Below are 108,730 nucleotides of genomic sequence, written 5' to 3'. Positions count from 1 at the left end.
AGGGCTGTGCAATCACACCCACCTCCGTTACTGTCCACACCGCCGAACTTTTTCGCCAGACCGTGTCGCCAAAGTAAGTCAATGATTACCGAAGTCGCCACATCGCTTGCATGGGAATATAGCTTCCTTTATATACCGTAAATAGAATGCCGGCGCCGGCAGCCGCCAATACCGATGAACGGCGAAATTGCTCGCGATGGTCGCAGCCGCAAGCGTACGGTAGCGCTCATAAATTTCACACCGGCGGCGAACAGTTCTCGATGGCAAGATTTCGCTGTCACCATTTAGCAACGATCATCGACGCACCCATCAACGCCAAGAAGATTTCGGCCATCTCAACAATCAATGTCCACAGCAGCCTCCATTGCCACGCCTACATACAACACGCACAACTGTACCACAATAAACAAGATATGATGGTTAAACAACGCGAACTCACAAACATTAAAAATACAGAATATTCAATGTTTGGTGAAGTTCACTAAGAAACAAAGAAACATTTTAGCGGGGCAAGACCAAACATATGGAATCAATTGCGCGAGACCTTACAGAGTCGGAATTACTTTTGCTTCATGAATGACGGCTTTCATCCGTTACTGAATCACCCGCGACATTTGAACAATACATCTCACCCAACGCATCACCTCTGAACAGAGCATCTCACCAACGTCATATCCGGATGCTATTAATCAACCAACACAGCTTCCGGTGATGCGACTGCAGTCATTCACCGTGATCGAATTTTAGTCAGGACGTCCACCAATGCATACCTTCCGGAACCGAATATCGCTTTCATAAATTACCAAATGTCGAAGACGGATGCATGTGGCGAAGAAGGAAAGAATTGGCGTTGCCGCGCCCCGCGACATCAGAAGCGTAATTATCTCACGATATCTCTTCCCAGCAAAAACGTCAACTAAACGTTCACATACCATACAATGGAAACCATTGCTTTCATTCTTCTACAACACCCTGGGAGAGTTCCCCGATATTTTCCCGCGATGCGATCGGTAATACCGCAGTGTTCTCTTTAATCCATCGCCAAAACGGCCTTTTTCACGACCGCAACGCCGACACCTGCCACTTATCCGACATACCAAAGGAACAACAGAGTCGAGATGCCCACCGCCAGATCACCGGTATTTTTTTCCCATCATTGCAGGACAATGCAAATAGCGTTCTAATTAAGGCCTCAGTAGGCCGGTCCCATTGAATCATCAAGTGCCACCATTTTGACGCTTACAGACGCCAAGTCCCACGCCACCATCAAGTGTGCGACGTGTTTATTTGTCTCACTCAGTATTATTACCAGCCAACTGAACGGATGCTGATTCCACAATCACCCTGATGTTACCACACTGAAATAAAATTATTATCACAGACGATTGTCCCTAAATTGCTCTAATATCAAAACATTATCCAATATCCAAACGATAGTATTTTAACGGTTCAGAGACGGAAGATATCCCACACCACACATGATTAGAACGAGCACCAATCACCACAAGATCATGGCTGTTTAAATATATATTTATGGAGGATGTCAGACGCAATATTAAACCATACCATCAATATAATATGCGCAAGAACTACATGATGTTCAATAGAACCCATAACCGGATTGGGGCCAGAGAAGTGAATCCTCTGTCGATATCTGCAATTATTATTGAAATCAACTACACCGACGAAAGACGGAGCCACGGCCAACATTCAATGGAAAGTCAACATCGCTTTTCATCGACAAACCGGTCATAACCATCTCAGTGGACAACTGAACCTCGGCTGAAACCCCAGACCCCATGACCTCACCCAACCCCAGCCTCTGAAGACTTTCCCTCCTGTCAATCTAGTACGAAAATTTCCAATATAATATACCTGAAACCAATCAGATTTAACCAAAACTGAAACAAAAGAAGAATACTCAAGAAGAAAAAGAAGACAAACAACAACAAAGAGGTCGTGATATAAAACAAAAAATGACAGAGTATAGATAAGACAGATCCCATGTGCAAAATATAAATATCAGGAAGATATCACATCGCCGGTGCTCTGCCTCACAACAGCCCCGCCAACCGCAGCTTTTTAGCAACAGACATATAGTGTTTGTAAAATGGTTTACTTTTAAATCAAAGTTTGAGAGAATAAAATACGGTGAAACATTGTATTCATGAGCTGGTCAAACCACCACAACATGTTGAAAACCGATGTATAATCACATTTACAATGTCGCCCTTGTTATACCGCCAAATTGAAAATACAAATCACAATATCTTGTCTACTATTAAATTATTTTGTCTGTTACAAAATTTAAGTAACATTTTCTGAAGTTACCAACCGCGTGAATTGTACAAATGAAATACACTTAATAAAATCTTAAAATACATTTTAATGCTGTAATGGCACAAGATTCATTTGTCAAATAGATTGGGAAAATTTACGAAACGACCATCACGAAACACAAATCTCCTACAAAAACAGAATGTAAGACAATTGGTTGCAATCAAGTTAGCTCAACCTCCGCTAACGACGACGAAATGACAAATATTGCTTGACCGCATACGGGCGCTCCAGAACATTATGACGGATCAAGTCTTTTTAAAGATATGTGATGAACCTTCGTAATCATCCGGCGAATCTTTGTTGATTCAAACGCACTGGCTATCATAATCAGAAAGAGAGCAAGAAGGCTGGAGCATTTCCACCGTAAGAAAAAAGTTTTCACCCACAGTCACAGGGCCTACGAAACAATTACGACACACATCCCAAAAGTCTATGATCTTAAAAATGTGGTTTCGACGGACGTCGCGGAACACCAAATGTTCGGACCGACGGCGACGTCTGATCAGTCAAAAAAGAGGAAGAGGTGCCAGAGTTGGTCGCGCCAAGAGAGTACGCTCAAATGGTTCTTCCATTTATACTGAACCAACAATCGCCGCCGCCGGCTCGACTTTAGAGCGACCAGCGGAACGCTGGTAACCGAAGCATTAATTATGTTTTGAGACCACACTATCGCGGCTGTATTTTTGCTTTTGATAAGTATATTTTAAACTATTAAAAGAACAAATTTAAACATGGCCATTAAACACAATACCGTGACATATGTAAATCTTAAAGTCATTTAAATACTAAGAAGAGGCCACGCCCACTCATAACGATCTATCAGACCGCCAGACTAAGCGTGGTAATTGGTTACAACACAACCTGCTATTGTGAAGTAAGGCAACGGCGACAACACAAAAAACTCCACACTTAATCCAAGAACCAGAAACAAATCAAATGAGTAAGAAGAAAGAAGAACAAGAATAAGAATAAGCAACAAGCAGCAAAAGATACGAGCAACTTAAACCGGCTTTGCGAAAAGCAAGCAGGAGGCATCGAAACGTTTATGTGTTTCATACGCTGACGGTGCCATTTTCCTCTTCAAAAGTAAAAAAGCACTTCATATCATTAATCACTTCAATCCTATCGCGTCAATGGAATACAACGAGGTCCCACAAAAGTTTAGTAAGCAGAAATTAAACGGAGAAAGGAACAAATGATTTTCCCTTGAAAGGATTATTGTTTTCAAAAGATTAATTGGGCCCTTAGTATCAAAATTAAATATGAAGAGAATGAAGATCGTTATTAAACAATAATAATAATAATAATAATAATAATAATGGGGTAATTCCACCAAGTCACTTCAGTTAACTATATTTGGGAATCAAATCAAATGTAAACAGATTTTATCATTCTTAATTAAAACAAATCAAACAATAATAATGAAAGTTTTGAAATATTATAATTCCAGAATTTCAATTATAGGCCTAATTATAGATAATGAACTTTAAATTCTCCTTCCGATGGACCCATTACCGCTTGATAATGAAGTGAGCACGTGTCACTACAATTTCTCACCCTCAAATTAGTGGCGTGGTCGGGAAGATCTCTCCCACTCTGCTCAAACCAACCGAAGTGCTCCAACTCCAACATCATTTTACCTCTCTCTCCATTTTCTCCTCCGATCATCTGCTGATCAGGATAGAGTATCTACCCATGGGAGGACCATTCCCATCTACTATCTAGCTCATCAGCCCCACCCTCCCAGATTCTCATCCTCAAATCCTACCCTATTCCCTCCCTCTCGTGATCTGCTTTTCTGTTGATCTTATTTTTTTATAGGTTTAAGATTTCACACAGCACTGATTACTTCCTCTTCCCGGCGACTCCAGGTTGATTCTACTTTTTATTTTTCTTATTTATATATTATCTTGTAATTTCTCATAGTTGGAAACCCAAGAGTGGTTTAACAAGAGCTACTTTGACGCACAAGACCAATCTACTTGTACCCTAGAAAACTTTGGAACAGTGTGGTAAAGATTTCTTTTTATGTTCATAACCCATGCAAAGCGTAAATATTATCAAAGAAATTTACAAAATATCATTACAAGCCATTTTGATGATAATTTTAATTTGAGTATTGAAAAGTATAAATTTAACTTCTAGTGTGAAAAGATCTGTTTTTTTTTCACAAACTATTAATTTAAGGTTTAGAAAGGATGGGAATAATAACCAAGTATTTATCGGACATTTGACTTAATCCGTTATGCACGAAAGTTAGAAAACACAAAATTTATTTTTGGTAAATTATTATTTAAATACCTTTTTATGGACATATGCAAAACCCCTTTAAAATTGCGTTAGGTACAATGGATGAAGTTATTTTATTGTACTTTTCATTGGCCATACCTATAAGGAAAGAAATGCAAACCAAATCAGGTGAGATTATTATTTTTTTTTAATAATTTTAACAAGATTTGACTGCTAATGATGATTCAAGATGCTTCTTACAGATGCCTTTTTTATCATCATTTTGTAAGTATTGAATTCTTGTTAAATCTACTAGCAACACCATAATCACAACTTTGTTTAACTTTATGCCATACTTTTTAATTAATCCCTGAAATTTGTTGGAACTATCATCTGTCCCGCCACAAATTCTTCTTACGCATTTTAGTGCATAAATTGTTGAAAAGTCCTTATAGAGATGGAGACTTGATTTAACTCCTCGGAATCCCTAACAAAATCCAACCATAGTAACAAACTTCAAACCGCAACCCTCAAGACCATTGGAAATTTGACTTGAAACATTAAAAACCTAAACCTTAACATGCCTTTATTACCTTGAATCAAATCTTCTGTAGGTGCTTTATCCGTATTTGTATGTGTAAACATACTATTAATTATATATTAGTTTTGTGTCTCTTTACTAAGACAGAAGAGAAACATCTCTATTTTTGTTTTTTTGAATTAAATTTTCCTAAAATTAGAGTTGTTTAAAATTATTTATTGGTATTATTTTTTTCATCTCACTTTGCTTGAGGGAATCGCTGGTCATATCTATAATTCACCCCCCATATATGAACCACGCCCAGCTCCTATTGACGCTACTGATTTTACTTATTAATTATAAGTCTCAAAATATTAGAAAGAAACAACAAATTTGGTAGAGTCAATGTTTAGTGATCCGGAATAGTCTGGCTACCTAAGTTGATTTACGAAAAATTGCTGCTAACCAGAGGTTTTGAGACAAGTACGAATACTCTACTAGTTTTTTAAGGTTTATTATGCAAGGACCTTAGAAGTTGAAGTTCGAATTTGCTACATTGTCCACATTTTAAAATAAAAACACACTATAGTTTCTATTAAGATGCTGGTGTTGGGGGTGGAATGAGGTGGGAATGAAAATATAAGACGAATGGAATGACCATCTCATTTGGACGTTTGAACACGGGATGTAAATGGTAACTTATTCTCATTCTATTTTTTGGTTAATTCGGTAATGATTAGTTAGAGCAGACTGCATATAACTTATACTATGCTTTTTGTCCAACCGAAGATAATTGCTATAGTAAATATAATATATTTATATATTAAAATCTTAATATATAATTACTTTGTAATTATATTTTAAATAAAATTTTAACATGCTTTGGAGAAAAAATGTTAGTATGAGTTGCTAAATGTTGGGTATCCCAAAAAGTTTATACCTTAAGTTTTTATCGTTATAAAAATCATCCCCAATCGCTGACTAACTTACCCATGGAATGGTTTATAATTGGCACCAAACATGGAATGAGCCATATTAGAATGCTCATTTCACTCTATTCGGACTCCACCTCCAACAACACCTCGTAGATGGTGGAAGGTTATTTAGTTGGGCAACCTGTTTATCGGGTTCTGGTCTTTGGGAGAGAATGGTTGATTTCAAGTCCCTCCAATTAAGCTCAACATCTTATGGACCGCTTTTTGCAAAATCTGTTTAGGCCGCTGTCACGTCTCTTTGTTTGGTCAGTTCACACTAACCATATTTGAGATGATTGTATTAATGTTTTTATATCATATGATCAGTGTTTGGATGTAATATTTTGGGCATCATGAACCTTGTATTTCTTGAAGTTTCCTTGATAGCTTCACCTGCGCCGCACCAGGTATTTTTTGTGCCAATTTTGGTAGAGCTGTCATTTATGCTAGATCTAAGTTATCTCAAACCTCATCTGCAACATTTCTTAGGTCTATCATCAAGTTTTCTCAACTTCTAGTTTTTGTGTACTTATATTCATCCCAAAAAAATAAAAATAAAAATAAAATAAAAATAAAATAAAATTTAGCAACTATTACTTTAGGGCAGGTATCAAATGGCATCCTCGTATAGTTCCCATTTCAAGAGCATAATAAACAATATCCCAACAAGGGCGTTAACAAATAGAATTTCTAGGTATTGAACACACCCTTCCTGTAACAAAGCATTAAATCATCCAATAGAGGATCTATACTCAGGTCAACAAAATCAGACCTCTGGACCATTTAGTGTTCGTGATATACATATAGAGATTTAGTGTTGAAGATGAAAAAGGTGCTTATATGTGTGTCACCATGTTTGTCGTGAGATGGTTGCTGAGTTGGAAGTTTTGAAGCTTCATTGTTTCGCACGTTGCACATCAAATGGATTGAAGTTTGTATGTTGCTTCTTAGATAATTGAAGTTGTCTGATCTCTTTGGACTTCTATTGGGGTTTATGTATTTGTTCCATCAACTAACTGAAGTATTTGTTTGTGTCTTTTTACTTTTTGTTTTTACAATGAATACTCCAGATATTATTATTGACTTATCAAGTGATGAGGAAATCAGCGCTTTTGTGTGAAAGATATTAAGCCTCATTTATTGTCTGTAATTGGCTGTGAAACAACTAATAGTAGTTGAATGATGTCCCACAAGGCTCATGGAATCAAACAGAGGAGAGTTGCTCCATACATCTTCCGCTTCATAATGACTGGTTCCCTTCATTCGCAGTTGAGATCAGGAGAATATGAACTGGAAAGATCTTGACCATCACCCCAAGTATTCAATCTCTATTTTACCCATGCAGTTGTTTGATCTTCCTAGTTATTATATCAGTTGTTTTCATTATTTCAGATAGTCAAAAATCACTTTTATCCACCCCAAATTCTTCATTCAATGCGAATTTCACATAAGTGGGCCTTTGGTACACGCAGATTCATCCCAGACGCTTCTTCATTTTATGCTTCATCTTGCTGTGATTTTACCGATGCTTTCTCTATTGTATATTCTACTTTCTGTGCTATTGCTGAACTGTTTGATAATGCCATTGATGGAAGGAAAAGCTTACAAAACCCTGATTGTCCGTCAGTTCAGGTTGATTACAATATTATATTTAGGTTTGCCTATTTGTAGAGATGTGTATGTGCTCGTTTCATTAACAGTTTTTTTTTTTTTTTTTTTAATTATGAATCTCTTCCTGCTGTTGGTATGGTTATATCCTTCATAATGATATTGCGTCAGCAGAAAAATTGGGCTGCCTCTGTCATTGTTGATGTGAAATCAATGAACCTCAAGAATGGAACTCCCGTTTATTAATGTTGTATTTTAGACTCTCAATTAATAACCAGCAACGTTGTTGTTAATATTATTTCAATATTTTGAGGCAGTCCGATTTTAACCAAACAGTTATTTGTCTCTGTAATTCAGATGATCCAGAACCTACGTTGCATGAGTTTTGGATTTTCTGATAAGCTATCAGACTCGCCTGCTGCAGGCTTCCTTTCTTTTGTGCTTCATTTGCATGTTGCACAGCTATGCAACACTCAATGGTCTCAGATGGAAATGGTTTCAAGACAAGGCACCGTGGTGTGATGCCTCTGTTTTCAGCCGCTAAGGCACTAAAGGGTACTTTCGGTCAACGTTCTCACTTTTTATCCGACCTTGCTTTTTTTACATCCCAAATTATAAATGGACAATACTGAAAAGTTCTTCCGGCATTGACATATTTGTATCAGTTTCATAACCCAAATATTTAGACTAATACTGTGGCAGCTTAAATTTGTTTCTATACATACAATTTCTCCTTGTTGTTCTCAGTGATCCTGGGGAGAATCCAAATGTTATATTCGTTCATGATGATCAATTTAATATTGAAAAGGTTTATTATCATTCCAAATTATTCTAAGGGTGGTATTTGGTTGGTGAGGTTGGAAATTTAGTCAGGGTTTTGTTGGAAGTTTTCGTTTTATCAATCTTTCGGCAAGATCATGTCCCCTTGATGCGACACAACTTTCATCTGTTCAGAACAACCTTAGAATTAATGGGGCACCTTAGATGATTTTCATCTTAACACAATTTTTCTCCAGAGAGTAACTCAAAGCACGGCCCTTTCACCTTTCTGAGGAAAACAGTGGTGTGATGATACACCGTACCTGTGGTGAGAGGTTTTGCAAAATCATCGCATCAGATTACGAATATTTCTTGCCGCCCCTGATCCTTTTTAAGTTGTGAGTTTTGTTCATCACATTACGTTTAATTTAATGTTATGCTTTCTATAACTGCAGGTAGATTATGAATTAATTCATCAACTGGTAACCCGAGGTTACTGACATACAGCCCATGCTAATTTGTCTGCAATTCTGAAGTGGCTCAATGTTTACTGTTGAAGATGTGACCTGTTAACCAAGTAAGATGCATTAGCACATGTTTGTGGTTTGGTCCCTTAAAATGGTTGAATGGAAACTATTTAACCCTTTATGATCATTTGGTGTTGTGTGATCAAGTTTGCTCAAGGAAAATGATCAAACTTTTTGTTGGTGTAAGCAACAAAGAATGAAGCAAATAATTGTTTATAGTTTTGTGTACAGGCACATATACAGTCTATTTTTGTGCTGTTGGCTTTCATGTTTAATTACGGTCGATGTATTTTGGTAATTTATAAGAGATTTAATCTGGTTTAGAGTATACGTTAATAATGTTTGCTTGCTGGTAATCCCCATTTAATGAGAGTTAGTTCCTGGTAGAGAGGAGAAAACTATTTTTGGTTGTGATTTGATGTTTTCTTTCACGTATTAGCTTTGTTTGATTGCATCAACCATATTTATGTGACATTGAGCGAGCGTACATTCATATAGCTTCCAGAGAAATAGAAGAAACTGAAAACCTTTTGACAAAGTATTTTGCAAAGTGTAGATTTTTTATTGGCGGTAGAAAATGATTAGATTTATGATGCAAGAGTACAATCTATGTGAATCTTAAGTTTGCAATTAACCAAATAGTACAGCTACAGGAAATTTTTCCCAACCTCTATGAAGAGTGGTTGTGTATAATCAGTTTACTATTTTCTTGGAACTTAAAAATTCAGTTCCCACTACTTCTAGTTCACTTTGTGATGATCCCTGCCATTTGGTGATGTTGCTGGGCAAGTCTTTTGTGCCATCAACAATGGTTTTGGCTTCTGACATCCTTGCTGTTTTTGGTCTTATCATCAAATTACCGCATGCTTTGAACTTAATGAGCAGTTTAATGAGAACCCTGCGGGTTCAAAAACGCTATATTCAATCTGTGGTTTACTGATGATGGGAATATGGAGCTTGATTTTGGAACAGATCCAGAGGTGAGTACATTTCTTTACTCTTCATTGGAAGAACATGCAAGAATAGTTTATATGTTTTGTAATATCTTAGACAAATAAATTGCATGCCTGACATTAGAAATTTCTTCCCGATTTTATCGAGAACCTTATTTTGGCAAATTTTAAAATTTGATGATATTGCCTGCATTATTTTTTTAGGAACATGGTTCACCTCCTCAAATTTTTGTTGTCTTTATTAAGCTGTTTTCCACAATACTGTAGCCACGTGACTATTTCAAACTTTTCGCTTTGTGGTTTAAAATACTTAGACCTGAACACTGAATGTTCGAATAACTTTATATGGTTCCCATTCATCAGCAACAATCGCTTTCTTGGAAGGGTTTCTTTCATTAATGTTATTTTAATTTGAAAGTTATTTTTGTAATGACATTTTGTACTTTTTTGAATCCCACATAAATCATTCACCATGAGCCTTCTTCATTAATGTTGAATTGATGACCATGTCAAAATCGTCCAAAATCAACTGTTTTTTCAATGATTGGGGCATAAATCACGAAGGTCATGTTGCACCTTGTTTTTACAGATCCTTATTGTTGAGTGATGCTACTTATAAGCTTTTTCATACTTCGTGCAGGATATGGATTGGTGATCACATAAGATAGTGAAGACAAATGACTCAACAAAGAATCTGAAACAAAAGCATGTTGCAAACCGTCTTCGCGTTTTTTCAGCGAGCTGTCGCAAGGCTCAAGATCTTCCCTCCCACCAATACCTTTACTTCCAACTGGCAGGTTTATCCATCTGCCGAGTTTATATGCCAATGAATTTAACAGCGGCGTGGAGAGTTGTCAGGTCAGTGACGGCGGCGTTGAACGCATCAAGTATAAAACCTCGTTACGCACACAGAAAAGCTCAGGCTTGATTTATGGAAAATGATTGCATTTGCTGATTTGCGTGGAGCTTTTATTGAAGCATTAAATTTTTTCTTGCTGCAACCGGCCGGCGCGGCGTACTAATGAGATTCCGGCTTTAAAAATTATTGCATTTGTTTAAGTATTGAAGCAGTAAAATTGTGGTTGTCCTGTGAACCATTGAGAAAGTGGTTATACTATGTTCTATGCTATGGTGTGGCAATTATACTTGGATGTTGAGACATTGCTTCGTTGATGAGGCAGTTTTTTCCTTCACCATCAGTGAATTTACAAGCTATATTAGTAGAACAGCAATAAACAATCAAGGTATAAAACGCAATCAACTTTCCTATCGGTAAGCAACAAATAGCTAATCCTCTCTAGTTAACATTGATCATTATGGGTAGCCAGAAACTTAAATGTTCAACTTCATCTATTTATAGCAGTAAAAAGTCAGTAATCCCAACATGTGATAGGCTGAACTATCTTGTTCTCAACAATTCTTCGTTATGGAAGATTTCTTCCATAGACAGCTTGCCGATTGGGATCATCATACTGTTTTAAGTGAAGTCCTCTGGAAGAATATGGTGCAACTTGATTAATGTTAGCAAATGTATGGCTTGCAAATCCGTTCACTGTTGAGTTTTCTTTCCCTTGATAAAGTGCTCTTTTCTCACATCTGCATTGTTTTAGTATAGCCTTTGAGAGTTTTGGCTTTATGTGCATAGATGCTGGCTTTATTGTCACAATAAACCCCATAGGTGAATAAGTGTGACAACTTCCTCAAATCTTCTCGAGCGCCCTCTCATATTATTATCGCACAATCCCTCGAGCAGTGCTTCTTGCTGCTTCACCTAAAATTTAAATTTAAATATTTAAACACGCCATAGGGTGACTGTGAGGTTTTCACCGACAGTAATGCACTAGTGGGTTGCTGATCTCTCATCAATTGTGCCTCGTAGTCAACATTGAAATGTCAACTCTGTAGATGCTGCACACTTTTAAACAGCAGTCCCTTTGAGGGAAGTTCTCTTTATAGGATTTGGACACAGCATCGAAAGCATTCTTTTCCCAGAGAGTGCATGAACCGACTTACCATTTGGCTTTCTACTGTACATAAGGTCTCCTCCTTTTCCCACATATTATGATGTTGCGTCTCCTTTTCTTACTTTGAAAAGATTCTCCAATGGGAGAAAGTAGGCCTCACGGGTACCTCACCTGATCAAACCTCAGATTAACCCTGGCAAAGAACCTGATCCCACCACTTTTTGATGGTTATCTTATGATGTTTGTAATCATCCAGGGTCCACTAATAATCATTAAACAAATCTCAAACTTTGCTAGGGATCCTTAAGACAGTACTTAGCACGGCTGCACTTATCTTCTTGTTGCCAAACCTCTCCAATCTTCTTGTTGTAGATCATAGTATTTGGGACATAGTCGCTGAGATCATAGTACATCTCAATCCCGACCATCATCCGTAAAGTTCCTCTTTTACGGTGCAGTAGCACACATAATTAGCACTTATCTCTCTTTATTCATGGAAATTTACTAGCCACCTGATCGCCAGGGAATTACCTGCAGCCCATGTAGCATATGCGTTGGTTTTGTCTTCTTGCTTGAGTCTCACCTGACCATCCTGGACCTTGTAGAGCCACAATGAAGCTTTGTCAAAAGCCATTGTGAGAAATGGCAAACTCTCTAAGAATGATTGCAAGCTTTACTCCTTGTTAGTTGATGAACTCTAACTCATGCACAAATGGTTCTCTTTGTGCTCTATATTTTTATACTCAATGTTGAAGTTTTTGTGTTCAACATATCATTTCTATATTTTCACGTCTGAAGCAGTCACTTTTATTGACTTTTCGAGGTAGACGTTCAAACATTGACGTTCTATGGATTCAGTGTAGATTACAAGAATCGTACTTATACTGGTGAGAATAGTTTATCTTCCTATCCTTATAGCTTTCATTGGCGAATTTCTTTTCTCAGGAGGCTCCTGCCTGGATGAAGCTTACTACAGCAATGGCTAGGCAAACCATTATCTCTTGTAAGCACCTCATAGAGGCTTAATCGAGCAGAATTTATGGTCTCACACTATGTTTCCATACATTGTGGATATATTTACAGTTTCGCATAAATCAATCTTCGTTAGAACATTTGTTTCATGAATCATTAGGAAGAATCTTATTGGTGTGTGTGTTTTCCTTATTTCTTTTCTTGATCTGTTTTTGCTCTAATATCATACATGAAGCAAAATAATTTGTAACTATTTATACTTTTTAATCACCTTTTGCTGCAGCCATTTTGAAAGTTAAACAACGCATGGTAAAGGCAGAGGTGTTGTTGGTATGGACCTTCAACTGCATGCTTACCATTTTATGCTTAGATCTCAATGCTATAATTCTCCTTGAATTACTACTACTTATTTCTCATCTTTTGATTTGTTAGGTGCGTTGAGGCAAAATTTTATCAAACCCACCATGATAAGCAAGATTTTGAGAAGTCAAACCTTTATCAGAAGCTGGAAACCCCGCTAGATGACATATGAGTACTGGTTAGCTCATCTTTAGAATGCTTCCACATGATAAAGCTTTATTTGATGAGTCTTTCTGCTTGCTCCCTGTGATTCAACTTTAACAATGTTGCACTTCACTCCAGTATATTGTCTGTTGATGCATCATTACTTGCTGATTTTAGTTTGATCTGGTTGCTTTAATAATGACATGCTTTAAGCCATCCCCTCTAGGAGGGTTTCGGGATGTGTGCGTGCGTGCACGCCTATTCCGAGACTAAACTGGTGAAGCATATTGAAGCTTACAAAATGAATTGGCTCATCAAAGGCCACTTGGACATGGAAAAGTTATTTATGCCTCTAATCATTGTTGGGTAGAGCTGCAATTGAGGGTTGAGAATTGTTTTTTTTTTTTTAACTCTTTGCATTTGGTCTTCAAAATATAACAGTGGGATAGTTTAATGATTGAAAGAAATGGATAAAATTATTGACACAAAGATGAGTATATGTGGAAAATTAACTAAATTTTGCTAAATTTCTTATTTATTTGAAGGTGTATATTTATTTAAAGTTGATAGTACTAGTCAATTCCAAAATGGAGTCCACAAATTTTAGGCAAAAGTCAGTTTGGACTTTTCTTTAGCTTGATTGACCATGTTCGAACTGGGTGCCATCTGGCCTGTAATTAGATCGTAAGTGGGCTGCACATGGCAATAAAAACTGAACTAATTTGGTTTTGTGCTACAGGCAGCATTGTGGGCTAATATAGAGAACTTCGAGTATGTTGATGGCGGTGCCTTGTTCATTTGAATTTTGTCTATTTGTAGGAGCATAGACCACTGTGATAAGGAATTCAGTCTTGACTTGTTCAGGAAATAAAATTATTGGTGGCTCAATAATTCTAGACTTAGGTACAAGGAACCATCTTTCGATGGGTGTATTTCATTGTAAAAGATGTAAGGATTTTGTGTATGTAGTCCTTGTTGGGAATTACAGTTATCATTGTAGATGGACCAAGAAGTAAAATCTAAGAGAACATATTCGTAATCAAGTGGTAGAGGTATGTAAGTTGTCATTGAAGTAACATGGTCATAAGTGGCCGCAAAAATTACAACCAAGTCTGGAGTCAGATCCCTTAATAATATTTGATGGGGAAAACTTATTATTACCCATGATGTATTTAAATCCATGCTAATGAGAAAAGAAATGTTCTACATCAGTTATGAGCATCAGAATCAAGAATGACATTGTAAAAAGTATGGCTTAACTACCATCTTTTTGGCTACCACTTTCGCCTGATACAGCGTCTGCCTCTAACTGTGCAGGGACTACTATTGCCATCTGGTTGGTTGCACAAAAAGTAAAGCAATCTGTTTCAACAAGTAACACTGTTTCTCGATCTTCCTCAATGTCTTCATTTGAAATCTCCAATCGGTGCAACAAAGCTAAAGATCAAAAAGTGCTGCAGCATCTCAGTCCCTCAGGTTTGTCAATGAAAAATCTATATGGATGCAGGACTAATCACTGTAAACACCATGTTTCCAATTTTTTGAAGCATTCTTTTATTCTAGACTCAACAGAAGAGCCTTTTTAGGCACTGCGCCCAGTTTCCAGCAGATGAGGTCTCAGTGATTCCAGTCGCTCAGGATCAGGTAAGTCAGATTAACAGTGTTGTTTCTCATGGTAATGATAAGGTCATCTTTGTATGGAATTGGGAAACTGTGATTAATTTTTAAGGTTTTGTCTTAATTATGTGGTAACAGCATTACCAGAAAAAGGTGCGCATACCAAGGCATAGTGGTACAGCAGTGCAATTGAAAAAGCCAGCCATTATGGCTAAGTTTGCAGATAGTAATGGAAGAAATTCTGTTATGCAGGTATCTGATGAGAATGTCTTTTACTGCAACAACAATTTATATAATACAGATTTGTGATATTGCTACATTTGAAAAATCTTGATGTTCCTTGATTCAAAAGTGCAAAACCTTTAATCCATGCACATCCCTACTGCAAATTCTGACCCATGATTTGCTCATACTGATTTTGGCCTTCATAGGACACAATTAGATTTTTCATTTTACATAGAATGAGGCTTCTTGTTAGCCGAAGTCTCGGACGGTTGAGAAGAGTAGAGAATTCATCTTTTTAGTGAGAGGTTGATCAGTTCAGGTTAGGATTGCTGAATACTAATTTTGCGCCCTCCAATAGCAGAATGCATGTGTGTTTGTATTTGAAGAGTGGAGGGTACGAAATTCCTCCTCTATGTATGTTTATATGTATTAGGCAACATATCTATCCAAAAGGACTAGGTGGATGATATGCAACAATTTATGTTCTTATCTATTTCTTATAGGTGTGCTTTAATTGGGAATAATGCATAGTATACTCGGAAGATGAGAAGTCCACTGAAGTTCTGGGTTAAAACTTGTTCATGTCTTCCTCAATAGTAACACAAACAATTCTTTGTCATGTTTAACAGGCACAAGAGCAGCAGATGCTAACTGTGATGGCAGAAAATAAAAGCTTACTCACAGAGTGAGTAGCAATAAACCTACTACCCTATTATCAGTTCTCTATTATGATTATCAGGTCAACTTTGCAGTTGTTGTTCCTCCTTTCGCTTTCTATTTATGCTGTCAGACTTTGCATGCTGAGATAGTTTTAAAGCCTCAGTTGATATGTTGGCCTGTTTTATGTATGACAACAGTCCTAATTGCAAATATTAAATTTGTAATTTTGAAGATTGCATGTTCTTTTTATACATATAATCATCTGTCTCGACTCACTGATAACATTTCACACCCTGTTCATTTTAACTGGTTTGATCAGGTGCCATAAATATGAAGAAGCTGAGAAGCAGCTTGTACTCAAGGTAAGCTTCAGATGAATGTTACACCCATCAACCTCTGTACCAATGTAATTTAACACTGTTTGGGGTATCTCTTCCAATGTCAATATTTGATTGCAATTCTAATTAAAAGCTCATCTTTTATATTTTGTATTCTGGTCATTGTGGAAATATCACCAACTTTTTCAGTCTTGTACCAATCATTTATGATTCTCTGAAGATACTGCATTCAATCTACAGGCACAACAACTGAGAAATAAGCTTGAGGAGGTTCAAAAGGCTTACAAAAACCTACTGGATGAGTTTAAGTTGATGGAGGTGGTAAAAGAGGAGTCATGACTTACAAGCAACTAAAAGAAACAGTAATGAAGGTGCATACCCTTCTAGCCCATATTTTGGCCTACTTTGCTCTGATGTAAAGCCTTGTTTTTTGGCTTACTGCTGGTTAGCAGAGCTTCCAGATACTTGTTAGTAGCCTGAATCTAAGGCTAATCTTCTGTTTTGTGTCCATTAATGTAAGATTTGTGTAATCTTTTTACCTATTAACTGTTGTATCTTGGTAGTTAGCTTGGACGGATAATCCAAAAAGGATTCCAGTTTTTAACTATGTGCTTGTGTTCTTGTAACTTTAGAGTTAAATTATTCTGAATGTACTAATTTTTGTCTAGGAATTAGGCTGTAATAGTATAATAGTGGGTTGTTCCCCCATCACGCCTGTTATACAGCGTAAAGACTATAAAATATTTGCTAGTGAATTTTGATTGTCAATGTATTTTGGGATGTGAGTGCATTTATTATTATTTTTTTTGAAAAAAAGGGATAAATCAAACATGCATTATGAGTGCATTTGTTTTTACTAGTGAATTATAATCTAGTCTAGTACGCAAAAAATGTTTATTTTGGTCCAAAGTTGGAAGGAAATTTAAAGGGATCCGAAAATGATTCATTTTTTTGGGAAGGCCTGTTAGTTTGAAAATTTGTTTAATTTAGCAGTACTTTTCTCTGAAGCAATTATAATATTTGTTTCTCAGAAACAAAAGTGAAACACTGTTTTTTTTTTTAGAAAAAAGAAACCAAAATACCCTTAATTACCCTATTTTCTTTTATATAATAATTCGCTGGCGAGGGAACAAGAAAAGGCTAATCCATGCATGAAGCTTCGGGAAAGGCAAATCCGTTTATTTTTTTTTATTTAATTTAATTTTTAAAAAAAAAGTCAATACAAAAGAAATGCCATTAATGAGAGCAGCCCAGCCCATCCCAACACATATCCCAGGGCTAATGGGCCAATGGCTCTCATCAATCATCATTTGTCTGCTAACTTTTTTTTTGTAGCGTTATCATTATTATTACTTATTTTTGTTACAAGTTTTTTTCGTATTATATATATACTTTCTCCGTTTATTTTTATCTATCGTGAATAACCGAATTTCACGTACTAAAAAAATTGATTATTTCACATAATTTAATAAAAACTTATTTATTTTTTCAAAATTACTCTTAATTTATATCTTCATATTTATCTTTCATATTAAATTTTCGAATTAAATAAAGTGATTGAGTAATTTTAGAAAAAAATAATAAATATCTCTTAATATTTAAAAAATAATAAATAAAAAAAATAGTTTATGACAAATAAAAAATAACGTAAGGAGTATATACTTAATATTTTATTTTTCAAAAAGAGTTTCTTTTTAGGAAAGCGAGGACGTTTGTAGGGATTACGAATTGCATTTGGTTTCAGAGCCGGAGCAACCAACCAGTGGTTTCTACTGCCTTTGCCGCGCGCCGCCACCACCGCAACCACCACCTTGCCCGTTGCCTGTATCCAACCATGGAAGTCGATGAACCTAAGCTAGTCAGTGGAGAAGACGTTGAGATCCTTCATGGTGATAATGGCTTTGCCCTTGACGAGAAGAAGAAGAGTGAATCGGAAGTAGTAGAAGAAGAAGAAGCATCGGTGATCAAAACCCTAAAGGAAGAGATCCAAACTCTGAGTATGGATCGATTGGAGCTTCAGCGCTGGAAGGATGAGATGAAGGCTGAGATGGAACGCTCTGAGGCTGAGAAGCAAGCCCTTGCGGGGCGCGCCGACTATCTTGAGGGTGAGATCTCTCGCCTGCATCACGACCTTGGCACGGCGGTGTCCTCCAGTGCAGACTCCGAGGCAGATGCTCAGAGCCTCAAGAAAGCACTTGAGAATCTCCAGGCCGAGATGGCCTCGGTCGCCGACTCCAAGGTCGCACTGGATGCTAGGATTGAGGGTCTGGAGGCCAAGATCGCTGCCCTTAATGCGCAGAGAGAGGAGGCTGCAGTGGCGCTCTCTGAGAAAGAGGCGGAGATCGTGGCTTTGAAAAACGAGATGGAGGCTCTCCAGCTGAAGGGGAGAGCTCTTGAAGATGGATTACTGGATTACAAAGACAAGGCGAGGCAGGAATTAGAGCAGGAGGTTAAGCGGAAGGAGGAGCTGGAGAAGGCTGTGAAGGAGCTGGAAGAGGAGAACTCCCGTCTCCAGGACCGGATTCATGGATTCCAGTCAGAGTCGGAGAAGAGGGATCTTGTGACAAATGACGGCAAAGGAAATGGCATGGCGGTGGACGTGCACGAGGGTTTGAAAGTCTCATGGGCTGTCGTTGCAGCAGCTGCAGCATCGACTGGAACTGTTGCTGCCGCGGTCACTGCGATCTATCTCCGCCATGCCAAGCAGAGGTAAGTTTTCAAGTGTTCCTTCTTCTCATCACCATCATCACCATCCGTTCTTTTTCTGTCTTGCAAGCAAGTTAGGTATTTTGTTTGTCTGGCTATGAATATACTCGAATTTACTTTTTGATTCTGTCTCCTATCAGTAAGCTCTTAATCTGGTTTACATAAACGGAGATGTCTTTTCCAATTTTGGTTTGTGATATGGTGGGTCTGATCCATTAGGTTACTGCTATCCATGATATAGGCTGTTTTTGTTACAATTTTCTCTTTCGGAGATACTGGTTTGTGATGTTGCTGACAAATTTGCGGCCTCTTTTCTATTGTGGTTGCTATATGAAGACAATATTGAAGCTAAACTGTTTCTTTTCTTTGATGAATTTTTCTAAAGTTTATGTTTATCCTAGTATTGCCTTTTGTTAATGTATCTTTGTTGTGTGTTGAGGAAGCCTTTTTCTTTCTGCAATTACTGTTTTTCTTCTGGTACTAAGTCTCTTTGTTTGATGATTAAATCTTTTTCATCATGTATGCTTTATTTTTCCAGATGAAAACAATTGGTACTTTGATGTGGTTCACTTCATTAATGGCTATTGATTTATATCCTGAATTATTTGTCTTGAAATAAATGCATCTCACACCTGCTACTTTGTTTGGCTCAATTAATTTGGGGTTTACAGATGAAAAAAATCGTTCAGTCCTCTAACTGCTCTTTTGTGTAATTCGGAGGCTTGTGTGTTTACCATTTCATTATATATTTTTTTTCTTCAGATCTGCTGTGGGAATCTGATTCCTCCCTGCACAAATTCTGGTTGACTATCTTTATTTTCTTATCATTATTCTGTTTCCCACATGATAAAAAAATCATCATCCAAACACCCCATTTGGTCAAGTGACAAAATCATCATTTTTTATGTCATTAATTAATCCCATTCAGCATGTAAGACTGTAAGGTCTTTGGTTAAAAAGCACTGTTTTTCTACTAGATGAGAGATGACTTACAACGCATTGACTTCCCAGGTATTCTGCTATTGCCATTCGCTAAGCCTCATGTTTTTCATGAAAAGCTGTCTCCTATATTGTTCAATTCATTACACCGCTATCATTGCTAGATGATCCTTGCTATTCAAGTTTTCTCGAATCCTAACTTAGATAAGTATTGCACCATGTTTTCCATGATTATGGTCTGAGTTCTAGAAGCTGGACCTTTTAGAGGTATCAAACATATTGGTTTCAGAGCTCATCATTTTGTGCCTGCTTTTTGTTCAGCTACCACTAGGCTTGTAGAGAGCTTGAATCTTCACAGTCACTTCACCTTCTCTGATAACTTCTTTAACCTGGAGAAATATGATACCCTTTTTGTTGCATCTCTTTCTCGAATCACGAGGATACATTTGTAGCACATGACCAGGGTAGAGTAATAATCGGGAAAGTCACCCTTAGCATTTTAATCATGATTGATGCCCTCGATGATAGTTTTTTTTCTTCATTTACAGAGCTCTTTTGGTACCTTATGTAAATTCATTCACCATTATTAATTAACTATTAAGTTGAGTCTTCACTTTAGCAGGTGATCAGTTATAATGTAAAAAAATAGAAATTATGTTATATGAATTTAGATTTTCGTAAGACAATTGTTTGTCTTGGGTAGTTGTGTGTGTTGGAGGTCTCATATATAGATACTAATAGTGCCAGGCCATATACATAAAATGCTTAATTTGCCACCGCCCTATTGATGATCAAGCTGTTATTGGGATGTTTATAACACAGTGATGCCGCTACTCCAATGTATAACACACAGCAAGGAAAGAGGAGATTAATATTTCCAGCATCTTGATCTACTTCTAGGATTTTCAGGTCTTTGCTTCTCATCTAAACAAATGCTTTAACTGGGTGTCTTTTAGTGTCTTGTCCTCAATTATTAAGGGACACAACCATTTCTTCCAAGCATAGCATGGATATTGTTGAAGTTAGCTTCACAAATGACACAGGTGACTTTTATCAGAGAATGCTGAGGTCTTACTTTCATGTTCAACATCTGAACTTTTTTTCAAATGCTTGATTGGGTCGTATGTTGGGCAGTAAGCTATTTTTATAGAGGGCAGTAAGCTATTTTTATAGAGGGCAGTAAGCTATTTTTATAGAGCATGGAGACTCCTCTTTGTTAATGTTATTTTGGGACTTGATATAATAGAAATTGATAGGTGTGTATCAAGAGAATATCTCCCATCATTGTGATTAATATACATTGGTTCATTCTTCTTGATTTCTACTTTTTGCTGGAGGGCAGGCTCGACACACTGATAGAACTACTCTTTGTGATATTGTTTGTTTAATGACTTCAAGACAACAAATAGCTTCTCCACATGTGAGAGTAAGCCCGTTTGAACCCTCTATCAAAATCAGTCATAGATCCCTAATTGCTTAGGGATAGACTTGTACTGCAGAGCAAGAACAATTTTGCTAATTTGTGGCTATTGGGAAATATGAAACCATGAAACTACAATAGGTACAATATTGCTCAGAAGACGACTTCTGCTAACAACATATGCTCTCCTTCTATAGCCAAGGATTTGCATGCAAATCTTTTATAATTAGGCTGTAATAAGCATGTGAATGTCCTATGAATAGGCTGCAATATGCCATGCAAATTTTCTATAATTATGCTACAATATCAACCAAGATATTCTTCTATCTTTCTATGCAACATTTCCTGTTCGGTCATCCTAATATTTCTTGCTATATTTAGGCTTCACTTAACTCTAAAACTCTCACTGCTAGGTCCTGTAACAAGTCCTATTGTAGATTTTTAACCTGTTTCCAACAAAAACTGCATGTACTACTGTTAACTCTGATTGGAGCCTCTGTTGAAAACCTTCTTTCTATAACTTGGACTGGTTTGTGAATGAATTTTACCTGAGAAGGAATATAGGTTGAATGAAGCATGAGTTCAGACCAAAAAAAAGAAAAAGGTAGATGTGCATTTGACTTTTTATATTATTACAGCTGCTTGATGCTGTCCAGTTGAAACATGCAAATCTTAGGCCAATGTGTTTGTTTTATTCCTTTCTTAAAATGCAACAGTGGAAGGCCTCTTTATAGATCTATTGGTAGTGTTAAAAAAATGGCTTCTTGTATGTATTTTCCAGTGTAATTGTTCAGGTATTTATCTCATGGTGCTTTATGAATTTAGGTTGTGTGGTTCCCACTTAATACTTTCTGTTAAAACTGTGTTCAGTAAATCCTTCATCATTTGTATGCTGGATCTTGATTGATAATTTTGGATTTGCAGCCTTTACATTTCACCTTTTGAATTGATATCTAAGAAAATTAGCTGACTAATCTCAAGAGGGTAAGAAGCTCTCTCTGTTATTTCAATGCCACATTGTTAAGAACTCTTGATTAGAGTTGAATTGAGCTTTATCAGATAATGGTGAAAACTGATAGCTGGATAAAATCTTTTTCTTTTATCTCATGTGTTAACTTTTCTTTATCTTATGCTGGAATACTGATCCATGTAGGCTCTTTTTTTTATGAGCACATTTCACTTATCAGGCTACCTTTTCACAATGAGAACCCTCATCAAGATATTAGTACATGATTTTTGTATGGTAAAAAGTAAAGAATAAAGCCCATGATAACCTTATAAAAATTGTGCAGGGCCCCCACTGCCATCATGATTTTCTTTTTCTAAATTGTGACTTGAACAAGTCCAGAAAAATCATTTGTTTTTCTTTTGGGTTCATGTGGGATTAGGAAATCTTATAGGTAGGAATTGTTGAGCAGCTTATTATGTGCAGGGTTGTTTAGGCCATCTCCAACCCAAAACTCTATATTTGGCGCTTCAGTACACAAAAATACAGCTGCTACAGTAAAAATTCCTCCAATCATCATCCCTATTTTTAACTCTAAAATAGAATATTCTAAGAATATTCTTCTCACTTCACACTTTTATATTCATACTAGTAATAAATTTAATCATCTTTAATTTTTTCACTTTTAACCATTGAATTTAAATATTATATTATTTTAAAATATAAATTTTATTTTTATATTTTTTATAAATATTTATTAAATATAAAAATTTGATTGATAAACTACAAATATAAATACAAACATTACATTACATTAATTATTTAATAAAAAAACATAACATACAAACCAGCGACCATCGATGAAAAACAACACATTTTTGATCGCGAGACTTGAATTTATAGTCGATCCAAATATTCGTGCTTGTATACAAGCACAACAACAAGAAATTTTCTGAGAAAAATGATATTTTCAACCACCACCCCCTTCTGGATCTAACATGTTTAGTGATATCTTTGTCAATATTGGTGGAAGTGGCGATAACATACCAGATTATTAGACCCATCTACTTCAGCTTTCATTAATTGTATTTTGTGTGTTGTGATTTTTTTTTCTTATTGCTATCGATGATAATCTATGTTATGACTATTTTCTATGTTTTTATTTTATTGTTCGTGTAATTTTCGTTAATTTTAATGAAGTTATATTTCCTGTATTATTTTCGTTAATTTTTTATTTTTTATTAATTGAAAAATACAATCTTAAATTATAAACTATTTAATTTAATTAAAATATAAATTATAAATATAAATTTTATAAGAAAGAAAAAATAAATAAATAAAAGATAAAAAAATAAGCTGAAAATTAAAACTAAAAAACCAAAAAAAGATAAATAATAAACTGAAAAAATAACAAAAATAAACTGAAAATTAAAACTAAAAAATCAAAAAGGATAAAAAAAGATAAATAATAATCTAAAAAAATAAAAAATAATTAACGAAAAATTAAAACTGAAAACCCGAAAAAAATAAAAATAAATAAATAATAAACTGAAAAAATAAAAAAATTAAACTGAAAAATAAAACTGAAAAAATAAAAAAAACAAAAAATAAAACTGTAAAAAAAAGAAAAAAAAATCAAAATGAAAACTGAAAAAAATAAATAAAAAGAAATAAGCAGTCAGCATACGGTGGTGCGCTACATGTTGCGCACCACTGTAGCATTGCACAAATCTGGCGCAGGATTTGACGCCGGATTGGACCAAATCCTGCGCCAGTTTTGTTGCAAAACTCTACATTTAGAATTGGGTTGGAGAAGCTCTTACAAACTTCTAAAAATACTTTTTATTATATATATATATATATTTAACCTTTTAAAGTATTGTGTTTGCCCGTCCCAACCCCAAATAGTTTGTTTCTATAAACATTTAATTAAAACATCTAAATGTATCTTCAAGGTGATACCAATTTGTTCCAAGTTTTTAGAACTGGTTTAGAAATTTAAAACCATATATATATAATTCTTAATAATAAAATTTATAAGCTACAATTATTTTATATCAACAGGAGAAGTATATAAGAAAAATTTATAATTTTTAGAACATGCCTTGCCAATTTTTTTATTCTATAATTCAATCAATCAAACTATCTGATATTTATATATTTTTATTTTATTAAAAAAATGTCAAATTTTATTGAGCCTATTGCTAGTTGCGGTCATTTATTTGTTCAAACTCGATTGAGCAAAATGAAACCTACACTTGCATAAAAGAGGTTTTTGGATAAATATATACATATATATATATATATATATATATATAATAAGTTATCTGTGGATATAAAAAAATAAGACAAAAGAGTCAGAGAGAGAGAGAGAGAGAGAGAGAGGGGAGAGAGAATCAATAAGGGGTATTTTAGTAAACGAGAGGAATGAGAGATTTTGGGGCCATTGGAAGCTTGAAGATATTAGTATTTTTTCAATTTATAGACGTTATTAGAATACACAGCCTCATATATATATATATATATATATAAACATTATTATTATTATTATTATTATTTTGACACCTTGATTTGGAGCTATGTCTTTAGCTCTAGGCGAAATATTAAAAGCCTTAAAAGAAGGCAGGTTAGCGGGTGTTTATTTACATTCACAAAGATTCGAGTTGATATATTTGTTTAAATTGCGTAAATTTTTACATGGTTAAATAAGCGTGACTAGGGGTGGCAAAAATTCGGGTACGGACAAAACCGGGTCCGGACAACTACTAATATAAATAGAAAAACTCAGATCCGGGACCCGTACGGGTTTTAAATCCGGACAAACTTAGATGTCCAAACCCGGGTTTATTTTAAAACCGGGTTGTCCGGATGTCTAAATTTGTCCGAATTTATAAGTTATTTTTTTAAGTCAGCTCAAATATTAAATTATACAAAAAATAATTTAATTTACATTAAATGCAAAAACATTAATAATCCAAAACTCAACTCAAATTATAGAAAAAAATCTAAGTCTTAATAGAAACAATAGATGTTTAAAGTTTTTTGAAGAATGAGCTTTAAAACAAAATGCGCTAGGGTTGTGAGGCTTTTTAAAGTTTTATGGGTTAAAAAGCACGGTTGTCCGAATTTTATGTCGGACCCTGACCTGGATTTCAAACCGGACAACTAGCCCGATGTCCCGGGACCCTACCAGATTCTAAAACCTTATGTCCAAACCCTTTTTATTCGGGCCCGGCGGGTCCCGGACAGATTATTGCCACCCCTAAGCGTGACCCATGCTTTCCATTTGCATCAAGCCCCTCCATATTTCCCAATTTATCCAATCCAGATAAATGCCTTGCAGGAGAAGTTAACCCCAACGGACAAAACACCAGGATGAACAACAACAAGAAGAGGCTGAAAAGAAGTTAAAAAAAGAAACAAAGAAAAAGCATACAAAACCAAAGCACTCATGGTCATGGAACAACGTTCCCAAGAAGCTCTCAAGTTCGAATTGATTCCCTACTTGCAAGAAGAGATAGCTCCAATTGAAGCTCCCTTACCTCATCTCCTCCTTTCTCCTTCCTCCTTCTCCTCCTCCTCCTCCAAAAAGAGAAAAAGAAGAAAAAAGGAAGGAAGATGTCCTTCATTCCTTGCTTGCAAATGAGGGATGGCAAAAGCAAATCAGTATTCAAAGAAAAAGAAGAGAAAAAGAAAAAGCAAAAAGCAGCAGTAGAAGAAGCCCTTGAGCCAAATAAAAAACCAAGAAAGAGAGAGTGGTCACACCATTGTGCTTGCTCTTCTTCATCCCCGTTCATCCTCCTGCGCCACTAGGAGGAGTTCTCGGAATGGCGAGCAGTAGTGGTACCAAAGGGGATGTGCCTGTTGCGAAGGCGCCGTCTAGGAAGATGACTAGGACGGCGACGATGATGGATATGGTTGATGATGAAAACTTGTTGGTGCCTTCTTCTCTCGCCCCCATCGCCCCCATTCTCCGTGTCGCCAATGACATCCAGGAACTTAATCCCAGAGTTGCTTATCTATGTGAGCTCTTTCCTTCATTACGTGCTTTTTGCTTTGGTGACTGAAACTCTTATGATTTTTGCATTCATGCTAATCATGAATTCCATATACTAATTAAGTGGCAAAATGTTAGCTTTGGTTTATGGGATGACAATCTAGTCCGGCTCCGCAAACTTGCCTCCAAGTTTTGTTTTTACAAAAATAGAAAATTTTTTTATCAAAAAAATCAGTCTCTAGCATTCTATATAAATGAAACGAAAAAGAGAGATGTTATTTGAAATTTTTAAATGAGTGGACTAATATGTAAATTTTTTTAACTGACAAAGAAAATGAATAATATGAATTTCTTTAGACATTATGCCTTACTGCATTTATATGGTCATTCTCCTGCGTAAACCTTATTTTTGTATGCTTTACTTTTAAGTTATTTATTTTTAAATTTATAATGTATGCAACCAGCGTTAGGATTTTGCTTTTTTATTTATTTTTATTTTTTTTATAAATCCTTGCAAAACTATAGAATTTTATTATTCTTTTAAAAGAATTAGACTCTCATGCTAATAATAAAACCTGAACTGCACCACAAGTATGAAGCCATACACAACTCTCGGACTAACAGATATATTAGGACGATTCTAAGTTGCAAGTCTCCCCTTGTTTTACTATTGTAAAGTTGTTTGAGAGTGTTTGTTGGAACAGCATCAGGACATTCATTTGCTTAAAGAAGGTGATTTGCAACATATATCTATTTCATTACATTGCACCAGTGGACTATTACAGTGATGAGTGAAAGGGATCATAGATAGAGTTACAATGACATATATCAAAACACGTGTATTATTGTTGTGTGTGGAATTACAAGTTACACATTGTGAACCAAATGCCTTGTCTAAATCCTTTGTGACTTGAAAAGGCTCTCAAGTATGAAGCGCCATTCATACTGATGCTACTACTATCGGCCATCATTGGTAGCCCTAGGCAGAAGTCTTTTTACTTAATGACATGCATGTGGTATGCTAATTGGGTTTGGGCTGCTGTGTAGCTCTTTTTTGTTTTGAAACTTTTACTTGCATAATATGCATTCGCAGGTTCTACTTATTGAGCTACATCTAGTCATTGATGGAATTGAAAGAAATTTGTTTCCTTGCAATTAGTCAAATTGCCAATGTGATATTGCATGGATTAAAATTGAAGATGATTTGCTCCTGAGAGTTGTGTTAACCTCATATCAGGTCGTTTTCATGCGTTGGAGCAGACTCAAAAGCTAGATCCCTTATCAAGTGGACGTGGTGTTCGTCAGTTCAAAACATATCTGTTGCATAGGCTAGAAAAGGTGAAAGTATCACTCGGGGAAATTCTAATAATGTCTCTTTTTGTTTTGGTATTCACAAAATGTTCAGTTCAAGGTTTTATCTATTAATGCACTTTGTTCATACAAACGTATTTGAATATGTTCGACATATATGTCATATGCCACAGAGTAGTGGTTAATATCCAGAGTCATACACAATAAGGTTTGCTAACATCTATTGGTGTTGATGCTCTGTGGTTGCTGCTGGCTTTTGGAGCATGGCATAACTTTGGATAAACACATATTAGGCCAGTAGATTAAATTGTCTTAAGTCGAGCTTTCTTGAATTTGAGGTATATTTAACAGCCTATGTTGGTTTCTGTTTACTTAAATGAAAAATGTTGATGGTTGGGTAGTAAGTTGTTCCCCTTATATCTTAGACGAGCATTGTGAAAACTTCTAGTAAAGCTTATTAATGAATGCATCCTGTAGTACTGTAAATTAATGGCACATACATGGATGAATAACTCAAATTTTCTGTATATTATTTGATGAAATTGCCTGAACTTTTGACCTTCTTTATGCTGTGAATAGCTCATATAATATAGTCTTCAGAAAATTGAGACAAATCAAGAAGTAATAGATACCTGGAGGAGTATCTTATGTGGTCCGTTTAAGGTTGTTGGATGTTTATGTTAACATTTTTGAATTAATTTTCCTCTTATCATGATGTAATTCACATCTATCCATTAAATCACCAGTGGTGGTTTAAAATAAGAGAAAGTTTATCCACTATTTTAGTACAACTTTCTGTTATTTCTGGTTTGGCTTAGTTTGGATGATCCAAAGTGCACCTGCTAAATGACCCAGTTAAAATAGGATGAACAGACCTTATACTGTAGATCATTTAAGCTGAAAATCCAGATTCTGTGAGAAAATATCCTAAATGTTATGCTTTTCAAGCAATATGAAATAAAATTGACCTCAAGAAAGTTAATGGCATCATCTTATTCATAAATTTCATGTCGACTTGATGTGTTCTGTTGTTGTCATTATTACCTGCTAAACATGTTAAATAGACTCATCTTGTATGCGGCATTCTAGTGGTATTTATTTGCTGCTGGTGTAACCAATGAAACACATGGGATCAGTTGAGGTTCTCATGTTACATGTTTTCATTGGGTTTGTTGTTAGGAGTTTGGGATTCTCTGATAACATCAATTGTTTGTTTATATGAATGAACCATAAACAGTTTTTACTGGTTGCAGGAAGAAGTAGAGACCAAACCACGGTTTGCTGGAAGTAATTCAGAAGAAATCCAATTATTCTATCAGTGGTATTATGATGAATTTGTCAAGGACCCTTCCAGAAAAAAGCCGTAAGACTTATTACAAAACAGCCAAATCTGCAAATGTTATTATAAAATACATTTCTCGGCTTATTTTGACTGCTTTCTTGATTTCATGAAACTTCTCAGTGAGGAGATGGCAAAGCATTACCAGATTGCGTCAGTTCTTTATGATTTAATGAAAGCTTTGATACCCATAGAGAAAGTTGATAAGAAGGTTCATCTCACATCATATTTTAAGTTCATATTTCTGATGTTGTTGTACTGCTAATTGTTATTTCAAGTGAAATAAGGTAGCTTCATATTTCACTTGCAGATATTTAAATTTGCTGAGGAAGTTGCAAGAAAGAAAGTTCAGTATGCTCCTTATAACATTCTTCCTCTTAATGTTTCTGGTGCTGTTCCTCCCATTATGGAACTTCCAGAGGTGTTAATTATTGACTTTAAGTTTACTTGTTTTACAAGCTTTCTTTTATTTTCTATTTCTTTTTAATTTAAACTACCTCTTGCGTATACTGTTTTTATTCACTTGATGATACAGATAAAAGCAGCAGTTAATGCTCTCCGCGATATTGATAATCTCCCAAAACTCAGGATACAACCAACAGAGAATGTTCGGCAGAGAGTTGATGGATCCTCAATGCCTGGAAATAACGGGACTGTCATTCATGATTTACTTGATTGGCTTGGGGCAATCTTTGGATTTCAAGTATTAGACCTTTTTTTGTTTAATTTCCTTTACATGTTTTTATAAATGTTTAATGCACTTTTTTTAATTTTTTATTTTGAGTACGTTAGTTGATTTTATGGAAGTAGAACATATGGTCTGTGTTTTCTCACTTTGTGAACACTTTGGTTGTGGGTTAAAGAAAGGGAACGTGGAGAATCAAAGAGAACACTTGATCTTCCTTCTTGCTAACATTGACAGTAGGAGTAGGCCGGATGAAGAGTATTCACTGGTAATGCTCTATTTTGATTCAAGGGTCATTTGAAGAATTCTTATTTCATAATTTTCTTTTTTCTTAGTTCTTAATGGATTATGCTTCAAACTTCTGCTTTTGACAGTTGGCTAGTCGAACTGTGACATATTTAATGGATAAGGTATTCAAGAATTACCGTTCATGGTGTCACTATCTGCACATTCAGCATAACCTCAAGTAAGTAGCACTCGATGGGCTCGATTGGTTCCAATCTTCCTTTCTCATACATAGATGTATAAAAACAACATGCTTATATATGTACATATTTAAGCACATACATGATATTAAGAACGGAGTAAACAATAGCTCTGAAAGCATATTAGGAATAAAGAATATGAACTAGGTTAATTACTATAGGGCCTTGTCCTAAATATATAGAGGTTACATGAGAGGATGCTCATCTGCGTTAGGATACAACTATATCAAGTAACAATGTGCAAGAAAGGTTGCCATCTATGGTAGGATATAACTATATGAAGTAACAATCTAAAATAGAGATCGACCTACTATAATACAAATACGTAAGATAACACTCTAATACAGTCCAACAGGATGAAAATTATAGAATTTTACTTGTATACTTCATTTATGGCGGTTGCCAATTATCCTTTGGAGAATATTTACATATGTAGGATTTATGTATGATCCTCACCAACCGGTTCATTAATAATTGAAATTCCAAGTGGGAAATTCAAACCACATAACTGGATCTAGATCATTTGTAAGTATATATATAAAAAAAACTACATTTTTGTTCTTTTACGTAATCCACAGGTATTAAGTAAATGATATTTAACATGATGATGTAAGTAAGTATTGTGCTATAGTTGAAATTTATTGCATATGCATTGTAACATGTTGCGATTAGCGTCGATAGCATAAATGTTTTATGCAGGTGGACTATCACATAGCTTTGGGATTTTTTTTTTTGGTTGTTGTTGTATGTATACATTTGCAAAAGTAATTAATTTTGTTATATTATTATAAATATGCAATTATGCATAACACTACGAAACCATGGTTCAACTGTTTAATTAATCTGAAAGCCAGTTGTGTATTGTAGTTTTTCTTAGAGGAGATCCTCTTAGAATTTTGTCCAACCCCCTAATGCAATAAATCATTATTGTGGTAGTTACCATTTTTCTCCTTAGGATATGTATTCATGAAATACAACAATGTCTTGTTCTATCTATAAGTCTACTTAAAACCTTCTTTGGCATCAGCTATTGATATAGTAACCTAGGTGGAGCTTCTAAAACATGCACGTGCCCCCACAATCTCATGCCATCTTTCAACATGCTACAACCGTTGTCCTTTATTTTGATCGGCTAGATAATAAAAGCATCTTGGTGGAATCTCTATAAGAAACACCCAAACACATTTCTTGCAAGTTGATAGATATAGGGTTTTGCAACCTGTATAAAACATCACATGTTCGTTTTACTTATGCAGGTTTCCAAATGATGCAGCAACACAGAGGGTGGAGCTTCTTTACATTGGTTTATATTTTCTTATTTGGGGTGAAGCTTCAAATATTCGGTTCATGCCTGAGTGTCTCTGCTATATTTTTCATCGTGTAAGTTATCCTTCGTAACTTATTGATTATCATGAATTTAGTTAAGTGATTTATGACAATTTAACTTGCCATCCATTCTATTTGTTTATTTATAGCTATTTTGCAATTTAGGTGATGTTGTCTTACATCAAGGTATATAACGTAGTTGAGTTTGTTTGGACTGAAAGCCCAAGTGTGCCTTTCAAGTAGCCTTAATTTTAGTAGGGTTATCTTTGTTTCCTATGAAATCATCTTGGTCTCAGAATCTGTTTTAGTTGTCCATTCATTCACTTTTTTGTTTCATAAGCAATAGTAAATATCAATATATTACATGAGTAAATGCTGCAAAAGCCTATTAGCAATCATTTAGGTGACACAAGAAATCAAGGAATAGATAGCAGCTCCTAAAACGGCCTTTGTGTATACTGCTTTGTATTTGTCTTTTACGAAATTACAACATTATCTTGCTTATTTCCTACTCAATTTTTAGTAATGTTATTTAATTCGAGATTTTTTTATTATTATTTTAGATTAAAAAAAAACACAATTTCTTTATGCAAGACAAGAATTTCACCATGAAAGTTAACCCAACACTTCATTTTCTTGACTTTTTGAACACCTTGGAGTGACGTGTTGAGGGTACAATGACAACGCGGGCTATATATATGAACCACTGCCTAGTGAAAAGTAGAACAAGAATGGAATATGCCAGACTTGTTAACCTGATTCTTCATGGGTTTATTTTGAATTTTTTCTTCCTCTTGAAAGTTTGCTAGCTTGAATTGAATGCTATTTTCTTTTGCTCTTTCACTTCACTTTTTTCTTCTCCTGTATTTCAATTTTGATCACCAAATTTACTGTTTTCAAGCTGCTCCCATATACTCTCGCCATTATATTTTCTTTGCCGTGTTGAAGGTTATAATAATGGTAGGGAGGATGGAGATATTATGATAAATGGTTTCATATATTATAGTTGGTTGAGAGGTTTCTGACAGAATTGTGAGAAGAATTATAAGTTTTTTCTTTCTTAATTTTTGGAATACAACCGGCAGCACATATACACACACATTAATCCTAACTTAATCCCATAATTTATTGAAACCTAATAATCGGAAAATATTCTAACAAATCAGGGAAAAAATCCTCCTAATTATGAGTAACTACTAAAAATAACTTTCCTAATTTGCAGCCTCCTAATTTATGACTTTTCTATCGTTTTCTCCAACACTCCCTCTCAAGCTAGTGAATAGGCATATTCCATTCCTAGCTTGAATACAAAGCTCTCAAAGACTGAACTATTTAACCCTTTAGTAAACACATCTGCAAGTTGTCCATGTGTAGACACATAAGGGGTGCAAATCAATCTACTCTCCAGCTTCTCCTTTATGAAATGCTTGTCAATCTCAATGTGTTTTGTTTGATAGTGTTGAACTGGATTTTGAGCTACGCAAATTGCTGACTTATTATCATAATACAGTCTTATAGGAACATCCCACTTAATCTTCAATTCTTCTAAAATGTGGAGTAGTTCATAGACCTTGAGCCATTGCTCGAAATTCAGCTTCTGAACTTAATATGCTACCACATTTTGCTTCTTACTTCTCCATGTCATGAAGTTACCTCTAAGAAAAATACAATATCCAGAGGTTGACCTTCTATCAATAAGAGATCCCCACATAATTAGCATCTATATACTCCTCGAGAGTGAGTCCTCCATTTGTTCTAAATAAAATTCCATGTTGTTCGTTTGAGATACTGCAAGATCCTGGTTGTTGCATGTGGACGAACTTATTTTGGGCTGTGCGTGAATTGATTAACCATGCTCACAACATATGCTATGTCTGGTTTCGTATGAGATAGATAAGCTTTCCCACTAGACATTGATACATCTCTCTGTCTACTGCAACATCTTCTTCATCTTGTCTAAGCTTGAGATTCGGATTAATTGCAATGGCAATTAGTTTGCACGCCATCTTACTGGTATCCTTCAATAAATCCAACACGTACTTTTGTTGGGAAATGAAGATTCCTTTACTGGTCTGAGCAACCTCAATTCCAGCGAAGTATCTTAGTCTTCCAAGGGCTTTGACCTCGAACTCTTTTGACAAGCAGTGATTTGAAAGCTGTTTTTTTTATTGTCATCATCTGTCATAATATATCATCCATGTAATCTAGAAGTGTTGTAACTCCCCTTGAAATCGAATGTTTAATGAAGAGTGTATGAGTCCCTTGATTTTTTTTTTAGCACATAGCAATCATGATTTTGCAAATCTTCCAAACCACGCTTGTGGAAATTGCTTGAGCCCATATTCAGCTTACATACTGTATGTCCTGTCAATTTTTTCCTATAACCTGGTGGAACATTCATATAGATCTCCTTTTCCAAATTTCCATGAAGGAATGCATTTTTCACACCAAATTGCTCCAAATCCCAACCATAATTAGCTGCCAATGATGATAAGATTCTCACCATACTCATTTTTGCATTTGGGGCAAATGTCTCAAGGTAATCTACATTATATGTCTGATTATAACCATTAGCCATAAGTCTTGCTTTATATCTTTCAATTGACCCATCTACCTGATATTTGGTTGTATATACCCACTTACATCCTACAAATGTTTTTTTCCTTCTGGTAGTTTTACTGACTTCCATATTCTATTCTTCTCTAGGCTTCCATTTCTTTATTCATGGCTCGTTTATACTTTTCATTAGAAAATGTCTTGGATAGGGTTGCTAGGAATAGCAATAGTGTTTAGGCTGACAAGGAAGGCCCTATATGTGGATGAAAAATGTTTGAATGAAAAATAATTTGCAAAAAGGATAAAATAAGTGTTTGGTACACTCTCTGGTTCTTTTCCTAATAGCTATAGAAATGTTCAAATTAATTTCATGAGGTTCCGTCTTGGTTGGTAAGTGGGATTTTGAAAGTGAGTTAAAAGATATTATCTCATTATTGTTAGGTTCCGGATTGGATTCTTGATTGTATCTAGGTTTGGGATCGGACATCCTCTGTCTTGTAAACACTTTGTTCTTCCTAAATCTTATATCTTCAAAGGCAAATTTGTTTTGGATTAGTTCGGATTCAAATGGTGAGGGGAAGATTAGACTTGGACTCTCGGTTAGGCTTGACTTGTGTAATGGTTTAGTAGGTTCAGGTTCAGGTGTGATGATAGTGGTGTTATCCTTTGGTTGAGTGAAGGTATTAGGAATAAGATCTCTAAATCCCCAGCTATCCTTATTTTTTCTTTTTCTCCCTTCCTGAAGATAAGGTTGAGAAAAGTACGACTCTTGTTCGTGAAAGGTCACATCCGTGGGAACATAAAATCTCTTGGAAGGAGGATGATAATATTTGTACCCTTTTTGTGTGGAGGAATATCCGACGAAGATGCATTTAAGGATTGGGTCTAGTTTTCCTCCATTGTGATTGTGATTACAAACGTGGGAAATACAACCAACTATCCGAGGAACAATGTTATCTGTGAGTTATAGGCGAAAATAAAAGGTGGGAAGTTTCTCCATAGGACTTTGAAATTTTAGAACTCTAGTTGGCAATCAGTTGATCAAGCGTGTGGAAATAATGTCTACTTCCCCTAAAAAGGACTTTGGTACTTGTTTTTTAAATAACAAGGCCCTAGTTGTCTTGAGTGGGCAACCTATTTTCCTTTTTGTCACTCCATTTTGTTGAGGGGGTGTGAATATAAGGGGGCTCATGCACTATTCCTTTTTGCTTAAAGTAGGGGTTGAGTATTCGATTAAATTAATCCCTATAATTGTCTGACCAAAATTTTTTGATTTTGACCCCAATTGGTTTTCCATCAAGGGAAAAAATTAGGAAGGACACGATTCGCATCATACTTTTGTTTAAGCAAAAGTACCTATATAACACAAGTACAATTATCAATGAATGAAACAAACCATCTTGCCCTAGAGACATTTGGAATATTAGAGGGCCCTCGGATATCAACATGAATAAGATGGAAGGAAAAATACTTATTTTATTACTAATTGGAAATAAAACATGCTTGTGTGAGCTAGTTCACACACTTCACAATGAAGTTGTCCTACATCAAGACCTTGAAACAAAAAAGGAAACAAAGAAGGAAACAAGATTTCTAAAACTCTAAATGAGGAAGGACCAAGACTTTGATGATGAAGCTAAATTTTGTCCTTGTTAAATAATAATGGTTGGTTATTAGGGAATGAGGTAGATTGCTACCCCTGTTAATGTTTGACCGGGATGAGTAGCAGGGGTCATTCCTTCCTCTAGCACGTCCATTGGTCCTCTTTGAATCCTTGTCTTGAAATACACAACCATCATGATGAAAAATCACATTACATCCTAAGTCTTATGTAAGTTTTTGGATAGAGATAAGATTGGTAGACATCGTTGGAACATGAAGAATATTTCTTATGGTGAGTGAGGAATTTATTCTAATATCTCCTACACCAGCCATGGTTATTAAGGAACCATTTGCTGTGGCAATTTTCTTATTACTTGGATATGGGAGTAATTTAGAAAGAAATTGGGTGAGTTGGTCATATGGTTTGTTGCACTTGAGTCCATGACCCAGGGGTTGGCAAAAGTGTCATCCAAGACATTCAATCCAGTAAAAAGTGGTAACTGACCTGAATATAGCAAGGAATACTAGAGGGTTTTTCTAGGCTATTAATGAGAGCTTTTAAATTTTCCAATTTCTTCATGGCTAAATCCACTAGATTCTTGTGGAGATGTTTCTTGAATTGTGGCAACATTTGCTGTCTTGTAACCCTTGTTTACTATCCTCTTGGTGTCCATTCACAGCTCGACTGCTTGCCATGGAGTTTTCAACACTTATCCCTGGTATGCCGTGACTTTTTACAATAGTTACACCACAAGTTATCAGAGTTTCGAGGTCATCCTTGCTCTGACTTCCCATTCTTGGAATTTTCGTTCTTTGTTGTCTTTTTAGTGAGATTGTCAATACCATTTGCCACCCTGGCCAAACCATCGTTGCTTGGAGAATCAAGCATTAGTCCACTTCGATTTTCTTTACTCCAGATCATTGCAACAACTTCTATAAAGTAAGGAATTTCTGGTTTTATGAGAATTTGAATACTAGCTTGATCAAACTTAGGATTGAGTCCTACCAAAAAATCACAGATCCGGTCTTGTTCAATGAATTCTTTGAGAATTGCAACATCAACTGGACATGTAGTTTTAATCACCCTTTAGTGATCAAGCTCCTACCAAAAAGACTTCAATTGATATGCACATTTCTATAAAAGTCCTGTTCCCTTGTTCCTTTGCTTTGCAGTAATAGTTTTTACTTGCACATTATAAACTTGGGTAACGTCCTTTGGCTTAGAGTAGGTTTGCTGAATTGCATCCCAAATCTCTTTTGTTGTTGTCAAAAACATGCATGTATCGCTGATTTCTGGGATCATCAAGTTCCATAGCCACGCCAGAATCATCGAGTCTCCTTCATCCCATGCATCAAAAGGGGATCATTCTTATCCGGTCCAAACCTTGTAATATCGCTGATTTTTCCCGTGTTTGAGAACGGTTTGTACCAATTGAGACCACTAAAGATAATTTTTTCTATTAAGTCGATACGTTGCTTGAATACCCTGGAGTTCTCCTGGGTGCTGAGTCTGGACAAATTTTACTGATTGACTCAGAACATGTGATTTAATCACCTCCGACATTGCCATGAGTTCATTTAGGGTTCGGAAAAACAAAATAACAAGTATGTGATAAAGGACTGGTCAAGAGAGAACGGGTAAAGCAATGAAGACTGCTCGAAGAAAAGAAAAAAATCCTTTCCTCCAAAAGAAAAAAAAAATCTAAAGCTCTATACCATGACAGAATTGTGAGAAGAATTAGAATTGATTTCTCTCTTAATTTTTTGAGTACAATGGGCAGCACTAGATGCACACATTAATCCCAACTTAATCCCACAATTTATGGAATCCTAACAAATTAGGGAAAAATTCTCCTAATTTATGAGTGTAACTACAAAAAAATAACTTTCCTAATTTACAACTTTTCTACTGTTTTCTCCAACAGTTTCAAGTAGTTGTGGCTACTGTAACAATATCGGGTTACGATAGCTTTTGGTTATGCATCATAGACATTAGTGAAGTGAATATCTTGTATAAAGTCTGGTTAAGGTGACTGGTTGTTTGATGATGTGGAGAATGATGTTTGACTTAATAAAGATGAAGTTATGAAAGGCAACTTCAAGTGGCAAAAATGGTTGAAATTTTAACTTTAATTGAAGATCTTATGACATAAATGGTGTCATTGTTAAAGATGGGCAAGAGGTTTCAACTTCCAAGTGAATTTGCTTTTAATTTTAACCATTCTTGGGGACTACTTGTTTTGGATTATGTACCATAAAGGTTGGTGAATATTCAGTCTCCGAGAGCACCATGAAGGGAGCTAATAATGTAGAAAAAATTACATGGCTTAATTAAGGTAAAGATATCAAGGATGATTTTAATTGTTAAAGATAGATATTTTAACTCTTAGAATCTTTTAAAATATCTATATCTCACTTTGGCTTGGGTACCATAAAAATGGGTGAATATTTAGTCCTCCATACAATGCGGTGAAAGGAGCTGATTATGTGGAGAAAGATGCTTGGCTTAATTAAGGCAAAGGTATCAAGGATTATTTTAATTGTTAAAGATAGGACAAAGTTTGATTCTTAGAAAATTTTTAAAAGATTTACATGTTTTTAGTAGATGATCTTGTAATGGGTTGGCCTAGCTCATTTGAAGAGTTTTCCATTTTGGCTTATACTAGGCCTCATTGTTCTGCTCTGGAGAAAACGGCTCATATGACGGTGTCAAAATCATACGTGCAGTATATTATCTTCTTCCCTATTCAGTGTAAGGCTATTTAGGCAATCCCTTTCTTACTTCATTCTAGCACAAACCTAATCACACTACAAACTAAATCTTGAAACTGTAATGTGCCTTTGCCTTTTGGCTTCCTGTTGTCTGTCATCAAGCCATCTTCAATCTACAAAGGTCACAATATTATCCCAAAACGGATCACGCTCAGCCATGTTAGGATGCCTGGTTTGGTCCGTTCTATCCCAATGTACCCCTTGTTTATCTTTTGTCTAAATCTTCATAACATCACTTGTATGATCTGGTACTTCTTTTTCACACAAAGCGAGGTGTTGTTAACCTTAATATGTGAAAAGATCTGAGGAAAGGGAGCCCATTAAGCAGGTCAACCACATGAGACTCCCTTCCTACTCAGGTTCCAACTATTACTAATTTAAAGGAGGGAGAATTTAAGCTACAGGTGCATCCAATGGTGATTATTTATTTATTTATTTATTTTCTATGAAGAAAATATGCAAACGATGTTGATTTCCAGTGTGTCGTCCATAGAACTAGTAACAGTTCCATATTATCCCTATGTTTTATTTTGATCGCCATTTTGAAGTGTTGTGATATATTCACTTATTTAATGAGGGTAATATTCAAATTATTTTATGATGTTTTATGAAATTCTCAAAGATATATTTGGGATTGTTGTCATGCTTATTAGATCAATGTCTTTCTTTTATGATTGACATTTTGAAAGCTGTGCAACTTAGGTTATCATAGAACCATATCAGCATATCTGTGGATACTAATTGATGCCCTAATTTTCATCATTCAGGGTCTAGAGAATGTTCTCACACAATTCTGTTATCTATGCTATGATTTGAATATAAAATGCGTTTAAGATAATAAAACTACAAAGTGCATTGCTGCCAATTCTAACATGTCCATTATACATTTGTAGAATGCAGTCTATTCATATGCCAACTATTAATCTTGTTGATGACCTCATGTGGTTTCATGGTCCCCTTCACATTTTGCATTAATGTCTGCTTCCCAATTTAGGGCATACCATCATTTATTTGATTGTATTTTCTAGTATGAAATTTCATTTTCCTTTTATATACCTGTTGTCCACAAAATACTAATCTTGTTTTCTTCACTAACTAAGATGGCAGGTCAACTATGTGAAATTTTGGCTAATGTCCAGGCAGCAACTGGGGATTATTACCATGAACTAGCTCACCATGATGATGAGCGATTTTTGCGAGAGGTTGTGACTCCAATTTATCAGGTCGTGCGCAAGGTAGTTGATTTTTTTTTTTGGGGTTGCCCGCTTTTACTGTTTTTCTTTTTCATGTTATGTTTATTCTTTTTTATAAGATAATATATTGGTGGTCTGTCTTTGTGATGAGAAGGAAGCTCAAAGAAACAAAAATGGTACTGCTAGCCATTCAAAATGGAGAAATTATGATGATTTAAATGAATATTTTTGGTAAGTTTTCTGTTTCGTCTTTTTTTTCACTTGGTTACCTTTCCACATTAATGTATTCATGCTTTTGTAGGTCAAACGAATGTTTAAAAATAGACTGGCCAATGAAGCCTGACCATGACTTTTTTGTGCATACCAGGGAGATACATTCTAAAGATGAGGTTGTGTTTCATGTCCGAAAATTGTTTATTCAATTGATATATTAATGTTTCTGTCTTTTTCCTATCTCAAATGCCAGTTGGTTGATGGGTGAAACATGACTATTTCATTATGTGTATAAACTAGTACTTAAAATTTCTAAATCTCTCACGACCCATGCATTAAAAATGTGACCAAAATAATTAAAAAAAGATTAGAGTCCGTTATCAACCTTAGTAGAATTAGAAACAACAAAACCAAAAAAATAAATTAAAAAAAAAACTTCAGTTCATTACTTGGAACGTTATGTGGGTTTTTCTAGGAGAGGTTAACAAAAGATCAATACAACATAGAAAAACCTGTTAGTTTGGCCAATTAGTATTGACTGATGGGTGCAAACAATGATAGTACTCTAAACTGAGTTGGCTGATTGATGAATTAAGGTAATAATGATATATGGAACACCAATTATTGTGATGCCATGTAGATGGATCAAACTCATATTATCTGGGTTTGACTAAACCCAAAGTCTCAAGCTTGACTAATTAGTTTGTATGCAACATGATTAGCAAAAATATATTAGCATGTATCAAGAGAGCGCATAATAGAAATGAATAGTCATACATTTAAGTTAGTAAACATGTATTTTATCCCATCAGCTTAAGCTTTTGGTTGCATCAGTCCTAGATATGTGTTTGGTTTGCATCTAACATTGTGAAGTTCAGACAATATAGGTAAAAGGGCTAACATATAAAACAAGTTTTAGAAATCCAAGGGGAAGAATCTATAGAAGCTGATACAAATGGTTATGTGTCAAGCATGCACAATCAAGGATACAAGTACCCAATGATGGATAAGGATTTATGATAGAAATGCAATACAATATCAATACTAGTGTTAGATTTTATATTTTTGGTACTAGTGGGCCCTATATGGGCCCTATATGGGCTTAGGAGTCTTACACCAAAAAGTCTCAAGACTTAGTGGCTCAACCTCTATACCTATATATAAACCCATTACACTTCTATTACACAACCGATATGGTACTATATTTCCAACACCCTCCCTCAAGTTAAATTCGGTCGAACTTGCACAGACTTGTACACCGGAGGTCTGTTTACATGGACTTGTACACTACTTGTGTCTCAGAGGTCCTACACACATGGAGGTCATACACACATGGACTTGTACCACATCGGTGGCTCCACTATATTTCTCTGATACTATGTTAGATTTTATATTTTTGGTACTAGTGGGCCCTATATGGGCTCTATATGGGCTTAGGAGTCTTACACCAAAAAGTCTCAAGACTTAGTGGCTCAACTTCTATACCTATATATAAACTCATTACACTTCTATTACACAACCGATGTGACTATATTTCCAACTACTAGCATAGTTGAGAGTAATGTATTAATAAATTGCCAGCAAGCATTTTCTTGACATTAGAAGGATGGTAACTCTTTCCCTTACCAAGTGAGAGATAGAGGGATCGACTCCCACTCACAACATTGGTTGAGGTGAGTGGCTTATCCATCTTATCCACACACAAAAAAAAATAGCCTGCAAACTCATGTCTATGTACATCTTAAAGAGTGAGATTGCCTTTATGAGTAAATTGCTGACTTCATCTATATATTTGTTTTGGTGTATAAGTATGCAACTCTTAAATTCCTGTATTACAGACAAGAATGACTTATATTGAAATACCTTCTTGTTCTCCTGGTGTTATTTTGTTTAATCTCCATGTAATTGCTTGATGAAAAAACTCAAGACAAATGTTAATTTCATTTCTTCTGTAGCATCGTGGCCAAGTAGTTGTTGGACGAAGAAAACCCAAAACAAATTTTGTTGAAGTACGTACATTTTGGCACCTGTATAGAAGCTTTGATCGTATGTGGATATTTTTTATTTTGGCTTTCCAGGTATTTTTTTTCGTTATTATGCCAAAATCAGCTCATTCTTTTTCCCTTCTTTGGTAAATTGAGCTTTATCTTTGTAATTCTTTGGTATTGTATCTAAAACTCATTTTATCTATTAGGCCATGCTAATCATTGCGTGGAGTCCTTTAGGATCCATAACTGCTGTCTTTGACCCAGATGTTTTTAGAAGCGTGTTGAGCATCTTTATAACTGCCGCTCTACTCAATTTTCTGCAAGGTCATATATTTTGTTCTCATAAGTTTGTTTTGATCTTACTGTTTTATGTTTTATTTTTGCAATTTGTTAGCTTTAACCCAAGTCAGATGCAATTCATGTTAAACAGGAGAATTACCATACAGGTAAAATTCTTTTCCAGATAATTCCTTTCTTATTATGTGATCTTGGTTATTTCAGCTACTTTGGATATAGTTCTTAGTTGGAAGGCTTGGGGAAGCTTGCGGTCCACACAAATAATTCGGTACCTTCTGAAATTTGCTGTAGCTGCTGCTTGGTTGGTAGTTCTACCAATAGGCTATTCTAGCTCGGTGCAAAATCCTACAGGGCTTGTTAAATTTTTTAGCAATTGGGCTGGAAATTGGCAAAGTCAATCATTTTATAGTTTTGCTATTGCTATTTATATGATACCAAACATACTTGCTGCTTTAATATTCTTGCTTCCCCCACTTCGGAGGTCCATGGAGCGCGCCAATAATAGAATTATTGTTCTGCTTATGTGGTGGGCTCAGGCAAGCGTTTGTTACAAAAATTGTCATCTTAATTGCCAGTTGATTTGTGTTGTTTTTGATTTGTGAATTTCTTAACTTTCAGCCTAAGTTGTATGTTGGAAGAGGCATGCATGAGAGCATGTTTTCATTGTTCAAGTAAGCTAAGTTTCTTGATTTCTAGATTTTCCTTTTTTCATCAGATTATTCATTGAGTGTTGCTTTGCTGTTGATTTGACAGGTATACTCTTTTCTGGATTGTATTGCTAATCTGCAAACTTGCATTCAGTTACTATGTTGAGGTGATTTTTTTCACTTGTTTGCAATTGAACTCTGGGATTGCTTCAGAAAAATTGCCCTGCTTCATTTAGATTATGAAAACACTGGCTGTAGGTAGGGCTTTAAACAAGATGAACTTGAGCTTGCCAAGCCTCACTCGAGTTTAGCTTGACTTAATTTCACCATGGCTTGAGCTCAGCTTAAGCTTGAATCAAGCCTGAGACTACCAGTTCCAGTTCAGCTTGTTTAGCCTTGAGCTGAACTCGACTTGGCAAGGCCAAGTTTGGCTGGGTTATTTACCAAAATAAATCATGTCTGGGTTGGCTTTAGTATTATTATTATATTATATTATGTTGAAACATTAAAGGCTGTTAATTTTATGACTATTTGATAGTAAAACTGTAAAACCCCACTAAAATGGATTCAAATTTGTGTGGAATCAAATTTTTTGCTTGAATTACCCAAAATATATTTTACTTGAAAGTACAAATGTTCTAAGTCCTATTAAGAGGTTGGCCTGTTTGAATGTATCCTACATGCTCTTTGCAGTTATAATTAGGTGTTGAGCAGTATTAGTGGCATTACATTATCCCCCTATTATTGGCCCATGTGGACTAGGGACATTGGCTGCCACTAGGAACCTGCTCCTCTCCTCTGCATTCTAGCAGGCCATTGCAGCAGTGTCACTGCCCAAATCTTTCTTAATTGACTGCTGGTTATTTTCACTTGGGCCAAATTTTTTTATATTAAATTTTCTAGCTGGGCCAATCAGTTTAGAGCCCTAACGTCTGTTGGGGCTATTCCCTGCGAAGCAATCGACTTATTCATTGCACTTGTCAAATCAATAATCTATGCTGCCCATTTTAATCTATGTATCTTAAATAAAAAATACCAATTTTTATTTATTTTGCATGTCGCCTTCACATGTTTGAATATGCTCTTCTTTCAGTATATAAACTAGTCATATACTTGCTATCTTGATCAATTATTTTTAAGTGTGTAGCATCTGAACTTTGTTGGTGGGCATCATAAATAACTTGGATGATCAATTTTCATGATTAGAATACCATAAATGGGAGCAGCCACTAAGGAAAAGTTAATGAAGAGTTGTTTGGCCAATTGTCAAACTAATTTAGCATTGACTAAATCAGTTCATGAGAGGCATTGCTAACATGGTTCTTGCAACTGTCACTTTCTCTGATTAAATTATGTGGTAACTGGTAATGTTAAGAATTGGTTACTATTTTATCTTTCACAATGAAAATGTCATTAAATGTTCTCCACTTCTTATGCTTCTATTTTTTTCTTAAATTTCTTTATGATAATTTTCTGACATTGCTGATCCAATGCTTTTTGTATATAGATTTCTCCTTTAATTGAACCAACCAAAGCGGATTATGGATTTGGGAGTTGTTAGCTATGAATGGCATGAATTTTTTCCTAATTGTAAGATTTATTTGTTCTAGAATCTGTTGATTATTTTTTCTCAGATTTAGTTTTATTGGTTTCATAATGCTGCAGTGAAACATAATATCGGTGTTATTATAAGTATATGGGCGCCGATAGTCCTGGTAAAACATACTAAGAAACCATTTTTGGATAGTTTTTATTTTCTATACTTCTCTAAATCATTATTGTATGTGTGGCATGTAGGTCTATTTCATGGACACTCAGATTTGGTATGCGATATTTTCCACTGTAGTTGGAGGGATTCGTGGAGCCTTCAGCCACTTGGGTGAAGTAGGTGCTCTTGGATTATTTCTATATTCATTGTTTACACTTCATGAGAAATATCTACTGTTTATTATTCTTTCTCAAAAAATTCTAGTCTTGTTTGGCCTGCTAATAAATTAAATCTTGAGGTTGCTCTGTCTTATCTCATGAATGTATTTTCACAGATACGGAACACTTGGGATGCTTAGGTCCAGATTTGAGTCAGTGCCATCAGCTTTTAGTGACAGGCTTGTGCCTTGCCCCAGTGGTGTAGTAAAAAAAAAGCAGGTGCTAACATTAATGCCAATTTACATTGTTTTCTATGCAGATCAGTTTCTCAGCTAGGGCAGCTTTCTGTACTTCCTACAAATTCTATCCACATGATTGCAACATGATTAATTTCATGATTGTACAGTTTGTGATATCCTTTGAATTAGAGTTTTTATTCCATCTTCTCTTCTACCCTAAATCTGTCTTAAATTTGCAGGATGCTGATGGAGAAAGAGAAAAATCAAACATTGCTAATTTTTCTCATGTTTGGAATAAATTCATAAACTCTTTACGGGAGGAGGACTTGATCAGCAATAAGTAAAGTTTATTATCATTATTAACAAACTGACTATTCTTAGAAATTGACCTTTTATTTAAGTGCCTATTTGTTGGTCAGGGAGAAGGATCTTCTGCTTGTGCCTTCTTCTTCAGGTGGAAATGAAATAACTGTCGTCCAGTGGCCACCATTCCTTCTTGCCAGTAAGGTATACATTGGTTTTGCACGCTTTGTTCTTTAATTTTCTATTATAGCCAGTGTTACAGACCGTTGTGTGGTTTATCTATTCTAATAGATACCCATAGCACTTGATATGGCCAAAGATTTCAAGGGAAAGGATGACAAGAGCTTATTTAACAAGATCACAAACGATGAGTACATGTATTCTGCAGTGAAAGAATGCTATGAGACATTGAGAGACATTCTTTTTGGCCTTCTTGTAGACCAAGAAGGGAAGGAGTAAGGGAAATTTATTTAATTGGAGGACTGGTTTATCTTTCACCTTGAAGACTACAGTCCTTTTCATTTGGAATATTTTGTTTGCCATTGAAAAAACTATTTGTGTTCATCCAGATTTCTTCGGCATATATGTAATAAAGTGGATGCTAGCATTGCAAATAATAAATTTCTGAGTGATTTCCGGACAAGTGAGTTACCCCAGCTCAACAATAAGTTGGAGAGACTATTAACCCTTTTGGTAACATATGCTTTTGCCTACTACTGTTATTCTCTAAGCTAAGGGATTTAAGTTACATTTCAGCATTGAATTGTGATTTCCAGCTGCAACTAATTAAATCATCTCATGCTGCAGAAAGAGCTACCAGACCGGAAGAAAGATAAACTAGTCACGCAGAAAGAGAAATTAGACCTCCCTGATTCTCAAGACCGGATAGGGCCAAGACACAAATTATCAATGTAGTACAGGACATGATGGAGATTATAGCACAGGATATAATGATCCGTGCAGAAGAGTATGAAGTTATTAATTATGTTTACAATTGCCAATGATTTGATTTGAAAGGACTCCTTTGGTAAATATCTTTTCAGAATCACTGCACGGTGGAATGCTGCCCCAAGTAAGAATAAGAAAGAAGTGAAGTTTGGAATGTTTGATGTGAACCTTAAGCTTCTGGAGAATGCATCTTGGAAGGAGAAGGTGCTCTCATTTACAGACTGACACACACACACACACACATATTAATTCTAACCTGTCATACAGTACAGTTGTTATAATCACTTCTGTGGCAGGTTGTCAGGCTTCATTTACTTTTAACTGTCAAGGAATCAGCAATAAATGTACCTATGAATTTGGATGCACGCCGAAGAATTACCTTCTTTGCAAACTCTTTGTTCATGAAATTGCCGCGTGCTCCACATGTTCGCAAAATGTTTTCCTTTAGGTTGGTTTCTAATCCTAGTACAACCAACTTTTTCTTTTCGTATAAATGATCCCTATGAATCACATTAGTTGAGCTCATTGTGCTTGTGGTGGGCTTAATCTTAAGTTCTTCACTTTGTGCTATGATTTACTTGAAATATAGGGCTTTGGTCTATCCTTTCTGTTGTCTGTTGTTAACTTGCAATCTTTGAATGATTCCTTTCTTTGATATGACTTGATAAAGTTGAGCAAGTTCCATTTTGTTCTTCAAAGATAAATTGAATAATTTTTCCCCTATTTTCCCTACTTCTTACCATACAAGGTCACTAGGAGGAATGAAGTTTATAATGATCTGCATTGTTGCAAAGATGCTTCTTTGCAAGTCTTTTTTTGCAACCATATAGTAATTCTAGCAGAATAATTCTACTGAGCCAATGCATCAAGTACAATTTCCTTGAGGCTATGTCGGATACCCAACAAAATCTTGTGGATCAATGTGATGACTTTAGGTTGGTTTAGTTTGGTCCATCGCCTATGTTGGACCATATCTGCATATATTTGCACTCTCACACGCACAAATATATATAATTCTTAAAGTTCATGACATACTCAAACAGATTTGTTTTGTAGTATTTAAAAGATGAGTGACTGTGTCAATGAGCTCAGGAATGGTTTTTTAATTTAAAAATATTGCTTCAAAAATATATTAATGCTCCCAAAATTTATGAATAAATAGATACATAAACAAGACCAACATACAACCTACAGAACATAGATACTTCATTGGCTTCTGTTTTAATATTACTTTGAGGACTTTGAGGAGAGAGTCAAGGATATAGTTTTACGTAGGTTTCATGTTGATTAATTTTTTATTGTTATTTTATTTTATTTTTTGCTTTGCTATATGATTGTAGAGAGCATTGATTAATCTCTGCAACGATTCGTTTATACTTTCCAAAATTCTGGAACCCCTTGTCCTGGCTCCATTCTAACTAATTAGACTTTCTTGTCTAAAAGCAATTCATATATGGTCATTAGTCAATATTTTGGTTGTATGGCAGTCATAGCAAGATCTGCAAGTTTGTGCCTAGGCAATTTTATGGTGATGCACTGTTTCTCCAGTGAGACCATTTCATAATGTGGCATATATGGTCAGATTTAAATATTATTTATGTGTTATCCTTTGTAGTGACTTATTCTCTCTTTAAATCTTGCCACTGTGATAAGAGATAACTCTTGCTTTTGGATTTGAAATATTGTAATGTCATATGCCTGATAAGTATTTTGTTTGATGCTTAATTCCTTTAATTTTGTTCTGACACATACTTTTCTGTTACAGTGTTTTGACTCCATACTATAAAGAGGATGTTCTTTATTCTGAGGAAGAGCTTAACCAGGAGAATGAAGTGGGATATCTACTTTGTTTTATTTACAGAAAATATATCCTGGTAAATATTGATGCCTGATGCTTATATTTTCACATAGTTTTTTTTTTTTATTTTTTTATTTTTATTTTTTATTTTTTTATAGTTGTTATGTTTATTATTATGGAATACTTCTTGACCTCAACTCAGATGAGTGGAATAATTTTACGGAACGTAAGCCTCCTCCTCCTGAAGACACACAAAATGAAGACACACAAAATAACCACATGCATTATGTTCGTGAATGGGTTTCATACAGGGGGCAAACACTTTCCAGGACAGGTGTACAATTGATATCTAAATCTACCATTCTCTTGACCAAGCGATTGTTTGTTTATTATTTTATATTGATGTATGCTGCCATTTTCAGTGAGAGGAATGATGTACTACAGGCAGGCTCTCGAGTTACAAGGCTTCTTAGATGTGGAACAGAATCAGGGTTGGTTATATCTAGTATTGCACTTTCTAAATTTGCTTTTAGTTCTGTTCTTCTCGAATCAACTTCATCAACTATATCCAATTTGGATTTGAATCACTTGCTTCTTCAGATAAACCAAGAGGGCATGGATCACTTTCACCAGAAGAGATGCACCATACCCACTTGGGTATTGCTAGACGTGCACAAGCTGTTGCAGACCTGAAATTCACATATGTTGTCTCTTGTCAAGTCTACGGCATGCAGAAGAAGTCCAGTGAGCCTAAAGACAGAAGTTGCTACCAGAATATTCTCAACTTAATGTTGATGTAAGTGATGCATCTAATACACTTGTTTAATAAAACCATCTGAATTAATTGTGTCATATATTCATTTGTTTGCTACAAAAGGCATCCTTCATTGCGTGTTGCTTATATTGATGAGCGGGATGAGACAATTGGTGGGAAGCAGGAAAAAGTTTTTTATTCGGTTCTTATTAAAGGAGGTGAAAACAGGGATGAGGTACTTGTTTTAAACTCATTTTTAAAGAATTCATCAGAGTTGGTTGAATGGCTTTAGAAATTTCTCGCTCTTATTTGATTAGGTTATAATACATGGTTTAATTGTGAACACTTGACACAGGATGATTCAAACTAATTTTTTGGGGTTTAATTCCTAATGCAAATTTTTCTTACTCCCTTTCGTCAGCCCACTTGCTTGAATAAAGTTGAACTGCAAAAATTCCTTGATTTTATTTTTGTTGCCTGTCTACTCCTTGGTCTTTCTTTTCAATTATGCTTTGGTATTCTTTGCAAGTTACAGGATCAGTGATGGCAAATTGGTTTTAATTTTTGGCACAGCAAGATATCCATCATCCTCATCTGTTTTTGTCTCTCTAATGCCTGACATGTGTAGCTTAAGCCAATATTAATGTGCTCCCTTCATCCAAGTCTTCCGAGATATAGGACTTACCATAGAGAATAATAATATATGGGTATTACCGGAGGCTATGCCAGAAAGTGATATCAAGTACAACAAACTAAAGAATGCTATAACAATATACATCAAGCAGCAATGAAGATAAGTATCTTCGAAACATTTAACATTGGTTTCCAACCTTTTACGCAAGATCCAGTCATACTGTTCAAGATAATTGTTCTTTTGCAGGTCATTCAGATTGATTAAGCTAATCATCAAAATGATGTAATTCAATATAGTTTGCCCTATGCTGGTAGGCTGGTACACTATGAAGTCTACTGTGTTAAACACCTTCCCACCCTGTAATCCAACTTTGATTAATATTAATCAACTATTCTCGCAGACTCATACCTTCCGGCATGACCTTTCATGTTGTGAAAGAGCAACCAAACTTGCTATTGATAGACTTTAATGTGCATTGCATGCCCATGTGCACTTAACTTTTTGGCATCCCTTTTGATTTTCCTATCGAATTTAGTTAAATTATTATGATATTGTAAGTGTGGAAATTCTTGATATAGTTCTGGCAATAGTCACCAATAAAGCCAAACTGTGAAAACTTCCATCTGCCTTAGAGCAGGTTCTTCACTTGAGCTATCTGGCTATTTAGTTGGTATGTATTATATTTGTACTCAAATTGATAAATAGGTTATGGTTCTCACATGCTTTCATTTTGTATGACTATCACAATGTTATTATGTCATGGTATGTTTTTAAACTACGAGTAGTTCTTATCCCTTGCTGATCTTGTACTCAATTTAGACAACTTTGTAGGATCAAATTTAATATTATTGATGAGGTGGACATATGTATAAGAACTAATGATTCAATTGTATTTAGAAGGTGTTTTGTATTCCTTGTGATAATTGTTTGTAGACTTTATAGACATACTTCTTGATTGCCTTCTTTACATTGATAATATTTGTATTCAGTTACAGAGTTCAAACATGAGCAACAAATGAACAATAACTTTGAGATAAAAATTTACAAATACATGAGAATTGTCACTTAATTTGCATTTATATGAATATAGATGGATCAATATCTCCCCTCTGATAATTTTCTTCTTATTTTTATATGATTATAAAATGAACATTTTGCCTGTCCATTGATCACTTTTTTCATTAGGAAATTTATCGTATCAAACTTCCTGGGCCTCCAACTGCTATTGGTGAAGGAAAGCCTGAGAATCAAAACCATGCCATAATTTTCACCCGAGGAGAAGCACTTCAAACAATAGATATGAATCAGGTAAACGTCACTATTATGAAATATAGTCAATATACCAAAAATTAATCACATGTCCTGTTATTTTCTATTTCAGGATAATTACCTTGAAGAAGCATTCAAAATAAGAAATGTTCTGCAAGAATTCTTAGCACATCATGGGCAAAGTAAGCCTACAATATTAGGTCTCAGAGAGCATATATTCACTGGAAGGTGAAGGACATGTCAACATTCTTTTGCATTTTTTTTTTTTTTAAATTTAAGCAAAGCTAGCTTAATTTACTTAATCATTCAGGATAAAATTGGTGGTTTGTATAAAGGTAAATCCATATATTGCCTATTTCAGTTAAACATCTTCATGTCTTCTTGTTACTTTACAGTGTTTCCTCCCTTGCGTGGTTTATGTCTAACCAGGAGACAAGCTTTGTGACTATCGGACAAAGGGTCCTAGCAAACCCTTTGAAGTAAGTGACTTGTCATCTGCTCAAATGAGTTTACCATTGTGTTTCATACAAGGTTGTCCATGAATATACTGTCACTTCTTATAAGGTTGTCTATTTGGATGAAATTGCTTGTGGTAATAGATATCTGTGTGTAATTTAGGTATGGTTTAAGCATTAATTGTGTACTGTGAAAGGTAAGAAGAAGCAACAAATGTTGGCCCCTTTATATTGTATATCAAGTAGTACATGCTGCATCCTTTTGGATGGAATTTCTTGTGGTAATAGATGTTTGTATGTAACTTAGGTAAGGTTTAAGCATTAAGTGTGTACTGTGAAAGGTAAGAAGCAGCAACAAATGTTGGCCCATTTTTATTGTATAGCAAGTAGTACATGCTGTGCATCTTTTTTGTGTGCGTTTAATGTTTATGTTTTTGTCTTTGGAATATGAAATGATTGACTGATTTAGCTCTTGATGTGGTGCATATGTATATACTAGCTTATCATGTATGCTAATTTCTTCTTCTAAGATGATTACCACCTCTCACAATATATGGCTTCACAGGGTCCGATTCCATTATGGGCATCCTGATATCTTTGATAGAATCTTTCATATTACAAGAGGAGGCATAAGTAAAGCTTCAAAAACAATAAATTTAAGTGAGGATATATTTTCAGGTAAGCATTTGCAATTTTGTTCTTTTTAATTCTATGCGTCTTTCTTGGTACCATTTTTTTTTTTTTCAAATTTTCATAATTATCTTCAGGGTTCAATTCAACTTTACGTGGAGGAAATGTGACTCATCATGAATATATGCAAGTTGGGAAAGGACGTGATGTGGGAATGAATCAAATTTCTCTTTTTGAGGCAAAAGTGGCAAATGGAAATGGAGAACAAACACTTAGTCGTGATGTTTATCGTTTGGGACGAAGATTTGACTTCTACAGAATGCTATCTTTCTACTTCACCACTGTGGGCTTCTATTTTAGCAGCATGGTATGAGTATTTTAACATATAAGTATCTCTACTAGAAGCGATATGATTAGCATCCACTCTATAAACTAAAGAATTGCCGCCGTAGGACAGTAATATCTATGAATTGCCTGTTTGCTATGGTGTGAATAGAACAGTACATGCCTTAATGTACAACCTAGTGGTGCAAGTTTCACACATGCAGATCCAGCTTATTTTCAACTGCATGGTTATGCAAATATACCCCACAGGCCAGTGTGGCAGATGTTTGCTCATGTGACTATATTTGCATGCACACACACGCACACGCCTATATATATATATATATATATATATATATCAGTTCTGAATTCTTAATTCATAGTTATTATTAGAGTAACCAATAGTTCCACATCAATTAAGTTAATATATATGGATATGAAAGTATAAGTTTGGGTCTCCCGTCCCGTCCCATGTCTTAAGTTTTTAGATCAAATTGAGCCTAAATGTGATTTGCATCTAACAATTATATATACCCCTACAAAATGAGTATAGTCACACTTGTGTCTGTATAGAGATATTTTGATTATCTATGTAATTATTGTTGCATGCATCATAATATTGCTTTTCAACAAATAACCACTGGATTGCTTAAGCTTAGCACGTACTGCCAATATTACACCAGTGGCAATGCAATAGCAGACCCATCATAGGTAGCCGGTGGGAAAAAAAAGGGTAGCTTTACGTTAATATCCATTACTACTGTGTTATAAGGAAGTATATCAGATAGGAACTTGTTACTGCATTCTTGCAACCCATTTCCTCTTTATATTAGGATCCTTGCTTAGGCCACCAAAATCTTGAAAACTAGCGGAATGTTCCTTATAATGTGTGCTTTGCCCCAAGTATATATCTATTATCCATTATATAAATAGGCATTTCTATACCTGCCTACAAAGTAATAAAGATTTCAAAATCTGGCAATTGACTAACACATAGCGTCAAAGTTGTGAATTATACACATATAATACTTGTGTGCAATTTTTAGCCACATGGTTATCAGGTGAAACAATTTTCCATGAAAATAGTGCCATCCCATATGTAAAGTTTTGATAAGGATCCTTGCAAGAAAAACTTGTTTATTCAATTTTAAGAGAGTGGAGTTCTCTTATCCTGCACTTGATGAGTGCTAGCTTACTATCGATACAAATGTTCTGTATCACCAAACCCCTGATTGATGCCCATTTCTAATTTGAGTTGGTTATTTAGTTCAAAAATTTATTTAATCAACCTAGTAAAATACCAGACATCAAATTAAACTCCTGTTTGTTTTAGCAGCCCCTTGAAGGTAGACTTCCATATTGCAGATTCTTGCTGATTTTGGTTTTGATGTGTTTGAAGCAACATAAATAAAAATAATAATGCTAGGACAGGTTCATGTATCAAGCTGCAGTCTGGGGTCATTATTGTTGATATGATGAAAAGCATCTTTACATATCCTTCTAGAAGACTAATTTATATGATAATTTTTATATGTTTGGTGAGCAATATATATTGACCAAGGCCATCTATTTTATGATAATCTTTGATTGTTGATTGCCAATACTTGTTCTTCCAAGAACATGTACAAAACTAACATCAAAATATTTGGACTTCAGGTTACTGTACTTACAGTATATGTCTTCTTATATGGTCGGCTATATTTAGTAATGAGCGGCCTTGAAAAGTCAATACTTGAGGATCCAAGCATTCAGCAAAATAAGTCCCTTGAAAATGCTCTTGCATCTCAGTCAGTCTTTCAGCTAGGATTATTACTGGTTCTCCCTATGGTAATGGAAGTTGGCTTGGAGAAAGGTTTCCGCACTGCATTGGGCGAGTTTATAATAATGCAGTTGCAGCTAGCCCCAGTTTTCTTTACCTTCCAGTTAGGAACCAAGGTCCATTACTATGGAAGGACAATTCTGCATGGAGGTTCTAAATATAGAGCTACTGGTCGTGGATTTGTGGTGTTCCATGCAAAGTTTGCTGATAATTATAGGCTTTACTCCCGCAGTCACTTTGTTAAAGGATTGGAAATGATGATACTCTTAATTGTATACCAAGTCTATGGGCAGTCATATCGTAGCTCAAACGCATATCTGTTCGTCACATTTTCCATGTGGTTCCTTGTTGCTTCATGGTTGTTTGCACCCTTCATATTCAATCCTTCAGGATTCGAGTGGCAGAAGACTGTTGATGACTGGACAGACTGGAAAAGATGGATGGGAAATCGTGGTGGGATTGGGATTTCAGTGGATAAGAGTTGGGAATCCTGGTGGCAGGCGGAACATGATCACCTCAGAACTACCAGTATTCGAGGACGAATATTAGAGATTCTTTTGGCGCTTCGTTTTCTAATCTACCAATATGGGATAGTTTACCACCTCAACATAGCCCATCACAGCAAAAGTGTCCTGGTGATGCTTTCTATCAAATGCCAAAACTTTCTCCCTTTTCATGACTATTACAGCCATTGTCTAATATTCTGCTCTTTGTTTCACAGGTTTATGGACTGTCATGGTTTGTGATGCTGACAGTCCTGTTAGTTTTAAAGGTATTCACAAGTATATTTTCATATACAACATGTTTTCAACATCTTTCTGATAGCTTTTAGACCTAGTTAGTTACCTCGAGCTTTATTGAAGAGTTATAATTGAATCCTTTCCTTCCCTCCATTGGTTTTCTTGTGTTTTATTGAATTAAAATCATAATGTTCTTCCTTGACTTTTTTACCTGGTAAATTAGAGTAATTTGTTGTCCCCCTGGTTTGCTCGCAACTTGTAGCCTTTTGGGTTTGGCTAGGCCCAGGCCAAGGCCAGTTTAAATCTATGCGAGTTGTAAAACATAATTTAACTATTTCTACTTGCAGATGGTTTCAGTGGGTCGGCGAAGGTTTGGCACAGATTTTCAGCTGATGTTTAGAATCCTCAAAGGGCTTCTCTTCCTCGGCTTTGTATCGGTGATGACAGTTTTATTTGTTGTCTGCGGCCTCACGATAGTTGATGTCTTCGCTAGCATTCTAGGCTTCATGCCGACCGGCTGGTCACTTCTTCTGGTGAGTCATTCTCAGATGTTTCTTTGTCATTTCTGATCATTTTGATATAGCCTTTCAAATTATGCTCAAGCATGCATGCATACTGATTTTTGCTGCTGTCAACACTTGGTTAAGATTGGCCAAGCATGCAGATCATTATTTAGGAGGATTGGATTCTGGGATTCGATTAAGGAACTTGGCCGAGCATATGAGTATACGATGGGGTTGATCATCTTCATGCCCATAGTAGTGCTATCATGGTTCCCTTTTGTTTCCGAGTTCCAGACCAGGTTGCTCTTCAACCAGGCATTCAGTCGAGGTCTCCAGATATCAAGAATTCTTGCTGGGAAGAAAGACAGCAGCACAGCAGCTAACTGAGACGTCGTTATCTTTTTCATTTCATTTAATTTCATGTATGAGCAGGTCGATCTTTTTTACACATGCAAACTTCATTCAGTCGGTCGGGTGCTTGTATTATTTTCTTAGAACTTGTTCTCTTGAGAACATGCTCAAAAGAAACCAGTATCTGGAAATTTATAGACATCCCCAAGAGGTTGCTTTTAGTCCCCAATGGCAGACAAGGCGGGAATTTTCGGAGAAAGGTTTGTCTGAAATTCATGTTTCGGATGAGATTTATGCAAGTGAATATATGTACACAGAGATTTCCCTTCACATTGGAATGCAAGGAACTGTGTTGCTGATTGGCTTCACAAATTTCATATTTTCCATCAAACACAAAATGATTTCTCTGCATTGCCCTAATGCACAATACTTTCTGTTGATTGGCTTCACAAATATCAGATTTTCCATCAAATGGCACCGGAAACACAAAATATAGCATGCTCAAGATACGTTTCAAAGGGTCATATGAACCATGATAAAAGCATCTGAGACACTCCATAGACTTATTTGTGGTGAACATCTTTTTAACATTCAAAGCAACAGGTACCGACAGTCCACAAACATGTAGCAGATCTCCATAACTAACTTTAAAAACAGCATATAACTCGGCCCTAAGGCAGACACCAGCATGCCACAACAGGCATGAATGGCGGGTCAGGTCAAGCAGAGCGCAGATGTTTACTCATCCAAGATTCAAAGCAAGACCAAGCTAAGTCCACAGCAGCATAGTCCTCATCCTTCGAACCCATTGTCTTCCTCCGTTGGACGCCTTCTGGTGAAGTGTTCATGAAAGCATGGCTAAGCCCAGGATAAATATGAACCTCAAATGGAACTCCACTTGAATTCAGCTTTTCCTGGAGTGCTTTTGCCGCCTGAAAGTTTTACTGAATTAGCTTCAAGGTTTTCTGTAAAGCTTGCAAGCAATGACAACTAGTGGATAATTATATCATACAAGTCAAATAAGGAATCAATTCTGATGCAACCCTTAAATTTTTATTGACATTAAAAATAACAGACAAGCCTGAAGCCAACAATGAAATCAAGAAACTTATTGTCAAACAAACAACAAATTGGTGAAACAAAAATTCCTCAAGTCATGCGCCAAGAATAGGCATGTGCCTAATGAAGATACTTGAAGTGGTTTACATGTAATAGCTAATGCAAATGGATGTGCATATCCCTAATTTAATAATGACCCATATCACTGGGCATGAGCAGTAACCGCTATGAATTAATGGCAATGACAGGCATGCACTTATTTATGCTGGACCTTTACACACCATCAGTATGTGGTGCTAAAGCAAGACACTCTCACATATCATTGTATTCACTTACCATGGAAAATGCATATTTCCACAATCTTCAAATCAGCCTTATACAATGAGAATATGTTGTATGTTATTTGTCTACCAATTATTCAATGAAATAATATCATTCAAGTTAAAGGGAACAAAAAACTTCATCCACTCCCCATAGGGCAGCTTATTTAAATGTGTCATAAATCAAAATTTTAAATTACCTACTGGAGGATTTTCAATGATCTAAGATAAGATATAAATCAGTTTTCTATTTTAACAAGGTCTTTGTTTTTTTCTTTTTCTTTTTTTTGTTGGAATTTTTTTTTTTTAAAAGTATCAGTTAAGGGTGATCATACCGTGATGTCTGAAAACCCAACAAAGCTATCAAGCTCTCCAAAATGTGCCTGCACTGGTGCTTTAGACTTTGAAGGATCAGCAAGTTCTGATGAAGGAGTGCCATAGAAAGCAACAACAGCATCAATTTCAGGTACTAAAACCCCACTTGCAATTGACAGAGCACCTCCCATGCAAAACCCAGTGACACCAACCTATCCAGACAGAAGGCTTAGATGGGTTATGGGGTCTCCCCTTAATAAAATATGAATAGAACCATCAAATAAATGATTGTTTAAACTTGTGATAAATGCTTACACAGATTAAAGTTGACAATAAAAGGATTAATGAAATATATTCAGTCATACCTTGGAAAAAAAATATGTAAAGGAAAATTATTAGTTAATTATTCAACCATTGAAATGTAATGTGTATAATTTGCAGATAGGTAAACTAAGGGTAAGTTGAACTTAAACAAGGCACAGAAAATCAAGTAGACTGCGACCACATGGACAAGTAGTACAAACATGGAAAGGAAACAAAGACTGAAGTCACTGGATGCCGAAAAAGAAAAATGAAGGTAAAATGGACCAAAAACAGGTGTTGTCAGTGTTGCTACAAACTTATGAAAACATTACATGCTCAAGAAAAAATAAAGCATAAGGCAACCACGGAAAATAATATTCACCTTTGGCGAACCATTTGCTTTAAGCCATTTAACTGAAGCATGTATGTCTTTAATTGCACCAGGCCAATCCAGCCCCTCCATCAAATGTTGTGCCTCAGCAACATCCAAACCAACCTTTCCACGATACAAACTAACAACAAGGGGAAGTAAGAAAAGAGACAACTAGTAACATTTGAAGCATACAACTTGTAAACAAGGGCTGAGTGGTTCATTCAAACTAACAGAATTAGTAAAGAACATAGAACATACTCTGGAATTAGGGCTCTATAGCCAGGTCCCATCTGGGAAATTTTCAAAGCGTGGTTTTTGACCTCAAAATCAACTCCCCACCATTCTTGCAAAACTACAATTCCAGGAGCATTTTCTTTTCCAACCACATAAGCATCAAATACCTATGGATGAGATGTGAGCTATAAATTGCAAGTCAAGATTTTTATTTAGCCAAATTGACGATCAAGATCAATGCAATGCATACATAATACTTTACTATGAGTCATCACTACAATCATTTCAATAACCATTTGTGCCATTTCTTTGTTTTTGTCAAGATTTAAGGGGGTCTAATAAGGACTCATTTTACAAAATATTATGAGAAGAGAGACATCATTGATCATACCATACATGGGTAGCATCGACATTAGCAGACAACAGGCCAAGTATGGGATAAATGTATACATTAAAAAGAATTATCATTAAGTTAAAATTTATTTGCAATTCATTAATCTTGAACCTATACTGCACGACATGATGATCCTACTCGTAGAAAGAGGAGCTCCTCTAAGAATTTTTCTTTTTCCAATTCTTTTTACAGGCTTCATATTCACAAAAACAAACACCAGAAAAGCAAGAGACTTGAACACCAAGACTAATATATCATAATAATAAGTATATAAATACATATATTTTTTTCCCTTAAAAGCTGAACATAAAAGCGTCCAGAACACTACATGAAACAAATCACCGAGACAAAAACTAGTATTGATAGATTTAGAACAGAAACATGGATTAGAATTCCAGAATTAGAATTGGGCGAAAACAAAGGCTAATCAAAAGTGAGGAAAGGTACTCACGGTATCATCTCTTTGAATCTGAACCTTTTGGAAGCGCTCGTCAGCAGCGGAGCTGGCCATGGAGCGAATGGGAGAGAGGGTCCTCCTGGCGAGGCGACCAAGGGTGTATGCTTTCGCAGAGATGGAGAATGGAGAGGAAATGGCAGCAGCTCTGAACAACAGCGATGCCATTGTTTTTTTATTTTTATCTTTTTTTTATTATTTTCAAAACCGGAAATTTTATTAGGTCGTTCTCGAAGTAGGGCCCGCTCAGCCCATCCAGCCATCCCGGCCCAGCCCAGCCCAGGTGGTGTAAGTCGGTTTAAAATTTGACTGAAAAAATATTAAAAAAAAATATTTTGTGAGAAAACATGCATCAGTTGTTTATAGAACCATGTGAAAATATATATATATATATATAATTTAAAAAAAAAAAAATTGTCCGTACTCAATAAAAACCGTGAAAATATGGTTTAATAAAATATGAAAATAAAATTTTTAATGATAGTTGTCTAATACCAACTCAATAAAAAAAACCAAGTTTGATTTTAAAAAAATGAGCATGATTCGTGTTCAACAATTTTAAGAATATATTATTCAATTAATAAAATAAAAGCAAATTTACATTGAAGAAAATTTAAAAGCCGCATTTGGCAGCTTATAATAACCGCACCATCTGAGCATCCAACAGCGAAGCAGGACGGTTTCATTCCTATTTAAGTTAAGAAATAAATGAATAATAGTAAATTTAATTATATTAATGAATAAAATTATTTTTTAAAAAAAATCCTTAAAAATTGGAGTTCGTTCAGCATTAAAACGGATCCGAATAAATTTCACAAAACATATAATTTTTTTATCATTTAATTTAATTAAAATATCTTCATGAGTGGTGGCCATTTGTCCGCATAAAGAGGTCCTTTTTTATTATTAATTATAATTTATAAAATTTCGCTAAATGTGAGAGTTTTAGTAGAGATGGGTTCAAACTTCAAACCCTGAGCCGAGATCTTTATATATATATATATATATATACACACACACAGAGCAAAGAGGTCTTCTTCTTCATCAAAGCGCAAGCGAGCATTTGGTGTTTGAGAGAAAACAGAGCAAGCGGGCGAGTTCTGGTGATATGGCGCTTCCTAAGGCTAAGGAGATCGTTAATACCAACCCCGTCGTGGTGTTCAGGTGATCTCTCTTGGCCTCTCTCTCTCTCTTTTCGCCTTTTCTTCTTCGTTCTTTCAGCGCTTTGTCTGCAATAGATCGAGCCCTTTTTTGCCCGCTTTTATAGTGGTAATTGCTATGTATGCGATGATTACTGATCTTAAGAAGATGTTTATTGTCTGGCCAGGGATTAATCTTGTTCATAATAGCTGAAAATTTTGTTTCTTCGGATAAAGTTGCAATTTTTTAGGGAAATGGCATACAAAGTACTTGTGTGTATTGCAATTTGATAGATTCTTTCCCTAAACCACTCTGAATGGGAAAGGAAAATATGGTTCATTGATTTGTTGGCCTTTCATTTTCATTCAACTCTTATTCATTATTTATTTATTCGTGTTATGTTAGAGATCTGACTTTTTCTTTCAATGATTTGGTTTTTTTATTTTTTTTATTTTTTATTTTTTTGGTATTGCAGCAAGACTTACTGCCCCTACTGCGTACGGGTTAAAGAATTGCTTACCAAGTTAGGGACTACTTACAAAACTGTTGAATTGGATGTGGAAGGTGAATCTCATTCTCCCTTTGTCTTCTTTGGCCTGATGTTTCTGATAATATATGGCTAGAATGACTTAAGAATGTTACTCTATGGAAGATGTCTTGTAAATAAATTTATTCTTGTCCTTCCTGATCATTTCTTTGGGGATGTAGAATGATGAATTTTTCACTTCTTACTAAATGATTGTTCTTGTTAAAATTTCTTTAACTTTAAGATTGATTAATTAAAATGGTTTACCTTCTGGTGAAATAGTATAATTGAAGGAACTTCTTTTTTTTTTTAATTTAGTTTTTTAGTTATATTTCATGGGTTTGAATACATTGAAACAAAATTAGATATTTCTTATTGCTGTGCATTATCATTGGTCTTGATTATAGAAAGGGACCCTGTTACTTTTTCTCGTCCAGCTTTCCTTCTACATGATCCACATTAATGGCTATGCAAGATCGATGTTTTTATATATCAAGTTTGGTTGAAGTTAATATTTTACATGTAAAGTGTTAATTTGTGGGTTGCACCGTTAGTTAACTGCTTTTATTTTTATGATTTATTAATGGTTAGTGGTGCAAGCAAATTACACCAAAGTGTCAGATACAGGAATTTGGTCATGATATTATGTATGATTTTCATTTTTCAATATGAACTTTACATATATTTTGCTAATGAACTTTTCTTTTGGTTAAAACTGAACATTGTTTTAGAGTTTATGTCAAGATTACAAAATGCAGAAGAGTTCTTATGAACAGAAAGTGAGATTGGGAAGAGGTTAAAAGATCTATCTTTCTATTCATTTAAATGATATATATATATATATATATATATATGTATAACAGTACCTAGTTTAGAATTTTGAAAACTAATAATATATTTCATATCATGCCATAAACATGGAAGGCATATGATTTATGATTAGTAGTTCGTGCCTTGTGATAAAATTGGTATATGTTAGGCATGATTTGGTTATTCATATAATACATATATAAGAGGTCATAATATAGAATTGTGAAAAACTAATAATAGTACATACCACGAGAGTATTTTATTTCACATTTTGCCATTCAAATGGAAGGCGTATAATATATGATTTACGGTTCTTGCCATATAATTAGATTGGTATGTTAGGCATGATTTTGATTCCACATGGAGTTGTTGCTGTAATCCCCCAAGTAATTTCAATTTTTATAATCTTACTCCATTATTTTGAGTTGTTGTCATTGTTATGGATTTGGATTATTATTATTATCTTTGTCCATCAATTTGAATTGCTGTCATTTGTTTAAGCCTTCTATCATAGAAAGTCATCATGCACATCCTATCACAGATTATGCCAAACAAAAAAAAAACCCCATTGCGACAATGTTTTTCTAATCTGCTTATATATATTCTTTCATCTTTTTGTAAATCTTAAAATTTAAAAGTGAATTATTTATAAGGCGGCATACAAGTTATTGCCACTCTAAAATAGTATTCAGCATCATGATCAGATTTTTATGAATTTATTTTGAAAAGTTTGTTGTTTCCTATCGCAACTTCTTGAACAACACTCCCACTAACTATTGGCTAAATCTCCATCACAATTATATCGGATTCTTGACAGGGCTAAAGCCACTAGCAGCTCCTAAAGTTCAGGCTATTGTTTATTTTTCAGATTGATTGATAAATGTTCATCTAAATGGCTTCATTTTCTTCCTTAAAGGTGATGGATCTGAGATACAGGCTGCACTGGCACAGTGGACTGGCCAAAGGACTGTGCCAAATGTTTTTATTGGTGGAAATCATATTGGTGGCTGTGACAGTATGATTCTTTCTCTCCACTTTTATTTGTTTTGTTCCAAGTTATTTCTAAATAATGTGTATGCATGTATTTGTTTGTTTTGGTAGATGTTACAGAGAAGCACAATGGAGGGAAGTTGGTGCCACTGCTAACTGAAGCTGGTGCTCTTGCTGCTACTACTGCTTAGGCAGTTCTGGTCTTTTTAAATAGTGTATGTATTGAGATATAAATCCGAATAAATCATCTTATGATAATAAGTTGATGGGTTTGCATGCAATGTGAACCTTTCACTTCACTGAATTAAGCTGTTACTGCAAACTATGGTCTGTATAACGGTTTACCTTGTTTGAGTACTTCAAATGATTGGGTTGCTCCTTCTTATATATGTTGGACCGTTTTGTGCTTTTTTTTAAAAAAATTATCTTGGTTGCCATGGTTATATGGTGCTCTTGTTCCTATATAGTTAGTCACTAGTCGCTGAAATTTTAATTTGTCAATTTTTTATTTTGTATTTTGAATATAGTTCTGATATATACCAAGACTGTGATTGAACTTTACTTGTTTTTCCTTGAGAAAATAAGTTATCTCATGAAACTGTGTACTATAGTTTTTAGTTTGATATAAGCGTATAAAATTTTAATGTATGGAGATGGTAAATATCCTAATAAATTGGAAAATTCAAACCACCGGGGAAATTAAAATTTTAGGAGATATTAATAAACTCAAGCCAAATTTCCCATTCCTCAAGTCATTTAACAACATAAAACCAGAATGGTAAAAGAATGCCCGGGGATATTTATGTTAGGCTTTCTAACAAATTCTTAAATTAAGACATAAAAATTTATTTTTTAGAAAATTTATAGACGGACTTTGATAAAATCTATTCATTTACTGTCCACGCACCACTGTATATATATATATATATGTTTATAGTATGGTAATATTTTAATTGTGCCATATGATGTCTGGTTTATCGTCTTTATAAAAAATAAAAAAATAATAAAATAAAATAATAAATAAATAAGGAAAAGTTATTAAAAAAAAAAAACTCTAGAAGAAACAGAACGGTTTGATAAGGTCGTGACTGGCCACACTTGAATTGAATGGTTGTATCTCGAAAAGTCGGCAGCTTGTCGGCTGCTCCGCCTCCGCTGCAATGGCGTCCATGCCTACCTGGACACCGCTCCATCTAGAGCTTAAGGTTCTCCACCAGCATCCCACTCCTTTCATGGCGGTGACGAGAATCATCAACCCTCGCAGCAGCGTCTCTGTTGGTAAGCTCAGCCTTCTCTCCGCCCGTTGTTCATTCGTGAAGCGCGCCAGCAACAGTGATGGCGTCCCGGCCGAAGCCAGCCCCAAACCTTCCGTAAGCCCTGCAAACGTATTCTCATTGTGCTTCTTGATTGGTACTCACTCGCATGACCATTATTCGGAACAGTTCGAATTCAATTCTGCTTGCTTGAAGTTTGTGTTCTCTTTCTCCGTGCGTCTCTGATAGATTCTTTCTCATTTTGGAGATAAAATCATTGTACGTGTTAGCAAAGAAGACGGATGTTTCTTTGTGAATTGAGATTGTTGAAAAACGCAGTGACGTTCAAAATCCTTTCTTTGGGCGTTTTTTTTTTAATTTCAGGATGTTGGAGTAATTAAGGACAATGCTAGTTCTGGCCCTGGCTATGTTGGCTTGTTTGTTCGAATGCTTGGTCTAGACAATGATCCCTTGGACAGGGAGCAGGCAGTAGTTACTCTTTGGAAGTATTCCCAAGGGGGGAAGGATTGTATTGATGGCGTTGTGCGATTTCCTGGCTGCATTAACCTTGTAGTCAGCCTACTCAAGTTAGATTCTATGACCACCTGTGAAGCAGCTGCAGGCCTTTTACGAACTATTTCATCAGTAAGCATACACCGAGATGTAGTGATTGAATGTGGAGCAGTTGAAGAAATTGTTGGTCTTCTGTGTAAATCATGTTTGACATCAGAGGTATCAAAAGCAGCATCTTTCCAGTACCTGTTTGGTATAAAGTTTCACTCTTGTTAATTGTTATGTGCTGTAGGTAAAGGAGCAAAGTCTAGGTGCCTTATGGAACTTGTCTACTGATGAGAAAGTGGCTGTGAAGATAGCTAAAAGTGACTTCTTACCGATGCTTATTAAGTTCCTTGATGATGAGGAAATAAAGGTGAAGGAGGGAGCTGGTGGAGTTTTGGCAAATTTGGCTTTGACTCCTACTAACCATAGTAATTTGGTAGAGGCTGGTGTGATTCCAAAACTGGTAAGCAAGTCTTTAGAAACTAAGAACGTGCAAATGTGATTTGTTTAACATGTGATTGCCAAATCTACTTATATTTGGATGACCTGAATCTGTGGTTGCTACCCAGTGCAGGCAATATAGTTTTATATCAATTCGTCTTTGAAAACTCTAGCATTCTTTGCTGTGTCTGGTTTTTCACATTTATGCAACTTGTCATTACAAAGCAGAGAAATGAAGAAATCCCTCAGTATTAAACAATCAATGAAGTGCAGCAAATTTGTGGTGATAGATGTCTTCCATGGAAAAGTTGTCAGGTCCATCTAACTTCAGTCTGGGAAGAAAGAGTGATCAAATAAAAAATGATGATTTATAGTCCGTAGGTGTATTTCTCATGCATAGGATGTAATGATTTATGGCCAGGGATAACAAAAGGTTGGACCAATCTTTCTGATTTATATGTAGTTTAGTAGGCCCTTGTCATTCTGAAGATATGCACAATGAACTCCCAGTCCAGTGCACCACTAGTTTGTGTTATTAATAAGAATTGCTTGCTTACAGTTACAGAGTCCTCATCATTCTGAAGATATGCACAATGAACCCTTAGTCCAATGGGCCCTAGTAATTTACTAGTTTGTGTTATTAATAAGAATTTCTTGCTTACAGAGTCCTCCATATTTAGGCAAGCTATGAACATGATCAGTGCCAAATATCTCATTTGTCTTCATATAGACATGCATGGTGACATTTGAAATCATTGCAACCTAATTACCAATTCTACTGCAGGCATCTCTGTTGAAAACCAAAGATGATGGCTTTAAAGTAATTAGGAAAGAAGCAAAAACGACATTATTAGAACTTTGCAAGGATGAATACTTCAGAATCCTTGTCACTGAAGAGGGTCTTGTTCGAGTCCCTTTAGTTGGTGCTGCCGCATATAAAGCTTTCAAACCAGTTTCTTATTCATGGCCCTCATTACCTGATGGAACAGAAATTCAAAAGAATTCACGCCCTTCAAGATATGGTGCTTCTGAGTTACTTCTTGGTTTGAATGTCCGTGACAACCTCAATTTATCTGAAGCAAAGATGAATGCCATGATTGGACGTTCACAACAGCAATTTCTTGCAAGAATTGGAGCTATTGAGTTGGAGGATGGAAGAAAAGTTCATTCAGATTCTTCACAGAGGCAGCAGTATACTCTTTTGCCCTGGATTGATGGTGTTGCTCGTCTAGTTCTGATTCTTGGACTTGAAGATATTTCTGCAATATCCAGAGCTGCTTATTCTATTGCTGATGCGGCAACGAGTGAACATATGCGGATCTCATTCAAGGAAGCTGGAGCAGTTAGACTTTTAGTTCAGCTGCTAGACCATAGCAATGATGGTATTAAAGAGGCAGCAGCACTTGCACTGGATAGGTTGTCTAACAGGTATTATAATTTGTTTTCAATATTCAAGAATATTAATGAGATCAACTTGTGAGTAACTGGCTTATTTTAGTTTATTTGTATCTGGTCCCAATACTGAACTTGTAAGTTCTTCTCGGAATCTTGTTTTGAATTATAGGTTTTTTCCCCTCCTTTCCTCTTCTAATGGTCAATGCTTTCAATTCTTTTGTTTCCTTTCTCTATTCATGATCATTAATATTACTTTATGTTATTTTTTCTAACATTTTTTTCTTGCAGCTCTGAAGTTCGCCGGACAATTGATGCTGAGGGCGTGTTGAGTCCCCTGATTAACATACTTAAGTCCAAAAATACTTCACAGAGTCTGTTAGAGAAGGTTCCCAGTAGCTTTAGGATATTTCTTGAGAAAGTTTAACTTCTTAAATATTGCGTCATTTTTTTGAATACTTACAGAAGTTTATTATTGTAGGTTGTGAATATACTTTCTCGGATTTTTGACCCAGGCAAGGATGTGAAACAAAAGGTGAGATATTACTTGCTTCTCTCAACAAGACATTAAATAATTTTGTGTTTGTGACATGTTTTTATTTGCTTCTTCTACTTCCAGAACAAAGCAATCAATGGATCGTCAGAAGTGGTACTTACTAATGCACACAGTTCTGATAAAATTGAAGGATCAAGCAAACAATTGGACACCTTTCTTCAGCCTGATTTAACTACGAGGTATATTACTAAGTTTGCTTTCAGCAAGGACCATGCTATGTACTTTGTATTGTGAATCTGTGCTGTTTCTTTTCTTTCTAACTTTAGGCATACCTCCCGGTGCCCCCTTTGTGAATCTAAAGCTTTGTGGGGTCAACAACATATCCCCTGCATCACCAACTTCTCTGTCCATGCTAATAAAGATTGCAATGAGATTCTTTGCAATAATTTTCCCTGTTCAATGATTATTATCAAACATATGGATGTAATTGACATGAAACTAAACTTTTTCTTTGTTAAAAAAATTTGCACCTGCCACCAGTTTCATCATTCAATAGCCATATAATGTTTAATTACTAAATTTTGTCTAAAAGAAATTAAACACTCAAAAGCACTCTGTTCCCTATCCAGATCATAACCAAAATTAGAATGTTGTTTATTCACACTGAATCTCTTACTAGTTTCTCCCAGAACGACTAGGTTGGTTTAGTGTAGTAAGCCATGTTTACAGAAAAGACTGAAGGGGAAGAACTTTGTATAGCTAAAGTATGTTAGTGTCTAGGACTTTATGTTGTCTTCTTTGCACTTGCTGTACTTATAAAGTTGTAGATATAATTTATATAATGCATCGATCTTTTGCTATTGAACTTTGACCATGGATGCATGTATGGATCTAAGATGGGTTGCTTTATTACAGTTGATAATTTGGACTACCCATGCTGCCTGCATTATTATCAAAGTCAAGTCTATGATTGCTTCTGTATGTAATGTATCACCCTTAGTCATGCTATATATATATATATATATATGGAAAGCGATTTGGCTCATTTGGTTTTAATATTAATTCTTATTTTGAAGCTTTCATGCTGATAAAAGAATGGCATCAAACTAATTGCGGGCTTCACAGGGAGATGATAGATTCTGGGGTGATAGCTCGCTTTGTTGAAACATTTAGGATCTCATCTCCAGATTTACAAGTGAAGATTGTTTCCATCCTTGACTATGTTGTGACCTCTGAGTTGCATGTAACTGCATTAATTGAAGCTGGCATTGAATCAGGACTTGATGCTGTTTTTGAACAGGGATCTTCTAATGGTATGTTATTGTAGCTATACCCTCTTTCTAGTGTATATTTAAGTTTTTAACCTTGATCAGGTTTCTATCTTTTATACTATTCTATAACAGTAAGTCATATATAAAAAGGACGATTCAGTGCACATTCTTGCTTTACATAAAAACCGTTGTTTTCACCTTGAAGCTGTAACACACTGTTTGCAACACCAAGCCTTGCCTGTGTACCCAAATGAACACTCCCCTGCCCAACCCTTGTGCCTGAAGTTAAATAAATAGTTTTATTTTTCAAAGAGAAACTAACAGAGAAGGGAAAGGGAAATCAATTAGCAGGTTAACCTTAAGGGCACCTTTTGCACCTTAGGCACATGGTGGTTGTTTAACTGATCACAAGGACAGTGATAAGTCTCCTTTCTTCCCTAATTGATTCATATTTCCAAATGAAAATCTTGTATCCCCATGGGTCTTTGTCTGAACAATGCATTGATTTGGATGAAGTTTAACTTTTAGAACATTTTGGTTCATATCAGATAACAACCAAATTGGTTTAGGCTTCAATAGTGTCATCAGCAGATTTGCCTCAAATGTTTTTGCCACTTTGAAAATCAGTTCCCTCTTTCTGTATTTTTGTATTGCATATTTTTATCCTATTTAATTTTTTCCATTTTGTGTTCAAATGATTATTTTATTTATTTTTTGGCTACTCTCTTGTTAATTTTTAACTTCTGTCAAGGACCTGAACTTAAGTCTAGTCTAAAATTATGTTGGCAATCTCACTGCAGTCGTGGAAGATGATGATGACAGTAAGCTAGAGGAGGACATTGTTAAAGCTGAAGAGATTGGTCTTGTGATTGCTGCAGCATCCAGATTGCTCTCAAAATTATTAGACTTTGAACAATTTCGACGTGGCATTGATTCTAGAAGTTTTGTATTTAAATTGCGTAATATCCTGAGATCCAACATCCCTCTTCATGCGAAAGAGTGGGCTGCAGCCTGTCTGGTAAAGCTTGAAGCTCATTTTGGGTCACTTGCTGATCTTGGGCACCGTATTGATATGGAAGTAACACTCTACGAGACAATTCCAAGACTCGTTGAACAAATAAGAACTTCGGCTTTTGATGAATCACAAGAGGCTGCTGCCCAAGAATTATATGAGGTGGTGGCCTCTAGAGGGCTGGTGGAGTGCAGTAGAGCAATTGCAACTTGTGGAGGGATATTTCCACTTGTAAAACTGATTGATGAGGGTCATGCACTAGAGGCTAGCTTGGCCATCTTGTATAACCTCAGTATGGACAGTGAGAATCATCCGGCTATAATTGCTGCCGGTGCAGTGCCAATATTGAAGAGGATAGTTCTTACAAAAGGGCCGCAATGGACACGTGCACTTCATCTGCTAAGGACGCTGCCAACATGAACTGAAACTAGGTAGGCATCTTTGTTCTGGTTTAATGAGCACTTTTAATGAAGTATCTGAAGCATCGACATTCTTGCCCATTTTTGCAGTGACATGGGAAAGAGTACAACAGCATATGCTTTGTTGGCAAGTAGTCATACCAACTCCTGATGAGGTGAGTTTATATTGCTTCTCATTTAGACCAGGAAATTAGCCACAGCACTTGGTCGTGTGGCTGAAAGCAACATGTATTGTTGCCTGTGTTGCCGCGGGGTAACTGTTGCGGCCATAAGCAGTCCATGTTGAAGTTATGTATAAGAGAGTTTGCATAAAAAATGAATGAGAGCTAAAGATGGTTGTTTGACCTTGGAATGATTTCATATGATGCTAATGTGATTTAACTGAACCTTTTGAATTATTTCTTTCTACTGTCTCTATTTTCAATGATTTGTATGTAGATAGCAGGGACAAACTATACCTCGTTAGCATCTCATCTCAAGGTTGTTATACAGCCGCTATTTTTTTTATTTTTTATTTTCTCTTTGACGACGTGATTGCTATTTTATCCTTTCCGAGAGATGAAAAATGTTTGGTTTTTATGTCTTAGGGTTTGGTAATAATGAGACAAAAATGAGTGGTTTTAGTGAAACCTTGCAGAGGGTTTTCCTGTAGCAGCACAACTAGTGTAAGGATTTTTTATTCCTGGGAATTAAATTTGTATAAATTTTATAATCGAGGATGGGTTTTCATTGAGAAGAAAATTTGCATTTATTAAAAAGCCCTCGATTAATTTTTCTTAGAAAAAAATCATCATATTTGTTATCCAAAACCTCTAACGATTATGCAACTATAACAAAACCCTTAAAAGGAAGATGGATACCTCAGCCTTGACGTCAAATGCTTTGGATTATAATTTGTTGTCTGAAGGAACAGGATTACAGTTTCACGTCCATTTAAAAGATTCATATGGTCTTCAAAAATAAACCAGTGAAACAAACAACTTATTTTTACAAAATTATAGACCAATGCAACAAGAATCTAATGAGCCTAGAAGCTCCAGGGACTGAAGACAAATTGAACAGAGATTTCTGGTAAGTCCCAGGACAATAGCACAACACAGCCCCAGGATTCGTTTATACAGTAATCACTTGTTTTGAAATGAAACCTAACACAAATACAGAAATCCACAAGAGAGAGTTCCAAAGCTGGCAATAATGATTTTTCCATTGCAAAACCATGCAAAGGAAACTGAATCATTGAAGAAGATGAAAATCATACTTAAGCTGTCAACTCTTCTGGTGCACTGCAATCACATGAATATCCATCTCCTTTAGCATCACTGACCTGCCACATGAATCACATGGCGCCGTTCTCGACCCACAAATACTTTCGTGCTCAGAGAGTCCTCTCAACCTATCCCGGGCATCAACTGCTAAGCTCCCTGCTTGAACCATGTCTCCACAAAAACGACATGTAATTAGCCGCAGCGGGCATTGCGAGATTTGATGTTGAACCTGTGATCAATACGAATGTTAATCAACTCTGAATAAGACACCATAAATACAAATTATGACCAACATTAAAAGAAGGTGCATGGCCACAAAGCAAACATGTATGTAAGAATTACCATGTCCTCCTTCTCTAGCATGATTCCGCATGAACAATGAATAGGCTCGTGAAAAACTTTCATATGCTTCTCCATCTCTCCCTGTGATAAGCCCCTTCCACACTTGGTACAATGTGCGTGATTTTCTGCTTCTTCCTTCTTAAGAACAATGCCACAACCATCGTGCTGGCAAAGAACATTGTGTCTGATGCAGTAGGCTTCATGAAGCATCAACGTCCGGTTTGATATTAAGTGTCTGCAATTCCGACATTCTGAAGAATCCATATCAGTTTGAGATGAAGTATTAGCTTGTTCTCCGACTTTATGGACATTGTTATTGTTAAGAACAACCGATATACTATATCTAGTAAGTCCCTTGAAACCAAAGACCCCAATGCTGTAGGTACCGGCAACCATACTTGGATCCCTCTGATTAAGAATCAATCTTTTTGAGCCCATCTCATGAGAAGACCATTCATGAAGGTGAGGAGTTGGGAAAACCAATGGATGCCTAGATACATATACATTGGTGTCCCCATCACATGAGTCAACCTCTATTCTTACTTCAAGATTTGCAATCCCAGATGCAACCTCCTCCCTCATGTTATCTTCAATGGAAAACTTATAGTAGTTAAACTTTCCTTCCTCAACAGTTCCTGATTCAGACTTCCCCAGAACAAGGGGTATAAGGGTATATTGGTTCTTATTGCCATTGGAATCAGAGTACACTCCCTCTATATCAACTTGGATATCTGTTTCAAGAACAGACACACTTGCTGCTGGTTTAAGGTCAAGAACCCTGTAATCTGTACACTAGTTCTCCATGATTGACGGTAATAATATCACCTTGAGATAGGGTTGCATGCCGGCGAAGTGTTGTTTCAAGAACAGCCTTGTGGTTAGGGACATCAAAGAAACTCGTATCTTCAGATTGCAGTTTTGCATATGTACCTTTCAGCAAGCTAACATAACAGACATCAACTAAAGGAACATCAGGACGGCCACCTAAGAACAAGTTGTTCCAGACATGTGGAGGTAGCTCCACAGAACCTTCAGAAGCAGTAAATTCAAGAACACCTGAGTAAGTTGTTCCAGGAGTGTGACCGCTGATATCAGATCCTGAAGAAGCGTGGTTATCAACTTTCGACAGCCTAAAATACATAGGACCTTTATCAAGAGCTCCTTGCTCAGACAATTCTGAGAAACAAGAAGGTGGGAGTTTTATCTTATCTCCATATCCCTCGCAGAGTGAGGCTTCAAGAATCCGGGAGAAGACAACTCCTTTTCCAATGAGCAAATTTTCCTCCATCTGCTGTTCTGCCTGAACAGAAAAAATAAAATATAATAAAATAATAGAAAGGGATACTCATTTTTCCAAGTAAAATACTTACACAAAAGGATGTAAACTAGGAAAGATATTGCCATTCCATAACGCAAAATACCATGAGAAATTAATCAAATGGATGAACCCCTTTACATTGGACATGAATCAGAACATTAAAGATAAGCATTAGTTAAACATAAACTGTAATTTGTGTTTACCAATACAATCTACAAACAGTTATCTGAATCTTTATATTTTAGTTAATAATGCATTTATATATATATATATATATATATATATGTATGACGACATCAGGATAATACTTATATATGTGAAGAAATCCGGATTAGTGTCAGACTGTATTTACCATGCTTTTTGCAAAAATATCAACTAAAAGCTTATGATAGATTCAATAATAAGACAAAAGTGCTGACATTTTCCTTCTACTGAGAAGATTCCTGCTGGATACTCTAAACGATTGAATAGTTTCAGATCTCAATCTACCCTAATAAGTTCACAATCCAACATGATTACAATAATTGAACCCAACAGACAATGATGAATTCACCCATCAACCACATAATCGGAGAATTAGATCGAAACTCTAGATTAATGATCACAAATTAGATCAAACAAGGGATATTAAACAAAATTTAAAAGAAGAAGAAAGGAAAAAAAACCACAACCACCACCACCACAACAACAACAATAACTAGTTGTTCAGCGAATCAAAGAGGCAACTTCCAAGGTTGCAGGTGATGAATAGATCTAGATTTACCCAAACTAAAACCAAAATAGAAACCAAAAAAATCCCCTTTGTTCTTCTAATTTTAATGCATAAGAAAAGGTACCAATTCAAATCCAAAATAAACATAAATCATCGCACACGGATCAAAAAGAAAAGATAAGCATGCGTGCCACCATAAAAACCTAATCCAAAGCAAAGAAATCCCAGCCCTACCCCAAACCCTAACTCACCCCCAAACATACTTAATTACAAGGATGAAAAAAGAAGAAGAAGATGAAGAAGAAACAAACAAACAAACAATAAACAACCAATCGATCTACACGGCATAAACAATATGGAAAAGCTGAAAACTTTCGAGCAGGAATTGATTTGAATCAGAATAGTAAAGAAGAATTAACTAGATGAGATTAAAAACAAGCATTGATAAGGCAAAAGAAGAAGGACCTGGAGAAGGGCGCTGGCAGCATCGATCCTTCTGGTTCTCTGAACCGCTTCGATAGCATCACGCTGACGAGCCGCCTCCGCCTTAGCCTTCCTCTCCTTCTCAAGCTTGGCCTTGGCTTTGGCCTTCCTCTCCCTCTGCTCCCTCTCAAGCTTCTCCCTCGCCGCTCTCAGCTCGAAATCCATATTCAATTCCTCTTCTTCTCAACCTCTCTCTCTCTCTCTCTCTCTCTCTCTCTCTCTCTTTCTTGCCCAGCAAGAAGAATAAAAACACGAAAATCACAACCAAGCCGACAATTTATAGGATTTAGAACCTTGCTTTAAAATAAATTTATAATTTTTTTGGGGCTCTTTTGTAATTTTTTTATTTTTTTTATTTTTTTATTTTTATTTCACCAATTTTAATTAGTATTATAAATTTTTAGACACGTTATCCTATTTCCGTGATCTTGATCAAATTCAGGTAAACAAGATGGAGGATAAAAATATGTGGATAATTAAAAAGCCTATAAAAATAATAAATTAAACGTAAAATAAAAATATGTGTTATAATTAAAAGAACAACAAGTTCTATGTGGATTAGGACGTTGATATTCACCGGTCATATGAAGTACTCTGGTTTGTTTATTTTTATTATATATATATATATATATATTCATGTCTGAATGGATGACCAGTATCCAATTGATAATCAACAAGAAGGAAAATTCAATTCAATTTAATAAAATTATAAATAGAAATTTCTAGAATAGAGAATTCTAGATCCAATGTGAAAAATACACACGTATCACTTCTTTTGGAAAAGAAGTTGCTCTCTGTTGACTTATTAATCTCGTTTGTGGTAGCCGGTAGGTATAATTTTTTTTAAAAAAAAATCATAATTATAAAGTGTTTTAAGTGAATGCTCACTATTGTTTTGTAAAACTATACACGACATGATCATTTTTAATCATTACATTTATAATTTTAAATTATTAATGCATATATTGCTCTATAAATTATAAAAATATTCTCAATTTGTTAAGAAGAACGTATTGTGTTTTACTTTTAGTATTAGTCAATATAATAATATTCAGTTGTATTAAAATTAAATAAATAATGTGAAACATGAAGATAAAAATCGTATTTTAAAAATTTACAGAAAAATAAAATATTTTGGATATGCATGACGAAGAGTTTTTTTGCTCTTTTCTTTAAAAAGTACTATTTGTATTATATTAATTGGGATTGAATATGTTTATTTTAAGTTTTTAACTGATTAATATAAATATTTTTATATTCATAATGGAGTGTATAAAAAATGACATAAATTTGAGTTATTTAAATAAATAATTTCAAATTATTAATGAAAAAAATAAACTAGGTAGAACTTGTCTATAGCGTGTAAGGAACTCGTGGGTCAATCAATGATTAATACATATTTTCAAAATAATTTAAAATAAATAAGCAATATTTTATATATTTAAAAAAAACATTTATTTGTTTTGCTACCACCTCTTTTATTTTCGGTTTGGTTTTTTTTTAATTTGTTTGTATTGTTTGGTGGTTCTTCAGTTTTTGGTCATCCGTTGTGTTCTTCCTCTATATATATATATATATATATATTGCAATAATTTATAATTTATCTATTTTTTTTAAAAAAATATTAATCTCACTGTTTTAAAAGTTTTTCGCATCAATTATCTACCCATATCAAAGAGTTAAGCTAACGAGGTCATATAACTAAAAAGAGATCAGAATTTGGAACGGTTCTTTCAGTGGAAGAAGAGAAACAGTGAAACACTCTCACGCTGCCATCTGTTCTTCTTTAATACTCTAATTCTAAACTTTCTTGAATCCATTGCCATATCTCTCTCTCTCTCTCTCTCTCTCTCTCGCTCCACTACCAAATCCTTTCTCCTCCAAAACTCATTCTTTTATTGCTTTTTTTATTCTTATTTTTCATGATCTTTTCTATCAACGCCAGGAGAAATTATATCTTCTCCTCCTCTTCCTCCTCCTCCTCCTCCTCCGTGAATTCATGACGAAAGCTTGTAGCTTTATCATTGAATTGAATTGAATTGAATTGGAGTAGAGAAAGAACTAGGAAGGGCAAGCAAGCAAGCAAGCAAGGAATCCATGGATACGGAACCACTCCTCATCCCATCATCGGGTAGAAGGAAACTTAGTAGCTCTTCCATGCTCTGCCCACTCCCAGAGGACGGTGAGATCTCCATCCCAATTCCCATCTCCATACCTTGCCCTTCATCTCCTTCCTCCCCTTCGTCCCTCAAGGACCGCCTTATCTTCGGTGCCGCTGCCACATCTAGATCGCCGCTTGCCCCGGATGAGGAAGTCAAGCTTGAGAGGGATAAGAACGATGAATCCTTTGTTCCATGGTGTTCAACCAAGACCAACCTCCACCGCTCTCGGACCGCCCCTGCTATGTCTACTATCAACGACGTCGCCGGGGATCATCCAGACACCGACCTCCCTCCCCCTCGCCGACCCGCCATCATCCGCCAAGCGTTCCTCTTTCTCTTCCTCTACCTCGCTGTCGGCGTCGTCGTCTACACCATTCAACGCAGCCATTTCTCCGCTGATGAGACCCACCCGGTCGTCGACGCCCTCTACTTTTGCATCGTCACTATGTGCACTATAGGATATGGCGACATCACTCCGCGTACTCCCTCAGCGAAGTTCTTCTCCATCACCTTCGTTCTGGTTGGATTCGGCTTCATCGATATCCTTCTTTCCGGCATGGTGTCCTATGTGCTTGATCTCCAGGAGTCGCTTCTCCTGGGCGCCGTCCGCAAGGCTAATCACAACTCGTACATCGTTGATGTGAAGAAGGGCAGGATGCGGATCCGGCTCAAGGTCGGTCTTGCCCTTGGCGTCGTCGTTCTCTGCATCGGGGTTGGCACTGGTGTCTTGCGGTTCGTAGAGAGGCTGGATTGGCTGGACGCTTTCTACCTATCGGTCATGTCCGTCACCACCGTCGGCTACGGGGATCGTGCCTTCAAGTCAATGCCTGGCCGGCTTTTTGCTGCTATATGGTTGCTCGTCTCCACTCTCGCCGTCGCCCGTGCTTTTCTCTACTTGGCCGAGGCCAGGGTTGACAAGAGACACCGAATGATGGCCAAGTGGGTGCTCGGCAGGCATATGACCGTCGCCGAGTTCCTCGCCGCCGATATTGATCACAATGGCTATGTCACGTAAGTTCTATGTAATAGTACATTTATATATAAGCATTTCTTTTCTTGCTCTGCTTATGCTATTGATAATTTGATATTGCTGTGCTTCTTTTAGCTTAGGCCCTTTAGTTTGGATGTGTACTATACTAGTTGGAAGAGAATAGATTTTTATTTGGTTCTACCTAGAAAAAATCTGAGTCATGAGAAAAATGCAGAACAAATTGTTCGGTTGTAGTCTATTGGATCTTTGCAGAATGCTTTATGGGACCAAAGATGGCATTTATGCTTCACCTCTTAGCAGTACTACCTTCTTGTGTATCCATTTCTGGTAGATACTAGTGAAAGATGAGAATGAAACTTTACATATTTAAATTGAACTTTGCATGATTCTCTTGTTATTAGGATGTTAGGATTTTCTTGTTTAGTTAGAGGTTTAGTAGCAGTACTGGGAAGAAATTAACCTGCTCATGGCGCCATATATATATATATATATATATATGTATGTATATATTAGTCCTGTTAACTTGGGATTATCTTGGTGAGCTTGACTTGTATTCTTGGAGTTCATTGATGTTCATTCATCAGTTGCTTTGATTTGAATGTCCATGTCTTACTCGGCCTAGATTGTGTTGTCTTGTCCATCGGCATAATTTCTCTGTGATAGGTAGCTATATATTTAAATTTTGGAATCTAGTAACGTTTATACATGCTTTGCCAATATTTTTGTATGGTTTACAACTGGACGACAATTATACATTTTTCATAGCTACTTAACAGAATTGAAAGAAAAAGGTTCATCATTCTAGTTAAAAGGACCACTTCTAACTTTAGCTGCTGCATCCTTTGTGGTTCTAGCAACTTATCCTTATGAAACCATGTAGTAGTGTTCTCTTGAGATAATTTTGCTACTGATTCATTTCTTTTCACACAAAAAAGTACCAGGAAGAGTGTTTTTCTATTGTTACATATTCCCATGGTTTCCACCCTCTAGCAGACTTGCTGTGTTCAGTGAAGTACAATAGCTCATTACTGTCGTTAGTATTTTTTTCCACTTGAATTTTAATGTTATTTAAAGTCCTGCACATGCTGAGTATTGAAAGAAATGGAATAAATTATCAAAAATGTGATCTCTTGTGTTACCAATGTACTGTTATTTCAAGTGTTTTTGGAAGTCATGTTGATTGGTACCATCAAGATAGAGTTCTTTTAATCCTACATGTTCCTTTGGTTTTGTCACCCAACTAGACTTGCGGGTGTTCGGTGAACAACATTAGCTCATTACTTGTATTAGTATTTTCTTTCCACTTAAATTGTAGTGTTACTTAAATCATCAGGCACACCAAGACACATGCTGAGTACTGACATAAATTGAATAGATTATTAAAAATGTGTTCTCTTATGTTTCCAATGGACTGTTATTTCATAATGTTCTCTTATGCTGAGAACTAGACTTGCAGGGTGTTCAGTGAACTACAATAGCTCATTACTTGTGTTACTATTTCTTTTCCACTTAAATTTTAGTGTTAAATTCCTGGCTAGATCAGGCATACAAAGACACATGCTTAGTACTGAAAGAAATGGAATAAATTATCAAACATGTGTTCTCTTATGTTTCCAATGTACTGTTATTGCAAGTGTTTTTGGAAGTCACGTTGATTGGATTTACGATGTTCTTCATCTGTTTAAAGATACATCAACATTGTTTTTGGTACTCTTTTGTCGTAACTTGTAACTTGTTCTGATAAATATTGTATGCAGGAAATCAGAATTTGTCATCTATAAGCTAAAGGAAATGGGGAAGATATCAGAGAAAGACGTCATGCAAGTATGTGATAAATTTGATAGGCTGGACACCGGAAATTGTGGAAAGATCACTCTCTCAGATCTCATCGAGTCTCACCACTAATTAAAAGTTAAAACTTGACAGGGTACATGGATTAAGACCTTTTTTTTTTTTTCTGGGTGTAGGGTCTCAGAGAAGATGGGAAGGTGTGGTTGTGTAATGGATTTTTGCTTTACTTCTGTTCTATCATTGGTGTGCCGCAACTGGCCACATTTGTACATGTTCGAATGTTCCAAAACTCATTTGATATACAAATCCTAATTAATCCATATGTTTCTGTCCTTACACATGATCAAACTGACTTTTGGCAAATATAACCAAATAATACTTTTCCACATGTTTCATGTGCGAGACTTGCGGGAAAGTTTTGGCTCATTTGATATACATACTTATGCCAAAGTATGCGCCTTGATTGACAGAAAAAGGCTTTGATACCAACTGATAATGTAAGTGATTTAGTTGTCATTGGTGGATAGCACATGGTACAAAGGGAACCACGACAGCTCAAACAAAATTATATATATTAATTGGTACATGTGCTTTGAGGCTGCAAAAAATCTCATTAGACCTCAATTATTTAATCTGTCTAATATTTACTTCTCTGGCGAAGGACATCACCATCTAACAAAACATAAGCTGGTTTCCGATCCTTTGACAAGCTTTTTTTCGTGTTTAAGTTTGCGATGTAACAATATACAGTGTCCCCCCAAAACAATAGCCTACCAATTGGCTAAAACACGTACTACAAGCACAAAGTGACAATATGAGCTTACAACAAAACAATATTCACAATAACCCAATATCACAAGATCTTTTTTATTTGGTCTTTTTTTTTGTGAAAATTTAAATTTATCTCGCACTGAATTGTGATGATGATGTCGACATTGCTTGAGCAGAGCTGTTTGTTAACAAACATGAGACTTCACCTTCTTCCACATCTATATCAACGTCTAGGAATGGTGGGTCTGTAAGGACAAACTCCTCCTCCCTCTTGCTGTTCCTTAGCAGCTCTACTACCTTGAGCATGGTTGGCCGATCATGCGGATTGGCCTGTGTGCAGAATAATCCTGTCTTAATCACATGCACAATCTCATCCTTCGCGCTTTCCGTATATATACTTTCTGTGATGATCTCACTCAATGTATCATCCCTGTAATGGTTCCATGCCTGCATGGACACAAAATTAAGAGAATAACGACAGAATGATAGTTATACAGATGAAAATGAATTTAAACTTCTAGATTGTCAATGACAATGCTCTATCAGAAGTTAAAGTGGAGGGTCCCTATATTAACATGGTATCAGAGTTGTATGTCCTCTGCGCCTGCCATCGGCTATGGCTAGGATCTTGGGTCCCACGTCTGTTGTGGGCCTAGGGGGGTGGTAGGGACACAGTGGCCCAGGACCATAGTCCCACATCGCCTTGGAAACCAATCCCTCTAGTCTTATATACTCATACCAAACTTTCCTTGTAACTCAGGTTATGGAGAAGTTAGGGTGATTATATTAACACACAAAACCTCGATTACGCAGTAGCTTATGAAAATATAACTACCTTAGAAGGCAGAAAACCGAAAGAATCAATGTCCTAGCAGAAATATAGTCCCATTCTACAAAGTCAAGATTCATCAACTGACTTCATAACTGGCTAGCAGACAATGCATACAAGTACCATTCCCACGGATGAAGCAAATTACCTTTGATAAGAGAGATTGCCCAGTACGTGGCCCAATGGCATTGCTGCATTTTTTCCCGGTTACAATTTCAAGAATCAACATACCAAAGCTGTACACATCCGCTTTCTCAGTTAGATGACCATGCACAACATATTCAGGCGCCATATAACCCCTGCAACAAATTTAGCATGTTCAGTTCAACACCCATTTCTTCATGGCAACTATATATAGAACATTAGACTTCTCACAAGAAAGAAACAACTGAGAACCTAGCACAAGAGTCAGCATTATATACTGGTAAAGCCAGGTTAATATACAGTGAATCAAGTTTCAAATGTTAAGAAGGAAAAGTTTAAGGGTGAAGGAAAGTTTTCCCATCAATTCCCAGGCCTAATTTAGGTATAGAATAGAAGAATTCTCTTACAGGGTTCCAGCTACTCCAGTACTAAGATGTGTTTGATCCTCGGGAAAAGATCTTGCAAGCCCAAAATCAGTTATCTTAGGCTTGAATTTATCATCCAAGAGAATATTGCTCGCCTTAATATCTCGGTGAATGATTCGAGTCTCAGATTCTTCATGGAGATAAGCCAACCCTTCTGCTACTCCTTGAATGATATCATACCTTTGATCCCAGTCTAAATGCTTATCAGGGGTTGTATCTACAAAAAAGTTCACAAAACAATTCATATTGCATGCAATGAAAATAAAAAAGGGCGTAAATGAATAGTGATAAAAAATAACAAATATGAAAACATGATATTCCAGGTTGTTTCGCAGGCCCTTTTATAAGGATGTGCATAGCTGTCTTTGATTAAATTGAGATAATAACATGGTCCTGCTGGTGGCCATCAATAAAAATGGTGAATGTCATTGATCCCAATACCAATAAAAGAGGACCACTGATGGTAACACTCCACACGGGAAACTGACTAATCTTGGCATATTTAAAGAAATGGTGAACTTAATAGTTCCATTTATCAATTTGAATGGTCCATCATACTTGGCAATGACAAACATATCAGGTAGTTATAGCTAATAAATTTATAGACCAATCCTATAAGGACGGTGGTAGCCAGTCTGAATGTCAAACCTGTCACATTATTTCACTTGAAAACAAATAAAGCTGGTGGTAGATGAAAGCTAGTCTTCCATCAAGCACAATTTGCTTGACAATAAACTCTTTTGTTGAAAGAAGATCAAACAGATGGAAGAAAAAGAGTATTTCAATAATTGGCAAACTAGAGCTTCACTGTAAGTTCAACTTAAAGGAACCTGAATATCATGTTCACTAGCATTTTTCTTTGGCATCACTTCTGCCAATTGATATCATAAATTTGCATTGGCACTGGTTAGTAAAAATAGGTTGATTTTGTATCGGACCTTTCTGTAGAATTCAAAAGAGTAAGGACGTGGAGTAATGGGCTATCAGCTGAGGCTGTACGTAATATTAGGTAAATACAGCAGATACAAGTCGCTTGGACTTGATACATGGATATTGATATCCATAGTAATCAACTTCTCAAAAATGCCACTGGGACCTAATGAAGCACTAGACTATGCTAAATTGAACTATTTATAGAAGGGAAATGGTTGAGAAAATACCGAAAATAAAAAGATCCAGGCTTCTGTTGGCAAAATACTCGTAAAGAAGCAAACTCTCAGGGCCATCTACACTGAAGCCCAGCAATTTGACTAGATTTTTGTGACGGACTTGATTTACCAGATTCACTTCATTAAAGAACTGATCAATCCATTGTCTTGTATTCAGCAATAGCCTCTTCACAGCAACTTCTTTATTATCAGAAAGAACAGCCTAAAAGAACAGTGGCATTTCAGAATATCGAACTACAGCAGAAATTAACAACTCGAAATGTGGCACATTGAATACCTTGTAAACAGTTCCATAGCTACCCTGACCAAGTTTGTTTGACTGACTGAAGTTGCCAGTAGCTTTTTTCAACTCCCCATATTTGAAATGCAGATTCGACTGAGAAATAGTTAGTCCCGGCTGGTAAAATTCTGCATTGATATGAGAGTTTAGACAGGATTTCATTCATTTCAAGTTGATATTTTATTACTGACCTTCAAAATATTTCGACTTTTTTTTGCGCACTATCTTCCACCAAACCACAAATCCTACTATCAATAGAAGAGCACCTACCACAGAGACTGGTATTATCCAGGGAAGGTCACTACCTGAACATTCAGAAGGCTATTAAGCAGCAAAAGGCAAAACAAACACAAGAAGAAACATGGTTATAGCTTCTAATAGAACCAATATGTATAAAAACAAACAGTTCATATAACGGATCTAACTGTCATCTCTACTCTGCAACAAGAATGAAAAGCCAATCTAGTTGGTATAATTATACCTCTCCGATAACCAAATTTAAATCTAACAAATCCAAATGAAAGTATGCAACGATAGAAGAAGAAACAGAACAAAATGCAACGACTGAAGTTGCCAGTAGCTTTTAATTCTTTTCATCAGTTAAAAACCAAATAAAAATTGAAAATTTACTTTTTTTCTCACATTATACCTGAAGAAGAGGAATTGGTCTGGTACGTATTCCAGAAAAGGGAGTTAGAATAACGAATGAAGCAGCCAGCAAAAAGCGCCCGACCTTCCAGTGCCGGAGCACAGCCGAGAATGGAGGACGTCGCAGCAGTAAGGCAGGAGTTACAAAGGGCTTTATTCAAGTTCTGCCAGCACTGCGCAAGCACATAGATAGTAGAACCAGAGTTTGAAGCAGAGTTAACAGCATAGCCGCCAGCACCCACAGCACTCGATGTCACATTCCCAACGATCTCTCTGAGAAGCCCAGTGAAAACCCCAGAATTAGAACTTTTCCTGGTGTTATTACAGACACTGGTATCATTGGCATCGAAGATCCGATTAAAAAAGGAGTAATTCTCATAGCGACCAAAGCAACCATCAAGGTAGATCCTTCCACCGGTCTTAGGGTAACACTTGGGCAACTGCGATCGGATTTCAGAGAAGCAAAGCTGACAATCAATGGAATCGAGATCGCCCAAACACTGGCCGAGGCCATAGACAGCGTTAGGAGCCTGGCCATAGACGGTGGTGCCGTATCCATTGCTGTGCACGAGCGAGCTGAGGTTATCCATGGCAGGGACGAAATAATCCGCAAGAAGAGGGCCATTCGCGGATTGAGTAGAGTTGCAGAACTGGGCGACGAAGGAGGTGCGAGGATCTCCGGCCGATGGATTCCATGAGCTGAGAAACACGAGAAGGAACGGGAGTGCCCTGGTGAAGCTCATCAGCTTCAACAATGGAGGAAGATCAAGCTCACAAGAATTTTGCTTCTTTTTTTGGGGAAATATATAAATTTACAAAAAAAATTTACTTAAATTTATAATTTCATTGATGGTTTCTCTGGTTTAGTTGGTGATTTCTTGGTTTCAGGCCGCAAGAGTTGACCTGCAACATGTTTCAACAAGTGTGAAAGCTAATGAAATGACACCTGTTTTACCCGTTCACCTCTTCTGTCTTTTTCTTTGTTTTTTTTCTTTTTTTTTGTTTTTAGTTTTTAATTTTTTTATTTAAAAAATTTAATTGAAGATTAAGTTTGACAAACTTTTATGGCTAGTCCAAGTCTGTCATCTTTGGTTTGACACCTGTCAGCTTCTATTGTTGCAGTGCCGGTACGTTGGGATCAGGGAATTGTGCAATTATTTATATTTAAAAATCCGTTTTTGGATGATTCTTTTAGCCGGTTGTATTCGGTTAGCCCGTTTTGACTTTTGTATTCATGTCCTTGGTTGAAATTAAAGTGTAATTAATAATTATTAAATACTAAGTACTTAGCATTTAAGTTAACATTTGCTGATGATAACATTGCTCACTTGAGGAATGGACGGATACCACACGTTAACAAAATTGCAGCAATTTCCAAAAAAAAAAATCTGGCATATAATTTGAGATTTTATTATCCCAAGTACCACCAACATCGACAACAAAGATTTCAGTGAGATATATGTAATTAAAAAAATAAAAAAATAAAAAAATCAATGTTTTTTTAAAAAAAATTCAAGTACCTATAATAACATGAAATAAATATAAAGATGATGCTGAAGAAGCAATCAACTAAAAAATATCATCCAAAAGTCCCCCCCATCAAAAGTAAGACATCATTTGATGGAATGACGGGAAACTTTTGAAACCAACTTTTAGAATAATGAGTTCCTTGATCATTATTACACTGCAAAAATTTCAATGGCGAATTTTGGATTTGGAAAAAAATCTTTTAGACGACATCTTTTGAAGTTGATAAAACAACCCTTGATCATAATTCCCATTGAGAGTACTGTATCAAACATCAAACTCATGATCGATAGTAAAAGATCGATCTTTCCATGAAGTAGTCCCTCCAGAGAGATCAAATGAAAGAGATGGGATCTCTTCTTCAATTCGCCCCGAGGAGGGCAGCAAAAAATGATAATAAATGAACCAAAACAATCTCGAAATTGGATCAAGATCCTGGCTCTCCATTTCTACCATTGTTCTACAGGAAAAAAAGTCTGTCCCCAGGAGTGTACACAGGCTCAACTGGTGTCTGTTAGACAATATAAATCTTGAACAATTTGGATCCCAGATCACTTGCATCAGATGGCAAACTGAGATTGCAACTATTACAAATGCTGCTATGATCTGAAATTGCATGGTCTACTAATTTAACCAAATCTTCTGGGCAACAAACATTGAATTCAGAATAATCTTGGAGAAACCCCATGTTCTGACTGTCTAGGCATGATGTTTCCATTTTGCTCTGATAATTCTGTTCTAACACCTCATTTGCCATACCATAAGTCTGATTTAATGACATGCTTAGTTTAATGAATTCAGGCTCAAGAAGAATCTCAGCCAGATGGTTTTCAACTACCTTGTTTTTTAGATTCTCTTTGGTGAAGGCGTCGACAGGTTTCATGCTCAATGCAACTGCTTGTATGGATAGAAGATTATAAACAAGTTGCTCATGTTTGTCAGTTGACTTCGCAAAGGCATTCCTCTCATATTTAAGGCAAGACAGTTGTATTGAATTGGCTAAGGCGAACCTTTTGATCATGGAGAAAAAATCATAGAAGTTCATTCCTGTAAAGTAGGAAGCCAATAATTTAGGCATCCACCCTTTTCTTTGTTTGGCCTTTATAATGAGAGTGGAAAAGCCTTCATTTCTGTAAGACAAAATCCACACTTTACCTGTATTGGCCGCAAGGTTGCGTTGACAAAGGCCTTCAAAATCATCAGAGATCTCCCGAATGTCTTCTATATATTCCTTTGCCTCATGGTAATCCTTTAAAAGTAGGTTCCACTAAATACAAAAGAGTTATTAGTGCAACTTGGATGAACTCATTTGACAGAAGACCTACAACCAATGCTATCAAGTAATACATATGATATAATTAGGGACATGCTTTTCCACTAACAACCCACTTAATGCAAAACAAATTATTATCAAACCACAAACCTATAGACCAAAAAGTTTAGTACTTCTGTTCTATATAATGTGTAAAGTCTGAAATACCTACCACCCAAGCAAGGTTGTGTGCATTGAACCAATTGTGGTTTATTGATATCGTATCTTCCTGTGGCAACAAAAGGAAAATTTGATGTTTTAACAAGAAAATAATAATTGATTAGGTAAAATAGAATAAAAAGAAAGGATGTTTGCAGGAAAAGGTGAATTGGCATGCCCCAAAAGTGCAACTAGCATCAAGAGAGTAAGGTTTTTCTCCAAACGTACCAAATTACAGACTTGATGATACCACCCACTGGGAACAAAAATTATCTCATTTCGTTCTTGAATACACTCAAGCCAAATTGTCTGCATATGAGGTAGCAGGTTTGTTATTTAAAAAAAAAACATTAAACAGGAGTAGCTCATGTAAGTGAACCATACCTTCTTAAAGTCAGGGAACTGTACATCAGAAACCTTATCATAGGCATCATAAACTGAATTTTTTAAATTCCTACAAGTAGCATAATGAAGTGAGGGAACTGTACATCAGAAACATTATCAAAGGCATTATATACTGAATTTTTTAAAATTCCTACAACCAGCATAATGAAGTTAAATTCCTTAAGACATAATTATCAAAAATCATCAATTCATCTATTAAACAGTAGTCATTTCACAAAATTAATATGAGAGAGATCAACACTCCCCAAGCATCCTTCCCAAAGATGTGGCTCACAAGAGAGGAGTTTGACTCATTAAATCACCGTGATTTTATTCTGAAACCTAATGTTAGCTACTATTCTCAAACTTAGCATATTTCCCATACCCAGCATGTTACTTTACTTTTGGATTATGATAAACTGACATGGTCTTTATATAAAAGAAGCATATATACCTGTCAAATACAAGGTGAGATTGTGAAGGAGGTAAAAGATGCCAAAGTTTCTTGCCACATACATTTGCAGACCAACTGTACGACCGAAATACATCAGCATGAAGAGGAGTCCATGTACCTAGAGGCAAACAAGAAAATGAACCTATAAGCACTAGGTAGCTCAAATAAATGGCATCAAGCAGCCAAATCCATGGAAGCATATGCCATATTTTATAGAGGACAATAAGAAATAGTTATAGGGCTTAAGATATATTCAATTTGTGCATCTTTAAGTTACCTTTTGGCCCCATGTACACAAACTTATAGTCAGCACAATTTACGTCATTTTTAGCACCATCTCTATCAGAATTTCTGTGCATAAAGTGACTGTCAAGATATTGATTGAGCCAATCATCAATAAAAAATGCTGGAGTTGTGTAAGCATCATATTCAGGGTACTCCTGAAAAACATTTCAAAGTAAATGTAAACTAAATATATGATATGCAGTACCAAGGTGAAAAAACTAATGGGTAACATGATTTGCTGAGACAAAGACAATTGCATAGTAGTTGGAATGCATCATAATGAAACAGTCATTTCCTTAATGCATGTTAGATTGGTCATCCAACCATTATGAATGTGTTCATCAATGAATCGCAAAGAGTTTAGAATGCTGAAAAATGGGAGCAACAACCCCTTATAGGAAGCAGGTCGTGAAGGATGGGTTGACTAGAATCCTCACTATCTCTACAAATCCAAAACAGAAAGCCCATAAATTGTTGACCTCACTAAACCATGATTTAGTAACCATATACATGGCACCTAGATGAGCTAGGTGATTTCAAGGAAAAATACCTCCTAAATCTCATCTTTTCTCCTATTCTGCATTGACATGCACCTATTGTTAAGACAAAGATTAATAATATCCATTTGACAAGAAGTTTTCAACATGATCAAGATACATACTCTTTCAAAATTCTCCCTGATCTTCAAACTAGTATGACAGAGAATGTTTTTCAGAGAAAAAGAGTGAAAATTGCAAGTCAAGAAAGATACAGCGAAGATAATCCTTTGTAGCGTACCTTAACAAAATGCCAGTCCTTGAGGTACAACAAGGAGCAACTGTTCTTGTTGGAATCTAAACAACTAACACAATTCTCATTAACAATTCCAAGCCAATGATCAATGTACTCTTTCACAGTCATTTCAATTCTCTTCTGATCCATGAACTCTTTTTTGCCACAATCAGCTACCTGAACGAAAAGAAGCAGCAAACACGCATCATCTTTATGAGCAACAACAATTAGCTTGCGTTTCCATGCTTCAAGATAACATCTTTATAAACAAAATTCATGTCTATTTCTCAAGAGAAGGTTTTGCAAAACAGCGTCGCTGCTGCCGAGTCGTTATGAATGCATGAAAATCGATACCTGGACGATTGATTGGGCGAAGTTGGAGGAGAAGAAGGGGAGGTTGGGGAGGCCATCGGGGGTGACCCAATCGGCACAAGAGCTCCAGCCATCCATGAGGCCAGTGAGGACGACGGGGAGATTGGGTTTCATGTACCTCTCCACGAAGTCCTTGTAGCTTAGCTCCCTACCATCCACCTTCTCGACGTTCCCTCCGATTCTGAGGCGCCCCATCACGCTCGACTACTCGTCGACGTCGACGTCGACGATCCTCTTCTCGCCCGCTCGCAACTCACAAGGCTTTTTACAAGTGCTTTTATTTTATAAATAATTTTGGTGGGTATTTATTTATGGTGATATTTGATATTTCTTGATTGCATTGATCTTGGTTGGAATAAAAAAAATTAAAAGATAACAAATATTAATTTTTTTTTTAATAATCAACGAGGGTGATTTGAATTGAAGAAGTAGAAGAAGTGACACTTTTTTTTAAGGGGGAGAGAAAGTGAAAAGACGTTACGTCCAATTCCATGAGTTAAAAAAAAAAATTTAAAAGTGAGAAAAAGTAAGTTTTTATAAATCATCTAACTCCCCATCTTAGTAAAATAAAAAAATATCCACCGTCATTTTTCTCACTTAAGACAAATAAACATCATAAATAGGAGAAGTCGGACCACTTCCTCCGCACTTCTCCCGAAATGATCACCCCAACATGAATTCTCAGCCTCCAGAAGAATAAGAATTAAATATCTTACCCACTCTCATTTTGAAAAAGAGAATTAAAAAAAAACAAAACAAAACATTAAACAAAATTTAACAAATGATTTCTGTTTTTCCTTAGCACAGAGAGGGATATTGCTCTCAGGTCCGAATTCAATTTCGTCTGGAATTTTTTAAATTTGAAGCATGTTCTTTCCCTCACACTTCTAGTCTTATTAATACAAAGTTAGGAATATAGAGACCTCTGCTATCACCAAGAGCACCCACAGGGCTTCTGTGCGACGTCCACAACCATTGTGAACAAAATTATGAAGCACAAGTTGTCAATAACATTGGCAGCACAAGTGTTCATTTCAAATGATAGATTTCCGAACGTGAGAATACAGATGGCACACTGCAGACTGTTGCAAACTCCTAAACATCACAAAGCTGTGGAGAGAGCATAGCTAAAGCATACAAGACTGTCCAATCCTCTCTGTTAGAATGCATGACCAAAGACGGAAAAACAATTCTTACTAGAGAAAAGAAGACTATGCACCATGTTCATGTCTTGGCAATATATCTGCAACTGCAGAGCAAAAAACCTTGCTGCAGATTATGAGAACAGCAGTTAGTGCATGTATTTGTATTATTGTTCAGTTCTGAGGCAAGATAACAGTAGAAAATATAAATTGTTGTCAGCTTTTATGCTAGTCATACACATTCTGAAGATGCTGTCAAATAAACTCAGAGACACTGAGGACAAAAAGATATAAGAAGAATAGCCCACGAATCAGTCTCTTAGAAATCTTAGTTACCATCTCTGTTGAAAGTATGTTGCTGAAATTGAAAACTTTTCAGTCAGTCTTAATACCGGGACTGGTCATTGACATTCTACAAATTCTGTTAAACAACACAAAAGCCTGAGAACAAAAAGATAGACCAAGGATAGTTCCGGAGCTAATCTCGGGAGAATCCAGGTTACAAACTTTGTTAAGAGTAGATTCTGCTGGTGAAATTGAAAACTTGTCATCAGTCATGGACATTCTGAAAATGTTTTTAAACAAACACACAAAAGGACTGAATAAGAAGATACTAAGAATAGTCGATGAGCCAGTCTCCGGAAAATCTAGTTTACAAATTTTGTTGAGACTAAATCCTGGAGGTGAAAAACCCTAGTGGTTCTTGAAGGAAGAACATCATATCAATCAGCTGAAGGAAAGATATCATATCAAGCAGCTTAAGTAAACATCAGGTGGCAAAACAGACTGGCTCAGTGAAGAAACCATTTGTTACCAAGATAAACATATGAAGAATTGGAAAACCAAACAAGAAGAAAAACACCAGAGGTAAAAGGAGAGCCACATGCCTGATTATACATCACATAGTTAATAACAACACATGTTTCACAAGTTGAACAAAATAGAAAAAATGATATAAAAACTCACTTAACAAGGCACACATGCATGTCAATTACTAGGTACTATCAGTTATTGATAGAACTCACAAGCAAAATAAAGCCTGCATCACATACCTAATAGTAATACATGATTCATAATTAGAACAAAAAAAAGAATAATGCAATAATAACTCACTTATCAAAGTAAACATGCATGTCAATTAGTAGGCACTGTCATTTGTTAATACAACCACTACTTTGATAATGGTAACTCAGCAAAGAACATCAATCATCATAACAACTTGCTGAAAATAGTGTCAGAGCCATTATCTTTTATGTACTATTACATACAAATCATAGCTTCAACAAATAAAGGCACCGGGATCCTGCAAAAAGAAAGTAAATCAAAGCATAGCAGGAGAAACAAAACAAATAGCAAAATATAAATAAGCCTAAAAATAAACTGCATAAGAAGAAAACAAGGCTGAGAAAAGGGCTAAGCATGCAATATTTTAGAAACAAGAAAGTACATTGTTAGAAATGAAAGGAAGTCAGTTCCCTTTCCAACAAAATTCAGGATTTGTACAATCCACAGCATAGCATGTTCATAGGAGGTCAGCCATCTACCAGAGTTCATCTTTTGATCTTGAAAAGATAAAATTTCTAGTTTCCACTAGAAAACATTGAAGCTCTCCAGATTGCCAAACAATTCCTCAGTAACATCCAGGTCTAGATTGAAATTTGGATCATCAACATCATCTTCCTGCACCTTCTCATTGATGTCAAGGCAAACAGGTTTAGCCTGGCTCCCCTCCTCCTCAAACTCATCCTCATTGATGTCAATATTCACAGGTCTTGTTGGGAGTCCCTTCCAACACCTCACCAGCCTTCCTCTTTGCCACAACCTTCTTGAAATGCTTCCCATTTTTCGGGGGTGCATGAGTGGAGCCATCTCTCTTGGCCTCCTCCTCTTGAGCACGCAAGAATCCATCTCTCTTGGCCTCCTCCTCTTGGGCACGCATGAATCCATCTCTCTTGGCCTCCTCCGCTTGGGCACGCATGAATCCTTCTATATCACTGGATACCTGGGGTGCCACTGGATAGAAGGGCTTCCACCCATCTTGCGGTTGACCGGAGAAACCAAGCGGGAAGAAGCCCCAGGAGCAGTAGTACATGTCGGTGCCCGGCACTACTGGCGGCGGAGAAGGAAGCTCAGAGGCTTCGAAAGCTTTTTGGCAACTGGGGACAGCGAAGGTTGAGGCCAATGTAGGCACGATCGTACTGGTGAATGTGGCAGCAGGACGGGCAGGCGGTCCAGAATGTCTCCGCCGGTTGCTCTTGGTGATAGGAAGCAGAGGCAAGGATCTCAGAATCGAAGAGGGACTTCTTGTATGGATCGGAAAGCGCCCCCCAGGCATCGGCAACAAGGCGGAGGGCGTCGGTGGCAATATCAGAAAAGGAGGAAGTGGAAGGGTCCTGACGGAGGAGTAAGGAAAGGCGACGGTAGCTCCGTCGAACTTCGGCGGAGGAGGAACGGGCTGGGAGGTCGAGAACGGCGTACCAGTCTACGTGGTTGTTGACGCGACGAGAGGACGCTGCGAGGAGGACCCCCGCGATGGCGAGGATGTGGTCAGCAGCGGGGTCGGCGAGGGGGTCAGAGTCGATGGCCTTCTCGGCGAAGGCCTTGCAGCCGGCGAGATCGCGCTGGGCGAGGAGGCGGCGAGCCATGTCGAGGTTCTGCTTGGCCTCAGCGCGGCCATTGCTCGATTCCATGGAGCTTAGCTTTGAGTTGTTGTCTTGGGACCAGAGCTATGAGACGGAAGAAATGAAATAAGGTTAAGGGCTTTTCGGTAAAATGGAATCATATACATGTGAGTTGCACGCCTATAATCACAATTTTTTTTTAATAACTTTATTCTATGTTTAAAAAATTAATTATTTAAATAAATACATTTATAATTGATTTTTAAAATTTATAAATATTGATTAAGAATTTTTAATTAAAATATATTTAATTTTTATTAATTTTAATTAAATCAAACTCAAGTAAAATTTCCTTTCAATCCAATATTGAAAAAATATTCCTTCCACCTAACACTCCCTAGGCCCCAAATATTTTAATTTTTAAAACATCTAGGTTTTATTTTTTTCACCCAAAAAAACTCAAAATTTGTGCTTGTTATGAATATTATAAATAATGGAGGTCTACCATAGCAGCCAATTTACTAAAGCAGCCGCTATGTGGTACTGTAGCAGCCGTCAATACTATTACTATTCCATCTACCAGGGTATTTTGGACCATCGGATCGAATCAATCATAACCGTTCATTCAACTCTTGTAAACTTATAAATACCCCCTACATTTATGTATTTTGAGAGTGTGAAGAAAAAAGATAAGAAAAAGTAAGTAAAGAAGGCTCGGTGTAATTGACGGAGATCGGTACAATTTCTTTTCTTTTCTCTTTTATGTTTTCTTCTCTACTTATTTTCTATTCATGGAAATCTACATATACATTTATATTGAAGATGAATTGCTTGTTGCTTATACAATACGTTATCAGCACGAATCTGCTCCTAATATTATTTTACATTTTCCATTTAACTTTAATGTAACCATATTTCAAGTATTCGTATTTTTCTCCTTTCTTCTAATCATCTATTATATTTTATAGAGATTGATCTTTAATGGCAAATATCGCAAAAAGAGAATTTGAGGCTCTTCACATTTCTGGGAGCAACTATATATCGTGGAGCCTTTGATATCAAGCTCTCATTTGAAATGCAAGGAATCTGGGCAAAACTATTGAGGCCAATAAGGATGAACCTAATGATAATAAGGTGAAAGCCTTAATATTTATAAAGCATTATATTGATGATGGCCTGAAGAATGAATATTTGACCATTAAGGATCCACAGGAATTGTGGTTATCCCTAAAAAAACGATTTTGAACATCTCAAAATGGTCTACTTTGCCCAAAACACGTAATGATTGGTCAAGTCTCAGATTCTAAGACTTTAAAAGGGTGCAAGAATATAATTCCGAGCTATTTAAAATTGTGTCAGTGCTACGTCTCTGTGGAGAAACAGTGATGGAAGATATGATGCTCGAGAAAACATTTACAACATTTCATGCACGAAATGTTATATTACAACAACAATATAATGAAAAGAATTTCACAAAATTTTCTATGAATTAATTTCTTGTCTCCTTGTGGTGGAGCAAAACAATGAACTGTTGATGTGGAATCATCAATCTCGACCATCTGAATCAGCACCACTACCAGAAATTAATTTTGGGCAAAAAAGATAGCGTGGTCGCGGTACCGGATTTAAAAACCGTGGTGGACGAGGATATTATAGTGGTCGAGAACGACGCTGTCGTGATGGGGGCAAAATAATATTGGACCACAGCGATAGCAAAATTGATGTACATCAACAAAAGCAACAAAACCACAATATGGGAGTCAGAGACAAAAAGGAATACCTGTATTGTTGTGGCCTGGAAGGTCATTGGTCCAGAATTTGTAGGACCCCTAAACATTTTGTTTATTTATACCAAGAATCACTCAAAAATAAGAAAGGTAAGGATGTTGAGATAAATTTTGCTGGCAACCCCACAGTTAATCCTATTGAGAATTATTCTACAAATAATAGAAATGTAACTGAAAATACATATTTAGATGTGTCAGATTTTCTTATAGACTAATTTGTAATATATCTTTATATTATGTTTTATTAAAATTATGTTTTTTGTTTTGTTTTGTTAGAAATATGGCTGATGATGAATGCATTATTGATTGCGGGACAATGCATACTATTTTGATAAGAAAAATATATTTTATATCATTATCAATAAGAAAGGCATGTATAGCCACAATAGAGGGTCATCAAACCTGATTGAAGATTCTGGAAAAGCAGCATTGATGTTACCAAATGGGACATCCTTGTAGATGAAAAATGCTCTCTATTCTCCTAAGTCTAAGAGGAACCTTCTAAGCTTTAAAGATATACGTTTCAATGAATATCATTTAGGCACGGTTAATAAGGAAGGAAAAGAATATCTTCATATTACACGAATTATTTCATACCAAAAACATGTACTTGAAAGTTTTCCCTATATATCTTCAGAATTATATTTTACACGTATCAATGTGATGGAATCACATACGGTATTAACCCGAAAGGTTAAAGACCCAGAGATATTTAAAATATGGCATAAAAGACTTGGACATCCGGGTGCTATTATGTTGTGCCGGATTATTACTAGTTCTCATGGACACCCACTGAATGATTATAAAATCCTAACAAATAATGAATATGCATGTTCAACATGCTCAATGGGAAAGCTAATAACCAAACCTTCAACAACTAAAGTGACTGGTGAATCTCCTAAATTTTTAGAAAGAATACAAGGAGATATATGTGGACCAATATATCCATCATGCGGACTATTTAGGTATTTTATGGTTTTATTTGATGCATCGATTAGATGGTCCCATGTTTCACTTTTGTCTACATGGAATGTAGCCTTTGCAAGACTATTGGCACAAATTATCAGGCTTAAAACACAATTTCCAGATTATCCCATAAAGACAATTCGTCTTGATAATGCTGGTGAATTTTTATCAAAATCATTTTATAATTATTGTATCGCAGTTGGAATACATGTTGAGCATACATTAGCTCATGTACATACCCAAAATGGGTTAGCAGAGTCATTAATTAAAAGACTCCAGATTATTGCTCGTCCAATGTTATTAAGGATAAAATTACCTACAAGTGTATGGGGTCATGCTATTTTGCATGTTGCAGCTTTAATACGGATTCGACCAACTGCATGTAATTCATATTCACCACACCAACTTGTTGTGGGTAAAGAATATGATATTTCACATATGAGAATATTTGGTTGTGTACTATATGTGCCAATAGCACCACCAAATCGTACAAAAATAAATCCACAACGCAGACTTGGTATGTATGTTGGTTACGATTCTCCTTCAATTATACGATATTTAGAGCCATTAACAGGAGATGTATTTACTGCAAAATTTGCATATTGCCATTTTGATGAATCAATGTTTCCTTCATTAGGGGGAGAAATGATTACTCAAAACAAGCGAAAAGAAATTGATTGGAATGCATCACGATTACATACATATGATCCTCGCACCAATGAATGTGAACTTGAAGTTCAAAGGATCATTAAATTACAAAATATTGTAAATGAATACCTGATGCGTTCACTGATATTAAAATGGTAACGAAATCATATATACCAGTTGTCAATACTCCTGCAAGAATTAAGATTCCTAAGACTCTATTGAAAGAAAATCAAGTAGAAAATAAACGACGATAAAAACGTGGAAAACTAATTGGAGCCAAAGATTCAACTCTTAGAAAAAGGAAGCAGAAAAATAAAGAAAGGGATCTCCCATGTAAAAAGAGAGAGACAATTATAAAACCCTCAGAACAAGTTAATGAAGAATCAACGGTGAATGATATTTCTGAAAATATTGAAAATTCAATTTGCTATGTAGATGATGGTCAAAGAATGAATCGGCATGAGACCAAAATAAATGATATATTCATCTAAAATGTTGCTACAGATATAAAATAAATACTGATAATGATCCAGGCCCACGATCTATTGATGAATGTCGACAAAGAAATGATTGGCCAAAATGGAAAGAAACTATCTAGGCTGAGCTAAATTCCCTATTAAAACGTGAGGTATTTGGGCCGATAGTGCCAACACCAGAAGGGATAAAACCAGTCGGTTATACATGGGTGTTCGTGAGAAAAAGAAATAAAAATAATGAAATTATGAGATACAAAGCAAGTATGGTTGCTCAAGGTTTTCTCAAATGCCTGGTATTGATTATGAAGAAACATATTCTCCTGTAATTGATGGAATTACTTTTCCATTTTTAATTGCCATGGTAGCAAGTAATAAATTAGATATGTAGTTGATGGATGTTGTCACATAATATCTGTATGGATTACTTGAAAATGACATATATATGAAAATCCATAAAGGATACACAATAACATACATTATAAATCATCATCATTTATATTCTATTAAATTACAGAGATCTCTCTATGGATTAAAACAATCTGGACGGATGTGGTATAACCGTCACAGTGAATATCTTATAAAAGAAATGTACCAAAATAATTGTATATGTCCATGTGTGTTTATTAAAAGTTATACTAATGGTTTTGTTGTGATAGCTGTATATGTGGATGATTTAAATCTTGTAGGCACTCCTTCTAAAATTGCTATTGCAGTATCATATTTGAGGAAGGAATTTGAAATGAAAGATTTAGGAAAGACCAAATTTTGTCTTGCCATACAAATCGAGCACTTACCCTCGGGAATATTTGTGCATCAATCAACCTATACAGAAAAGGTGCTAAAGAGATTCAATATGGAGAATGCTTATCCACTGAGTACACCAATGGTTGTCTGGACACTTGATATACAAAAATATCCATTTCGTCCACCTAAAGAAGGAGAGATCATTCTTGGTCCAGAAACTCCATATCTAAGTGCAATTGGTGCATTAATATACCTTGCAAATAATACAATGATATAGCTTTTGTAGTAAATTTTCTAGCAAGATACAGCTCTATACCGACACGAAGACATTGGAAAGGAGTAAAAGATGTGCTGCATTATTTACGAGGAACTACAGATCTGAGCTTATTTTATTCACAAGAATCTTCATCAAACCTCACAGGCTTTGTTGATGCTGGGTATCTGTCTGATCCTCAAAAAGGGCGATCTCAAACTGGATATGTATTTTCTTATAATAGTACAGCTATCTCATGGTGTTCTACAAAACAAACTCTTACAGCTACTTCATCAAATCATGCTGAAATTCTAGCTCTACATGAAGCAAGTCCAGAATGCCAGTAGTTGCGATCCATGATTGGTCATATATAGTCATCATGCAAATTACCAACTGCTACAACAAAATGCTACAGTAATTTAGACAATAGTGCTTGTATTTCTTAGATACAAAGGAGGTTATATTAAAGGTGATAAAACGAAGCATATATCATCAAAATTTTTCTATACTCATGACCTCCAAAAAAAAAGCATTATAGAAGTTCAAAAGATTCAATCTAATGATAATCAAGCAGATCTATTCACAAAATCACTTCCCAAGTGCATTTACCAAAGACTTATACATAAAATCGGGATGAGAAGACTCAATGATGTAAGTACTCCCGAAATAAATTAAAGTTATTTATTTGAGGGGGAGACTGTAGTTTTTTTTCCCTTTGCAGCGGTTTTTATCCCAATGGGTTTTTCGAGACAAGGTTTTTAATGATGCAGTGACTCTCAAAACACAAAGGATACTATACTCTTTTCCCTTGTTTGGGTTTTTATCCCACTGGGTTTTTTCTAGCAAGGTTTAATTTTAACGAGACATATCCTTTAGTCGTAAACATCCAAGGGGGAGTGTTATGAATATTATAAATAATGGATGTCTATTGTAGCAGCGACTTACTGCAGCAGGAGCAACACTGTAGCAGGCGACTTACTGTAGTAGCCGCACATGTGGTATTGTAGCAATCACCAGTATTATTACTATTCCACCTTCCAGGGTATTTTGAACCGTCATATCGAATCAATCCTGATCGTTCATTTAACCCTTGTAAGCCTATAAATACCCCCTCCATTTATGTATTTTGAGTGTATGAAGAAGAAAGATAAGAAGCAAGTAAAGAAGGCTCGGTGTAATTGACGGTGATCGGTATAATTTCTTTTCTTTTCTTTTTATATTTTTTTCTTTATTTATTTTCGATTCATGAAAATTTACATATAAATTTATATTGAAGATGAATTACTTGTTGATTATACAATAGTGCTATTTTTTTTTTTTATGTCGGTTGATGGGAAAATTTTCATAGTATTTAAATTTTTGAATGGCTTATATTATATTCATTTTCAAAGCTTGTAGAAGAGGCACGTCTACGATTATTCAAGCCCGATTGGGGCCCACTGGACCCGGCTCCGTCCCTCACGCTTTTATTGTTTTTCAAATGTCTTATTATTATTATTATTATTATTATTATTAGTGGAAATTGCCAAAAACCCTTTAAGCTTTAGAAATCGCTAAAAACACCCCGTTAGTTTTGAATCCCCAAAACCCCTCCTTTTAAAGTCTATGTTTTTTTCAAACCCCCAAACCCCCGTAGAACGGATGTAACGGAGTGAGTTTCAAATTTTTGGACGTAAAAATGCCCTTGCATGGGGAGTCGTGGTCGCAGCCCTATCTCATGGGCGATTTGAGAGGAAGCTGGGGGTTTTCCGTAGGGTAACCCCGAGAGACCTAATTTATCGGAGCCGCTTAATCGCTTTTTCTCAACTCACGCCTTCGCCTTTTCCATTTCCAGCTCGCCTCCGGGTTGTCTCTACCGGCAAGCCTCCAGAATTGCCATTTCATCGCCTTTTCCCTTTCCACCCGAGATCTCAAGCGAGAAGTCCCCCGCCAGAACTAGTCTGGGCATTTCATCAGCTTGCAATCTAAGGTATCGAGTATGGTTTTACGTTAACCTGCTCAGCTACAAAGAAAGATTTTTTTCGCTTTTTGTTTTGTGCTCCCTGCTTTTTGTCGAAGATATCAAGTCTCAGTAGGGGATTTCTACCGGGGTTTTGTTAGTCTCGCAGGAGATTTCTCAGTTAGGGTTTTGTTTTGTTTTGCGATTTTCAGATGTGATACACTATCGAAATAGTTTTTTTCGATTGTTATGATTTGGTAATATTTATAATGTACATTTCCCGCTTCGCTTGACATGGTTGCAGCTTTTACAAATGAGGTCTGACGCTTTAAGAAATGAGATGTTACGCTTAACATTTGTTGCTCTCGCTTTAAGTATTCCCTGCCTCTATTTAACAAAATGGGTCTCTGCTTAACATTTTATATCTCTGCTTAATAACCGAGAGTTTACCGCTTAAAAACCTTATATTAACGCTTAAACTTTTGTCAATACCGCAGGGCTTGTGATTACGGCGGTCAACCTAGTTAATGGGCGCTTATTCGACACCGGCCAGTGAGACCTTAATCGAATCGAAAGTTACCACGACCGACACCTGGGAGATTATTCAAGGACACCGCTTACAGGGCTGCTCATCGAGCTCGAAGCCATATACCAAGAGAGGGCCCTTCTTGATTCTTCTTTGCAAAGGCATGATGGTCGCACTCAATAAATTCGTGGATCGGGAAAGCTCGCCGAAGCTTTCAGACCCTCAAGATGTGGCTCCTCGCTCGGTCTCAGCATGCACGGGACGACGCAGCCGTCTTCTCGTAAGAAGAAAACCAGTCGGCGTCAAGGCCTGTAGATCTCATCAAAGACCCACGAGACACGTAGACTCCATCAAGAGCACTCGCGCAACTTGTTCGACGTAGGGGAGAAGAAGATAATTTTGTCAAACTCGACGGTGTACTTTCACTGGGGACAGCCCTCTTCCCAAATACATCATGCTCTGCTCGAATCGGATCGCTGATTACGCCGATGATCTACCGTACCATGGGGCGATACGCATGGGCGCAGCGACGATTTAGTGCGGCTTATGGAGGATATTCCACAAGCTCCGCCCGAAAGTGCAAGATAGATGCGCCGGAAGAAGATCAACACAGGTACATTAAGGGTCGCTTTGGCCGCGCTTAACGCCCGGTTTTTACGAAATGATCGAACGGGAAGAAAGTCCGCTTCTAGCAAGATCCCAAGGATGCCGCTATACAGCGAAAGTACTTACCCGAAGCAAGCTGACTAGAGAAACGAGCTTGTCATCGCCGATGGAAAAGAGGTAATAAATCATGGACAATGTCTAACATAAGTCTTTAATGTTTAAACATTGTTTTTAGCGTTTAACTTTAGTATTTACCGCTTAACTATTATTAATAACCGCTTAAATATTCTGCTCTCCGCTTAATTATATTCTATAACGCTTAAATATATAGTCTCGAGATCGGGTTCCGACGAACGTCAAGAAGAAATATTTGTCTAGCGCCAACCGACCCGATGACGCTCATCGCTCCCAACCACTCAGCTCAAGGCGAGGACGAGAGTGTACTTATCGCAGCGCTACCGGACGCCTGCTCTCCTACTTCCACCCCACCACGCAGACGATTCCTCGACGAGAAGCCCTCCCTCACCCCTACAGATCGCAACAACCCTCCTACCACGACAACGATGGGCCCCTCGACTCACGGCAGTTTCTCCGACTGGTAGCACCCACCGTGACATAGGGTAAGACGTCACCAAGAATCTCTTACGCAGCACGCCAGATATTGACGATCGAAGTTTCTGGCTGTCGTCGTGGAGGTGCCTGAAGGACGTTTCAGCAAATCGCTACAAGGCCATCCCTCGAAGAACCGAGCACCCGGGATCGAACGAGGCGCCGGAATTTCGACTTTGACGACGACATCATCGGGAAGGTCATTCCAAGGCGCCACATTCAAGAGAGACTTGCGAAAAAGAGGAGAATAATATCGCCTCGTCTCCACCGCCGGGCCGACGACTGAAACAATAGCAACACCATCGGCTACCGACGGTCATATCGAGTCCTGCCGTCCGCTGACGATACATGGCTACGACGGCGAGGACATCAGACGATGGCGGTGCCGCTGGCTCGAGAAGCGTCGCTGACTCTTCTCGATGAAACTCGCCGACCCTTTGCGGAACCGGCCGCCGAGATTGCGGATCAAAGATGGACACAATCCTCAAGGTCAAGAACAAGCTGAGTGCTGCCTCCCAACGATGCTGGCTACGGGCCACTGCCGAGAAGATCGCCGATCCGGCCGCTGCGGGTCAGGGCCGACAAGATCACACTGCAAGGTGACACAATCCCACCACAACAAGAACCATGTAAGGAAGCGTCATAGCGTTGACGTCGCCGCCGTCCTCAAGATCGGGCTGCATTAATAATCCCACAAACAAGAACAACAACGAAGTTGACGCTGGTGCTCGCAGCTGATGCCGTCGCCATCGCCCCGCATCGGCGGCGAAGAGATGAAATCACGAAGACCCCGACCGAAAGCAACGAGAGATGATCAAGGCCAATCAAAAATCGACCGCATTTGCCCGAAAGCTTTTATTCCAAGAAGAAGAAATGGGTCGGGCTCCGAGTCGTTTTAATAAATACGACAGAGTCGACGAGGATCTTCCTCAACCGCCTACGGATTCGGTAAGGTAACGCTTTTTATGATATTGTTTAAAAGAGTTTCTTATAGTGTTTAACTATTACCTAATAGTGTTTAATACAATTATGTTATCATTTAAGTTTTCGCTTTACCGCTTAATTATATATAATATCATGCAATAACTGACAATATCATTTAAATATTTACAATACTTGGGCCTTCTAATATCTCGTTATCAAGCATAACTCGAAGACTCGTCGCAGGAAGAACGACGCCGCCGCCACCTCACGCGCCGAAAGTTAGTGGCATCACGCCAGGGAAGGAGACGGTCACCGATGATGCTGATGGACGCCAGACGCATAATACAAAAGTCGCCGAAAGCAAAAGAGCTATATCCTTACAAGAAGTCATGCCCATCATCACATGGCCATACCGCTTATGCCAGCGAGCGACGACGACACACGGTTGCCACCATGGCGAGGATCGGAAGGCCGTGCAAGCGCAACTCCGCATGAAGTTCAAATTGTCATCCTCCGATAATCGCCACACGGCCACCTACATGCCGCCGTCTCGACAACGAGCAAACAAGTTAATACAGTATTATTCTTCGCAGTCCGTGTGACTTTATAAGGACGCTGGCTGACATGGTAAGTTCTTTAATTACGTCCGACTAATCTCTCACGGAGACTTTAACCTCGAGCTCTAATCTCGACTCAGACATCTCTTCGGACGCTGGAATCTATTCTACCTTTTGCTGCCGATAGCATGGAGCTAGCGAGTCGGGCGACTGCAAGAAAGTTACCCGCCAGCAAGACGCATACGTAAACCCCACGCCTAAAAACAAGGAAGCGCACGATCGCTACCGCCCACGCCATGCGCAGCGGTTTCATCGAAAGCACCATTACGTGCGCGAGAAGTTACGGCCACGCAGCATGTATCGCCTCACCCAGACTACTGGGATGCTACTCCGCGATGCTTTTAAGGAGGAGGGCGTACCGCGCCCATCTGCATAGACAAAGGCCACAAGCGGTTAAATTGCTTTTCGAATGGAATACGCCTTCAGAGTATCCGACCCGCCAATTTTGTTTTCAAATGTAAATCGACAAATTCAATTCATTGTTTTCGTGTTCAAGAACACGACTTGTATATCTTAATGTAAATTTTTGTTTGTTTTCGAATCAGTAAAGCGGTTAAATTCCATCTGGGTTTTATTTCATTGTTTAATTTACGCTCACTGATTGTGTACATTTCACTTTCATTGTTTAAATATAGTATATATCGCTTAAACATCGCTTTAAATATTTCAAATTACGTGCACCCGCTTAAAATAACACTTTCTCTGCTTAAATGAACGCACTTATTGCTTTAACTAAATATGGAAAGTCAGCTTCATCAATACACAATTCAATTCATTGTTTGTTTTCTGCAAGGAACTCAACTTGTATATCTCAATGTAAATTTTGTTTTGTTTTCAATTGTAGGCAAGGTGTTAAATTTCATTCGACTTTCATTTCATTGTTTAATTTACGTCAGAGGTTGTGTACATTTCCGCTTCATTGTTTAAAATATACCATATATCGTTTAAAACATCGCCTGAAATATTTCAAATTACTGGCAGATCCGCTTTAAAATAACAACGCCTCCGTGCAAATATCATTCAATTGCTATAAATACACAATGTTTCCCTGTCATCGCTTGGCTTTATTAACAACGCTTAGTGGCGATGGCGCATAGCAAGATCGCTGGATCATGACCGGATCCTCGGCGTGACCGCAATGTAACTCAGTGGACATCAAACGCCATGGACTCGATCCTTTTTCGCCTGCGCACCAGCCGCCTTCTAGTCATAGCAGGTCGCAAACGTGCTCACGATTTCGGGCCTCGAAGGCCTCGCTATCGCCGTACATGGGAATATAGCTTCATTGTACGCCAGCTTGTAATTGTCGACGCTGAAGTACCCGCTCATAAATCGCATGTACGCTAGCGCTCGCTCTGCATATTCTGGCCGCGCAAAGCACGTTTGCAAGGATACCATAAACTTCGCCACCTTCGACACGACAAGTTCCGATGGCGTAGATCCACGGAGTCGCTGCATCGTCAATCACTTCAGTACGATCATCGACACAACGACCAACACGTAAGATTTCGACTCATCCTCAACAATGATCTCTAACTCCGAACGATGTCTGCGTCATAAGTAGGTCTCCCATTTCGCTCGCTTGCCACGCGTATACATAACATGCGCATCAACTCAACCCGCAAATAAGGTTAAACAAAGACATGATGGTTAAATAATTCACAACATGTTTAAACATTATTGTAATTAAATAAACGAAATGATTAATATTTAAAGTCAGAAAAGTGTAATTAAACAAAGATTGAGAATGTTTAAAGGGTAATACTAAATGTTAAGTGTAAATCAACATTCTGCAGACTCTTTCATGGAGTCGACCATTTTCGCCACACGGTAGAATGACGATAGCTTCCTTGATCCAAGCATCGAACGACTCGACGACGCTCGAATACATCTCACCCCAACGATCACCTCCCGAACAGAGCAATCTCGACCAATGTGCCATATCCGACGTATAATCAACCAAGATATGAGTCAGCTGAGCATGGCTACTGCAGCTCATCTACACGAGATTATCGAAATCTTTAGCCGTGGATGCCCGCGAATCGCTAGGCATATAGACCAAGACTCACTCCCTCAACGCCTTCCCCAAGTCCGACATCTGGCTTTTCATAAAATCGCCTCCAAACTGTCGAAGCATGACGCACGCGCTAAGAAGGAAGTACTCTCGCAATCATACCACAAGGCCCTCGACTCGTCTCGACACGAAGCGTAATTATCTCAGCTGATAATCTCCACCCTCGTGATAAGGCATCGCCCAACTTAGATAGCTTAACCAAGTCCAATCTGCACTCGGGTCTCAGTTGCTCGACTATACCGAAGGCGACGCGGAAAAACCATCGTTACTATCTTTCCTCGCTGGGCACCCAAAGAGTGTACCCGATATTTTCCAAGGAGGCCGGGTACCATCGAGAAAAGCAGCAGTGCCCGCAAGCCCTCGAATCCCACAATACACGCACAGAAAAGAATGCACGCTTAAAACGATCACCGCCTCTCTCCACGATCGCAACGCCGCCGGATTCTGCCTCACATTTTTATCCACATACCAGCAAACATCATAGCTGGAGATGTCACCGCCACGAGGACCACCCGGCATGCTCTTTTCCCAACCAAGCCTGCTAGTATGGTATGTGGACACCATGTTCGCAACATGTCCTTCCGAACGTCGATGGCCTCAGACAAGGGACTGTCCTCGAGCTTCCGAATCACCTCGAGCGCTAACCCATCGACGCTTTCGATGCGACGCCGAACCTACGCCACCACCGCAAGTGTGTGCCGGGTTGATTGCTCTTGATTCCGAAAAGTATTTTTGTTACTACTCTTTTGATGCATGACGCTCGAACCGACAACCATCGGCAGTCAAGCATTCCACAAATCACCCGACGTTTTTCGCTCTTGCGAATTTGAAGTCAAAATTCTCTTTTGATCAGACGATTTCAAGTACATCCTCGAAAATGTTCGACACTCGCCAAAACGTCGACCAATATCCAACGACAACACTTCAGTAATGATCCGACGAGGAAGTAAGACATCCCACACCGTCGTGGTCCCCAGGGGACGAATGGGAGCACCTCGCGTAATCCCACCCTCGCCAACACTTCCACCAAAATGAAAAGATCAATATGTTAAGCTTTTGAGAATATAATGTTTAAGCGATAATGTACTAAATAGTTAAACGTTAAATTAAATACTTAAACAATTAACTAATAACGTAAAAGGACTAGTGACAATATGTTAACCAAATGACTTTTGACATATTTAAACAATAAATCTAATTCCCTGCATAACCTGAAATAATTAAAAGAAAAAGGAACTCTACAAATCTGAGTAAAACCCTCGCTTTTCATTAGGATCAGCGAATGAGCACATTTTCCGTCTCTACCTATCACAAGATCAACTACAGACCATTTTGAAGATGGAGTGGACGTGACATCCGATGGAAGTCAACATCGCTTTCTATCGGGGTAAACCGCTTTTATATCCATCTCTGTGTGATGAACTTAACCCCGATAAGAGAAACTGAGACCCCATCACTATATCTCACTAACACCATCCCCAAGAAGTTCGAGCCGTGAATATTAGTACTCTTCCCTCCCCGTCGAATCTAGCAATACCACAAAAACTCTCCATAATATATCGGTCGAAACCAAATCGTATACAAACCTAATGAAATGAAGAACAAAACGAAGACGACGTAAGAAGAAGTAGAAGATGTAAAGAACAAATGTAGCAGTCGAATCGCAAAACAAAAATGCACAGTCAGTATGCACAGAGGGATTAGACGCGGATGTCGATCGGGCGTATTTTTCCCTCCATCCCTAAAGGGCAAAGAGCGAAATATATGTCATCGTCAGTGAGGGAAGACATGTCTGTCCGATCGTCGAATGAAAGTTCTCAACTCAACATGAGTCTCCGTAGAAACGTCTAGCTTTTTATGTTTAAACGATACATATAGTGTTTAAAATAACGGTTAATCTGCTTTTAACTCAAAAGTCTATATCATGTAAATAATATGCTATCGCTTTAAATCAATGCTTTACTCGACATCGGCCGCTAGATGGGTACCTCCCGGGTCACCGCTTAAACATATTTACGTATTTTCTTAAACACCGTTGCATTATCATTAAAGAGTAACTCGAAAGTATTGTTTAACTTTTTCTATTGCTTACAATGACGCTGTTTCCCACATTGTTTTTTACTAGGTCTCTGCTTTAAATTTCGTAGTTCACAACAACACGATTGCTTTCGCTTTTATTTATAAAAGATTTACTAACATTTACAACATTTACAAAGATTTACAACATTTACAACATTTACAACGTCCTCGCCTGGACTTTCGACACTCACGACTGACCCTCGTGATAACGTGAAAACAAGTGTCTGACATTCGAATGCTCCACGGCCGCGATAACAAGCGCGATCAACTCGAACCGCAGAAACGCACAACATTAAAAAGGTTAAACAACACACATTCACGAAAACGACTATTAATCAAACGTGTCATGGTAGGACTTAAACGCATCGATCCCGGGAGTAGTTAAACACGTAACGTAATAACTAGAGTACAATCGACGCCATTTTCTTTAACGCAATGAAAGTCTCAAGTGGTAAACGTCAAATCTGGCCCTTTTAAAGGATGTTTCACGATCTCCTCCTACAGAGAATCTCCGCAATCACGCACACGTGAAAACTTTTCTTTTCATACCTAGTCGAAACGCTCTCTTAATTGCTTTCCCGCCATCCACCGCCGGAGAATCCGATTCGTGCACCATTGAGAGGACTCTGACTCAGGTGAAAAAGATAGTTTAACTAGTTCGTGTGATTACGGCTAATCGATTCTCAAGATAAGGAAGAAGGCTCACGTAAACATCCTTTCGAGATAGAGCCATTGGTCCGCTGGAAGAGGAGGAAGAGGGAGGAGGAGGAGGAGGATGATGAGGACGACGAGGAGTGGTCGTCCACGCGAGGGTTCTTCCGGTTATTTACGTTGCCGAAGTCCACACAGGCTGACTCTTCGTGATCCGAAAAGTTAAACGACAATGTCGCCGATATCGATCGACGAGAACGAATCGCGTTCGAAATTTATATTACCGCGTATAAGAATTAATGCGCCATTAATTCTTACGCACGGATACCATAACCTCACGCACCGCTACGCGCACATGCCAACAATCGATCGATCAAACGAAAAGATCACCGCTTTACGCTAGAGACTTTCAGAATTTAAACGCTTACGAATAGTTATACACGTAAAGATAATGTTAAACCTGAGATCGGGAAGTATTAAAATCTGATATGACAATTATTAAAACATATTAGTAAAATATTTAAACGGATAATAGCAAATAGCTAAACATTATTTAAAATATACAAATAGATAACCATAAACGCAAAGAACTTTTACAAACGAAAACTGAACTCATCAGAATTTCATCTGTTTCTTCTCGCCGTAATACAACTTTACAACCATAAACGAGAAGGACGACAATGGTACATGCTGCCCGCCGATAAACTAAAATCGACTCATGACCTCATTTGAAGATGAAGTGCGACTCGACCAATCCGACTGGAAATCAATTTTACTTTTCCTGCTCGAGAAAACCGATTTATATATATCATGTATGAAAACGAGAGTAACAAATGTACGAATGTAACTCCTCGCATTTGCCTATCGTAAAACCAAGCAGAAGTCCCTCTCAAAAGGTCGACACTGATGTGATTTCAGCTTTCCTTTCCCACTCATTTTTCGTGGCCAAAATGGGATTTCAAGCACGTGACCCATTGAAGTGAACTAGTGAGTAGGAAGATTTAAACACTAACGACAAATTTGTCCTAGGTAAAAAGTAGTGAGGGGTTTTTGGGAAGTTTTTGAAAATTACTAGTGGGTGAACAAGAATTTTTCCCTTATTATTATTATTTCAAGCCTTTCAAGGAATTAATTATATATATACATATAAATGAAATCTAAGGAGTTTTTTGAAAAATTAAATAAGTCAAGGGTTTTATCAAAAACATGATCGTCAGCCCCTTCCAGTGTCTTTTTATAGGATTTAATAGGAGAGAAGAGAAGGATGATGCTGGGGGCGTCGTCGTTGCTGAACGGGCTTCGATCTCCATTGCCTTCAGCTCATAATTTGCGCAGCTTCGGCCGTGGGACTAAGCTCATGCTCCTCTCGCCACCGCTCAGCGCCTCCGCTTCATCCTCCACCAGCGATCAGTCCAAATCCAAGCCATGGTTGCTCGTAGGCCTTGGGAATCCTGGCAAGATGTATACCGGGACTCGCTATAATGTGAGATATTCTTATCTTCGGATTTGTGCTAGAAATATTAGAATCATTTAGTTGATTGCGCTCTTTCTGTTTTTCAAGAATTGGAAATTCAAGCATGAAATTATTTGGTGGGTTGAGTTGTATTAGGATTGTGAGAAGAGCATTAGTTCTGAACTCAAACAATGTTTTTTGTTAAATATATATATATATATAATTCTTCAATAATGTCTATTCCTATTGTTCTCTTTAGTCTTAGAAAGTTGCAATCTTTTAGATAATAATATCTAATTGACCTCTTTATCATGACAATTACGACTTAAATTTTAGAGAAATCCTTTGTCTACAACTCCCCACGTTGTGTTATTTTGGAATTTCTCGGTTAGAGATCTGGATGGATGGTTCTAGATATTTGTCTTCAGGATAAAAATATAGGCTTTAGGATGTTGGTAATAATGGGTTATGTTATTATGACAGTATTCCAGCGTTTCCATTTTAGAGTAGCTAACCTGTATACATTTTTCTTTCTATTGTTTCAATGGATATACTTCAGGTTGGTTTTGAGATGATAGATGCCATAGCTGAAGCTGAAGGGATATCTGTGAGCACCATACGCTTCAAAGCATTGTTTGAAAAAGGTCTTATCTTGCTTCTGCATTTGCTGTTTTTCTCTTGAGACTCCATTCAGAGTTGTAGGTGCTAGCACACCAAGATCTTATTTGAATGATATATTCTTTTTCCAACATTACTTTGGCCACACTAATTCTGATGGGAACAAAAAAGTTTTAGGTTTTAAAATGAAGTGTGTTGGCATGCTTGATTTCCACATTATTGATCATATAAACATAATAAACTACATATAGGTGTTTTTATATTAGCTTATTTGTAGAATTTGTTGTGCTTATTTCAGTGTAGGCTTCATTGGTGATGCCCCGTTATGCTTGCTAAACCACAAACTTTTATGAATGCAAGTGGTGAGTCTGTAGGAAGTCCCACATATCTTACTAAAA

The 108,730-nt window shown here is 36.6% G+C and overlaps 10 protein-coding genes and 1 pseudogene across 10 annotated transcripts; 6 read left to right on the top strand and 5 right to left on the bottom strand.

The window, feature by feature from the left end:
• Nucleotides 1-17,884: 17,884 nt before the first annotated feature.
• Nucleotides 17,885-19,270, top strand: LOC120257870 (cingulin-like). The gene has a single exon (XM_039265157.1). It carries the CDS (start codon nucleotides 18,025-18,027, stop codon nucleotides 18,901-18,903), a length of 879 nt encoding a protein of 292 aa, XP_039121091.1. The 5' UTR covers nucleotides 17,885-18,024; the 3' UTR covers nucleotides 18,904-19,270.
• Nucleotides 19,271-25,594: 6,324 nt separating this feature from the next.
• On the top strand, nucleotides 25,595-55,466 carry LOC120258439 (callose synthase 7-like). The gene is given in 45 exon segments (XM_039265852.1): nucleotides 25,595-26,224; nucleotides 27,436-27,536; nucleotides 28,763-28,872; nucleotides 28,972-29,059; nucleotides 29,159-29,269; nucleotides 29,384-29,551; nucleotides 29,712-29,801; nucleotides 29,908-29,999; nucleotides 31,275-31,398; nucleotides 39,375-39,509; nucleotides 39,622-39,698; nucleotides 39,769-39,856; nucleotides 41,636-41,758; nucleotides 41,875-41,992; nucleotides 42,170-42,501; nucleotides 42,584-42,636; nucleotides 42,719-42,779; nucleotides 44,120-44,143; nucleotides 44,145-44,202; nucleotides 44,278-44,327; nucleotides 44,410-44,498; nucleotides 44,658-44,757; nucleotides 44,957-45,057; nucleotides 45,137-45,224; nucleotides 45,312-45,475; nucleotides 45,590-45,713; nucleotides 45,828-45,917; nucleotides 45,920-45,987; nucleotides 46,064-46,172; nucleotides 46,265-46,416; nucleotides 47,734-47,798; nucleotides 47,801-47,842; nucleotides 47,969-48,100; nucleotides 48,189-48,257; nucleotides 48,367-48,562; nucleotides 48,644-48,755; nucleotides 50,340-50,462; nucleotides 50,536-50,651; nucleotides 50,819-50,902; nucleotides 51,444-51,556; nucleotides 51,646-51,875; nucleotides 53,489-54,286; nucleotides 54,373-54,423; nucleotides 54,739-54,924; nucleotides 55,039-55,466. Coding segments are annotated over 45 exon segments (5,844 nt in total). The 5' UTR covers nucleotides 25,595-26,028; the 3' UTR covers nucleotides 55,282-55,466.
• A 272-nt stretch (nucleotides 55,467-55,738) lies between these two features.
• Nucleotides 55,739-58,883, bottom strand: LOC120258438 (protein usf). The gene is made up of 5 exons (XM_039265851.1): nucleotides 58,695-58,883; nucleotides 57,874-58,016; nucleotides 57,625-57,754; nucleotides 56,960-57,151; nucleotides 55,739-56,177 (listed from the first exon to the last, which is right to left on the bottom strand). Exons 1-5 carry the CDS (start codon nucleotides 58,863-58,865, stop codon nucleotides 55,965-55,967), a joined length of 849 nt encoding a protein of 282 aa, XP_039121785.1. The 5' UTR covers nucleotides 58,866-58,883; the 3' UTR covers nucleotides 55,739-55,964.
• An 802-nt stretch (nucleotides 58,884-59,685) lies between these two features.
• Nucleotides 59,686-62,606, top strand: LOC120259500 (glutaredoxin-like). Its single transcript, XM_039267116.1, has 4 exons — nucleotides 59,686-59,861; nucleotides 60,313-60,401; nucleotides 62,090-62,188; nucleotides 62,275-62,606. Exons 1-4 carry the CDS (start codon nucleotides 59,806-59,808, stop codon nucleotides 62,352-62,354), a joined length of 324 nt encoding a protein of 107 aa, XP_039123050.1. The 5' UTR covers nucleotides 59,686-59,805; the 3' UTR covers nucleotides 62,355-62,606.
• A 649-nt stretch (nucleotides 62,607-63,255) lies between these two features.
• On the top strand, nucleotides 63,256-69,407 carry LOC120258879. Its single transcript, XM_039266337.1, has 10 exons — nucleotides 63,256-63,533; nucleotides 63,801-64,148; nucleotides 64,222-64,437; nucleotides 65,200-65,843; nucleotides 66,099-66,195; nucleotides 66,289-66,342; nucleotides 66,427-66,542; nucleotides 67,429-67,616; nucleotides 68,375-69,017; nucleotides 69,096-69,407. The coding sequence occupies exons 1-9, from the start codon at nucleotides 63,324-63,326 to the stop codon at nucleotides 69,004-69,006; spliced, it is 2,505 nt and encodes an 834-aa protein (XP_039122271.1). The 5' UTR covers nucleotides 63,256-63,323; the 3' UTR covers nucleotides 69,007-69,017; nucleotides 69,096-69,407.
• A 526-nt stretch (nucleotides 69,408-69,933) lies between these two features.
• On the bottom strand, nucleotides 69,934-73,373 carry LOC120259089. Its single transcript, XM_039266627.1, is given in 4 exon segments — nucleotides 69,934-70,499; nucleotides 70,613-71,389; nucleotides 71,391-71,912; nucleotides 73,108-73,373. Coding segments are annotated over 4 exon segments (1,710 nt in total). The 5' UTR covers nucleotides 73,291-73,373; the 3' UTR covers nucleotides 69,934-70,271.
• Nucleotides 73,374-74,853: 1,480 nt separating this feature from the next.
• LOC120259392 (two pore potassium channel c-like) lies at nucleotides 74,854-78,410 on the top strand. The gene is made up of 2 exons (XM_039266984.1): nucleotides 74,854-76,298; nucleotides 78,036-78,410. The coding sequence occupies exons 1-2, from the start codon at nucleotides 75,223-75,225 to the stop codon at nucleotides 78,181-78,183; spliced, it is 1,224 nt and encodes a 407-aa protein (XP_039122918.1). The 5' UTR covers nucleotides 74,854-75,222; the 3' UTR covers nucleotides 78,184-78,410.
• A 504-nt stretch (nucleotides 78,411-78,914) lies between these two features.
• Nucleotides 78,915-83,243, bottom strand: LOC120259025 (cysteine-rich receptor-like protein kinase 2). Its single transcript, XM_039266551.1, has 7 exons — nucleotides 82,337-83,243; nucleotides 81,879-81,992; nucleotides 81,685-81,815; nucleotides 81,399-81,609; nucleotides 80,221-80,455; nucleotides 79,818-79,968; nucleotides 78,915-79,287 (listed from the first exon to the last, which is right to left on the bottom strand). Exons 1-7 carry the CDS (start codon nucleotides 83,076-83,078, stop codon nucleotides 78,970-78,972), a joined length of 1,902 nt encoding a protein of 633 aa, XP_039122485.1. The 5' UTR covers nucleotides 83,079-83,243; the 3' UTR covers nucleotides 78,915-78,969.
• Nucleotides 83,244-83,886: 643 nt separating this feature from the next.
• On the bottom strand, nucleotides 83,887-87,853 carry LOC120258037 (2-oxoglutarate and iron-dependent oxygenase JMJD4). Its single transcript, XM_039265377.1, has 9 exons — nucleotides 87,582-87,853; nucleotides 87,234-87,404; nucleotides 86,449-86,611; nucleotides 86,172-86,289; nucleotides 85,718-85,787; nucleotides 85,562-85,642; nucleotides 85,347-85,403; nucleotides 85,018-85,129; nucleotides 83,887-84,909 (listed from the first exon to the last, which is right to left on the bottom strand). The coding sequence occupies exons 1-9, from the start codon at nucleotides 87,792-87,794 to the stop codon at nucleotides 84,377-84,379; spliced, it is 1,518 nt and encodes a 505-aa protein (XP_039121311.1). The 5' UTR covers nucleotides 87,795-87,853; the 3' UTR covers nucleotides 83,887-84,376.
• A 2,500-nt stretch (nucleotides 87,854-90,353) lies between these two features.
• Nucleotides 90,354-91,475, bottom strand: LOC120258032 (annotated as a pseudogene).
• Nucleotides 91,476-107,521: 16,046 nt separating this feature from the next.
• On the top strand, nucleotides 107,522-108,396 carry LOC120258621 (peptidyl-tRNA hydrolase, mitochondrial-like). Its single transcript, XM_039266080.1, has 2 exons — nucleotides 107,522-107,744; nucleotides 108,274-108,396. The coding sequence occupies exons 1-2, from the start codon at nucleotides 107,526-107,528 to the stop codon at nucleotides 108,394-108,396; spliced, it is 342 nt and encodes a 113-aa protein (XP_039122014.1). The 5' UTR covers nucleotides 107,522-107,525.
• Nucleotides 108,397-108,730: the final 334 nt, after the last annotated feature.

The sequence above is a fragment of the Dioscorea cayenensis genome, chromosome 4 (assembly GCF_009730915.1).
Source record: "Dioscorea cayenensis subsp. rotundata cultivar TDr96_F1 chromosome 4, TDr96_F1_v2_PseudoChromosome.rev07_lg8_w22 25.fasta, whole genome shotgun sequence".
Lineage (NCBI taxonomy): Eukaryota > Viridiplantae > Streptophyta > Magnoliopsida > Dioscoreales > Dioscoreaceae > Dioscorea > Dioscorea cayenensis.
Note: the sequence above shows the minus strand (reverse complement) of the source record. Positions and strands in the feature narration are given on the sequence as shown.

Excerpts from the sequence above, each read along its gene's own strand:
- LOC120259500 (XM_039267116.1), top strand. The coding sequence starts at position 59,806 with ATGGCGCTTCCTAAGGCTAAGGAGATCGTTAATACCAACCCCGTCGTG. Across the intron at positions 59,862-60,312 it reads AACCCCGTCGTGGTGTTCAG|CAAGACTTACTGCCCCTACT; the intron begins GTGATCTCTCTT and ends TTGGTATTGCAG. Across the intron at positions 62,189-62,274 it reads TCATATTGGTGGCTGTGACA|ATGTTACAGAGAAGCACAAT; the intron begins GTATGATTCTTT and ends TTGTTTTGGTAG.
- LOC120258879 (XM_039266337.1), top strand. The coding sequence starts at position 63,324 with ATGGCGTCCATGCCTACCTGGACACCGCTCCATCTAGAGCTTAAGGTT. Across the intron at positions 63,534-63,800 it reads AAGCCAGCCCCAAACCTTCC|GATGTTGGAGTAATTAAGGA; the intron begins GTAAGCCCTGCA and ends TTTTAATTTCAG. Across the intron at positions 64,149-64,221 it reads AATCATGTTTGACATCAGAG|GTAAAGGAGCAAAGTCTAGG; the intron begins GTATCAAAAGCA and ends TATGTGCTGTAG.
- LOC120258438 (XM_039265851.1), bottom strand. The coding sequence starts at position 58,865 with ATGGCATCGCTGTTGTTCAGAGCTGCTGCCATTTCCTCTCCATTCTCC. Across the intron at positions 58,017-58,694 it reads AGATTCAAAGAGATGATACC|GTATTTGATGCTTATGTGGT; the intron begins GTGAGTACCTTT and ends TCTCATCCATAG. Across the intron at positions 56,178-56,959 it reads TTGGGTTTTCAGACATCACG|GCGGCAAAAGCACTCCAGGA; the intron begins GTATGATCACCC and ends TAAAACTTTCAG.
- LOC120258621 (XM_039266080.1), top strand. The coding sequence starts at position 107,526 with ATGATGCTGGGGGCGTCGTCGTTGCTGAACGGGCTTCGATCTCCATTG. Across the intron at positions 107,745-108,273 it reads ATACCGGGACTCGCTATAAT|GTTGGTTTTGAGATGATAGA; the intron begins GTGAGATATTCT and ends GATATACTTCAG.
- LOC120259025 (XM_039266551.1), bottom strand. The coding sequence starts at position 83,078 with ATGAGCTTCACCAGGGCACTCCCGTTCCTTCTCGTGTTTCTCAGCTCA. Across the intron at positions 80,456-81,398 it reads CCTGGATCTTTTTATTTTCG|ATACAACCCCTGATAAGCAT; the intron begins GTATTTTCTCAA and ends ACTTTTTTGTAG. Across the intron at positions 79,288-79,817 it reads GGCAATCTCTCTTATCAAAG|GCATGGAACCATTACAGGGA; the intron begins GTAATTTGCTTC and ends GTGTCCATGCAG.
- LOC120258037 (XM_039265377.1), bottom strand. The coding sequence starts at position 87,794 with ATGGGGCGCCTCAGAATCGGAGGGAACGTCGAGAAGGTGGATGGTAGG. Across the intron at positions 85,643-85,717 it reads AGTTCCCTGACTTTAAGAAG|ACAATTTGGCTTGAGTGTAT; the intron begins GTATGGTTCACT and ends CCTCATATGCAG. Across the intron at positions 84,910-85,017 it reads CAACCTTGCGGCCAATACAG|GAATGAACTTCTATGATTTT; the intron begins GTAAAGTGTGGA and ends CCTACTTTACAG.
- LOC120257870 (XM_039265157.1), top strand. The coding sequence starts at position 18,025 with ATGGAAGTCGATGAACCTAAGCTAGTCAGTGGAGAAGACGTTGAGATC.
- LOC120259392 (XM_039266984.1), top strand. The coding sequence starts at position 75,223 with ATGGATACGGAACCACTCCTCATCCCATCATCGGGTAGAAGGAAACTT. Across the intron at positions 76,299-78,035 it reads GATCACAATGGCTATGTCAC|GAAATCAGAATTTGTCATCT; the intron begins GTAAGTTCTATG and ends TATTGTATGCAG.